Source organism: Opisthocomus hoazin, chromosome 5 (genome assembly GCF_030867145.1).
Source record: "Opisthocomus hoazin isolate bOpiHoa1 chromosome 5, bOpiHoa1.hap1, whole genome shotgun sequence".
Taxonomy (NCBI): Eukaryota; Metazoa; Chordata; class Aves; order Opisthocomiformes; family Opisthocomidae; genus Opisthocomus; species Opisthocomus hoazin.
Window position 1 is genome coordinate 4,545,941 of NC_134418.1, and position 125,440 is coordinate 4,671,380.

General features: G+C 41.1%; 1 long non-coding RNA gene across 1 annotated transcript; it reads right to left on the minus strand.

The window, feature by feature from the left end:
- Positions 1-59,536: 59,536 nt before the first annotated feature.
- Positions 59,537-114,632, minus strand: LOC142361528 (uncharacterized). Its single transcript, XR_012764152.1, has 3 exons — positions 114,517-114,632; positions 60,355-60,423; positions 59,537-59,737 (listed from the first exon to the last, which is right to left on the minus strand). It is a non-coding gene; the product is annotated as an uncharacterized LOC142361528 (long non-coding RNA).
- Between the last annotated feature and the right edge of the window lie 10,808 nt (positions 114,633-125,440).

Consider the following 125,440-nt stretch of genomic DNA (forward strand, 5'->3'; position numbering starts at 1 on the left):
TTAATGGCCTGCCACTAACTGCTGTACATAGTAAGTGAATTCTGCACTTAAATAGTAAAACTTCAAGGAAGTTCATAATTGCATATCTTTTTACCAAATGACAAGCCATATGCTAGGAAATTTCAAGCCGCTAATTAAACAAAACATGCCTAAGCAAGTTTTTTAACAAATACTGTACATCGTTATTTAAATTCAGGGCAAATACTGTTCTGAGCACTACAAATAGCTAAAATGGTGTTTAATAAGATACACCATCTGCATTTCAAATTGGTGCCACCCACATTTAAATCTCTTGAATAATCCCACTGAACAGTTACTGGGGAAAAGAAATGCATTCATGGCTCTTTCCGTGAATTCGATATCACTGTTCTCGGCAATTCTCGTTTGGTTATTAAACTCACTGGGCTAAAACTGCCAAAGTGCTAACTGCCAGCTCCCAGATTACACTAATCGAGAAGTGTACAAACCAAATTGAACTGTCCTTTAAGAGCTCTGAAAAGGGAGTAATTGGAAATAAATCAAAATAAATGTGGTGTTGTTTCTCCCCGCTCTCCCCCTCCCTGCTATATTTAGGTACTCGGAGCTACTCAGAAAGTGTGGTAACATGTGGAACCCTACAGATTGTATAATCTCCAGATAACTGTTAGGGCCATCCCTTAATCAGCTGAGATGCAGCATACTGGAAGGGAATAAACCTCAAAAAGGGGAAACCATGCCATTCGGGTATATAGAAATTTTTCCATCTCTCTTGCCCCACCCCCTCCAAGAGAATGAGCCTGAAATGCAACAGCTGTTTGGTTTAGCATCCAGACATCCACCATGTACTGGGTTTGCAGGTGTTCGGAGTCCAAAGCACATTGCCTCGTCTATGCCAAGGCAGCTGGTGTAAAGTCACGGGCTAATTGTTACAATTCTCCTAGCAAGGAACCATAGGCTATAGTTACAACAATTAACGTGGCAGAAATGGAGCCAGGGAAGGGAGGGACTTCAGCAAAGACATCTGTTGGAAAAATAAAGTCAGTACATCCCTTTTCTAGTTTTTGTTTTGTTTTGTGGATTTGGGTTTTTTTGTGCTCCGCAGCTGATGTTTTCTTGTGGACAATTACACTCTCCCTGAGATTATTTATCAGTACATTGCGAAAACTACTTCCAGCTAAAGCTGTGGGATTGTCTTAAAACCTCTGGGAACTTGGAAATATAGTCAAGGCTTCCGTTCTACCTGGCTGGGTCAGAAATATATTGAACTACACCCGGAAGATTAAGCCAGAGCTGGCCCTGACACTATAAATAGCAAAGCAAAGCAGCAGCTCAGGGCTTCTGCCTTTCAGCATTAACTGCATTTGCTTTTTTGTGATTTAGAAGGGTGGTATAAAGATGAAATGTATCGTTTATATCTGTGGTATGAAAGGCTCTAAAATTTCTGTGCAGAGCCCCATTAAACTGCCTCTCCTACAGCCTGTGCCGTGGCAAAGGGACCGTACGTTTTCATAGGCATTTGGCCTAGTAGGGATATAACCGCCAGGTCAGTTGTTTTACTTTATATCTTCTTCTCAGTCTGATCCCTTAGGAACGAGCTCTCTGTAACACGCTGTGTCTTCCCCAAAGGTAAGGATAAACCAAACGGGCCTCTATAGTAGAAAGCACAGCATGGCTTGATTTTGACCCGCCAGCCCCGACGCTTTGAATCGCGAAGAATTTTACGGGTTTTTAAGATCTCTGTTGAACCGTTTTTTCTGATGCTGCAGTGTAGTTCCCCTCTCCCAGCTCTGGACCAGGACTTATCTGTCGTGCTTGGTTCATCCGTGCTTTCTGATTTTCACCTTGGATTTCAAGAAGACAGAGGTGAGGAAGCTATTACTGCCCTTAATGGCTTGTGTCAGTTGCAAGTAATAAATTCATTAAAACTTTCAAAATCCTTTCTTGCAACACTTATTTGTTGTTATTTAGACTTCCAAACTCCATTATTTGCTGTGTCTCCCAGTTTCTTTATGTATACTTTTAATGTCTTTTTCTGCTAGCCAGTCCCAATTTCTGAACCCAGTCACAATAGCTTAAGAGAATCCTTTAAAGTCCACAAAATCTATCTGGGTTATATATTTTAAAGAGCTCAAGCCACTTTTTAGCCAAAAAATCAATAAACTGAACTTAACGAAAACCACAATGTTAAACACCTTGCAATGCTTCGAAAATGATCGCTTACCACAGTCCATTTGGGTAGGGTTTTCAGAAATGCTCAGCCATGCTCTGCTCTATTCTTAATGGATGCTGGGGGACTTGCACCACAGAATTCAATCAAAGCAGAGTTCGGCCAACACTGAGTACTTCTGAAAATCTCATCGTTCTTGTACCTATCTATCCATTTTTAATTAAGTACAAAGAAGACTATAGTCTGTATTATGGATTAACGATCTGAAAAATTTAATTTAAATTTATATAAGTCAAAGAAATTATAATAAAAGCAATAAATCTAACAGTACTGCTACATTTTGTTTTCTCTCTTTATTCCCCTTTTTCCTTTTGCTTGCATTAGTTTCCTTGAAAAGGAGCCAAATAGATATTCTTAATTTTCTTTTTAAAAAATGAATTGCTGAGTTCAGCATGGAGTCCTTTTTGACTGCTAAGTTATGAATCCAGGGTTAATTCTAACAAGATTTTAAATGGAAATACCAAAATCCCTTTAATCTTTCTGGTAGTACAAGCCAGTATCCATAGCTAAGAACGAAAAAGAATTAATTCTCTGCAGTAAATAGAAATAGTTTAAAAATCAGGAGGGAAGAAGGGTAGCACACAAAAATATTTAACTTAATAGGCTCATACAGCAGTGTTTCTTTTCATCACCTATTTGGAGACCTCAGTTATGATGATCCACACTTGACTCCACTGACTTTTTGTTAAATCCCTCCTTAAAATCCCTCTTTTCTATTACACTTATAAGAAATCAAATAAATAAGACTAACCTTGTTCTGTCTCCTTTCCAACAAGCTGGCCTATGCTTTCCTTGAGCTTCCCTACCTCCTTCCATGTGCTCTGCAGCAAGCTCTGTCTTCAGCTCTGTGCAGGTACTCCATTTCTCCTCCATCTCCGGGCTCAGAGTCATTCTGGCAATGTAAAGAACAGTTGTAGGGATTTACATAAATACCTGTATCTAGCTACAGTGATATAGGTAGCTTGGGTGAGAAGGCACTGTTCAGAAGTAAAATAAAGACTGGGTTGCAGATATTGCAATATGAGGGAATCACACACAGGACCTTATCCTGAAAGGTATTATTCCCAAATCTTTTTCTTTTTTTGTGTGTAAGGTGCCTGCTGAAACTCAGGCTGCTGTTAGAAACTGCTCTTCCACATGGAAAGACATGTGTAAGGCGCCTGTTGCCCTTTGGCATTGAATGCCCCTCTGTGGTTCCCAGCATCCCGTGTTAGTTGCAGGAAAGCACATTTTGCATGTCCTATACAAACGAGGACTAGTCAAGCCCAAAGTACTTATTTACTTAGCGGGCGCAGTCAAGGAGACCAAGCAGGCTGCAATACCGAACCGCAGACAAAGATGCTCGCTGCACAAAATGCTGCCCCTGGGAATCAGAAGTTGTTTGCCATGCTGTGTTTGCCAGAAGTCTGCCCGTCGCTTGAACAGAGATCAATCCTCACCACGGCCTCAAAGGCAGAACCTCACAAGGATTGCAAAACAGGTCCTGAAACTCATCCTGTAACAAAAACACATCCACCACTCGTGTCCATTTGAAACAGGCAGAGTCCTGACTGCATGCAAGAGCCCAGTTCGAGCTGGATTCTCCTGCAGAATATTTGCCAGCACACACTCACATTTAGCCACTTGTCCGTGACATGATGTATTGTTCTGTAAATACTTTTTTATGCCTTGTTCCAGCCGCATTCTGAATGTCACACTTTTTAATTAGCTACAAGCCCATTAAAATGATGCCTTTTCAATCCATGTGTCTTGGGAAGGTTGGGCTGTTTTAGAGGAGTGATTGAAGCTTGTAAACACAAGCAAGTGATATGACAAAATTAACTGTACACATTGTTTATAAAAAGCAAAACTAACAATCTGTGAACAATGATTTTCTTCCATTAAAAGGTATGCTGGAATATTCTTCTGTCAAGACCCTCTCCAGAAATTGTTGTGTTTTTAAGTATTTTACAGTGTTGCTCTTTTTAGGTAGTGTGACATTCTTTAGTAAGTCATTAAGTTACACCTCATGGCTTTCCTATTTAAAGATGAAATGCACCCCTGACATGTCCAATAAATTATACCGATAACACATGTACATCCACAGCTTCACTAAGCTTCAGTTTTAATCTGATTTCTGTTCGGGGTTACAATAATACTGAATGCTAGATTTTTCCACGTTTTCCCAGGGTTGGATATTTTAGACTGACCTTGAAAAAGGGGGAGGATCGGAGGAAGGAAGAAAAAGAAACCGAAGGAAAGAAAGAAGAAAGGAAGAGCTGTGGGCTGGAACAAATGGGACATAACCGAAATCCTCAGGAGACAAGGATGTTGCACAGAAGAAATCGGTTGGATCTGTTCAGCTATCCTATATATATAGTCTTATTGAGAAGGATAATGGATTTTTTTCTTAAACAAACAAACAGCCAAACAACCAACCATCCAGACCGTATAGATTTTCTGACATATGAAAATGAAAGATTTGAGATGTAAATTTGTTCAGGTTTGGGGTTTGGTTTTGTTTTCTTAAACAGACATCATGAACTCCCCACAGAAACAAAATATTTTTCATTACAAAAAAGAATGTTTAGTTGACGATCCAGTTTTCTATCACATGAATTTCTGTGGAAGTTCCTAATGTGCTCTCAAGGCACGGAATTGATGCCACTGCCCTGACTCACAAAGCAAAGCTGCAGTGGGGGTAGGGCGAAGGGAAAAGAGACCTGAATCCCCCGTGAGCGCTGAGAAGTTGTCTGTGTGTCACGGATCCCCGCAGATACCACTGACTGATAAAAGCCCTGTTAATGTCAGAAGGATGGCAAAACAGGCCTTTAACCCGAGGGATCAACACTCCTGGGTTTTTGCATTGGCATGGTAAGAATAAATCTTAGTTGAACCTCGCTACATATGGAACTGAACTGAGGAGAGAGTCATCTAACACCTTTTTTCTTTTCCCTTTTTCCTTTTTCCTTTTTTTCTTTTTCCTTTTCTCTTTTTTCTTTTTTTTTCTTTTTGTTTTAAATAAATAGCTTTTAATTGCAAACAATTATTATGACAGAATCCCAGAGTTTGCCTCCTTTTGCCTGCCTCCCTTTCAGAAACTATGGTCCTAATCATCAGCAGTGAATGTATAATCTTATCTAACATCCTAGCTCTGGCAAAGTACATTGTTAGTATTTTAAATATTAAGGGAAAATTGATTTTCCTGTTTAAAGAACTGTATTTCTGTGTCATGGTGATTAGGTGTGAATATTCCATTACCCTCTCCCAGATAAAGAGAGCCTCCTGGGAGTGCTTTGAGGGAAATTATTGTACTGTAATGATTATTAGATGAGTTCCACCTCCTCAATATGGAAGTGAGCAGTCTGCAGAGATGTAGTTTATATACTAAAGAGTTGCTTTTAAAAAAAATATTACTTTTACAATACCTTGGATGTTTCCTCAATGGAAAAAACTTGAGAACTGGGTAAGAAATGGAAGGGCAAGAAGTTAATTTACTAACAGAAAGCATCATATAGGTTTTCCCTAAAACTATTCAGGATTTTAAACAACTCACTAAATAGCTTCAGCATAAACAGAAAACAAAGGGGAGAGGAGCATTACAGTAGCAAAATAGCCACAGCAGAAGAAGTTAACCAATGGTCCAGGGCTTATGGCATCAGCCCGCCGGTGAAAACCTAAATCCAATTCCATCTTCTGCTTAAAGGGATTTCAGCCCCCCTATCCTGGAGGAGTTCCCATGAGTCTGTGATGTGGCATATTCCTATGAGGGAGAGGGAGCATTCAGTGCCTCCTGTTGATGCATTTCCATCTGGCATTGCTAATTAAACTTTCACCTGAAGTAAGATTTGATTATTAATTGTCCTGACTACTAAATTTGTTCTTCTTTCCTGCCTTAGTGAAAATGAAATAGCAATTTAGTAAGCCCCAGCTCTGACTTGTCTATACCTCTATGGGCACATCCTTATTCCCTGGAGGCTGGAGTCTTAGCTTTACATCTTTGTGCCTGTTTCAGAAACTGCAGCCTCAGGTGAGTATTGTAGTGGTATGTTCTCCCTCAGATTCTTCTGTCAGAGGGGTCCCATTTTGTGTTCAATATTCCCTGAACCCAAGCATAAGCTGGGACATTCACACAGGAGGTGAGATACCCATCTCCTAATACTCGACCCAGAAAGTACTAGCAAATTGGAAAAGTAGAAATGGAAGCAATGATGGAGCACCTCTCCTATGAGGACAGGCTGAGAGAGTTGGGCTTGTTCAGCCTGGAGAAGAGAAGGCTGCGGGGAGACCTGATTGCAGCCTTTCAGTACTTAAAGGGAGCCTATAGGAAAGATAGGGAGAATCTGTTTAGTAGAGACAGCAGTGACAGGACGAGGGGTAATGGTTTTAAACTAAAACATGGTAGGTTTAGGCTAGATATAAGGAAGAAATTCTTTACAATGAGGGTGGTGAAACACTGGAACGGGTTGCCCAGAGAGGTAGTGGAGGCCCCATCCCTGGAAACATTCAAGACCAGGTTGGACAGGGCTCTGAGCAACCTGATCTAGTTAGCGGTGTCCCTGCTCGCTGCGGGGGGGTTGGACTAGATGACCTGTAGGGGTCCCTTCCAACCCAAAACTTTCTATGATTCTATGATTCTATGTCCCATATACTTGACAGCAGAAGGATTAAATGATACGGAGATGTGGCTTTTCCACAAACCAAAGCAAAATCAGGAGTGAAATCTGTGCCTCCTGCATCCAGGGTCAGTGCTTTGGCAGCTGGGGTGGGGAAACATCTCATCTTCTCCAGTTAGGGAATACGGTCCTTCACCTCTTCCTTGTTTTTCTTCCTGGTGCTCCAACTAGAAATATTTCAGTTTTGTATTCAGTAAGATGATTTTTTACTTGGTGTGAAGTGAACATGTCCTTGCCTTGGATGCAGTACCAGAGCAGCATGGAAACCTTGCCTGGGATAGAGCATATCCAACAGAGTGCAAGGAGGCTCAGTCTCCTGAGGACGTTCAGCATGTCATTTCACCTTGCTCGTGTTGGTGGTCTAGCAAGATAAGAGAGGTGTATTGCCACCAGACCCTCCAGGAAAAGAAAGGCTTGTTTTGGGCTTGTTCTGTACCGATTTCTGTTTTGCCCGCTGAGAGAACAAGATGACAATAAGTAGCTGGTATTCCACAAATGTGTCCCCAAGGAGGTGCAGCTGCCAGTGACTTTCACACATGCAGACAGAGACAGTCTCGCACAGTGTTTGAATGTACAAAGAGCCAGAGCTTCAGCTGACTGCAGCGGTACAAAGCACCATATGAAGGGCTCTTACTTCCAACCATTTGTTCTAGAAAAGGAGCCCAGCCCCTAATTAAATATCATGCTTTAGAAGCCACATAATTCAGATTTTTTTGTGCAATAAGTAATTTAACAGTGTTTGTTGTGCTGTGCTGATTCCTCCCTTTCTTAGCAATATTGGTATTATCTGCTCACCACCAGTCTGTGTCCACAACACAGGCTGTGTTGACCTCTTGTATGGAGCTGTAACAACTTCACTCTTAGTAGTGGTATCACAGTTCTCCGTTGAGGTCTCATGACAGTGGCAGAGGAGGGTCAGTATCCTTCAAGTAGACGAGAGTTGTATGGGCTTTGTGCCACTAAAGTCAAGGCATGCCCAAGTCCTATTACTGGGTTAGAAGCAGACTCTTCCATTGGAGGCAGATGTCCTGGCTCTACATCCCTGAAGACTTAGCCCTTCTGTGCTGCCTCAGGGAGTTTGGTCAGAATCCCTCACACCAGCTTGGTTATGTCTTTTCCTATTTACTAAAACAAGTGTGAACTCTTGACTGAGTAAAATTCAACTCAAGCGAAGAAATTCTGCTTCTGTTGAAAACAGAAGGAATTTTGACCTTCATTTAAATGTATCTTCAGACTAAAATTCAGCTCTAACGTAGAGATGAACTGAGATGTGGAGCCAGTTGGTTCAAGGACACTGCATCGGTTTACTCACACTGCACTGGAGTACAAATCAACCCGTCTATGGGGAAAGCAGAATTCTGATTGCCAGTGAAACTCAGCTTGCTGCCATGTCGCATCAACAGGACAGAGCCTTTTTGGCTGATCAATTATGGCAAAAGTTATCTGGTTTGTTTAAGTTGTAACACATGCCGCATGCCTTTAAAAAGTGAGTGGGTCAGATGAAAATCTGCAGAGGGAGAGGTAGTGGTTCTTTCAGGACTAGATTGACCTTCTCTAGAAGGCTTCATGACTGAAGAATATGGTAGGTGGAGGAAAGCACAGACACGGAGCTTAGCAAGGACCTAGAAGGCTACAGGTCAGGGCTGGGAGACTGCTGAAGAGAACAAAGAAAATGTGCACAATTTGTTGAAACCCAGAAAACACTGAGCTAACTGAACTCAAAAGGAGAAGAAAGGACACAGTGTCTTGTTCACAGAACTCATTCTTGCTGTGCTTTCCCTAATTGCTTTGAGTTGTCCTAATTAAAAAGATAATTATTCTAGTCTGTGCACAACTCAGCTTTTTGAGTTTAAAGGGCACTGTGGTCTTCTTGGGGATATTACTAAATTATATAGACACATCCTTCTGAAAGTTGTGCTTGATATGCGGTCCCATCACAGAAGTGAACAAAACCCCACAGGAATGCTTTCCAAACCAAATCGGAGTGCTATGGCCACAAGGAGCTATCAACCTCGTTAATGCTGGCTCCAGGCAAGCCATTTTTTCTCTAAGCCTCTCTTACAAGAAGAATTTTGAAGAATGCCAGATGCACAGTGACAGGTAGTTATCACCCCTGCCATGAACTTCAGGAGAGAGTGGCTGGTTGCTTCTTGTAACTGTAATCTGGAACATGAAATTGTTCCCCCAAAGGCTTGCATCCACCTTTCCCTGTGAACTCAGGGACTCACTGCATCCATGTCCATACCAATAACATCTGGTTATGTTATAACAGCTGTTATACCTTAACAGATGTTACACCATAACAGATGATGGTAGCATTAGCTTGAAGAGGTTATCATACCTTCTGCCTTTCTAGAGTCTTCCCCTTCCTGCAAATGACAGCCAGCTATCATATGAGCAATAGTGGTGGGCAAGGCTGGCAAGTAGAGTGCAGGGTGATGTGGACTTTCTAATCAACAATACAGGATTACTGAAGGCCCACTTCAAGTGTATGCAGATAAAGATCAATGGACCTCTTCCACCAAGGGTAATGGTGGAAGATCAAGTTAAAAAATACTTAGGGAAACAGGACGTGCTAAAGTCCATTGGCCCTGAGCTGGCTGAAGTCACTGCAAGGCCACTCTCAAAAATCTTTGATCAATCATACCGATTGGGAGAAATGCCTGAGGACTGGAGGACTGAAAATGTCACTCCTACCTATGGAAAGGGCAGGAAGAAGGGAACTACAGGTTGGTCAGCCTCACCTTGATCACCAGGAAGGTGATGGAGAAGCTAATCCTGGAAACCATTTCCAGGTACATGATGTCAGAAGGAGTAGTCAGCATAGATTCACGAAGAGGAAGACATACTTGACCAATTTCATAAACCTCTACAACGAAATGATTGGCTAAATAGAGGAGGGGAGAGCAGTGGACATTGTCTACCTAGACTTCAGTAAGGATTTCAACACTGTCTCCCATCAGATCCTTGTAGAGAAGCTGACGAAGTATGGGCTGGATGAGCAGAGAGTGAAGCGCACTGAATAGTGGCTGAACCACTGGGTCTGGTTGTGATGCCATCCAGAGGGTCCTTGATAGGCTGGAGAAATGGGCTGACAGGACCCTCACGAAGTTGAACAGGCGGAAGTGTGAAGTCCTGCACTTGGTGAGAAATAGCTCCATGAACCAGTACATGCAGAGGATTAACCAAATGGAAAATAGCTTTGCAGGAAAGGATCTGGGGATCCTAGTGGGCACCAAGTTGACTATAAGCCAGCAATAGAAAAAATCACCTACATTATCCTGTGTGGCGTTAGACAGATCATGACCAGCAGGTTGAGGGAGGTGATCTTTCCCCTCTACTCATCACTGGTGAGACACATCTGGAGTGCTGGGTGCAGTTTTAGGCTCCTCAGCAGAACAGAGTCTTGGGTATATGTCCAAGAGTGTCCAGCAAAGGGCCACAAAGATGACTAAGGGATCTGAGCATCTCTCAATGAAGAAAGGCTGAGAGAACTGGGGCTGTTTTGACTTGAGAGATATTCCTTATGGAGGATCTTATCAACGTGTATAAATACCTGACAGGGGAGTAAAGAAGATGGAGCCAGACTCTTCACAGAAGTGCCCAGTAGCAGGACAAAAGGCAACAGTCACAAAATGAAATACAATAAATTCCATTCAAATACAACAAGAAACATTTTTGCTGTGATGGTGATTGAACCAGAAAAAGTTGCCCAGAGGTGTTGCGGAGCCTCCTTCTTTTGAGATTTTTTCAAACCCAGCTGGACAGTGTCCTGGACAATCTACTGTAGCTGACGTATGTCTTGGATGTTGGAGTAGACAATCTCCAGAGGTCCCTTCTGAGCTCAGCTATTCTGTGACTCTGTGGCACTGTGTTCATTCCCTCCATGTACCAACAACAAGGACCTCAGCTGCAATCTATTTTGCTAATTACTCCAAACACTCCCCTCCCCCTAAAAAAAAGAGGTGACTGTAACCTTCTTTGTAATTTAATTTACATTCTTAACAGAAGTAATCACGATACTAAAACAGGAAGTCTTGACCTCTCTTTCCACTGGTAAGAGTATTATGGAGCTAGAAACCAATCTTTTCTGTCTGATGTCCCACCCTCCCCCTTCCCTTCTGCTTGTGGGAAGAAGATGAATCTTTCCATCTGTGAATTACCCAATATAAATTATTCATGGAGCACTTTTATCAACCCTATTAGCTGCACACGAATCTAGGTAAATGTCAAGTCATCTTCGTTAATCCTTCATTCAGGCTTTTGGAATTGATACCGTGCTGATTGGTAATGCATTTGACCTCCCAGAGTATTCACTTTGCCAGAGAATCACATTTTCATGAGAAAGTGTAAGTGCTTCTCTGTGGCAGAGCCTGGACTCTATCCTTTCTGAATAATTGGGTAGTAGGAGGTGGCCTTGAAGTGCCCTTATTTTCTTCTGGATCATATATTTCAAATGGAGCAAAAAAAAAGACCTATTAACTCATCTCCTGTCCACTTGTGTAATGCCATCCCTAGCAATGCCCTGCTCTTCAACAAGCTTTAAGAGTTGCATTGCTTTACACTTCTCCCCTGCCCTAGGAGACAACTCACTATCTTACATCTGGAGGATTTTTCCCAGTAAGAACACATCCAGTTGAATTAATCTTTCGCTCTACCCTTCAGAAGACTTCCCTTGTTTAACAGGCCTACTGTAGTTAGTGGATTTAAAATGTGTCACTTGCTGGCACAACAGCTTTCGTTCCACAAAGACCTGAATTCCTTGGAAAGACACTTCAGTCCAAACCTGCAGCAACTGGCAAGTGCCTTTACAAGTGCCTGTCCAAACGACTTCAACAGACTTTAAGGCACAGAAAAGATAGCTCAGATCTCTAAACTGGGACTTCAGTGGGAATTTTTTCATATGTATGCTAGCCTTCATAGCCCATAACTCTCTGATTCCATAGATTGTAAACTTTGCAGTGTGTTTAGTCACACACACTTTCTCTCCAGACCAGTGGATCTTGAATTGCTTCCTGGATGGTGACACGGTTTCCAGAGGTGGGGTAGAACAACCTAGTGATAATGACACCTTCTGCATATGTGAGACATATGGACACAGGGTGGCACCAGATCTGGGCCACGGGATACAGTCCATGTGAGTGCTCTTTCTTGCACAAAGGTGGGCTTGTTATTTCAAAACCATGCTTCCAAACAAACAGTGTGGATGCATGATTGTATTTGGTGGGAAACTCAATCCCATTGGTCTGTGTTAGGTGCAGTCTGAGAAGACCTAAGGGGATGATTCCCCATACGAGACTTAGAGATGGTTTCTGCACCTGCCAAGCTTGTGCACAGAATGTGTGTCAAGCCTCTCAGCCCAGCCAGGACAGATCTATCTGGGGGCAAATGCAAAACCTTAATTTTTGAATGCCTAAGGAATTTTTAAGTTAAAACCAATGCAAAGTCTTCAGAATTGAGGAATATGAAGAACACAGATTTGCATGAATGTAGCTTAGGATTTAGCAACCTGTTTTCCCTGCTTTCTATCTGTACGGTATTTCTTGTGCCTTGTAATTGAGTCTGATGTGGAAACATCCTCATTTCTGCCAGAAGTAGCAAAATTCAAGAACTCTGCACCAGCTGTTGCCCTGCCCAGTCCTGAGCTGTGTCTCTACTTGGTTCTGTGGTGTCTGTGGAGACTTCACAACTCACCTGATGGCCCCTCTCACAGTATTCTCACAGCCAGGAAGGAGAAGGAGGAGTAGTCCAAGAAGGAGGACTCCCAGAAGGAGTCATACCTTACTGTTTCAGATCTGGCCCTGAATAGCTTTCCCAAGGCTACATGGAGAGTCTGTAGTGGAGCGGGAACATGAATCTTGGCTAGTTCCCAAATCCTTAATCCATCCTTCCTATATATACTGTAGATGTTTGCAGGCTGGCACTGCACTAAATATAAAAGAATGAAAATAGCCAGACAATATGCTTTCTAGTTCCAGGCTTTCCTGGTCTCTCTTTTTGCAACTCCCTTGTTGATCCCACATGTAAAACACAGAGTAAACAGTGAGTGATGCCAGCTGGAGTATATCCTCGATACAGACATGAAATGATGCTCCCCCTTGGTATCTTTCTTTTCCATAATCCTTTCCTAATCTGCTGGCAAGGAAAGAAAGACCATCTTAGAGCTACAGCTGCTCTTCTCAAATGGATGGAGAGACACCAGTTCACACATATATTACTCTGTTTCTGCCAACTCCACAACAATAACAAATTTTACTGTTTAAAAGAAGGGTGGTAGAACCATAGCCCTTGATGAGGGGGAGTATACGACAGTGCAAGAAACTTATAGATATAAAATAGGCAGTATAAGTATCTGAAATAGGCTTGAACCCTTTCTACCATATAGGTTATAAAGCACACAAAAAATTCAAGTATTACAAATCAAACCTGTTCATTTCACACCCTTGTCAGCAGGTATTTAAAACTCAGCAGCTCCTCCTTCCTGGCTACAAGAACCTGGATTATCTTCTCTGTAAAGCAGTATGGCTTTCTCAGCATAAAACAGATCTTTTCTCTTCATCCATCTTCTCTGCACAGCAGAAAACCTCTCCCCGTGTTTGACTAAATTTTTAAAGGGTAGTTGTGATGTGCCCAGCCTGAGTGAGCAGGGGACGTAGTGGGCCAACCCTTATTTACATTGTTGCGTAAAGAAACTAAAGAGATTCACAGGAAAAAATGCCCTACTTTTAAGTTGATTAAATACGAAAACACCACCTGTCATTTAGCAGAGCTCTAAACAACAAGCTGATAGAGACTGAACGAGTCCTCTGAGGAAGCAGGGACTGTTCCTATAATCCTCCCGGGCATGCAGACCTGATTGCTGTCCGAAACAGAATGCTGGGCTAGGAGGATTTTTGGTCTGACCCAGCACCGTCATTCTCACAGTCTCCTATTAATGGCAAACTGTGCAGAAACAGCCAGTCAGAGAGCTGAAGTACCCCTATGCTAAGTCTGAGCTTGCTTACCTGTAGGAAAAAGCGGTGGAACATGGAGACCACAGCCTCATGACTCTGCTGCTTTCACAAGCAAGGCGGAGACACGGCGTGGCCCTGAGCTGTGCCAGCCAGCGCGAAGGGAGCTCGGACGCGGCGTTCTGTTGTATGCATGGTAGAAACAAAAAGAACTATTGAACCTCTCTCTTGGAGAGCCTGGAAGATCTGGCTGGTGAGAGCTAGAGCTACCTTCTTCTGGGAAATAGGATTTGTCATGAGGTGTATTTTCTTCTGAGCTGTGTGAACCCTGAGAATCCCCAGGTGAAAAATCCAGCACTGGAGGCTCTTTCCCTTCTCCACCTGGAATGAAGCTGAACATTCCTCCTGGCTTCCCACTTCTCTCCTGTGCTTGCCTTCCATTTGCTAGTTTAAAAATTCCCTGTTGTTTCCATTAAACAATTTACAACTGAAGCTGTCCTCATTGTCCTCATTCTTAAATATATGGACCAAGAAGCAAGTATTAAAAGCACTCTCTTGCCTTGATTGGGCCACCAGGAAGGTCACTTGTGGTTAGATACCATGATTAAGTTGGGGATTTCAATTTCACACCATACATAGTCCTATCTTATTATCCATTCTTCAAGGATGGGGAAATGAGCATGTTGGTAGCCAAGAGGCCTAAAAATCATGCAAGGAGGGGAGAAGGCAAGAAACCGAGACTTCTTTCCAAGAAAAAAAAAAAGATCCCCAGAAATAAGCAATTGAATATGGCTGATAGGATACACGGACCACAATCCAAATGACAACACACATGAAATTTTTTAGCTCTGTAAGTATCTTGATACGCCTATCTGGTAGTAGCAGCAGCTGATCCAGTGACATGTGCAAAGCTCAAATCCAGCAAATATGAGATTACACTTTACATTTAGAAAGCATCTTTCCCTGAGGATAGCATAGCATTTTACAACTATTAAATATTAACTTGACATCACATTAGCCCACTGGATGTGCGATGTGTAAGGGGGCAAGGAACTGTACTTTGTGTGAGACACCCAAAAGCAAGGACAGAGACACCCACAGTTGTGGATTGTGCTTTCTGCACCTGTCTGTTGTAAATGCTATTGAATTTATTTATATTCTCTTGACACAAGTGTTAGCAGACGCCTGGGGTGGAAAGATGTGAACAGCCCCAACTGGAAAGTTGCAGAGAAATAGGGCAGTAAAGGGACTGGGAAACAACTTGAATGTGTTTCCCACCTCTGACTTTATATCCCCATGTTATTCTGGGCAGTTTTCTCAGTCTCTTCATGTCTGTTTTCCACCCCAGAAACAGCAATACAAGTCTTTATTTTTTTTTTGCCTGGCTTACCAACTCACACTACAGTCCCCCAGGATGGGAGGTGGTTATTATTTTGAGTTTGCAAAGCACATAGCATGGGAGGGCCCTAGGCTCCAAATACTACACTAGTGCAAGCTATAATAAAAGTCAAGCAGTTCTGTGCTTTTCATTGCAGAGAACTGGCCACAACAGAGGAAGGAATGTCTGGTTTGCTACCTCTGACAGGTGGAACAACCTCACTTCTTTCCCAAAAGACTTTGTCAGTAATCAGGAAGCAAAGCTTTTGCTGCTGGAAAGGTTGCATACCTGGTGGAAAGCCAAGGATTGTATCCAATCTTGAAGCCAAACCATCAATACCTGATATATGAGTGTGTATTTCTTGGGTGTGAGGGGCTCCAGGAGCTCACACACAGGTGAGCTCGTTGAGAGGCCAAGTGATTACCCCACCACAGCAAACTGCAGGACAAGAAAATGCTGGTTGCAGGCTGGTGCTTCACAGAGATAACGAATGCTTTCTGCCTCCAGATTGGGAGGGTTGCAACCTGCTCCACAGAGAAGAAAAAGACCATCTTTTAGCCTGTCAGCAGCAAGGAGACAGATGGTCTTTTATGCACTAATCTTTCTCTACACCCCTAGAAAATCGAGGGATTTTGTCAGTGAGAAACTACATGGCCAAACTCACTTAAAAGAACGCATTGCAAAACGATTTGGGTCATTACGGATCAGGCAAGCTTCCCACTTCTCTGGGAAACTAAACAACTCTTTTAAAGAGCTGTGTCAGATACAATCCTCGTTGATACACTGTCCCCTGTTGGCGTCTCGCAAGGGACTGTACACAGAGAGCATCGGATTCTCCTCTCTGTCTCACACCCATGACAGTCGGGGGTTATTGGGAAGACACAGGGGCATTGGGCTCAGAGTGTCTGATGGGACTGATCTATGGGTGCAAGCGATGGCATTCAGCAAATGCTACTCAAAGGATGCGTATTATACAACTCTAACAGCAGCATCTGACTTTCCCCTCTCTCCTCTTCCCTGTTGTGATCTAAAAGAGATTGGAAATCAAGTCTCTAGAGGCGAAAAGCTAAAGTACAAGTGTGCATTAGCTACCTTACCTTACTTGCTTCTCCCAGGTGCTCCCTAATGTTACAGTTTCATTCCTTACATTTGAAATGCCGTCACTTTCAATCCCATGCATAATGGAATAGGAAATCATTAGAGCCAAGCAAATTATTTCATGATTACTGACTTACCGAATTTGCTGTACCACAGCTACCTTTTCTGAAGTTTGATGCCATAGACTAATCAGAGATATTAAGATATAGTCCATATTGCTTGCTTGTGACTGGCTGTAGAAGTTGCATGACCTCAGTGCACCACCTGGATGACCATGGCCAGCCAAACAGTCTATTGCTACAATCCACTGTCACAGGTCACTTTAGAGTTCACTTTATTATAATTTTTGATCTGTATATTTTTTCATAACTTCTGAAGATTTAAAGCCAGAGGGCTTTCTGAGATCATCTAATTTAAGTTTCCCAAATATCACCTGGTTTTCTTTAAGTTCAGTAACTTCTCTTTGATGAAAATGGATGTTATTCCTGAGCAAGTAACAAAGAGAGGTTGAAAGAAGTCATTCTGTGAGTAGGGGAGCTAATGAAACCAGCTTTGTTATAGATTTGTGCCTTCACTACACTAACTCTAGCTCTCCCTCTGAGACTCTCAGTGTCTTGCTGGATGAAAAACAATGAGTGTTATGCCTGTTTCAGAGCTATGTATGCCAGTTGGTGGGCCAGTACCTGCATGGCTGGCTGGCTGCCACCAAATAAATCAGTTAATGTGAGTTCTTCCTGTGTTTTCAATTTAGAGGGTGCTAATTCCCTTCTCTTTCCTCCGCCCAACAACAAATTTTACCACCCTTGTGGCTATTGAATTCTCTCCAAATCTCCTACCTCTTTGCCTTCAAATTTGATTGGGATTGACTAACGAGTTTCAAAAGTCATGAGGGAATGCAGGGAAGAGCAGGGGGAGAGATGGTTTTTGTAGACATGAGTTCACATAGCTATGTCTTCTTAGGAAGTTAATAATGAATGCAAAACATGATTGAAGAAGGAATGAATTAAGTTAATGGAAGAAAGTTTATCTCTTCTTCAAGCTGTGGGGGAGAAAAATTGCAGAGAGCAAAAAAGCCTTTCTTAATTACATTAGCTCGTGTTCTCATGCCATGTGACTTTGGCACTGACCCTCAGCCAGGGTCATTAACTGGTCCTACCCATACTATATTTTTTATATAGAGAGAGATACAATAAAATGTAGAGTGAATTCTTGCTGAACAATAGATCAAAAGGTCAGTAGGTAGATTTTGTAAACCTTTTTTTCTTTCTTGGTAAGTATCTAGGAATTGTGATTGCCCTAGTTTTAAGCTACCAATGCAGTCACATAGCTTTATATAGTTTTGAGAGCTCTACACTGGTTGCAACAGCCACCACAAAGCTCCACTCCTTCTTAGGAGTCCTCCTTTAACAGACTGACATTTGCTGTGAGTTCATTTCCCTTTTGCCCTCCCAAGGGAAACACCAGCCTTTCTTCCCACATTCTGGTTTCACAAGCCCTGCAGTAGCATTGCCGGCAGCACCAATGCTTCACTTAGATGGAGGAAAGACAACAGAATTGTGTTTACCAAAAGAATCACAGGCAGAAAGTAATCAGCTAGTGGAAAATTTTTTTTGCTGGTATACCAAAGCCCAAATCATAGCAAGCCTTGCAGAACTGGTAGGGAGGAGGTTAGAAGAAGGCATGATAGTGAGTCCGTAATCAAGGGTGGAAAACCAGATTCAATGTCTCCATAAAATGTTCTCTCTGGAAAGGGACAATTCAGTTTTACAAATTTGGTGTTGTCCGACAGTATTGCCCAATGCCTATATGTGAAACAGGGAGAAAATTTGGGGCAGTCTTCTATCTGCAATAGTGGCACTGAACTTACTCCTGCTGTAGATGTGCTCTGTGATCCTCCACATTCAGTAGCACAGCATTATTAAACTGCCTCAAGAGAGCTGTTTAACAGAAAGAAATTAGAAATTTTATCAGCAATATTTACGGTAGCTCCTTTTCTGGGATACTTCAAGAAGAGTTAAAATCTAATAAGCTCTGACAATAACAGAGGACACAGAAATCTCTATGTGACTTTATAACATCACTTCCTCTGAGGAACAATGAATTCCAGAGGTAAAGAGCTTTTCCTCTGCATTAGGTTTCTGCACTGATGGAACTGCATTGCTCACATTGGCTTTGCATAAGCATAAACCCACATTACATAGATGTGCTGCGGTAGTGAGAAAGTGGTTTCACTTGGGTACCCGTAAGTGGTTTCCCTCTGATACCCGAGAGTAAGGAGGGCTTGTACTGATACAGTCACACAGGTGTAACTGCATTTTTTGTTTACAAGGCAAATTTTCAGTGGCCCATAATTTGGATCTCTGAAGAACCAAGGGCAACTAAAACTTGAAAAAGGAAAGCTGAACTGCCTTTGTAGCAGTCTGAGTAGTGACAGCTCAACGATTATTTCAATAAGAAAGCAGAAAATTCCTTCAGCATGTGATGGTCTGTAACCACAGCAGCACATCGCTGCATAGATCAATTTACAGGTACTTACCAAGAAGAAACAGTCATTGCATATTTTATTAATATTTGTTAAAAGCAGGCCAACTATTCAATATATGACTTAAATAATAATCCACCAGTCCAAAATATTGATTTCCTTTTTAAATGAGTGAGAATACACACCTCAGTTACAAAAAAACCCTACTGCCTGCTTTCAGTTCACAAATGATGTGGATTTTTTCAAGCAGACATGCTGCAAAATAGGAATAGCTGCAAATGCTGCATTGTAAGATGTGCATCGAGAGAAGAATCCCAAAGACAAAAACTTGCTTTATGACTTATTCATAAAAGAGAGAAACTATGGAATCACAAAATTTTTAACTTTAAAGTGCTGGAGAATTCTGAAGAATACGCCTTGAGTGTTGTGTTACATTGTATATGAAAGGGTACTGGTTATCATAGAATTACAGAATGCTTTGGTTTGGAAGGGACCTTTAAAGGTCGTCTAGCCCAACCCTACCACAGTGAGCAGGGACATCTTCAACTGGATCAGGCTGCGCAGAGCCCCGTCCAACCTGGCCTGGAATGTTTCCAGGGATGGGACATCTCCCACCTCTCTGGAAAACCTGTGCCAGGGCCTCACCACCCTCACAGTAAAAAATATCTTCCTTATACCTAGTCTAAATCTCCCCTCTTTTACTTCAAAGCTATTATCCCTTGTCCTATCACAACAGGCCCTACTAGAAGGTTTGTCCCCATCTTGCTTATAAGCCCCTTGTAAGTATTGAAAGGCCGCAATAAGGTCTCCCCGCAGCCTTCTCTTCCCCAGGCTGAGCAGCCCCAGCTCTCCCAGCCTTTCCTCCCAGCAGAGGGGTTCCAGCCCTCGCATCATTGCTGGGGCCTCCTCTGGCCCCGCTCCAGGTCTGTCCTGGGCTGAAGGCTCCAGAGCTGGACGCAGGACTCCCGGGGGGGATGCTACTCTGGGAAAATTTCCTGACTTTGAGGGAGGCAAGTCAACACAGAATATGGCCCAGAATCTGTCTGCCTAACTGCCTATAACTTAGACTATTCATTTAAATATTTTTCTGCCTGAATAGAGCTGAGTTTTCTCTTTTACCTTCAAATTGTCCTAGAAACTTTAATCATTGCACAGATTACAATAACCATTCCAAATTAATTCTATAATTCAATGCACACAGGTTTTCAGAAAGCGTTATCACCCCTACTGAAATGAAAACTGCACAGCCACAAGTATAATGTTGCTATCATTTTGCTGTAATTAACTGCTGAAGATCTGACTTAAATTTACGAAGGCATAGGTCAAGTTAATTGTCTTGTTGCTTAGCAAAAGAGAGGCAGAACTCAATAGGGTTACTGGAGCAGCAGCCACCTATGGTTAATAAAGATTTTGAAATACTAGTTTCTTGAGACCAGTACAGCTTCAAAAATATGATTTCCCACAGCCTGCAGGGTTCCAGGAACAATGACTTGTTTCCAAAATGTCTGCAGGTGAACAATGAAGTCACTGCAATTGTGTCCAAAGGCTTGTAAAAAAGCGACACAAAAAACTCAGTAGACTGAAGATTTATAGTCTGGATGTTTTTGTTTTCTGAGAACCAGGTGTGTAAATACCAGATGAGCTTCTTTTTCAAAAAAATATACACATATTTTAAAATATAATCTTATTTTCCAAAGGGAACAAAAAGCTTAACCCCAAATGGAGTCAGACACCCAGGTATTTTAAAGGATTTTTCTCCTAACTCTTGTTGATATGGATATTTTACTGTTTATGGTAGTCTAGTGGTATGTCAATAAGGGAGTGATTATGTGGGTTTTTTTTTTTTAGTCTAGACAAACCTCTTTTCCATTCAGGCAGGAACAAGGCTGTCAGTGGCACTGTCCTGGTCTGAATTCACAGTGGTAACTTGAAGGGTTTAATTATCTTTTGTCAGCTGGTCCATGGGAATTTGGAGCTGAAGTTTGTGTGTCAGCGGAATTTATGTTGCCTGAAGACAGATTATTAAAAGCAGGAACCTGTGTACATCTGCATGCAAATACCCGAGCTTAAAAATCAAGTTTACTAATCCACGTGAATAAGGATGGCTATATCAATCTGCAATTTGTTAGTCACGCAGAAGTATTATATAGACAAAAAAGATTAGAGATGTGTTAATTAATACCCAAGTTTTGCACTCATTATCTTTGCTTATGCAAAGAGCAGATAAGTTTACCTCCATACATATAAAAGTAAAGCAGCCAATTAAAGGTGTAAAACTCATAACCTTACCAATGAAGCAGTTTCTCCAACTATTTGTGAAAGAAAAAGAAGAAGGATGTTGCTGCTATTTCAGCCTTGAAAGCTGCAGAGATACCTGAGGAGCCAGAGGGAAGTCAAAAGTATGGAATCAGCTGGGGGGAGTGGGGGCGGTGTCCTTCCAATTCCAGGCCAGCTACAAGTGGGTTTTTGGCCCACCGCTATCTTCTTCATGGAAAGGAAAATTTAAATCACATGTAAACTAAAGCTGAATGGAAAACAGTCTAGAAATGAGAAGAACAGTTATAGCTGGATCAATTTTCCGAAGAAAAATTATCTACTTACCACAGACCTCTGCCTTAGGATGAGAAACAAATCCTCCAGAGGCACTTGTTTCTTTACATCAGCTGTTGGGAGTCCAGATAACCACTCTGCAAGGTGCCAGATTTTTGGAGAGCTGCAACTGCTGAAGAATAAATCTGATCCACTGAGCTTCCCTGACCTACCCTTTAATCTTCACTGTCCTTTGTAGCCCTCAGCACAGCCATATAAAGTGAATAATCCTGTTACTTGGGAGGATCCCATACATTCAAGAGGACAATCTTCTATAATGTCCTCCTCCTGTTTCTAGTTTTCATAATGTTTCTGGCACGTACATTGGTGGTGTGGTTTTATGTTCCTTTGCCCTACAAGAAACCGGCCGCAAACAGATCTGTCTAGCTGCAATATAACCAAATAAATTAGCATCCAAAAGAACTTTCTATCAAAGCCCACAAGCCTAGAGGCACAGGAAAATTTGTATTACTGCAGAAGACAATTATTTGGTTTAAGACGGATAAAGATTCTGCAGGGATTTGATACAAGCTTAAAATTTGCAGGGGTGTTGTAGCTAAAAATCAGGAAGAAAGTAAAAAGCCTCAGATGGTCCAATTTGCTGAGAATTTTTCTTCCACATTTATTTTAAAAATATATCTAATAGCAAACTAGGTTTGTTACTGTTGGATTTGTTTGTACTGTGATAACGTCTAAAATACTGCTGGAAGCTTCCCAAACTCAGTTTAAGTTTCTGCACCACTCTGAAAAGTATATGTTACATCACCTTCATGCATCTCAGCAGAGTGTTGCATGAGAAAGAAATCTCATTAAAGGACCAGATATTGCTGTCCTGACTTTGAGCAAATACTGGAATCTGGGTCCTAGTTCAGGTTTTGGAAAAGCAACTAAAAATTGCAGATTCTTCAGGAATTAGGTGCTCAGCTAGAGATACCTTGAAGAAGGCTGAATTTCAGAATGTGCTATGCTCTGAATATAATTAGTGGCTTTCAAAAATCTTTGCATTCCTGGGGCTCTCTGATGACCACTGTATCTTAAATTCTCATGTATGGATTTAATTTATCATCCATATGTGTTTTATTTATTTGTTGGACTGCTATTATTTGGGTTGGATTTTTATAGAAATCAGGACTGAAATGTCATTCCTAAAAGGCTATATTATATGTTTTGTTTTAAACATTTATTCTACTGAACAGTAATATTTAAAACATCCAAATGTGGATCACTTTGGTTAAAATGAAAGTTGAAACGCAAATGTCACTCCGATCCCTTGACAGGAGTTTGAGAGTGTTCACTTGCCCTTTAAACATCCATTTTCCAGTCAAAGACAACCATCTCTGTCAGACCTGTGATCTGTTCCAGCAGCATGGATCTGTCTAATTCCCGTGTTGTCATTAGAATTTTATTTCTCCTATAGAACTAACCACTCAATCATCAAATAATGTGCTGCTACACAATATATTTATTTGACTACTGACATTTTTTATACATATCCCTTTTATTTCAGATAAGCCTAATCACACTCTGCTGCACCCTTTCAAGATACACAGTATAATTTTATTCTCCTAAGCACAGTGGTCTGAAAAAATCTCTGACCTAATATTTCTGGAAAATCTCACCATAATTTTGAAAGACTTATAACTGGCTATATTTTATCCCGATATTAAGCTTACCTTCTTGTGTCATTTGTCATAATTTCCTAACAGTAAGAAAGAGGAATCGACTTGGGAATTTATATAAAATGAACTTGGACTTTTAAGTCGAACATTAACTTCTCGGATTGATTCCTACATACCTTGCACCCTTCAAATAAAATGCACATAAAGATGTAATATCTTCACATAAAATTGTCAATTTAATAAACTACTAAGTATATGAGAAAAACAATGGAAAAATGATGAGCCTAGCTTTTTCTCAGACTCTTTCTAGATATCTTTTTGCTGCAGAATGTTTCCCCACTTGGTCGTAGTGTGGGTCCCAGTTGTGATTTATGTATTTTGCTCTACATAGTGTCAGCCAGAAACAATTAAGACCTTAAAGAAAATTTTATTTTCTCCCTTAGTTTGCTCTGTTTCAATTTTTATACCAACAGTGCATTGCACATGGACTTGTTGTCACACAATGTCATAACTGGAAACAGTGGAATATCAAAGCTATCTCAAAAGAGATGTCGGATTTCATGGGGACTCAAGGTGGGAGTGTGTGCTCCCATAGAATTGTACTGGTCTGGATTTCTTCTCTTGGTGCTCCTGATCCCTCAGGGATCTGTGCTTTGTATCTACTTTAACACTAATGTCATCCACACAATTGTCAGATGTTTCCTTAAGGATCTCATCCAATCTGGGGTAGTAGGGCAAATTTACATGTCTTTAATGAGTTATTTTCAAAATATGTTGCTTGAAACTCAGCTGAGATGGTCCCCACCTTGGATCTCAGTCGGGGAACATGTTGGAGAAGGTAAGTTCTACTAAAGGGAGGTTCTGGCTTATTTCCAGATGTAGGTTTTTGTGACACTGAAGTCTGTCTGTACTGCAACCAGCAGTAAAAACCCACCTTGTGTGGATACAGGCATCTCTCTTGAGCAGCAGCGTAGTCATGGCAACATGGAGCTCAGTCTCTGTTGCCCACCGAGCATCTATCTGTCCTCTCCTCTCAGCTCCCTTGGGGGTGAGATCAGCTAAAAGGTAAAAAGCCCCTTTGTTGGCATTCTCTATTTAGATTATTTGACTTTACAGCAAGTATTGTCTCAAATATTGCTTTGCTGGATTTTTTCTGTGCTTCTGTACCTCTGTAGTTGTGATGAGCTGACCGCATGCAACCCCACAGAGTGCATACAGGACTGCTCTCATCTAACCTTGTGTGGCACATCATTCCCATTCACCCTGGGATCCTCTCCTGCCACAGTGCAAGACAGACATCTCCAGCACATACCAATCTCTTCAATTCTGAATCACCACCTGAAAGTGACTCTTCCTCCCAGATGAGCAGACACTAAGCTCTGTATTAGGTTGTCCTTGTCTTATACTTGCTAGTTGGAATGAGTCTTCTAGACTCATTAGTCTCTTAGAAAAGAGACCCCAATCCTGCCTTGAAATCCTCCGAATCATTTCAGCTTGTCTCAGTATTACCAACTACCTATATTCAAAAAATTGTAATCCATGCCTCAAAAATCAGTGCTGAGCTCTGCCACGTGAACACACTTCTCAAAACTAGCAAAGGAAGAGAAGTACCTCTTCTTCTAACGACATCACGGTGTTATTCAGATTGTGGGATGGTCTCCAACAGTTAGAGAGGGATCCTACCTTTGGAGATCCTTGTGAAGTATGAGAGGCTGAATTTCGGTCTCTCTCTATCACCCTGTGAATAGTTTGGGATCTAGCAGCTATCCTGCAGTGTTTCAGCCCTGGAAATGTGGAAAAGATCACTCCTCACCTAAGTCCTCCTCTACCTTTTGGTTTCATCTGTTCCTCCCACTCTGTACCCTGGTTCTTCCTAATTTTTATGTAGATTTCCTTTTATTCCCTTTTTACTGCAAGACTCAGCCTCTCTGTTGGCAACCGTCCGTGGAAAATCCTTATGATAGTGTAGTCAAAGAGATTTGACACTCTACAATACAAAGGGCAATGTCTGGGAAGGGCAGAGTGATGTAGCACAGATTCTGGATGTCAGATAACATTATCAAAGGGTAAAGTTTAACATAATTCTTAGCATGTGTTTTATCTTTCAAAACAAGCTTTGCCCTACACTTCGTTCTGTGCTTCAGATGCTAACCAGCCAGATGTATTTGTGCTTTCAATGTTTTTATTTAACAAATCCTTACTACTTTCTCTTTCCACTCCACTCTAGCCCGCACTTCTATCACCAGCTTCTAGTCTCAAAAAGTAGAGGTAAAACTGTTCCTTAACATTTGAGAACTGTTGCCCTCTTTTCCCCTTATTTGTAGGTAAACTCCTACATTCCTTAAGATGAGTATTTTAAAATATTCAGACCTAATTGCACCTTCTTTCATAGGTAAGTGTCCAAGTCAGTGCATTTTAGAAATGATGAGCCCCTGTGAATTGAGATCAAGTCAGTTAGTTATCTTTGTCATTAAAACCCATTGTTTCGGGTGTTTTTAATCTTGGAATGTATTTTGCATAAGCAATTACGACCTGAGGCCAGACTTTTCAACAGTGATGCACAAAGCTAGGCACCCATTCCTGTATTTAGCACACAGTTAAAATGATCTAGTTTTCAGAGGAGTTGAACACTCTGAAATTCTAGTGTTGGTTCTGGGATCTCCATATGCTCATTACAACCAAAATTCATGCAATTTTTAGATAGATGGACTACAGTATTTCATTTCTGTTGCCTAAGTCCATACCTAAACACTCATTTTAAATAATTTCTTTTTATTTTTGAAATATCTTGCTAGCACATAATGAATAAATTGATGAAAATTACATTCATAAAATATACCCAGTTTAGAGTTTTTTCAAGCCTCAGTGATATTTCCAATGCTTTATTCCTCCGCTGCAGCTGTATTCCTGAATGTATTTCATGGATTGTTGAAGTACGTTCCCAAAATGTCCTCTAAGGATGACCAATCCTGCTTAAGCAATGAATTAAATCTTTCCACTGAGTCATAGTTATATTTGACAAGAAGGTATGTATTTGTCAAGATGTTCTGTTTTCTTAACATTTTGAGGTTTTGGCTCATCCAATGCAAAGTAGCTTACCCCGTTTCACCTGCTTTTGACATCTTGACAACAGCTAAACCATAGAAGGAAACTACAGTGATGTTCATATCTGCTTAAGCCTTGTTAATGCTCTTCAGTATAGTCCTTATTGCAAAGAATAATCTCCTGAGACACTTAAAAAAAAAAAATCAGTCCAAATCCCCTCTGTGCTGTCATGATTTTCAAGATAGGTACGGTACAGCACAGCACTTTAATTTGCCCTACTGTGGCATTTTTTGCTTCAGCACACAAAAAAAATTACCAGTGTGCCTTTCATTTTTAATATTCTTAAGTTTCCTTTGCCATGAATTGCAAATAGATAAAAGGCATTTCCACTTTTCTGATGTCTTTATGCACCTAGGGACTTATATGACCCAGTATCTGTACATTTGCTATTAGCTGTAGTTAAAAAATCATTAGCAGAGCTCATATGAGTAGATAAAAGCCACAACAAATATGTTTGGATATTTTATTTGTGGGAAGGTCGGAGGACTCTTTGCAAGCATGCAGATGTCCAGCAGCTCCATTTGGCCTGACCAATCCCAGTGAATTAAAAGCCCAGACTCCAATCATGGGATGTAAACACTTTTATTTCAAAGCTTTTATGTGTGATGTTTTTTTTCTGAGGGTACTTACATTTGAGGCTTTTGTGAATGTTTTTTCTCCCTTGGGACCAGTGACTTACACCAGCTAGCAAAGGTCCTCAAGGAACCATTCATTTATCCAGTGAGCTCTGCCTGTGACCTTCTTATCTCTCATGTCTTCATGTACCTTCCTGCCACTTCCAGCAGTTGAAGGCAATAGATCATCCAATTATGCCACCTAGCCACCAGCAGAAAGTTTATATCAGATGGAGGAGACATATGGCTAATATTCATGACATTTACAATGCAATCTAGATACAAAGGGTTCATGGGGAGGGGGAGAATCAGGCCATCAGTATTGTTGAAAATGTCATTATTATGTCATCTTATTTGTTGGCAGTATTGTGCCACTGATTTCAGTGACAATTTTTTGAGCTATTATCTTTAGATCCCAGCTGAATTTCCAATGATAACTGTTGACAGCATATTCATGTCAATGTGCTTTTCAAGTTAACTGCAAGAGGTCCACAACAAGAATTTTTGGGTTTTAATACAACATTTGTTGCATTGTTACACTCACTTTTATTTCACTAACAACTTTAAAGAAAGCTTAAAGAAAAGTTACTCCAATGCACAGTAGTGGAGAGCAGGTTGGCAGACCTAACAGAGGATCACAGCAAACGGAGAAGAGAAGTGTTCTGGCTGGACAGAGGGTCTTAGATGTGACCTGCAGATTTGAGCAAAGTTTGAGTATATAGTAAAAACACATTAAGAATCTTTCATCCACTTTTCTAACCAACCAGGCTGCAAAAATATTTTCTTCCTCACTTAGGAGCCTGGAAAGAATCTGACTGCTTCTCAAATTAGGCACTCACGGGATTTCTCACAACCATCTCAGTCAATGGATAAGACTCCTACTCACTTCAGTGGGACCCCAAATCAGTCTTTTACTGTGATAAGCTTGCATGCTTTGTCTGTCTTTCAACCATGTCGAGGAGAACTGTGGAAATAATACAGCTCTACCGACACTTTAGGCACTACTCCAGGTAAACGTAAAAAAGTCAGAAGTGAAATCCAACTCACAATTCACATTTTTATATTGCAATCCTAACTTATTTTTCAACCACTAATGCAGAAAATAAAAAGGTATGATTCTTGCTGTCACTAAGAATATCCATGAGTCTCTCAGTTCATGTTATATACCCTAGTCATTTCAACAACCGGTGTGATTTTAGAATGACCTACAGCAGCACAGTATTTGGAAACGATGCCCCTGGTAACATCCGTGCTGCAACTTGACAAGTTTTTATCTCCACCGCAGCGAAGAGCTTAACTTTGCATCACTCTCACATGACATGACTGGACAAACACATTTGACTGAGTGTTCTTGCACTTCATTTCCTCTTTGCTAAGATCTGACTGCCTTCCCTACTGCAGCTTCAAGGGAAAAAGCAAAGAGGACAGCATTTACAGCCCCTCCTGCTTCAGGAATGCAGAAAAAAATTCACATTATCACTTTAGGTGTGTAAAGCCATGTGTGGCATGATTCACAGGCTATCCTGCAGTGAGTATCAGAGGAAGGGAAAGTTCTCCTTTGACTAGTGAAAGTAACAGAAAGCCTTGGGAATTTACAGAAAAGGCAACTCATTTATGCAGATACATCTAAAACCTCATTGCCCTAGCTAAGGTCACTATCTATGTAGTCTCAGTAGTCAACAGAAAAGGGTTGGCACCTCTGGAAGTATGATTCATCCCATCCTTAGATATGGATTTCAAACAGGTGGGATATTGCCTCTCATCAACTACAGATGATATGTGTTGTGCAAAAAGCTACCAGAATACTATTTCAGTATATATATTTCAGTATTTATGCAGTACCTTTGTAGATAACAGGTCATCTGTTGACCTAGCAGAGCATTCCTATATGCTCTGTGAAGGTGGATTAAAAGAAAAGGTTGAATATCTTTTCACTCACTGGATGACTCCTGTTGGCTTTGAGTCAAGTCTTCAGCTAGATAAATTAAGATCTTTCCATCTGCAAAAGTATCTGATGTGTCATCCAATCACCAAAGATGGGAGAATACACATGGAAGGAAACCGCAGCAACAAGTCTTCAGCCATTACGTTTGCCACACCTAGACAGAAGGGTAGCACAAGCTGTGAAAAAGAAAACACAATATTTCTCCTGCTTATCTGAATCTTGAGTTGAGGATGGTCAAGCTTTGTGGGAGGTGTTTTGTTTTTGTATATTTTTGATCTCTTTTGACTTGATTTTGTTTAGCTCTCCTACTTTAGTACAAGATGTTAGTTTCTTTCTGTGAATTGAAAGTATGCGTGCTTTTGGCAGCAACTTCCTAAGGAAAAAACATCAAAATTCATAGAAAACTCACTCGGCACTGCCTTGAACCTGGCAAGGTGATGCAAGGAAGAGGTAGGTTTATAATACCTGCATTTCCTATTGTGTGACCGTATCTGCACTCCTGCTAAGAATTTATCACCTCAGCAATAGTTTTAGGACATGCTTATTGCTCCTGTGCCATCACATAGACATCACATCCTGATAGGGCAGTTGCATGCTCCATATCCACAGTTTCTCCTAACATCCAGCTTAGATCATAGTGTTGCTTTGTGCATGAAGTGCTTTTCTACTTTGTCACTTCTATTCATCTCTCCTTGCCCCACCTCACAGCTTGCCTTGAGGTGAGGTGAGATGTGATGTTTGCTTTCTCTACTTCATCATGTCGTTTGTTACCTCAAAGGGTTCAAATCTGATACTTCTGTTCAAGGCTTTTCCCGCCTCAGAAAATTCCACATCCAGTGAAGTGTGTTATTCATATCAGGTAGAGCATCAATATCAATTCCAGGAACATCACCTGAATAAGGAGGAAATTTTTGGCTCTTGGTTGGAGCTATTAGAGCAGAGCAGAGCCCTAGGCCTCTGTAAAGACTGTCTAATTGATGACAGCAACCTCTGTCAAAGAAATGAGTGCCTCCACTAGCAGAAAGAATTCTTCTTCCAATAATAGGTGTCAACAAGCGTGCGTCATCTTCCCCTCCAAATGCAGTAACCTGGAGATATCTTGGCACTCGCACAGCTGCAAACAGAGCTTGTAACAAGGGGTAGGATCACCAACAGGAGCTGCAGACTCTGTTGTTTGGTTGTCTTTGTCCAGGTATGACAGCTTTAGTTCCAGGCTGTGTTCACAAACTCGTAGGATCCTCACAGCATTTAAAGCAGACCTCTCCATGGAGGTGCCAAGAGCCAGAAACGGACTATCACTCATACCTTCCAGGTTGCACCTCACTGTTCATCTCTCTGTGGCACCCGAGGATTTATCACTCGCCTGAGGAAGGGAGGGAAGATGGTGAAGGATGAAAAACAAAAGACAAAGAACAGCAATGGCCTCAAATTTCCTCTGAAATTATTCTTTCTATTGTGAAGACGTATTGGAACAGATGTTTTCATTAAGACCCTGCTCCAAAGATGATTGAAGACAATAGAATTTCCCTTGTTCTTGATGAACTTTTCAGTGGTTCTGGAAGACTGGACCTCGGTCAGGAGACCCCTAGTGTGGGTCTCTAGTATGATCTAACTTTTTCTTTGGGGAGAGAAGAGGTTGTTATGGATCCAGATGAGTCCATATATCCCATAACCCTAAAGTTCCAGATTAAATATGCATTGAACTGAGGGACCTGGTGAAAGTTTGTAAATAACTGCTCAGGAAGTGTGATTGTGGCCACAGCATGCATGGCATCCCCGAGCAGGCGGGCAGCCCTTCTCATTCACCATTGTTTGAATAATTGGAAAATCACTCACCCGTTACTATTTTACAGCCACAGCTGCAATCCTCCCCTGAGCTGACGCCTCAGCTGGGGATGCTTCATTTCCATTTAATAGGATGAAAACCATGTGGCTGTGAATCATCTGGTTCTGCTTCTGCCGCCTTCACACGAGCTCGTTCACTGTATGCGATTAACTGTGCTACTGTTCGAATTGATGGCCAGGCTCACACCTCATTTCCACACACAGAGGCTGTGAACTTTCTGAGGCTGTGAACATCTCCCTTGTCAACCTCCTCAGTTCTAGAGGCCTGCTCATTTTTATATTTTATTTTTTTGACTGCTATTGTGTGCTAGATACTTTGCAGACAGACTGGGTAACGTCGTCCCTAAAGCTTTTACTAACAGCACTTTTTCTTTCTGTCCAAGATTTTCTGCTACATTTATGCTCACACACACTCCCGAGTGTGTGTGTGTCAGGATGCCCATAAATCACCATGCAACCCTAACTACACTCTAAGAGTACAATTCCACAGTGCTTTAGCTAATCTAAACCAGAGCTACTGCAGTCGCACTCTCTCCTTCACCCCAAGCCTCGTGTTCCCCCCTCCATCTTCGAGCTGGCACTAGCAGATTTGTTATAAAGGTTGATATTTATGCAACACCATGCAGTGAGCTAGTTCTGGGAGCTCAAGCAGTTAGAAACCAGTCAGGCTAGTTTTTGGCCAGTCCATTTTCCTCAACTATGTCATTATTCTGCATTGACAATGCAAGTCAGGGAATGATACCGTGTGGAAAAGGATTGGATTGAGGACAGTATGACAGCAAGCCAGATTTAGAGCAGTTTAAAGTGCCCTGGTGCCTCTCTGCATGTGTGGGTGCATGCGTTTGTGGATGTTTATTTCTAGGTACACATGAATAAAAATCTACAGATCAGGTGTTTCTAGACTGTTACACGTAGCACTGGGGGTATAAAAAACATAATAAAATGTTTGGAAGATCTGACTGGGAGGATTTTACTGTAGCTGCAATGTGACTTTTCCCAGGAAGGCAGGCAGCAAGCTGGTACTTAATGTGACCTCCCTGGAGGTGCCATTGGGTGAACACCTAGACACTCTGATTAGTGAGTCAGCGATTAACCCTGCTCAGCTTATCATGAGTAATGAGCTGTAACTGCCACAGCTTCCCAGACCATTTTATTACTGATGGGATGGACACAAGTGGTGCCAATGCCTGTGTTCCCTGGTGTAGGGACAAGGTCTGCGGCAAGTACACTAAGTGATGGTGATGTGGCTAGGGTGTATTTTCTGCAGGTGGAGGGCAAAACTAGAGTAATGGAGAGATAAGAATTTGGGTGATAAGCAGAGCAAAAGATAAATGACGTTCAACAGGGATCTTGGTATGAAATGGTGGAGGGATGTGCTAGATAGATGTGGTCAGCATCGTAGCCTACAAGGGCAGGGGACAATGAATAGAAATTTTCCTTCCTTTCTGTTTGTATGTTTTCTAAACCCAGATGTGGGAATTGCTACCCATACTGGTAGCTACTGTTGTTATCCGCAGTTCTGCCCCTGTTGCTGGTAGTGCCTGCAGCCACTTTATGGTTGACAGCAGCTGAATAACTTGTGGCTGGGTTATGCAGCTGTAGACTGCAAGTACGCAAGGTCTTGCAACAAGTGCAGTGGAAATTGTAGTAAGCCTGGGTGGGTCCAACCTCTCTAGTGATGTAGAAGAAACAAGGTCCGATGCCTGTTTTGCTGCTGTGTGGAGAAGACACCTATGCTTCTGGACAGTGGAAAGCAAACCACCTCCTTCCACCTGGTTATAGCAGTAGTGGTTCCTCCAAGAGTAAAGCAGCAGTTTGATCACCTTACCAGATAGCTCCTTTCTCTACTTATTCATTTGTGTTCCTCTTTGTTCTCTGTATTAATTGTGATGGTTTTCTTTCTAATATTTTCCCCAACAGTAAAATTCTATTCCTCTGCAAACAATCTCTGCTAATATTGATTCAGCCTTTATCACAAATGCATTAGTTGTGCTATTATTGCCATTATTTAAGCTTTTACTCCTGCTCCATGATCCACAGCTAAAAGAACATTTTGTCCTCTTTCTGCATAAAATATTTACTCACTTTTCCAACATTTATCCTACACTTCCCATGTAATACCTTTCCTTTTTTTCAAGGATAGGAGTGGTTGTGAATGTCAAAACCAACTTGTATTCCCTGCTTCTGAAAGCCATTAAGTTTTGCCTCATGAGTTGGTAGTTTTTATCCCAACTTCTGAGTCTTTTGACATCAATATACTGTAACTGACGTTGATTAATCACTAGAAAATAGTAATCACCTATGAAATAAGCAAAAAAGTCATTGTTTTGATATGAGAGATTGTATTACACTCCAATTAAATACTTCACAAATATGCCAAAATGTTTGATGGAAAAGGCACTCTTAGATGGGTGACTTTAAACTTCCTAAACAATGAATTTCTCTTCTTTTCTCCTTTTGAGCACAGAGGAAACGTAAGATCACTTAGGTCTTAGTATAGTCCTCTCAGTTAAATGTCTTTAAATTGGTAGGATGGATCAAAGACGTGACTCTCTCTGCAGAATTTAATTTACACTAGTTCTGGGTAGTTTTTTTTTTTCTCTTTCAAGTTTCTTTCAAGCTTCCTACATGACAGCATTTTGCTCTTGCTGTTCCTCATATGTATTGGAGAAAAAAAAATGCTATATGCAGAGCAGTGAATTAAGGATGTGGCACTTCATAAAGCACACAAGAACAAGCATATCTCCATCCCACCACTAGTCAAAGCGACCTCAACCCACTGTTGAGGTTGCTGGGAGCACTAAGCCAGCACAGCAAGGAAAGCCGTGTAGTGATGCTACTCCAGTTTCTCAAACTAATTATATGGCACCAAATACAGCAGGGCATTTGGCTAAAGCACTAATCTATGACTGCCTAAGCTGTTTAATTATTAACATGCTCTTTGGTGCAGTTTTATATTTGTGTCAGCCAGTGGTCTCCCAGGCAGTGCCCATGTGTACTCTGGGGAACAGGAGTGCTCTCAGAAGGTTGTGTAGAGACCATGGTGTGCACTTTGTCTTTCCACCTTGTAACGTTCTCCAAAGCCATCCCAGAAGGCTTTGTATGGTAAAACACGCTTACATGACCCTATATCACATTTCATGAAGGCACCTCAGGTCTGCAGAAATTTTGTTTTTTCCATTTAATTTAGCAGTAGAGACACAACCTCCAAGAATGAAAGCAAACACTTTCTTTAGCAGATGAATCAGTTCTGATTCAGAGTATCTTCTACTTCCAATGAGCAAGGAGGAAAATAACCTTTAAGAACCTTCCGAAATCACCTGAATTCTCAGGAAGACCTCCCAATATCTGTCTGCTGGAAGCTGCATTACAGCACCTCTGAGCCCCTCAACAAAGACAAAAATTACTTACACCAGAATAAGTTTAGGTGTAGCCATGGTGTTGTCAAGCAAGCCCAGAATTAGACAATAAGGTCTGACTCTAGTTTTCATCCTGCCTCCTCCTCCCACCTGCTAACTGTTTCCTGGATTTCATAAGGCTGTTATCCTTGGTCGTTCTTGATCTTGATCTGCCACTCACTTGTAGGTAAATTTCAAACAAATGTTCATCATTTCTAAGCAGGAAGCTCAGAGATTGATCTCTCTACTCCAGAATCTCCCTCCAGGCAAATTAACATTGTCTTTAGGTGGTTATGCACCAGTTCAAGCTCAACAAGCTTAGAACAGAGCTTATAATCTTTTCTTGTGATCCCTCTGGGCTGTTTTTATCCCGTATAGCCATTATTGTGCTCAACCATGAATTCAGACAGTATTTTCTGCTTGTATCCTCCTTCAGGCAAGGAATCTCGGTTGGGGGTGGGAAAGAGTTATCTTAAAATACCTTAAAATAAAAACAAACAAAAAACCCCAGCCTTTCCTACTTGACTTCAAGGCAAAATTCTCATTCAAACTCCCATCACTCAAGATTCATCTTCTCTAGCTTTAGCTGTGTTAGGTATGTTTAGGGATGCCCAGCATCTAGTGTAAGCTCATGACCTAAGCTCCACGAGCAGTTGGTAAAGGGATATAGGAATCCTCCACAGGTTATGTTTTTCTACCCTTCAGACAGAGAGGAAGACATGATGTTGTCACGGTAAATGTAGCTGTGATGGGCAAATGTATTCCTAGATGTGTTTCCTTCCTCTGAAAATTCAGAGGAGACTGTGTCTTGTCATATTGAACAGTACTATCCCTTTCTTTTCCTCTAGTTCCCAAGGTAATCATATTCATTTGCCTTTGGTATCTTTTTAAATTTAAGTTTTCTTAGGGAAGATCAGTGTGTGTTTCCACAGTACCTAACACAGGAGAATCCTGCTCTGGAACCACAGTTTCATGGCACTGTGGTAAGACAAATAAATAATAATGAATTTAATATAGGAGTAGGATCAAGCACATGCACATCTGCGTAAGAAGCTTTCCTTAGAAAGTCATTGACCTCAATGTGCAGCCAAGGATGAATCTAGCTTGTGACTTCTTCCTAGCACTCAATTTTCTTTTAGTCCTCTTTGGACTGTCAGAGATTGTTATTTTTTTCACACTAAGAAACAAATGTGGTAATATTTTTTTCTTTTTGAATTAAACTATATTTGAATCAACAGGAGTTTTTATAATAAATTATAAAAACACTTATTTAGCAACATCATTACATTGACTATAATCCCATATAAACACATTTAGCTTCTACAGTCACTTGTTCCACCATTCTCCTTCCTTTCCCTTCCATCAGCCCACAGCTGATTCAGCAATTGCTGTGACTAAACTGGTATCTAATAAATGATTGCAGTTTGTTATGAAGATCTTAAAATAAGTTTAACATATTTCAGTGCAAGTTCACATGGACTGCTTTGTCTAACCAGTTTGTAACTGAGAAAACTTAGTCCGTTTGTATTCATCAAGCAGATTTGCACCCAGAATTTGTTGATATTTGAGTGTTCCTGAAAGTTTTGAACAAGGACTACTCTTAATATCAAGACTTTAGACTAGCTGCATGCAGAAACATGAAATGATGTCCTTAGAGCTCATAGCAGGGCACTCTATATGGCCAAGATTTCATAGACAAGCTTTCATATGAGATTGTTTTCCCTCACTGAAAAGAAAAAAAACATTGAAGACCCAAGCTTAAGGTGTATTGAAAAGTATTGCCAGACTGAGACCTGCACCATCTTTGTGCAAGGGTAAATATATTGTTGTCACAATCAAGTCTCAAAGTAACAAGCAGAGGCTACTGTAGTTTCTGTACTGTACCTCTGAGCCCCTGAAATTTCTTCTCTTTCTTTATCATGTATTTTAAAATTCACTTCATTTCCAACAATACTCATTATTCATGTGTGAATGAAGCAGGATGCTATGCTGCTTTTGTTTTGAGAAACAAACTTTTAACCCTTCAATGTGAGTACTTGGCCATTCACTTTTAGATTTACAGAGTGGTAATAATTACCTTCACTGAAAGGAAATTTTACTCAAGAGTTTTGAGAGAGAATAGCTCAGATGATACTTCAAAAGAAGGGAACAGGGTAAGTATTCTACCACACACAACCACTCAAACAAATGCTTAAAAAAGGGATTTGATTCAATAGGTGTTCACTTTGCATAATGAATTATCTTTATGCACCTATAGTTAATTAGTTTGTAAGAGTTTGACATTAACTTTCATGTTATGAGTTACTTCTCACCCCAAAAGTGTAAAAAATACTTTAATTGAAAATTTAGGTTTCTTTTCTGAATGTCTTGAGTCTTCAGTGGAGCATCCAAGCACGCACTTAACAGTAATTGCTTTTCATGGGACTTCAAGTTAAGTGTACGATTAAATGTTTTGTGGCATAAGTAAAAATTAAGCATATTCTTATATGGCCAGTGGAATTTGAGACTGGTACTCAAGTTATTGGACTTACCAGATATATTCCTGCCACTTTTTGAACAGTCCATGGCATAAAGGCACTAGGAATATCTAAAATGGAAAGGTGTTGGGTTTGTAATGTCCTCAGTGCAGACAGATCCTGAAATTTTTGCAGAGCCCTGAAGCAGACCTAGTAGTGCTAGATCTGAAGACTGGAAGGGTCAGCATAAGGGTCTTAACTTTTTATTGAGATTTTTCTGCATTAATATTTTCCCCACTTTTGGGAACCTGTTTGTTGGCTAACACAAGGTCGAAGCATGGTTGTGATATAGAGTAACCACCTGGTTGGTTTGTTTGAGACCACGGGAAGGCTTACTGAATTCTTTGTTCAGTCTTCATATATTTTACATCCTTCTGCTTCAATATGCATCATATATATATTCTAATACAGAAGACAGAAATATGTTGTTCACTTTGAGACAATTGTATATATCTCAGGTCATTACATGACAGGTGTGAAATGTGAAGTGAGGGACAGGCAGCTGAAAACTAGGAGGGGGATTTAAAAGCAGGCAAGCTTTGATTGCCTGTATAGGAAAGCAAACACTCAATTTGTCAGCCCAGCACTGAAAAAAGCTGCCACAGGATCTTTAACAGGACAAAAAGTAAGGCCTTGTTTATTTACTCATAAGTACACACACACACGCAGAAAAGCGGAGGTAATTGGACAACATTCATATGATTCCTGTATTTGTGTCTGAGTTCATCTAGCAGTAAATGTTAAGGTCATTCCCAATTTCAAAGATTAGTGCAAGATTAATCTTCCTCTGAACTCAAGGCAATTGCAAAAGTTCAACAGAAATGTGCTTTACTCGTATTGAAAGAAATTCAAGCAGGGAATTAGCAGACTTAAATCTGTGCCCTGCTTAAAGTCTATTTCTCCCATATGGCTTCGTGATTTCAGTCATAAAAGATGTGTTTGAGGTGTAACTTCTTTTACTTTGCTCACACCTTGGTGACACTGGCTTCTGCAAGAGGCTACGTCCACGGGGTAGTGATTTTTCATCTTCATAAGTAAACCCACCGATTTTAAAAAAGGAAATATGAAAAGAAAATCCTGGTGTTAAATGGACACACACACACACACAAGATAGTCAAAGAGCACATATTCTTCTGAGACTTCAGGTAAAGGAAAAGAGACATAAGTGGATCTGTAGCCTAAACTTTCTTACTACCTGCTGAAAGAAGGCAAAGAAAAAGCAAAAAGACAGAACAGGATCCTTTCCTGCCTTGGTCTCTAATGTGCTTCAGACTTCTCTTTTACCACTTTGGCATCTTACTTTCATATTTTGACTGCCTACTCCATATTTTTTAAATATTTGTGAACTTAAAAGTGCATTTAATTTCTAACTAATGTTGTATTTGCTCTTTGACGTGGAACAATATCTTAGAGCAAAGCAGGACTGGACATTCAGATCAGGTATATCAGATTACTTTCTACTCCCACTATTCTGTCTTTCCAACTGTTTTGAATGGGCTTCACCAATAGTAAATCAGTGTCACACACTGAATGGAAGCTTGATCTACCCCTGCGATGATCTGTACATATGGGAACTCAAGTTTTGATCTTCAGTGCCATGAACCACACTTCAGATACATGGCTGGAATAGCCCAAAGTAGGCAAGGAGAGTTCCCCAACAACCACAGCTCAGAGCATGTGACTGTGGTCACTTGCAACAGCATCCGCATTAGGAACTTCAGCACCGAGCATCAAGAGAAAGGACTCCTGCCAAAAATCTGGGTCATTTCTGGAGCAGCTTATGTCCTTAAAATTCGCAATCCTAGTAGACTACCAAGACCTATAGTTATTTTGAAACCTTCTAAGAAGAGGAAATACACTTTTTATGTATGACGCACAGACACCACCTGAGCTGAAAGCAGAGGTGGCAAAGAAACAACTGCCTATTTCATCTTACACTAAACAGTGCAGCACCTAACTGAAATACCATCTCACAAAAAAATCAGTGCAGTGTTGCAATAGCTGTAGGAAGACCTACTTTTCAGCCAAACTCTGATTTAGCTGTATTTCTCCCAGTTCACTAGATAGACCAGCTTCTGATAGATCAGGGAGACATGTACCCCACTCCAATGTGCGATGTGACATATTCAAAGAAGCTAAAGAGCAGTAAGAAACCAGGAATTGAAAATCACTAGTCCATGACAGAAGGTAAAAGCAATACCGAATGAAAAAGAAATGTCTAATGAATATTGTATCTATAAGGACAGAGATTCGTCATGTCCCCCCAGAGAAGACACCTGTTCAAATATCCTTGTCAGATTGATAATTAGAAAGGTGACTTTTATGACTGGGATGCTAACGAGCAAAGTCACTCATTTTGCTGCAAAGTGTTCCCAGACTAGGATGGATAACAAGTGAGCTGAACTGTTACTTGTCACCATAGGGATCAGAGGGTCCCTGATCACAAGAAATGAAAGCTGTGAACACTAGATGTTTCAGTGTTTTTCTAAGTGCAAAAAGTATTGGGACACTTTGGGCAAGGTCTGGGGTCTGAGTGCTTCATGCCACATGTCTTAACTGACCATTTGTGAGCGTTTCCTTTTATTACTTAAAAAAATAAAGCAAACTAATAATTTGTCAACAGGACATTCTTGCTAATTCATGTAACAAAATCCTTCACAGATGAGAATAGAGGGTGATTCACGCAAGATCTTCAGTCAAAACACTGGATGCTTTCCTAGAAGGTACAATCAATGCCAGGGGCTGAGACTGTCTTCACTTACGTGAAAAGCCCTATCACTGACAAAATCCAAGTTAGAAATGAGATCATGTCAGATGGGACATGACAACCACTTTTAATATGCCATGTGAGAAATACTGTAAAATCTCAACGGCTGATCTTACCCTACATTCATCATTGGCAAATTCCCAGCAGTTTCTTTTTTCAGATTTCCTTTTTGAAAGTAACACTTTCATGAGCATTGCTTCATATACAAGACTTTTTGTGAAATTCTTTGCAGTTCTTAGACAGAAGATGCAAACAAAAATATGCTTGTGATTTATTATTACACACACTCAGACTTTGTAGTGAAGCTAGATTCTAGTCAGTTCTTTTAAAATAATTGAATACTACTATCAGAGAGGGAGAAAGTAATTCACTGACTGCAGTGGTTGAAAAGAGCTGACATAAACACAGAATTAACCAGGAAACTATCATCTAAGTGTTCCCTGTTTCGTAGTAGTGGCCATCTGGCCAAACCTGAAACATTCCCTGCCATACCTTGTGAAGAAGAAGGCAGTCTTGTGTGAAATGTTCATGTGAGGTGATGAAAGGAAAATGCCCTCCTGAAAAGAATTCTGATGCAAATTCTGCACTGAAAGATGTGTGTGAACCTTTGATTACAGTAATTATGATTTCATGTTGATAAAGCATTTCTCATCCTGGGTCCCACAGTGCCCTATGTAGGATCGCACTGTTGAGGTGTTGACACGTTTGACAGTAGGATATCAGCAGGCTAAATCAAGGCATCTTAAGTGTGGCATTGAGGAAATGAGAAAATGCTGTGTTGAGAAAGAAAACTTGCAAACGTAACCCAAATGCAATTGCAGAGCTCGAAAAAAATGTCTAGTTTTAACAAATTATTTATAAGCCAAGTTTGCTGCATCTTTGAGGCTATCTCATGACTTTTAAACACCAGTTGTTGTCGATATTGACAGTGCAAGCTTTGATTTCAAGTGCTTAGATCCTTCTCTTTTCACAGTCTTTTTTTAGATAGTGTCATACCCTAGGGTTACTTCAGAACATTCAGTTCTTCAGCCTGGGAAGAATGGCCACAGATCCTACCTAACTATTTTAAATCGAAAATTCTTCTCTCCTGTACACTCCTTTTCAGACAAAGGAGAGAAATGGCCATCTTCTGATGACAGCTCAGATTTCGGAAGGGTCTGTGTTCCTAACCTCACGTCCTGCTTTAGACACCAACAGGTCAATGTGAGAAGACTAGGACATACTGGGTAACTTTTGCTTTAATTTATGGTAGTGAAGGATGTATGAGCAATATTGAAAGACTCACTACCTTTTTTTTACCCACTGACTGCTTTATCTATCCGTCAAGAGGTGGGTATTTGAAGGGTGTAGACTTATCCAACTAGAGAACCTTAGATCTCCCTTCTAAAGGAATGTGTCTAAAGATCTAAAATTGTTATGCCAGTAAAAGACTATGAGCAAAGGATGATGGTTTTGAACCTGACAAGACACCTGTCCAAATTTCAAACTCTTTTCTGCCATTTAGAGCATCCTGCAGAACTGAGGTCCTGGGGCAGGTTTGCTAGTAACCTATATACTAGCATGTCCAGTGGTTCTGCTTTCGGTAAGTGGGATGCTTAGGAAGACATCAATTCTAAAAAGTACCCTGTTTTTCTTCTGCATTTCAAGACTGGTTTTCATTCACCATAGGTTACAGCAGGAAAAAAAAAAAAAATTCTCTGAGGGTTGTGCTTTGAATTGCCAGGAGGGCTGACCTCCAACATTCTCTTCTAGCTGGTACTTAATGACATAAAGACTTACTCTTTTTAAAAAAATAAAACAAAATATGCTAAGTTTTCACAGACATTTTGGAGCTGGGGAGCAGAGTGTTCGGGAAAGTGCAGAAGAAAGATTTGTATTATAACTTTACTAGGAGACAATGTGCTCTAATTAGATGGCAGCAGGCTTGCAATATCCACACAGCCTTACTTGCATTATTAATATTTTATGCTAACTGGGACCCATCATGCATTCTTTAACATTTACTTTTTGCGCTTCACAGGTTACAGACAGGTCTTCACTTTCCGTGTCTATATAAGAATAAATTAAGGTCTTTAGCAAACATTTTACAAAAGAAATTGGGAATATTTTTGCCATAGAAAGGTAAGGATTATGATTTACCCACTGCTGGGACATTTACTTATACTGCAAATGGTAGAAAAGATAGAAAATTTCCTTGAAAATTGCTTGGAATTATATGTATACAAAAGTCCTATATTTATCTGTGTGTAGAGGAGGGTAGCTGCAGTACATTTATTTTGCAACTAGGTTTATATGCATTCTGCCATACACAGGTTTAGCGTGGAAGTACAGTGGGTATGATTCCTCATTACAAATTCAAAGAAATAAAATTGCCCAGACACCTCTGGCCTATATTTTCAGGAGTGCATGCCCAGCTTGCCTTCATCTGACATTTCAAGATGGCATTTTTAAATGAATTTTAGTTTATTGACAAGCACCTGCTCATATAGGGTCACCACTAAAATGAACTCCGCTGTGAAAATGCATTTTCTGCACAGATGTTATTGCCTGGATGTCCTTTGGTTAGAAATGGACCAAGAGCCTGGTTTCATCACTTTGGTGAAGCCTTCCCTGGCATTATAAAAAAAATTGTGGTTTTTCTTCAGAGTCCAACATATAGGGTTTGACAGCATAATGGAAAGTACTACTGGAATGATCACTTCTTAGCTAGGGTAAAATGTAACGTCAAAAAGTTCATCCTTACCTTGCAGTAGTAAGCTACTTGATCACATTTTTCAAGTGCTACCATTAAGAGTTTTAGGTGTTCAAAAAACATGTAGATATGGCACTTCAGGACATGGTTTAGCAGGCATGGTGGTGTTGGGTTGATGGTTGGACTTGGTGATCTTAGAGGTCTTTTCCAACCTTAATGATTCTGTGACTCTTTAAACACACTTTCCACAAATGTTGTAGAGCCAGCGTTTCCCTGCTTTACTTCTGACATTGAGACAAAAGAAGAAGCTTAATAAATTGAAACATTATTAGAGTGTATGGTTTCTACAGCTGGTCCTGACACCCATATCGTGCTGTAGGAGGCAGGTGGGTATCAGCAGACCTTTCATGGTCACAAGACAGTGGTGATCGATATTCACTTACCCCGAATTCTTGTCCTCTAACTAAGAGCAGACTTTGGGGTGGAGGGGGAAGTAGGGGCAAAAGTTTGCTGGGAAAGAGAGCTGTCAGTTAAAATCACAAAGCAGATATGTAAGAAAACAGCTGAGGCTTTCATACCAAGTTTTTCCCTCAAGTTCCAAGGAAGTAGAGATCCGTCTCTTTAAAATAATATTCTGCTGTGTGGGCTTCTTAGCCTGCAAAGGCGCTTCCTTTTCTGTTAATTCCTACTTGCCCTACTTTTCTCTTTCCTATCAGTGTTTTCTGTTGACTTATAATTCCCTCTTCTTATTAAGTCTGTTTAATTGTTTCTCCCTTTTACTACTTTAGAACAAAATCATGTTGGACTTCTGTTTGGGTAGTTCTTTTTAATCTTAAAAATCACTTGCCTTTCATCTTCCATCTCCTTTAGAGGGGAGTTTTGTTTCATATTTGGTCTTTCTTCAGCTTCTTATATATCTTTTGATTTTTTTTTTTCCTTTGCAGTTTGATATTTTGTTGAGATTCCTTTTTACTGTTACACAGTTAAATTGCTCTTTCTCTGTTAGGCCTCTGACCTCATAACCCTATATCTTCTTTATCCATCAAAAAAATCAGAGTAAAAAGGAGAAGGGAAAAGGAAAGGGGAACTCACTAAGAGGGAAAAAATCAATACATTATACGCATGACACTCATTTGTGGGAACTGAGATGATTCTGTACTATCTATATTACTGAAGCATCTATGAACTTTACCAGCATCAAGGTCTCGTTGTGCTTCACAAAAGACCATCCTTGGCTTAAAGAGTTTATACTCTAAGCAAACAGGGCGTATAAACAGTAGAAGGCAGGCGGGACTGCTATCTGCCTCACACAGATAGAGAATTGAGATTAAAGACAAGGTTTTCGAAAGAACTCAACTACAATTTAGGAAGCGAAATAAGCCCAAATTCATCTGCTCTAGATTTTGTGTTCATCCCTCGGCCTGATATGTCCTTTGGGCAGGCTCTAGGTCTTCAGAGACCGCTGACATATGGACTTGAGTGAGAGTCATGCAAGAAGAATGACTTTAAAGGCTAGAATTTCCTCAGGATGTTGGATCTGAGGTGGGGAGCTAAGCTGGAAAATCTGGTCACAAATGTCACAGAAAGAATTGAGCACTTTTGAATTTGTTGCTTACTGCTTGCAGAGCACAGCAGAACAGCAGCCCCAGCGACTTGCTGGGTGCTTTCACTGGGGGCTCATCTTTTTTTCTGATCGTTGGTCAATTAGAAAGGCTGTGTTTACTTGGGGAATTACATTCAGCAGGATTTGTGCTTTTGCTGATTTGCTGTAGGAAATGTTTGTTTCTTATGTATTTATAGGATTAAAAGGGACTGAGGGGGGAGGAAGGAGAGAAGGAGGAAAGGACAGCGGGAAGGAAGGAAGATTGGGAAGGTTTACCCAGAGGACCAGGCAATAGAATGCAACAGCTCTGAAATAAGTCTTCTAAATTATCACTGCAACTATCAAAACAAATCTGAACAAGTGTCTTACAAAAAATTGTACCCTTCATACTTCTCCATGACTCCATGGTGGCATGCTTGATTCTCAGTCATCTAAATGAAACTAAGAAAAATTATAAGGAAGAGATTTTGTGGGAGACAAAGCTTTTTTTTTTTAAGGGCAAAAACAAGGCAAAAAAAGCATGCCAAACCCAGTACTTTCAATGCAAGTTATCTATCTTTAAATAATTCTCTTTCTGCAAGTAATATTATAGAAGTTTTAGGCTTATTGTGTAGACTTGGACAAATCCAGAGTTTGACTGACAAGGTTCCTTGAAGAAATTGTTTTCTGTTGTCTCTGTTCAAGTAATGAAAGAGCTTCAATCAGGGAAGGAAAAAAAAAGGCAATTTAACACTGAGGACTTTGCAGTGAATCACAATGTGCCTCTGATTCAGTGAATTTATCACCATGTTTCATTTGCGTAAACATGCTGTTGATTAGAGTCCAAGCCAAATTATCAATCAGGCAGCATGACTGATGTCTGTTTTAACATTGAATTCACACCATATTTTATTTAAAGACAAAAGCAATATTATGGGATTTACTAGCGTCTTTTTATTGTTGCATTAAGAATTCCAGGCTTTAGCATCCCTGCAACACATACGTGCTGAGTAGGTTACTACAAGCTGTTGAAGCCAGTGATTTGTTTGGCAAAGCTATTCATTAACAAACCAGGTTTGTACATATATTACTGGAGTTAGCAAATCACTGTCTTTGAATCATTCCAGCCAAAAAGCGGTTTGTAAATGCTGCTGTGTAGCTTCCAAATGTATTTGGAGAAAAACACTCGCTCTTTCTACGACATCACATTTCACTAGTAAGGGATGAACATGACAGCAGAAAAGTTCACAGAATAAAGCCTAAAATACAGGGCAGCATTTCTAAACCTTCTTAGGATCAGATTTTCAAAGATCTCCAGGCTCCTATGAATGTAAACAGACACTTTCTGGGATTTTCTGAGCATGCCTACACACATTAGGTTCCTGAAGTACTGTGGGAAAATATAGGTTATAATTGGGCCATTAATTATTTTTAAAATGCATATAGAAGACGATCTGTGAGTGATGATGACTGTGAATGAGGAGAAGTGGTCTGGTTTATATATGTCTTCCTGTCTATGTGAATATTCTTCATGATGTCTTTTCAAAATATTCACTTTGGTAGGATTTATCCAACAGCCAGACATCAAATACAAACTAATTAAGTCATACCCCGTTAAGTAACTCCCTCACTGGAAACAGGTAGACTCTCCTGATGGATTTCAGGCTAGCAATTTGGTTATCCATCTCAAGGCAAGATGAATAGCCTTGTAAAAATATCCTTCACTTTATTGTTCCTGCAGACAATTAACTTTGATCAAACACTTAACTCTTGCGTGTCGAAAGGTCAGTTAGGAATTCTCAGTCTAACAGTTTCAACTGAGGGTTAAAGCAACATTTATTGCCCAACCGCCTTTCAGATAACACCCTTATACTCACAGCTATTACTCTAGACATAACTTAAATTATGTTAAAAATACCTTATAACATTTCATTTGTCAGTGGCAGCCAATCAGACGATCGACAAAGAATTGACGGATTCTTTTTCTATTGCATTAAAGAATAAACAAACAAATAAACAAAATTAACAGGGTTGTATATTCATGTTCTTAATTTTTACATTCTTTTAAATTATAATATATGCAAATATTTGAAAACAGAGTTATCTAAAAATAAATATTGCATCAGTAAAATCCAATTACCCTTTCATTAAAAATTATTTTAGACAAAAATAAAGATTTTTCTCATCATTAACAAAAAAAGTGCATTACTCTAATTCCTAGAAGCTCAAGCAGAAATTAAAGCCTCATTTTGCAACCTACTCTACCTATCTGGAGACCTCAACTCCTAAAAAACCTTGGACCAAGATAAGAAATTTAAACTATTTATTACCTTTTAAAACTGGAGAATAACATTAGATGTCACTTGGGTACTGGACACTATAAAGGTTAAGTGGGTCCTAGTGTGTTTAAGGAGTGGACGATGTAACAAGTTTGTGGAAAAATCCTCCATTTCAGACAGAAATTGTCTTACCTGCAATAGAATAACCATCCTCTCTCCCTGGTCCGAACTAAGTCAGAATATAAAATCTTCAGTGAGTCTGTAGTTCAGAATAAAATCATATTCAAGGACTACTGAATTCTTTTTTCTTTTTTTTTTTTTTAATATTGATGCCCATGGAGTGCTTCATGTACTCTATGAATATTTAAAAAGAGATATCTAATCTTTAATCTCCTCCACTTTGAGATAACTTACCTACAACTTGAGGAGCTTGTATCTCAAACTAAACGGCTACTCAATACTTTGCATTTGACTGTGCAGCTGGCATAAAATGCAGCTTGAGTGCATGTGTTTATAGATGGAAAGTCACTAAATCTAATTTTTTTCCTCTCTAATTGCATTTGGTGCCATTAGCTACAAAAATGTGACCCACAGAAACTTAATGCTTCTGCTTGCATTACCTCACCTCCCATGTGGATACACACTCCCCGCTAACTCTCTCCTTGTCAAATCCAATGATTTACTACCACTTGTGAGAACAATCTGCTGCCATTCCTGTATTTCCCCAGTTGTACTTACCAGGAGCTTGGTTGTATCCTTCCAGGCTACCACTAGTGATTGACAGAACATATTTCTAGACGAGGCAATGTGACAATAAAGACCTGAGCAGCCTTTTCATCTTTGACAAGCACAGATATGAGATGAATGTTTGCATCACATGGTTAAGGCAACGAGTTTGGAAAAGCAGGTTATAATCTGTGATGTCACATAAATCACTTGCTTTGGGATTCAGCTGTCTAAAGACATATAGGTGTCCAGGGCTACTTGAGACACACCAGAGAGAGGCACTCTGCTTCTAGCTCTCTGTAGGACACTGATATATCTGCCAGTACTACCGGGTATCTCATATTCTCAGGGTCATCTCAGACAGCATTGACTTCACCCTTATTTCCATTCCTTCTCTATAAAGTTATTGGTGTAGTAGTTCATGCTGGTGTCACTGTTGTTCTCAATGATATGGCAGAAAGGGGCATAGGCTTGTCAAGCAATAACTTCAGCCTGACAAATTTTGATTTAAGCATCAAATAGAGAAAACAGACATTCAACAAGTGATCAGGGAGCACACAGGATGAAGGAGACTTTTTACATATGTGTGCGTGTATGTGTATAGGCCAGATGTGCCCTGGAGAGGTTGGGGACATCTAGTAGTGACAGAGGAGTAGGTACCTATCCCCTCATAGCAGGATCACGCACATCAGAACGACCACTGACCTGGTGGATGGAGCAGTGAGTTTTTGCAGAATCTGTCAGTTCCCAGACAGGAACTTACAGCTTACATAAAATAAATCATGATAAAAAAGAATCTTGCTACAATTTTTCCTGTTACAATGAGCAAGTCAAAAAGGACACAGTGTGGCCGTTCCTTTTAATGACAACAAAACCATCTATTTTCATACCACAAATAGGAAGAACACGTGGGCATTTGCTGCATTATTTTAATGCTTTCTTGAGGCTCTTAATTTGAACAAGGGGATCTACCCAGCAGACTAAGGAGACTCCAGGTTTCTTAGTTTTCAGACGGCATTCCAGTTGCATACAAGATTATTCTCCATGTGCCTAAAGAGCTCTCTGCACTCCCCATAACACCTACCACCTGCCCCAAGTCCTGCAAGCAACTGATCCAAAATCATTCCTAGCATTTTGGCTCTTCTTTATACCAGAAAGGAGGCTGGATGAATCAGCATGAAAAGAAAAATTCTTATTGTTTTAATAAAATGCAAGTGCATAACCTATGCAGAGTACATAAATCTCATATGAGAAAGGAAATCTTTGCATTATTCCTCATTGCACGAGGTCTATGTAGGAATGCTGATATTGGCGTTTCAAAAAAAAATAAAATAAATCTGTCTTTGGAGGGCCCCAAGGGACTGTTATTAGCTGCTTTTACTGAAGCCAGAGTTATTCTTTAATATCTCTAAAAATGTGTCACCCATTAGACAGGGTCACCCATGTATGTCACCCATGCAGGATAGGTCTAAAGCATTATCAAACAGCCGTGACAGAGACAATTGCTTACCCAGTTGGGAAATGGCTCACTGAGGGCAGGATTGTATCAGGTTTACAGTAATACTGAACATTTACACTAGACTGTGTGTCCGATTCGTGAATTGCTCACCCATGTTGGAAAAACTTTGCCACTGGCCATTTCAGGGCTATCATAGCCAACATTTCAACTCCATTGCCACTAAAGGATCGGATGGTAGGCAACCAAACAGACTGCATCCAAGATAAACTGGGCTTGTTATGGCTTTTTGATGTCATATCTCCTGCCCAGTCGTTCATATTTACGTGTCAGCTTGAAGCATGCTTGCTAAATCCCCCAGTGCTGGACATCTCTGATTTGTGGGAAAGGTCCTGGAAAAGTCACATTTTTTTCCTCTGTAGCCAGAGCAACCTCCTGTGCTCTGGTAGTCATGGGACTCACATATGCTGTCTGGATCAGAGCATGCTCTCCCAGCCCCTGGGCTGGCTGCTCCTGATTTACCCCAGCCTGGGGCTGTCTCTTCAGGAAGACTTTAATTTGAAGTGGGAACCTGTGCAAAAGCACCAAACTGCCTTGTCTTTGCTAGGCTTTTATCTCAAAGTAATGATGCCAAGTAAATTCAAGTTAAGAACAAGTCTTTTTTTTCTTTCTTTCTTTTCTTTCCCAAGTGAAAAGGAAAGCCAGATCACAAAGATGACTTCTAAAGCAGCATTGTTTTCAAAGCAAGCTGAAAGCAAACTGCAGCAATCTATCAGCCAGACGTCACTGCGCAGTACACTAATTTCCCATTTCCACTTCATTTTGTGTTTCGCACTGTAATTTGTACATCTCAGAACTGCTACTGTAAAACCTCAGACAACCTCAAAAGAAAAAAGAAAAGAAAGAAAGAGTGAAAAAAAGAAACCCTAAAGCAAACCAGGAATAAAAAGCCACAACAAAAACCTCGAAGTGTCTGGACTTATCTAGAATATCAATGTGTCCACAACAAAGGCTCTTTGTGAGTAAGCCCAATCTGCATTGCCAGTGCTCTTAATTCTACAAACTTTTCACATCTACTTAATTGTTTTCTGTGTTAAATCACACTTTTACATCTTTAAATATATATATGTATAATGAATTCACTCTCTGCCTTAAACCTTAAATGTGATCTATCGAGATGCGAAAATGATGGCTCCTTTGTAGCTGTGAAGAATTTCCATACACAAGCTCTAGGAGACCCTGACATGTTCTTCAAAAATTAAATAACGTGTATTCATCTGACAATGGACTAGTCTTGTACAGTAAGAGAATATTCAATCAGCTGAAACAGATGCTTAGAGGAAATCTCCTTCTTGAGGCAACATTATGTTACTGACAGGTGTATAAAAGAGTCTTCATCTTCAGACCAAAGATGCAAAATCAAATGCAAAATCCTTTGTATGTTTTTTTTCTTGGAGATGAAAACCAATCACTTTTAATGGGAAACCGTAGCCATTTTTGCAGCTGATGTCAGTTTTGTTTCAATGTGCAATGCAAAAATTAGCTGTGAGCAGAGCAGTGCTGGGGAACCGCTCACACCCCACAGAGTAAGGCATTCCCACTCTCTGGGTGTCTTATACCCAGCCAGGGGTTGAAAGGGGACCTCAAAGGCAGCTATATAGGAGGAATAACTCCAAAGGGAAGAAAAATTCCAGTATGCTATTCTGTATTACCCTACACAGGAAAAGAGCTGTTGTGCTCCTCACATTGCATATATGGCTCATTTGCTAAATGCTGTAGAGAAAAGGCTTAAAATCTACCTGCATTTCATGTGATACGACAAGGGATTTCAGACAGGCCTATGCTCTTTTTGACAGCTTTGGGAGGCAGGGAAAAACCACTGATGACTGAGGTGTGTACTGGGCAAGTGAATTAGGATTTAACTTACTCCTGAATTTTCTAGCTAGGTAATGAACTTCCAGAAGCAACTGAGGCAAGTGCATTAGTGATTTCTGGTGTTGCTTTTAGAAGACGTCTATAGGTCTTCTGCACGTGTTGGCACTCCCACCCGGCATCACACGTTTCTAGGCCATTTTCACAGCTGCACAATTAATCCAGGTGGTACCCATAAGGTAGAAATCAGCACATTAAGAAATATGAATAAATCAGACAGATCAGGCTTCAGAAAGGAGACAAGAAACTTCCAGAAAAAGAATTAATCAGGCAAACCAGCATTTTCAAACAGGAAAGCATTCTGTCAGAAGTATCTGACCAGTTTTACACAGCAACTGCATAAATTGGTGCTTATGCTTTTGCCAGGGGGCAGGGAAGGGGAGAAGGCTCTTCATGAAGTTCTCTCACTTTCAATTTTTTTTTTTGTTCTAATTCCCTCCAGAATATCAAAGACTTTTTTTCCAGGGCATGAGGAAAGAAAAATTCACTGTTGTGTCTTCTCTGATTGAAAGAACTCTCAGTTGCATGGAGTCAACTTTACTGTCTGTCTTCAGAAGGCTCCTTTTGCTTCACAACTGCAGGATTTGGGTTGGGGGAGGTTAGTGGGGTTTTTTTCCTTTTCTTCTCTTCTTTTTTGTTTTTCTTTCACACTATGTTTTACATTTTAACAATTTCTTGGGTTTAGTCACAAATGCCTGCGGGTGCTTTCAGTGCCTCTCACTGTCTCCAGCAACAATTATCCCAGACCAGCTCCATTGCAGAGCCTCATAAAAATATCCTTTGAGATACAGAGACAGTCTCCCTCTCACACAAGGGTTACAACTGTCATTCTCTGTCAGCTATTTTCTGTGGGAAATTAACTTGCTGCAGGAGATGGGGCAAGTCTCATTGAAGTAATCTGTGATGAATGGTTTCTTGGGGTGGATTTCTGGTTCTTTTTGGTAATAGATTCAACAGATCAGTGGCCAAGACTGTATTGTCTTAAGTTTTTGTATGCCATTGATGAACTTCAAATTGTCCACTGGTACTCAGAGATACATGCCTTTTATAAACACGGGCTAAGGATGTTGATGCAGATGTCTTTATCATCCAAACAGCTCAAAGTGCTTTTCAAGCCCTCATTTAAATGCAGTGCAGCTCTCACCACTGTTCTGGCACAGCTTCGCTTGGAGCTGGGTGATGCTCGTACCAAATGTAAATCATTACATTGACCAAATCCATGGACGTCGTCCTCAGCTGTACTGTAGCTGTTTTGCAGCTTACTGCCAGTATGAAATAGCCCAAAGGTCACTGTGACCACAGGAGGACTGTGGCCACAATCCTAAAAACCTGCACAGCCAAAGTAACGGTTTCACCCTGACCAGGACAAGTGATGTGGCTGACGATCAAGGGCTTTTGCTGGGAATGCACATGTCCAGATTTGGTTGGCCAGTATCCAGCTGTCAGAACAGATTTTGGGGCAGTTGGCGTAAGTTAATAGCAGGAACAAAAAAGCAGAAGAAGGTTGTTTTTCACCCTCTCCACTGAACTGGTGCATTGTCTACACTATGTAAGCTATTTTGGTGTTACTCTTGATATTGCATGTTCAAAATCTCCATGCTGAAAACTATTTACTTGGAACTGAGGAAAAGATGACTCTCAGGGCACGGGAGGTGAGGATTTGGTCTTATAAGATGAAGTCTTTCAAATCGTTCCTTGTACAAAGGACTGCTGAGTACACATGGATGAGGGCCTCACTTGTAATACTCTATAAATGCTCACATTTAAGAAAAATGTAAGTATTATACAAGATGTTCTGCTAGATAAGAGCCACAATTTGCCAGCTTCCACCTGCTTTGTCTTATTAAAAAGTAAAATTTTACTCTTTCGGGTGGATCAACACTTAACTCCAGGGGGGTCTTGGACCATGACCATGGCCTCTGAGTGTTTCAAGAGAGAAATTATAATTCTCAGTCCTCTGGGCTGAACATATGTTTGGGGCTGGCAACTTGTTCTCCCAGCAAGCGTGTGCCGGTCAGCAGGGCTGGGGCTTTAAAGACCTTTTTTATACAGTCACTAAGTGAAATCACCAGAGTGTGGTCAGAAAGCTACAGCAGGATGCACTCAGTTGGGCAACAGCATTGAATCTGTGTTTCTTTTATCCCTATTCAGCACAGTTTTGTGCGTGTTGTCTCCAATTCTTTGAATCTCCTAGCTGAAGGAACGCTCCAAGTAGTTCAAAGGCACACACAAACTATTTCCCTTTTTATTTTTTCCCTTCATATTTGTACAGGAAGGGTCTGAGCACCCCATTGCTTGGCTGGGGAGAGCACCTAAATGAGCGCTTGGCACATGGCAGCAGCATCCTGCAAAAATTGCTGCTTTGCTCTTTGAAAAATGCCACTGAGCTTATGAAAAACAATCTTCTGACATAGGCTAAAGGAGTAAATTACAGTACAAAGTTCATGTATGATATTAGTAGCAGAAACCAAACGATAGAGTCGCAAGGCCAGCCTCTCAGTTCACCAGCCCCCGGATCAGCCCACCACAGGGTCATGGGGTGAAAGCTTCCCTCTGTTGAATTACTGGCATTGTGATGTTGCCGTGCAAAATGGGTAACCTCCGCTGCATACTGCAATTTGAATTTTGGCACTGCCTCTGCCATCAAAAATTGTGGTGCTGGGAGTCATGTAACTACCTACCTACAGAGATCACAGCTAAAAGGGCTCAATACTCTGGTCAAGACAGAGTCCTCTCGTACTGTGATGGCAGCCAAGCACATGTGGTGATGGGGACAAACACCTCTAAGTGGTTTTTACTCTCCTAATCACTGAGCTGCTCCTTTCATTCCCTTTGTCTTTTGCTGACTTTTTTCCTGCTGCTTCTTTGCTCACTGTCTCTGCCTTATCTCCCTCCGTGTACTAGTGCCATAACCACTAAATCCTCTCTCAGCTGCTTTGGCATTAACTGCTGTTGTCACCAACTACTTCTTGTCAACATTACTTGATCTCCTTTGTGCTTCACCCTGTCTCGATTCATTCTGCCTGAAATTCATCAGTATATACAGGGACAAAGATATAAGGAGAGAGAATTCTGCCTTTCAATCCTTCTTTATTTTGAAAAAAGTCCCTCTGCCTACATGCACAGATGAAAAAGCAATTGATTTATGTTGCTGCAACTCCACTGATTCTACCTGAAGTTACTCTAATTTCTACTGTTGTAAGGGAGATTAAAATCCATCTCAGAGTACAGTGCCTCACTGCTGTAGAATTGCTTTTGACTGAATAAGAGGAGGCATATTTCCAGCTTGAAATGCATTTTCGTTGTTATCTCATGCAAAAGGCTCAGTGAAAGACTGTTATTGGAATTCTCTGCAAATCACCTGAATTACCAGTAATCCTTTAGCAGCCCGTGAGCAATAAAATGCCATGTGGTGGGGGAAGTAATGTTTCTGCATGCTGTGGATGCAGTGGAAGCACAAAGACTGGCTGCCAGACACATACCCGGTGTAGGAGTGCAAAAGAATTGCCCTAGCTTGCACAAGAGATGAACTGGACCCCAATATTTCTAAAGGGCAATGCTGCCACATGATTATCTCCCTGATTTGTAGCCAGAGTCTGGCTCTGGGTTACCTTCTTCAAATGTTTTTTTAAGTAGCAAATGTTTTATTTAAGGCTAGGAATACATTTGCAAAGTATAATGTAGAGTCCCAATTTGTCTTGCTACATATGCTTCATATATCATGGAATATGTTCTCTTTGCTCTACCACTGACTTCTCCGATAACCGTGCAGACACGTTACTATTCACAGACCTGGGTGGAGGCAACACTTTCTCAACCACCTCACTCAAAGGAGATACAGGAAAAGTGCAACAGGTCCAATTCCAGAGTCAGAGCTCCATTAGCTTCCAGTTTGCACCAGCTACAGTTACATCCCAAAATTTACTGGTTTCCTAGAATATTCGTTTATACCTCCTTCATCACAGATTCTCCAGCACTTCTCTCTTTGAGAGGAAAAAGTTCTAGTTTGGGCAAAGCTGTCCATCTGTTTCGTTGCCTTGCCAGGAGTCTCTACACTCCTCTTTCCAACCAGTCAGTGGCTAAACAGTTCACACCACTCCAAGCCTTTACCCTGCCTGGAGCCAACATTTATTTTCTCCATTTCACACCTTTGCTCACCGTAATGACGCCAGCTGATCAGAAGTGAAGCAGCCACTTCTTTAGAACTTTTTTGCATCAAAACCAGGGAAAAAATATAATTAGTCACATTCAAATTGTAAAATAAATGTGTGATATCCTTACAAGTGTGAGGGTTGGTTTGCAATAAAGACAGCAGCATGCCTGAAGAAATATGACTATGCAGAAGTAATCACACATCTTGGGTGGCTGAATTCATTTTATTCGTGGTTTCAGACACACCTAAGGTATGCAATTTCTATTAGATAATGTGTTGTCCCAACTTCTGAGAAGTTTAAGAAGAAACTAACTTCTGGAGCATGTGATTCCTTGCTAGGAGAGAAGTGAGCCAGCAAAGAGTCTGGATAATGCATAATAGATCTCTGCTCTTATATTTATGCAAAATAGAGCAGGAAGGTGAATTGCAGAATCCCAGGTCTCACTCCCAGTCCTGAGCTGAAGTTCTCTGTTCCCTAACAGACAAGGTGATGGGAATTAACACTAATAATCAACCCAAATGGGACTTCATCAGGCCCAGACTCCAGACATATGTCTGATTGTGTTATTTGTGGCTATAAGTCTTTACCTGTCAAAATTAATGTGTTATGTCCAATTCTTGCATTCAGACATTGCTAGCAGGGTTTTCTTTTTATACAGTAAATAGTTAAATGTTAAATGGTCTTACCAGACACCACAGACACTCCTAAGAGCAGCAGTAGATACTTCTTCTGCAGTCTTGACTATCAGTATTTCATGGAAAAATTTAGTTCCCGGATTCACTCTGTTAATCTATGTCATTTCTGTTACTTTATGCAGTACACGCACATTCTTTGATTTGGTTAATGACTCATTATAAACCACAAAATCTACAGTTCAGTAAATGAGAACTTCTCAGTGCTGGAAAGGAAAGAATCTTTTACCTTTACTCATAATTGGTGTGAAGCCTCAAACTGTGTCCACTCAGAATTATCATCTTTACTTTTTTATCTTTATCTAGCAGCATCAGGGAGCCAGAGCATAATTGCACTGGGTACTGTGCAAATATCTGACCACAAGGGAGTAGCTGCCACAGAGAGTTTGGGCATGAGACCTTGTAGAAGGTAGGAGACATAGGGAGAAGCCTCAAACAATCTGGTCAGCCTGAAAAGTGGCAGTGTAATTAAACTAGATGCCTAATCATTGCCAAGGTTGGCTCCCTTCTCATCAGCAGCAAAACAAAGGGTTTTCAAGCAAAGTGTAAAGGTGAGTAGTGAATTGGCTCTATTAATAGATTGTGGGGTTCACCTACAGAATTACAGAAAATAGGATTGGAAAGGGATGGAGGAGAAGAAAGGATGAAAACAAGTAGCTAATATTTTTAACAGACAGTCATGAAGTCTGTAGGCTGTGGCAACACCTCAGTAGGTGTAGGAGGCCATCGGCAGGGTTGGGAAATGCTGCAGGGCTCTGTGAAAGTGTGCGAGTGTTTTGTGCTGAATGTTGAGCAGATTTCCACTGAAGGAATGCAAAACAGGGACATGGAGCCATGCTCCCTTAGCTGACAGACTACGGAATCCTCACTTCACCTTCATTTTAAAAGGAGATACATGTGTGATGTAGGGGTTGTTAGGGGTAGGAGGAGCAAATGAGGGTGTGACATGAGAATGATCTGAACAAGAGATTTCCCTTGCAGACAAGTCCAACCCTGAAGACATTGCATCCTCCAGAATGGTATAGCCTAGACCCGGCTATGCTGGGAGGTCTCAGAGATGAGTCAGAGTCAAGCCAAACCTATCCAGCAGAGCAAGAGAGAGGAGCACGCAAGTTCCCTGTGGCTGAAGAAACAGAGCAGGTAGATATTTGGTACGGGAAAGGATAAAAAAACAGTCTTGACTATGCTGATTTCAGGTCCGCAAGGAATTTTCGGGTGGACAAGACCATAGATCAAGCTAGGAAAAGTTTAAAATGAGCTGCTGCTGGCTAGGCTGACCTTACAACAAGAGAGAGAAGGTGAAAGAGTTGAGGGCAAAGTAGACCCCAAAGCCATGCTGCATGCATCCTAGCAGCTTTCTTGAGCTTCTCAGAAGCTTAAGCAAAACTTAGGCCAAATTACAATGAGACAATTAAGTAAAATGCTGAGGTGTAACTGCTGGTGAAGCTGATTCCTGCCCTGTTACTCTACTATTTTAAAGGGCGGACTGCCAGCTAGTGAAGCATTTACCCTAACATTTCTTCAGCAAGTGGACCTCCAGTCCCCTTAGAAACCCTGCTTGATCTTGTTTAGTTTGAAAACGCGGCAAGAGTAAATGTACAAGACTACGTGACTTGCATAATTCTGAAGCACAGCAAATTCATAAGACCATAACTTACTGTTTACAAACTCATTTACAACTCTTTCAATTTGGTAATGTGAGCGAATGAGCAAACAGGCTCAGCATGCACTTACCTGATTTCCCTTGCATATTTAAGACATTTAGTTTATGCCAAAAAGCTAGAGAGGATGGGATGGAAGGAGAAGCTCCTCCTGGTTCTAATTTCTCAATATATTAAGTGCAAACACTTCACTTTTATGAGAAAGTTTAACATTTAACTCTATGAATATGAATCATTGGTAACAGTTCAGAGGAAGATTATCATCTTTCAGTCTCATCACTTCTGTCACATCTATTAGATGAAGTCCTTTTCTGTCATTCTTCTATCCAGCTCAGGGTCTGAGATTATGAAATTTGCACTGGGCTAGAAATTCTCCCTCCTGTCTGATGCTGTCCTCAGTAAACGTACTTTTCTCTCTCAATTCCATTTCTTATTTTGTCGGTGCATTATATTTCAGAAATAGCTCGCTGCTTTTTTGCTTGGATATTTTTTGTTGTTCTTCAAACAATTACCATGCGACAGCTAAAAAAGTCATTTGCCTTTACACAAGAAGCCTTCTTCCTAACTGCCAATATGTAATACTGTAATATGCTGCAAAGCCTTCACTTCTGTTTAGGTTTGGAGTGTGCCCATTAGTTTCTAGGGAATAAATCATGACTGATGACTAAAATGACCTTCAGTCTCTCAAGTAATTTAAAGCGAAGCTAAGTTGACTCTCATTAAAAATCTGTAATTTTGCTAAGCATTTCAGTTACTTCTTTGCTTTGTTGATACTTTATATAATTTCAAATCCTTTCCTGCAGCTAATTATGAAACTATATTTAGTTTTAAGTCTAAATGATGCTGCCATGCATTTTTAGAAACTGTAGCTACAATAGTAAAGTGCTCTCATCAAAGTACCAAGAATTTTCTGGGAAGTGAATTTCACCTTGAAACACTCTAGGTTAGCCACATTATATGTTTTACTAGCTTCACCTTAGAAGCCTCTTTCTCCAGAGTTTTGTATGTGGTATTTCTCAAAACTCTCTATGTACCGTTAGCTGATATCATTGCTTACGGTATTTAACCTCTCATTGCTATCCAGCCAACATATGGATTTACTATGCTACTGATGTTGATTTCCTATCATCAATGACCATTTAGGCTAGTTTAAGCACCTTCAGCAATAAGACACCTGAAAAACCCACACTGCAGAAATTTTATGGTTTGAGAGCCAAGATTTTTTACAACTCTTAAGTGCACTTTCACTTTCTTTATTGCACCTAGTATGAAGTTAATTTTACCAAGTAGCATAAATCTCTTCCACCTGTGCACAATATGGAAAAGAAATCGTTAAAGGACCATCATGATATCATACATTAAACGTGGTGAAAGGAAGAATAAAGACTGAAGTAAAATGTTCACAGGTTGGTGCTTGGATTTTAGTATCCAGGACAAGATGTATCTCTTCAAATTTCAGACATCTGTGGTGTTGACACCCATCCTACACTCCTTTTAGAGGCATGGAGAGAAATGTGCCCTTGTAGGGGAAGATTCATGTGAACAGCTACAAACACCTACTTGAGGATGAGATGATTCATTTTCTATCATGCCTTCTCTCTCCATTGACTGCAGGCAAAGTGGACAACCAAGTCAAACAGAAACATCCACATTGTATGTTTGAAGTTGGGCAAGATGAACTCCACAATTACAGTTGTATTTGGAAATATGGCATTAAGCTCAATCGAAATGCGTCCCATCTTGCCCTTCTGGGTTTATGCAATCAAAATTTTTAAAATTACTGTTTTTCAGAAGGTTTGAGTGCTCCTGGCTTCCACCAAAATAAACACAGGGACACATAGTCTTCTTGAAAAACAGTATCTTGGCTCTTGAAATAAATCTATTTCTGCCTCCACTCAGGCCAGTTTTTAAATATGTCTCCAAGCTTTAGATAGTCATTTCTGCATGCTTTTCTAAATCCATATTTTTAGGCACAAGCCTTCAAATGTCCCACTTCCAAAATCTCTGTTGGCATTTGTCAGAAGCCTTTGTAACAACTGCCTTTCGTTACGATGATTATGCTTCTTTTTCTAACTTTGTTGTTACTTTCCTCATTTTTCTCTGTTCAACGAATTAAATAGATCTGGCTCATTTATAAGCCTTCCTGAATTACCAGGCTTGTGGGTTGTTTTGGGATTCTAACACTGTAAAGAATGTTTAAAGTAACAAGAAAATCATGCAACAAGATGTAAGTATAATAAATTGGCAAAACTTCATTCTTTTTTTTTCAGACTCCATTTTGGTGACCTGCCTACTTGCCAAAGTTCTTCTAATAGTTAAGTCAGTTTATCCTCAGAGGCATTTTTAATTTAAATACAAGTCCATAATTTTTGGCCAAAATGAGCCTGTGAAATTAACACTATTTTGGATAGTAGCAAAAAAAATAGAATCATCATCTAAAGGCATTTGCAAGAGCTCCAGGAACATCGTTACATATGTATTTTTAGTCTTCCTACTGGCAGCAAGAGCAGCATAAGACAAATTTGCATTTCAGGGCTGGAACCAACTGCATTTCGCATGGATCTGATAAAAACATCAGAAGAACAACGAGATACTTTGGCACACACATACATTTCCTAAAATGACAGAAAAATGAGAATTTCAAAGATGCATTTCTACACCTCCTACTTCAAAGTCTTTCTACTTAATCTCCCCTAAATAAGTTGCAAATATGTCTGACCTATTAGTAAAATTCATTCATTTTTGTGTTTTCTTCCATGTAATTCCCACAAAAGGATTGTCTCAGTAAGTTTACAGATACTGTACAGATAATCATTAAGAGCACAGATACCTTTAAATTTATCAAACACAGATTTTCGCAATGGTAGCGAATGAGGCTTTTTAACAGAAATCCATTTTCACTGGAGTCCCACAATACCTGCTTTTCAAAACTTACTAGAGCACGCAGTCTATTACTGGCTCCCTACAATGAAGGCAGATCTAAATGATACAACATGGATTGCAGATTCAGCTCCAAAAGTTAGTTCACAGTAGGCTTAAGGAGTGCTAATGCAAAAGTTTTCTGTGCAAACTAGAGGATGCAGAGGACTCTAGATAAAAATGTACCACTTAAATCTTTCAGCACTGCTCTCTGGAAATAATAGTAGGGTGAAGATCAAAATAAGGTTGTTTGAACAAGATGCTCCACAGCTCAGAAAACTTTGATTGCTTTTTATTTCACTTCCTGATTTTGAAGAATCTCAACCTGTGTGTGATGGCAGAAGACATTTTATTTTCCAAACAGCTCCGTGTGGATTCTTGCATGTAGTTTTGTTTGATCCCAAGTAAGTGACGTTGGATTGAAAGTACATGCTCTTCACTCTCTTGAAACAGCATATGCTCTTTTAGTGTTGCAAGCTGAAAAAGGGATATCAGAAACAAAACATCCTTATTTCTCAGGGAAAAGGTCAGAGAAAATAAAAAGCTTATCCAAATACAAAGTAAATACCCACAACTACTGAAGAGTATAACTCTCGCATTTAGGAAAGAGTTAGCAAGATAAACTTGCCAACAAACAGAAATCCATTGGCAAAATTGTCTAATCTAGCTGCTCTGCAACTTTTTCAAGTTTTCATGTATCAAATTTGGGCTTCAGCCCTGGCTTTCCCCCAGCAAACCTGCTGATCCGCTGCCTCTGCATCCAGTCAGGCATGACTCCTCATCTCTCACCATGCCCGTCCAGCTGGCTTCAAAGCCAGGCAGGGGGCAAAAGAAGAGTAGTCCTCACCAGTGGTGTATTCCTGGCTCCCCATTCAACCAGTGCTGGAGCACTGTCTGACTTCAGCATTCGGCCAATACTGGAAACGTTCACGCTACCTTTTGCAACATCCCTAACCTGGTGGTATTCTGGGATCCGTCTCCTTAGAAGCTACTCCAAGATGAAAACTGAACTGCAGCCTAGAGGAAATTGTATTTCTTTAGGGACAAGCAGGACTTCTTCATCTTCATTTCTTTCCATCCGATAACCTATTTACCTGTTTCTCTTTCGAGCATCTTGCTCAGTTTCAACCAGAGAAGTCTCCAAGCTGTCAAGCTCCACCAGCCTTTTAGAAAGAAAGAAGAAAGAGGGAAGGTTTTATTAACGTGTTAATCTCATCCCTTGAGGAAATACCTATTAACTAATTGGTGTGTGTGTCCCGCCCAGGACACGGGCCGCTTTCTTAATCCAGCAGGTAGGAGAGCTAGCAATGAGACAAGGGAAGAGGAGAGATTTAGGATACAAATCAGTAGGAATTCCAGCTTTGCTACCTCTACTAAACATCTTTAAGCTTATTAACTTTATGATCACCATGATATCACGTAACAATACATTCCAAAGTCTAATTATGATTTTACCACAAAAATTATTTTGCTTTCCAATTTAAAATGTGTTACCTTTCTATTTCAGGAAATAATATTTGTTCTAACATTTTAAGAAAGTGCTAACCAGAATTCTCCACCTACTTCAGCTCTATAACTTATTTATTTATACACATTTATCATGGTCTGGCTAATTTTTTCCTCTCTGAGGTGAATGATCTTACTTTTTAATAGTTGTTGCTACAAATTCTAGATTCATTTCTGCTTCTGATGTGTCCGCTTTTGAGTTTAGGTTCCTGGAACTGCATATGGTGTTCAAGGTGAAAGGGTATGCTGATTTACACAGGTTTGTACCATTTTCTTTATTACTCTTCGTTATGGTCTTCACGCACTCTAGCAATTTTGTTCAACTGACCTTGTCTCCACAGTAAGTATTCTCATTGCGTTATTTATAATGAATCACAGATCTTCTACTAGAGCTGAAACAGTTAATGTAGAATTTGCATAGCCAGCTGTATAAAATAGACATGTGAGTATTTCAAGGTACTGTTCATTAGTTTTGTATCTCATCACTGAATTTCCTCTGCTGCTTATGCAGCTTGGAAGGCTCCTTCTGCCTAGGTATCTCCTACCTTGAAAACCATAGTAGTTGTTACCTGCAAATTCCCTTCTTTCCCTGCTCACCATTTCCTGCAGATTATGAAAACATTCTTTAAACACCACCGTTTCTGGAGGTGCATCTTTCTGCTTCCCCACTGATAGCTTCTTGCTATGAGATAAATGAGTGTGTCCCTACTCCTTCATGAAATACTGAAGGGTTTCAGCAAATGGCCATATTTATGCCAACACTTCTGCTTGCCGCTGTGTACCTGGAAGCAGCAATGCTTTCACAGACCAGGGCAGATGCATTGGTATTCTACGACTGCGTTGCATTGCTCTGGTGATGCAAGGCAGATGTAAACCCAACTCAGCTGGCTGGCTGGCTCAGGTCAGGGCAGGAGAGCAATGAAATTGCTGCAGAGCCCATGCCTTTGGAAAATCCAGAACAGACCAGCACTGCGCTATTTCAGAGTATATGCCACACAGTTTAGGTATTACTCTTCTAATGTAAACTGTGGGCTAAAGCGAAATAATCTGCCTAGTGTGACGAGCTATTTGTCTGTGATCCGAGACGAATTTTTGTATTAGCAAGAGGTTTGAGTAATAGTCTGAATGACTTCACAGCACTTTTTTTGAACTGATCTCCATGCTCTTTAACCAGACCCACCAAAATCCCACCTGCAAACTAGCACCTATGATATTGCAGTGTTGGTCCTGACTTCTGGGCAAAAATGTAATCTCTTTCTCCTCACCTTCCCCTCCAAACTCACTTGATGTTTAGAATGGAGGGGGTCTGCGGAGCTCATGTTGATCCAAAAGTGGTGCAAGGACTGAACAGAGATGTATTAACAATTCACGCAGAGGAGATGTTATGTCAACTGCATGCAGACGAGCAGCCTGTGCCAGCATTTGCTCAGCTTTCCAGCATCTGACAACTGCAGACCAAGACCACAACAGTGTCAGGAGGTGACCCAGCCAGAGCTGGATTTCTTTCCAGTATCAAAGCATGCAGTTGTGTTTTTTTCTTTTAAAGTTACTATCCAGGATAGCCAAAAAGCCTGAAGACTGCATTGGCTGATAGTCTATGCAAAATAATGTTAAATTTAGCTACAACTGTGTTTGTATTTTGGGGGTATTTACTTAACTTAATGAGGAATGTGATCAGTACTAATAGGGAAAGCGCTGTGTTTTCATATGTGTATGCAAATGTAAGTAATTAGCATGTGCAAATGAGGAGTAGGTGTCCAGGGGAAGGTGGCTGTTTGTTTTCTGTCACTTGTGCATATTAATTATAAAAATAACATTTGCAAATGGTCCTATATTTTTTTATTCCAAGGCTAATAATACAATTCAGTAAGCTTTAAAAAGGCCAGGCTTGTATTACAGCTTTGGCAAGTTTCTCAAAATGTTATACAAGTTCATAAACTTTCCTGATCTAGGACCCTTGAATTCTTCATGTGACAAGAAACTGTCCTTTTTCAAGATCTGGTCACCTGATCTGGACATGTCTGTATCTAGTATAACATTATTATCAAATCCAGGTTTAAATTTAAGGTCTAATTAAAACCAGCCCAAATTTTCAAATAAGTAATTCAATTTTAGACAAATTATTAATATTTATATAACCGATATTGACTGCCCAGAAATCGATTAATCACGAGTGAGGGCTTTGTAGAGCATTTCTAGAAAAACAGTCTCCTTGTGGTTCATTGTTCTTGAAATCAAGGACATTTCCTTAAATTCTTGTATATAATTGCCTAATTCGAAGCTCTCCGATTAGAAAATCTTGGTCACGTAAATTGAAGAAGTTTTATCTGTGAACAAGTGTTTGCCTCCTATGAACTGTTTTTGATTATATCAGTCATAAGCACACATATTAAAAAAACGAAACTATTAGAAACAATTCAGCTTAGAGCCTAGAGCCTACTATACACACTAGAGATACACGAGAAGTGTCTGTCACAGAGACTGTATTTCAAATATTTCAGTCAAATTCGAGGTAAAACCCCACAAAAACCTATTGATTTCTCTCTAAACCCCTCTATTCTGTTGGGTTTTTTTCTTTTAATCTATTTTTTTTCCTCTATTTAAGCATGAACTCTTAAAATTATGACTAAATATAGGGTTTTTTTGTAGCCAGAAAGACTGAATTCTGGTCGGAGCTTATGATTTCAGTAAAACTTTGCTACCGTGAATAGCAAATAAGCAATCAAGCAAAAAGAGATCTGAGGATGGATAGAGAAACATTCATAAACTTCTATCAGGTTGCTGTTGACCTGCTGTGAGGAACTGTTCCAAACCAGATGCTCAAGTGGCTCCTAAAGTTATCAGTACAAATATAACCCTATGATCTTCTGTCATGATGACTCCTTCTCTGAGGGGCAGCCATGCATTTCGTACCTCAGCGTGTTAAAGCTCCTTACCTCAAGGGAGGGAAACACATCTTTGTACCTAATGGAAGAATGAAGACAGGGATGGAGACAGATTTGCTGTGGCTGAGTGGACAGGGGTCCACTGATTCATACCAGCTGATTCATACCAGCTTGAGTGACCCCTCTGTACAGTTATCCTGGACATCCCTACTCACTGAAAACTTCAAAATCTTAAAGACACACATTTTCCTTTATCCAAAGCAAGGATTTGCCACACGTTTACATCCTGTGGTTTCCTAAGAAAACACTTTGCCTGTTGGCTGGACCCCTGGGATTAGTGAAAGACTTAGATATGAGAGGCACTTGCAGAGACAAACACTCTTTGGAAGGCATAAACAGGCCTTTCTGCTCCACTGAACACTGTGCTCAGTTATGGAAACCATAGCTGAAGAAAAATATGGTCCAGATGGAGGGAATCCAGAAAGGAGAATTGAGAGTGATCAAGCTGTTGACTGAATTGTTAGCTGAAGGAAGAGAAGGCTGAGAGCAAGAGTGATCGTAGGACTCCAGCATTTAAGCAGAGAGTGAAACAGCCACCGCAGGATATAGTTTTAAGAACAAGGTACATGAAATCTCTCAGAAATGGTACAGAAAGTGTTGTCCTGGCTTGAGGAAAGAGGGAGCGACAAGCCCTCCTGTTTCGAGCCCTCTCTTTTAAGTATATTCATGTGGCGTCCTATAGTCAGGTGAGCATCTATCATATATGATTGTCAAGGAGAGGATGAGGGAATTGGATTTACTCAATTTTCAGCAGAAAAGTCTTAGGGCAGATGTTAGTGTTGTCCACCACTACACAGTGGGAGGATTTTAGTAAGACAGAGCCAGATGCTTCTCAAGGCTGCCCAGTGCAAGGACAAAAGGCAACAGATACAAGTTGTTATCCTGTTAGATAAAAGAAAACTTTTCCCACCATGAAGGTGGACAAGCATTAGTGCAGGGGCCCAGAGAGGTGGGTTAATTTCCTTGAAGATACTCAAAATTCAACTGGGCAAGGCCCTGAGCAACCTGATCTAAATTGGCCAGTTCCTCACAAGATGCCAGTAACCTCACAAGATGTCATGGGAGCGAAAAAATACCTTCCAATGTTAGAGAGCAGACACTGAAGTACAAGAGGAATTTGGCACTGCAGCCATCAGCCCTGGCTACTGTTTAAAGATAGATAACCATCTCAGGGACTAAATATCACACAACAGAGCAAAGCACTTATGCAACCCCATGAGCTCTGGGGCAGCACTAGCATCCTGATCAAGAGTCATGGCATTAACACGACAAGCCAAGAAGAAATATCAACAGGAGTTGTTTTGTCGGCACTTTAACTTGTCTCTTGCGTGGCTGAGGACATCTCTCCGAGGGCTGCGGCTACAGCACTGTGCATTATCACAATTTAGACCTAAAAAGCAGGAAGCCATTTCAGATGCTTAAGTCACTATTTTCTTTATCAGCTGATTATATGCTTTACCTTAGATCTTCCTGGGCTTGAAGAAGCAGAGAGGAAAAGCAGAAGAAGCTTAAAGGAAACAAACCTGTTTTCCTTACCCCCACCTAAACGTCCTAGTCAGCAGGCTACAAAGTTACAGCTCCTGTCCATGGGAATCAAGCAAGCCTTGCTGGCTGGAAGGGGGCTCCAGTTGGGTACACTTATCACTAAGGTCACCACTGCAAAAAGTGCACATCAGCAGCCTTCAGACGGCAGCAATGTTTAGATCAATATACCAGGAGACAGTTACCATAACTTTAATTTCCAGCTCAGTCCAAGGAAAAAAAAAAGATGTGTCTTTCCACGGCCAGGCTTTAAACACCAGTTTATAGGATATCTTGCAGGGAAGCAAGCTCCCCCTTCCTCTTAGTGCTAACGCCACGAGGATGAAAGGACACCCTTTAATCTGAAGAAATACCTTTTTACATACTGTTTAGGACAGATGGAAGCAGGGAAGAAGATGCAGTTGTCTGTATTACCTGATTCTGGTGAAGCAGAAATATATCCTAGAGGCCAAACAGAAACATATGATATTTAAAAAACATGAGTTGCCCTTTCTGGCTCAAGATTAAAAGTGAGTCAATGCACTGCATTGCACCAATCTGCCTCAAAGGTAACAAATGTTTTCCAAGAGCTCAGGCCTTGTGTGACATTTCTCTGTCCCCTAACTTCAGCTCAGTCAGTAAAAGAGTGAGTTAGCTCTGTAAAAGAGGAGCTTAGCTTAACTGTCATCATCAACAATTTAGCCACATAAGTATAAATTTTGTGTGTTCTACCTAAGCAGACAGATCTTTGAGAGGCAACCCAAACTGTCTGCAAAACAGGCATCACATCCCAGGCAAGTGATTTTCAGGCAAAGGCACTTTAGCCAAGCTTCTGCACTAGTGCCAGATCTTTTTCCCCTTGAAATGAGTGGACTACTGCCATTACCTTGAACAGAATAAGGATCCAGGCAAAAAGCCTCATCCCAGGCTGTTTGAACTGAAAAATGCAGCAGGGCTCAAGTGCAGAAGGATGGCCTTGAAAGAATGCATTACATATGTTAAAAATATGCTTGTCCAACTAAATTGTCCTTCAAAAATTGTTTCAGCAATTAATATGTTAAAAACATATTGCAAATCTACATGAACAAATTTACATTTTTTCTTAAAGAATGTAAAGGATGTTGAAGTTGTGACATGGCTGGGGAAGGTACCCCTGGACATGTAATGCTCAAGTCGTTCTACTTGTGCAATAAAATGGATTAGGTAAATCATGCTTAGGATTATTTAAAATAAACTGAATTTACCTCAAAATATAAGTGACACTGAAATCAGACCTTGTTCAGCTACTCTGTCTCACGGAATAGGTGGGCATTTCTCAATGAACATTTGCTCTGTTGCTTTTAATCTTCCAAACACATTTTGATTTTGCTCAAGTCAGTAGTTTAAGATTTAAGCCAGACCTATCGTGGCCTATATTCATATATCTCAGAGTATAAAACTAGCTAATGCTATCTAAAAATAGAAAGTATGGTATTGGATGTACTGAAGACCTTTACAGAAAAAAATGGGCAACTCACACACAGTAGGTCCATCTGTGTGGTGAGTGATGGAGGTATGGGACCTCCAGCTCGCTGCCTCATTTCACCAAATCTTAACGGAAACAGCTCTAAATGTAAGACTATGCACCTATTCTCTAGTTTTACCTAAAGTTTCCCCCAGGAAAATGTTTAGTATCCTGTGTTATGGGTTTGTGTGGCAAGGTTTTGGTAGTGGGGGGGACTATAGGGGTGGCTTCTGTGAGAAGCTGCGAGAAGCTTCCCCCAGGTCTGATAAAGCCAGTGCCAGCTGGCTCTAAGACGGACCTGCCACTGGCCAAGACCAGGTCAATCAGCGACAGTGGTAGCACCTCTGGGATAACACAGTTAAGAAGGGGAAAAAAACTGTGGTGAAGTGGCAGTCAAGAGAGAGGAGTGAGACAATGTGAAAGAAACAACTCTGCAGACACCAAGGTCAGTGAAGAAGGAGGGGGAGGAGGTGCTCCAGATGCTGAAGCAGATTTTTTTCCCCTGCATCCCACTATGAAGACCATGCTGAGGCAGGCTGGCTCCCTGCAGACCGTGGAAGTCCACAGTGGAGCAGATCTCCACCTGTAGCCTGAGGAAGAGACCCCACGCCGGACCAGATGTATGCCTGAAGGAGGCTGCGACTCCATGGGGACCCCGCACTGGAGCAGGCTCCTGCCACAACCTGTGGACGCGTGGAGAGAGAGAAACCCATGCTGGAGCAGATTTGCTGGTAGAATATGTGACCCCATGGGGGACCCATGCTGAAGCAGCCTGTTCCTGAAGGACTGCACCCCATGGGAAGGACCCACGCTGGGGCAGTTCGTGAAGAGCTGCAGCCTGTGGGAAGGACTCATGCTGGAGAAGTTTGTGGAGAACTGTCTCCTGTGAGAGGGACCTCACGCTGGAGCAGGGGAAGAGTGTGAGAAGTCCTTCCCCTGAGGAGGAAGGAGCGGCAGAGACAACGTGTGATGAACTGACCGTAACCCCCATGCCCTGTCCCTCTGTGCCGCTCAGAGGGAGGAGGTAGAGAAATCAGGAGTGAAGTTGAGTCTTGGAAGAAGGGAGGGGTGGGGGGAAGGTGTTTTAAGATTTAGTTTTATTTTCTTATTATCCTATTCTGACTTGATTTGTGATGAATTAAACTCCCTTTTCTCCCCAAGTTCAGTCTGTTTTGCCCATGACAGTAAGTGGTGAGTGATCTCTCCCTGTCCTTGTCTCGACCCTCGAGCCTTTTATCATATTTCCTCTCCCCTGTCCAGCTGAGGTGGGGGAGTGATAGAGCAGTTTTGGTGGGCACCTGGCATTTATCCAGGCCAAAGAAAAACACCTGCAAGCTAATTCCTATGACTGATATATGTTTAAAAATTTCAGCTAAATTTTAAAAGGCTTCCCATGGTGACCAATTTTTTTTTTTAAGGAAGACGTAGAGGAGACATATAGGAAAACATGGTCACAAAGCAGTCCTAGATTTCAATTCTTAGAACTTTCATCATCTCATACCCAAATCAGGTAAGCTTGGAAGCCAATTAGGATTCGTGCTGCCGTTTCTTCTCTTGGAAGGCTCTGACACACAACCACAGTCTTCTTGCAGTTAGAAACTTCCTTTTGATTTCCATCCTGAATTTATTCAGGTTTGGGTAATTAACTGTGATTTTCATCCCATGATCTCCAGACCCTGGGTAGTCTACAGAGAGCTTCTAGAGGCCTTTCGGCCAGCACAGACTCAATAGAGATGTATTAACTCCACAGGATTCACAACTCCCCTGGGAAACCTTTAAGTGCCTACCAATAACACAAAGAACAAAAATTGTTAATTCCTGTGTCAGGCATTAACTTGTGTTACAGCTCAAATAGCTGCTTCCACACCCCACTGTTTAACTACGAAGTAATACAGCGCTGTGCAATCATTTTGGGGATATGAAGCTATTTTAGTTTCCTGGGATATGACACTCTGTTCTTTCACCCAGTCGTACTCCTAGTCATTCCCTGCACTTGCAGAATGATTTTGAGGTGGCAGCCCTTTACGCCATGTAGAGAGCGTGGTTTATCCTGACGAGGCGTGTTCAATAGTGCTGATAACTGTTTGATAACATCGCTTACTGCGGTGCCTGGTTTTCCTCAGGGAACACTCACACAAATATTACTTGGGCTCAGCACTTAAATCCTCGTGAATATGGTTTATAAAGCACAAGCTGCAGGTACTATAGCAGAAGGCAATGAAGCATTTCAGGTCATACTGGTATTTGACTGCATCTTTTAATAATTATTGCTTGGGTGCACAGCAACTATTAAACTCAATGCAGCCAGATTTTTTTTTCTCCTCTGCAATAACAATAGGCCATAAAATACTCATGTCTAGCAATTCATTACTTTGACTTTGCTATGGTTTAGGGCAAAAAAGCCCAGCAGTAGTTAGAATAAAAGCAAATAGACTTACACCGGTGGTGTCACCACCATTTAAGGTCTCTTCACTATGCTTTGACCAAATGCAACTAACATAATACCTGACAACATCTACCTAAAACTCTCACAGAGAGGCTTGGAAATGCTGATGTGTTAGAAGGGTCTATTTTTTCCAAATCAACATGAGTTTGTGGTCTTAAATAAGAAACCAGGTCCATGGCAACAAGTCTGTACAAGTGTTCATCTTTAGGAACATGTTTCATCGTACTGGTCTACATCAATTTTTTCAATAATGAGAATTTCTCCTAAAAAATAGGTTTCTTAAGTTTTATTTACAGTTTCTGGATATTTGTCAGGAAAAAAAAGCCCCTGAAGTAAAATATAATTTCTCAGAAGAATAAAGTATTTCACATGGATTAAGCAGCTCCTTTTTTTATTATTTTAAGATTGTATTCAACTGCTGATTTTGATTACGGTGAGAAGTTTCAAAGTATGATACTTTTTCAGTGGGGAATCTTTATGGATGTTTGGTGGTTATTTCTCATCAAAGGGAAACAAAATATTAAAAAAAAATCTTCAAACTTTAACAGGAAATTGATATTCTTGAAGACAATTCTTCATCTTAAGAAAAAGCAGAATCTTCAGAATTGAAAAAATATCACTGTCTCTGAAGATTAAATTTATGAACCCAGCTACTCTTAGTGCATTAAGTTAAGCAGGTGATAACTCCTCACAAAGTACTGTATCAATATGCACATCTACTTCAGTCCTCTCAAGCATGATAGATTGTAGAGGGGCATTTTAACAAAGTCAGACCTCACAGCAGGGATTTTAATGTTCCCTAATTTGACTCCACACAATACAAATCTTCAAAAACTGTTGCTATACATCGTAACTATTAAAAAAAGGTTTTAAATTAATAAATGAGGCATGTTTAGAAAGATAAACACTTTCTAAAGGTATTACAAACCCAAAGCTTGAGCCCTACTGGATAAAATTTCTAGAACAGATAAGCTCGATACTGTTTTTATTTATTTTCTGAGCACTCATGTTATTGCAAGGTTGTCTCTTCAGGCTTTTCTTCAGTTACTATGAGAACAGCAGTTTCTTTCTACGTAAAAGCAGAGATTTTTCAAAAGTTTCATTATATTACACAATTTGATGCTTTAGGAAAAAACAGTAACCTGATGTTGTAAATCATATGATGGGACTCAAGAAATATCTCATAACCTGGTCTCATTAAGGTTTTTGCTTCAATAAAGAAACTCTTGAGAAACCTATGCTATGAGACAAGAATCTCATGTTAACACTGTGAAAACCAGGCAAAGTGCTGCAAATAATTAATTCTCTTTACCTGTCATATTTTCAGCTTTGTGTTGGTTAAAGTTGATGTGTACCTCACAGAGCAGTAATAAGCTGTGTAGTCACAGCTATCATGCTTATGGAATCATAGAATCATGGCATGGTTTGTGTTAGAGGGGACCTTTAAAGGCCATCTAGCCCAACACTCCTGCAGTGAGCAGGGGCATCTTCAACTGGATCAAGTTGCTCGGAGCCCCACCCAACCTGGCCTGGAATGTTTCCAGGGATGGGACCTCCACTACCTCTCTGGGCAACCTGTACCAGTGCCTCACCACCCTCAGTGTAAAACATTTCTTCCTTCTATCTGGTCTAAATCTACCCTCCCTTAGTTTAAAGCCATTACTTCTTGTCGTATCACATGATTTCATTGACTGTTGAGGAAGCCCAGACTGAGCACCCCATTTCCAGCTGTTCAGCAACAAGCAGGATGAATCTCATCCTTACATTTCTTTTTCTAGGTTCAGACTGAGATTCTCCCCTAATGACATGACTTTTGGAGATGTGGCATGAAGAACTATAATATCTCAAGAGCTGGCAAAACCAGTTTAGTACTTTGTCATACCTCATAAACTGGTTGTGCTTTTCAGGAGGAATAATTGGTTCTGAAACATGTGACCCTGGGTCCCATCCTGCTTCCAAAGTCAACATAATGTATATATTATTGTACTTCATAATAGGAATGCACCAGCTGTTCACATTCATTTTCCCGACCATCCAAAGGCAAGGAAGGTTACACATTTCAGTGTGGATGTAGAAGCTGCCTGCAAAGATGCAGGATGAGGGCTAAGTGGATGAATAACTGGATGTATCCAGTTACAAATGTCGCTCAGCATTGCCCCTTTCCATCTCTATAGTCTCTGAATATTGCTTAGTAGATTTGTGTGTGCTTTTAAGCTTTTCAGAACAGACTTCCCTTCCCACAGGCTATAAACCTTAATTAATCAGACACATTTTTCCAGTGCTGGAATTTATAAAACCAAAAATAAAATAAGAAAAGAACTTAAAAACAGCTCTATAGAGCCAGATAAAAATAACTCTTGTAGGCTAATTCCTTATCTTTGATACTAGCCAGTGGCAGATCCTTAGGGAAAGCGTATACCCAAGACAACATTTATAGTGAAATCTTTCCCCTAGCAAATCCTTCAGGCAGTCAGTGGTATAAGAACTTGCCACTGAAGTTAATAGCTCCTGACTGATATATTCGCACTGAAAAAGTCTGGTCAGTTTTTGAGCACATTCATTCAAATTTCCACAACTCTGAGGCAATTTCATAACATTCCACATGATAAAACAGTTCACTTTATTTTGAACCACTTGCCAGATAATTGAACTGTGTGTCTTTTATTCTGTGTATTTCAAGAAAGGAAGAATAATGATTTCCTACACACTCTTTCAATGCCATTCATTGTTATCTACGTCTCTGATCATGTCCATCCCTGTTGTTGCCAGTTTAAGAGACTATTTTATAGGGTTCTTCCTCATCACACACCTCTGGCCATCTTTGTCTTCTTTGTGTGTTTTTTCCCCTCTCCTTCTGAGGAGAATTATCCATTCTGAGACAACGTAATTCTCAGGAGATACTAGAGATGTGGATTTACACATAGTTGTGCTGGTGGTTTGGATCTCCATTCCTATCCTGACCATCCCTAAGATCCCTTCTGCCTCTAAACACCTTCTAATTGCTGCACCAGTCTGTAGTGTCTCCAAGATCCCTGCTCTGAATGGCATTAATTAAAGTAGAGCCTTTCACTGAAAATGGTTATTTATGGTTGCTCCTTTCCATTTGGATGACTTTGTATTTAGCAATGCTTAATTTAATTTGCCATTCCCTCTTCCAGCCACCCATATCATAATTATAATAAAAATTATCTAAAGAAGTGACATTTGATTCTTACACTGCTTCTTCCAGTGTCCATTGAGGTCAGCAGGGAGAATTAGATGGGCTTTAAGTTGGACCCAGGTTGCCACAGATTTTACAACATTTTCAAAGCAGAAAACCACTTCTGAAATAAAACTGTTTTCCAACCATGTTAAGTAGCTGAACTGCACATTCTGGAGATTAGAAAGGGGCTCTCTTGGCACAGAAAGACTGGATGGCAACACCACGATAAAAGAAAGTGGTACCACAACACAGTTATTCAGATGCATTTTAATACAAATTGGATGGGACTGTGGGGGAGGAAATGTTGAAAGCCATAAAAATAGAATTTTTGCTCCCTTGTTTCAGTGTAGTTTAAAATATCAAACCATTTTTAATGAGTTTTAGTGAAACCAAGTCTTGGCTGTGACCTTCTATGCCAAAATTTAGCCTGGATAAAGTTTTCAAAGCTGATTTATAAAGCCTATAAAACAAGGAGGTTGATGGTGGAGACAGTGAGCTGCAAACACAGATAGGACATACTGTTACAGCCCGATTTTTAACTTGTAATCTGCAGAGAGGCTCTGTAAGGTGTATTTACTTTGCATTCCAGTGCTGAAACTCTGAGTGAAACTTTGTGCTTATAAAACTATGACTTTGATAGGTTGAACTTTGTTAGACTGCAGGAGAAAACCATGTTAGCAAAATAAAAGACACAGAAGGAAGCATGTACCACCAAGATCTTATCTTCAACAGAGAGATCTCATTTACAGTAACAAACAGCAAAGAGGACACAAAACTGCTTGTGTGGAAGGACAGCTTCTAGTCTTCCGTTGGACAAGTGCACCCCTTTCTCACTCTAGCGTAAGGCTGAATAAGGTCTTCAAGGTACAGACTTTCTTACTGTCAATATAGACAGGGCCTGCCCCTGTGAACACTGTGTAGGATCTCTAGGAGATAACTGTCATGAATATAATTAGTAATGACTAAGTTGCATCAGTCATTTTTTCCTTGAGGGTTAGTAATAATAAGAGTTTGCAATCATCAGGTCTACTGCGTAATGCTGCCTTATTGATTTCCTTGTCAACAGTTCATACGCTTGGGACCTTTTGTGCCAAACTAATTTGAGCTAAAGGTAAGATCCATTATCTCGTAGCCTCTGGCATTCTGCCTTGTAGAAGTCAAGGGCACAGGTACATCATATCACACCACCCATGGACTGCCCATCTGATCTAGTCACTATTCTGCACCACTTCCCACCAGCTATCCTGGCATCTTCATGGCCCTTCAGGGATGTGGTCTCCTATCAACTACCTTATTTTCTCAACTAAGTTTCTAGTTTTATAGCAGTCCTCTTGGTTCCTGAATTTATCAGCTCTTGCAGATCCTATTAGTCTCCAGAACTTATCATTCCATGGGAAATTTAATCTGCTGCCTTCTCAGCATATACATTTCCCCTCCTCAGCCTTTGTTTTCGTGTAATTATTTCTCCATCCAGACCTATAGTCTTCTTTAGAACTTACATAAACTCTGACAAAAGAAAATATTTATGATAAGTCAAGAAATAAAGTTAGGAAAAGAATTTGTGTAGATAAAGGAATTTTGGCTGGGACTCACTTTCCCTCTCAATTTTGACTATATGTAGTGTTGGTGTCCACATCCGAGTTGGTCATTTAAATTTTGACTGGGATTCACTTTCCCTCTCAATTTTGACTATATGTAGTGTTGGTGTCCACATCCGAGTTGGTCATTTAAACGGCTCTCGTGGAAGTTTGCAGCACAGACTCTTACAGTACATATTCTAGTGTGGAGAGATAAATTGTGCTGTAGGAGCATTTCTTTCTCTCCAGTGACTGTAAAGTGCTACTCAAAGGCTAGCTGAGGCAAACTATCTGCCTTGTAAATGCCTCGAGTCAGATGAGGTGTCTCAGTCCTTCATTTCCTTTCCACACACAGATTACAGGAACCAAAAGACACAACAGTATGACTCCATCCTGCACTGACCTTGAAGAAGGTGGATTTCTCGACTAATAACTGAAGTTTTGACTAATTATTTAATAACAAGTTGCGTTTATCAACTTTCTTTGTAAGAATTTCACTGACTTCAAGCAAACGCTGTATGCACAAACCTCCTGGCAAAGCACAGACTTTAGACCTTCAAATTCCATTTAAAGCAACAATCCTTGTGATTACACTGAGCAAAACAGAGAGAAAAGTTCAGCAACTCCAGGGAACAAGAAGAAAAATATGTTTTTATTCTGCACAGAGCAGGACCAGTGGAAGTTGCTCCATCTCCTAAAGATAACATGTACTTTGCTTGACATATTGGTGATGGAGGTGGTGGTGGTGGCAGGGCTATTTTATGATTCTATTGTTTTCTTTGTGTACTTTCTACTTTTGTGTTTCATTTCCAAAAAAAGTGAGTGGGAGCCTGGAGAGATGGTGAATATTCCTAGCTCCATTACTGACTTGCTGCAGTAAATGAACAGATCTCTTAACCTCCCTGCACCTCAAATATCCCATTTGTGAAAGAGGGCTTGGCCTTTTACCTCTACAAAGTACTTTGGGACTTAAGGGACTAGTTTCACTATATTCAGCACAAAGCCAACAGTTCAAAACAAACAGTCCTGATGCTGATGGTCACAATGCAAACTGCAAGGGCTATCCCTATCCAGAGATCTGTTACAGACTGTGAAAAAAAACTAGGCTGTTTAAATACATTCTCTAGTTTTCTCGTCCACCCAAGAAAAAAAGGAGAGAGAGGGAGAGGAAAAAAAAGTACTTCAAAGGGGCTGTCCCCTTGCCCAGAGCACTGAGATCTTAAAGCATGCTGTATGACACGGCTACAGTTCCCAAGCTAAAGAGAGATCAAAACTGCAGCTTCACCAGCTCTTCTTTACAATAAAGCTAATCAGATTAGCCATTTCACATCTTTCATTTCCATTTCACTTTGATTTTCCCTTTTCTTTTTTATCTTTAATGGGCAATGGTCTGAATAAAAATTTTTAGGTACAAGGAGGACCAGCTGGTTGCAGAAGGTATGTCCAGGATGAGACTGCAAGATGGAAGCCCTGGAAAGGTTACCACCTTATAGGGTAGGCTTAAAATTTGACCCAGTGGTTCATTAATCTGCTTAAGGATGTACATCAGCTCCTACATTGTCCTGTCATGGAGGAATTTTGTCTCATTTCAAAGCTTCTCTCTTCGTCACTTGGAAGGAAATACAAAAAGAGAAAGAAAAATAAGGTGTAAGCAGGAAAATATTTCATTTTTCACTGCTATGAGTTTGGTCTTTGTAGAGAAGGAAGAAATCTGGTCTGATGTTGCCTGAACCCCTCAATAAAAGCTGTTGACAATGTCAAGGAAGAAACCAGACAACAAGGCCAAGAAGCCAAAGAAACTAAAGGCGCTAACCTATCCTTAGCCCTTTAATTCAGCTACCTGGGCCTGATTCTGTACAAGCTTATGCTCTGAGACCTCTGATGAAGGAGCTCAGGTGCCTCCAAAGTAGGATCATCTACTGACTGAGCCTCACGTTTAGTCTTTGACACCTAATTTGTAATGATTTGCATAAGTGCGTGCTACTTTTTTGTTTTCTGCATTGTACGGAATCAGGCCTCTGATTTTTGGTAGATTGAGAAGAAATAGATTAATATAAATGTAAATATGCAGAGATGTGCTTGGCATTTAAGGCAAATTTTTCTTCTCCACTTCCAAAATCTACCTGATATTATTGTACGAATTATTTCAGCAGGTAGCATCTCAGTTTCTAAACGCCTGGCTAGCCTGTTTTCCTGTCTAGGCATGGGGGAGAGGAAGGAAATTAAAATTACTCTAGAAAAAACAGTAGATTAATTCCCAAGCGCCACAATTCTTTTCAGCTTCTGGTATGTACAGTATATCAACCCATTTTTTTGTCCCCTGAAGGAAGCTATTTATTCATGACAACCAGCTTTTTCCATTGTTTTCTCACCCCTTCCCTTCCAAAATTCTTCTTTCCCTATCTCCTTCATTTTAAAGGCATTAAACAAAATTTAAATTAAATAGTCAAACTATACCATCAGTTTCTTACTGCAGTCTCACGCAAACAAATATCCGAAGAAAACTGTGCTCAATTTAAGAGGACTGACTTCTGCTATCATTTTTTAGCTTGGGTAGAGGTCTATAAGCCTGTGTGAAAAAGACTATGGTCTTTCTTTTTCCTTTTTTGGGGGTTTTTGGGGGGTTTTGTTGTTGTTGCAATTGTTTCTACAGCTGAAATTGCAGTTCAGGGCCAGAAACTTGCTGTTCATGAAATACAAGATTGTACAGCTTGTTGTCGAAGGAGCTGAAGTTTGCACAGAGACATGACGATCTCAGGTTGTGTGATTTGCGTGGGTGTATGCCCACAGCTTTTTGGGTCCTTGTTATAAGTACAAAGGTTTAAGGAAGCATGTGCAGTTTGGCTCCCTGGTACAAAGGCAGAGAAATGTGCAAACCTCTTGCCACTGCCATAAGTCAAGGATTGATTTCAATGAGGACTATTAGGCTAGAAAAAAATCCTACCATCAGAGACCTCAGGCAGGTCATGGCATGAGAGGAGGAGAAGGGGTTCCCAGATGGACTTCACCTGCACTGATCAAGGAAATTGGAAATGCTCTGGGCAAAATCAAGCTCAAAACTGGTAGTGTGGGAGTGCACTTTGTGCAGTGTGCTGTGCTCTTCCTTGGCTGGGGAGGGAATGGTCCGCGCTCTTGTCACTGCTGCTTTCAGGAGATTTGGTCAGAGCTGGAGTTAAGCAAGTCTTCTCTCCTGTATTCATAGAAATTTGGGGATCACTTTAATATGGGCCATGTCTCCAAACCAGTATCATTAGTATTTCTAGTTTGCAAATGAGGAAACCGAGGCACAAAGCACTTAAGTGATATGGTCCGAATCTCGTGACAGGACAAAATTTGGAGTTCATTCCATTTCTGCCCCTATTTCCTATCTGAAAGAAAACATTGGCTATATTAACTGTTATTTAAAAGAATGTAGAACCAAATATGGTATTTTAAAAAAGCATGATTTTCTTTTTTTGTTATTTAAAGAATTAGTTAAAAAAATACAAATATTTTTATGTTGTATGTATCAAAAAATTACTTGTTGGCATTAATATGAATAGTTGAAATGGGTCTGCAGTCCATTCTAGGGAACTCATCATGGAAATAGCTATAAAATTGCATAAACCAAGTACAGGCAGCACAAATTCCTAAACATATTAGAGCACCAATGTGTTATAGAATGTGGCCACATGTGTTCAAAAGTATAAGAATAATTACAGGTCTCTCTGCCTCGAGAAATTTAGTATGACTCAGGCGTCAGGCAAAGGTTCACTGCTATGATACGATAGAGTTGTCACCTTCTAATATGTGATGCAAAAAAAAAAAAAAATGAGAAAGATTCATAGCTCTCTTCTCAGTCAATTTTAATGAGATTGGGGCAGGAGAAGCTTAGCTGTGGAGGGCGACCCACCATATTCTGGTAATATCTGAACATACACAAATACAATAAAATATTGCTATTTCTGTGTCTAGGTCTATCTATCTGCTGCCCTTTTGCCAGTATGCATTTGATAAGCAGGTCAGTGGGGAAAGAAAACAGAGCAAGCAGTATCTCTACCACTAGTTCTGGACCAGCTGTCTTAACTAGAAATCTTGGACGTTTACCCAACACGTGCATTATTTTTTAACTAAGAGGTCCCCTTCCTGCAAATGCAGGCAGGTATGTTTAGCCTCCCACATACAAATAATTTAATTGATTTCAGGGGGGCTGCTTTCACTGCTATCATTGAACATCTGCTTAATGCTTGAAGGAGCAGCACCCTGATTTTCTTTTCCAAATAAACCTCATGACGCATAAAGTAATAGCTGACAGACAATAACTGTATAAAATTTATTCGCTCCATATGTGTTTATAAGTCTAAGAAAGAAAACTAATAATGAGAGAAATGTAGCTTTCAAAAATCTGTGAGGGGTAGTTTCACAAGAGATTCATAAACCATCTTTTGAGCAGTGTAAAACAGTTTGTCAGGGCATTTGTAGTGTGCTCATCCCTAGGGTAATCCTGCTGTTTGACGGAGGAATTAAGAAGGAAAAGAGTATGAGAAAACTGGCAGAATGGTCCTGCAATTAAGGTGCTGAGCTGTGATTCAATGTGTTCCCTTCCTACCTCTACGATGGCAAACACCCTTTGTAACCTTGGGAATCACTTTTCTATAGACTATGGAAACAGCATTCATTACCAGAGCTCTGAATACCTCAAAGCAGCGCCAGGCCCCCATAATCCAACGGAAAACACTGCTCCATTCAAGGGGACCTGTGGAAGGATGTAAAGATTTCTACGGCCACCTTTCACTTAATTTTGAACAGAGCTCTCTTACTCACGGGCCAAAATAATGCTAAAGAAAGCAATACTTGTGGCTCTCTTAATTTCACAGTAAAAAATTCTGCAAGGCGCATTTTAGCCCATTTTAGCCCTACTTTCATTGGTTGGTTTATTCCTTTATTTGGTTTTATGTTCTTTTTCAAGAAGGGTAGAAGTTGAGGACAAGAGGGAGAGAAGGCTTGAAGACTCCAAGTGAAAATAAGCAGACTGTGGAGTAGGAGCTTTTTGGAAATGTGATACTTTGCAGTGAGGGCACAAAGAAGCAGACTGAAATAGTGTAATTGCAACATGTGCCTTTGGAAAATAACGTGCAATAACTGCAACCTGGGGCAGAGCCACAAGAGAGTACAGGTCAAGTTGAATGAACAGCCGTAACTGTGGCATTTCCTGAGTTTTACTCTTTTGACTTTATAGCCTGAGCTTGTTGTTCTTCCAGTAATTTTCTATTACACATATGAAACACATTCAACCTGCCCATTATTCATTAACAGCTGGTGTTTAAAAGGAAGTGGAATAAAACCATGTGGGCTATACATGTTTGTGTGGCAAAAAAATTGCAAGAGGAATCTTTGAAATATTTCCTTGGCCTTTTGATTTGAGAAACTGCAGAGTGAAATATTACCCTCAGGATAGGAAAAAAAGCTGCCTCAGTATTACACGAAGAAATCTCAGCCTTTAGCTCCAGGCATTGCACCATAACCTCACTAACCCTCCATCCCTAGGTGATATTTTACCATGTTTTCCCTCCACAGTCATTATTTATAGGCTGTGTGAGCGCGCAGACAGTGTGGTACATTATATGCACATGGTGGTCTGTTTTGTGTGTGTGTGTGGAACATGAGGTTTGTTCCTAACAATTTATGCAGCTTTGTTTTATGTTCTCTGAACGCGTACATGCAGAAAATTTTTTCGTAATGATTCTAGACAGAGTAGTGAAAAAGGAGTTTTTCATATCAAACGATACTGAGGAAAAAAGAAAACACCAAACAATACCCCTCAAAAAACAACAGAGGATATTCAGAGACATTTGCCTTTGTTCATGTTCTCAGTTCTGGAAGTAAAAAACCCTATCCATCCAAAAAAAGTCAGTTGAGGCACCCTAGTGAAGCTTTACAGGGATGTAATTGTAATCCAGACTCAGTCTATTGCATCGTGTTAAACTTAGGGACTTGTGAAATACATGGTGCAGTGGTCCTCCCTGAGGAAGGATTCGTTTGACCAACCTTAACCATGTAAAGTCACAGCTAATCTAAGCTGGGCTTTTGTAAGCTTCCTCTATGGCGTTAGTGAAGAGTGACAGACAATTCATTCCAGCTGAGAATGTATATATAGTAAGCGCTGCCTTTGGAGCAATGTCTTTCTCTCTGTCAATGATGTGGTTAAGCTGGAGTGTAGGTTTATCATTTACGGATAGATGAAATAAAATAAGATGTGGGGTCATAGGATCACAGAAAAATTCAGGTTGGAAGGACCATCATGAATCTCTGCTCAAAGCAGGATCAGCTCTGAGGTCAGACCAAGTTACACAGGACTTTGTCCAGGCTGGAGAAAGGCTGGAGACTCTGCAGCCCAGCTGGGAAGCCTGTTCTCATGATGAAGCAGTAGAGCTATCCTCCTTCCCTTGTCTCTCAAGTCTCATTTTTTATCATGGAAATAGTTCCTTTTGAAGAGGACTTCAGGCATTTAGGTAGTCCAACCCTATATTCAAGGCACCTGTCATCCTTTCAAGGGGACAGAGCACTGCATGGCATAGGTTGTTAGTTATGAACCTTGATATCATAAAGGGAAAAGCATTTTCTCCTTTGTCACTGGTATGGAAAAGAGTTCTTTGTTGTCACATACATTCATCCCCTGGAAACTGCTGATTTAGATTAGCTCATTTAAATATAAGTGAAACTTTTAGTGAGATGTTCCAAAGAAAGTGTTTAGTTCAGTGGAAGAACAAGTGAAGAACAGTAACTACAAGGTAAGCAAGAGGATGAGAGGTAATTAGAGGAAGTCAGTGGACTGGACTGAAGGAGAAGTAAAGAGGTTTTCTGGGAAGACTTTCAAGTTTTGGGTGCTGGCAATGACCTTATTTAATGCTTTCACTAATAAACTTCGCAAAATTAAGAATATACTGATTAAACTGATGACAAATACTGGGAGACATCACTGACACAGACGGGTGCAATGTACTGAAATAATTGAATGGGAACTGAATTAACAGAAATGGGATGAGATTTAATACTTTGATGTTATAAGGTCACACACTTGGAGACTAGGAACAATTCATCTAGTAAGGCTTCAAGCTTTACAGTGCAAACAGCTGGTAGGAAACTATAACGTGGTATATTAGTCAATCAGAGTACGGCTGTGAGCCACCAACATGATATGGCCATGGAAAAGAGATGTGATTCTAGGGGGTATCAGGTTGAATACTTCAAATAGATATCAGGAAGTATTAATTATGCTTTTCAAAGCAGTAGTCTTTCCTCATCGGGATCTGTGCATATAGTTCTAGACGATCCTCTGTTCAATAAAGTTATTAAACATAGAATATTTCTTTCTTGTTTGGCAGAAGAAGGAAATTAAAATCAGATGAAAGCAAGAAAGAGAGATTCCACTTTGACTATTGTGATATATTCTGAGACTAAAGAAAACTGGGGCTAGGGGGAAGCAGACAGCCAGGCTTTAAATTTCTGATGTATTAGAGCAGCTCAGAAAGTATGATCTAAAATTGCACTTTGTTGGGTCTTCCTTCTTTAACTTTGTTATAGAAGTTGTATATTCAATATATATTCTAATGAAGAACAAAACTTTATTTTCTTAGAATAAAATGTTTTCTTCTTTAAGCTTATCTGACATTAATAGAGAGCTCAGGTCAGTATAACGAGCATGGATGTATTCTTTCCTCTGCAGCAATCAGTTCATGTGAACCTGATTCGCCACCAAAATGATGGGGTTTGCAACCTGGCATGTGCTGGGGATGCAAGGAGCTGGAGCACGCTTCCAGCTAGCCTGCAAGAGCCAGTGCAGGTAAAACAGTGCGCGGAGGATAATTTCTCTTGATAGGGTGTCAGCTAACACGCCATTTGCCAAAAACATGTGGTAGGCTAAAGGAGACACATCCCACGATGCCAAATAGCTTCAGATTATCCAAACGACTTACCCCGCTGACACCTGAGCCTTATTTCCCAGTTAACCCAAGTTGCACTTTTTTCCTGACAAGACAAGATGGTCTGTGAAATCTTGGAAAGAAGTTACTTTTCTGTTCTCCCCATAGGGTTTTCTATCCTTTCTGGATGAACGATAACTGAGAATACAAAAAGATGAGGAAAAAGACCTGTTCTAAGTTGCTGTTGGTGTCACTGTGCTCAAGATAAGGGTTGGACTGGTAGAACAGGAGATTAAAGCGGCATAATTCTTGTGGCTGGAATTGCATATATTTAAAATTGAGTTTTGCACACAGAAGACTCCAGGTAGATAATGAGGAAGCTGGATATTAAGGCAGGGACTGAAAGCAAATAAGAGACCTGACCTGAAGCTTGCCAGATGGGATTTTCATAAATTAAAGAAGAATCTGCCTGGCCATTCTGGGTTATATTAGGTTGCACTTAAACAGGGCCAAGAGCAGCGAAAAGAAAAAATATCTATCAAAGTAAAAAAAAACAGCTCTGGCATAGGTGTAGACGGAAATAATACTTTTAATTTGCTTGGAGGGAGACGGAGGAAGGTAAATTTCTACTGACCGTTGCAGTAATTCTAGATATCAGGTCAGGAACACCTTCCCAACAGGAGAAGTCTGTGCTTTTTATAACTCAGGTCTTTTCTTGAGCATTTTCCATGCAACAGGTTCCACATTTTCATTTTTGCCCTTTCAAAAACAGTTTGTTCCAATGGTAGGACACCAGGGCTGGGCTAATTTATCAAAAAGCCATTTTTTTAACCTACATCATATTTTGTGCAAAATTTAGAGACACACAGCATAAGCATATCAGCAGATATCCACCAAAGATTCCTCAAGTATATGTCCCTTGACAAAACATCAAGAGGGGGCCCTGTGGATAGTTAGGGCCTGGCGGTCGGAAGATGTCGTGCTGTACGGAAAGGTAGGCCCCCCCCTCCTCTCCTGATAACCAGTAGTGTCTAGCCCATGGTGTAAGCAGATGGAAGTGACGCTGTAAACCTAAGCTATATAATACTGTGCTACCCGTCAATAAACGCCATTTGCTGTCCACCACGTTGGTGTCTGCGAGCTGATGGCCCGAGTGGCCGGGGGGTAGGTCGCCGTGCCGTTCCTGAACCAGGTCGCCACGCCAACAAAGGCAACAAGTGGTGCCGAAACCCGGGAAAGGCTCGCCTGGAGTCGGGTGAATGGCGGCCAGAGCGGCGGGACCAGCCCGGCGGGGAGGACGCTCCAGGACCAACAAGGAGGATGGAAGCCCTTGTGAAGGTCGTATCGCAATTACATAAGCAGTGGGGAATTGATTGCAAGCCCAAAGATTTTACGCTCGCAGTTGCGAGGCTTTTGAAAATTGAGGTCATTGACCAGCCGGTGGATATTCTCCACCCTGAGGTGTGGGATAAGTGCACTAAAGCGTTAGCCGAGGAAACGATGTCCTTGGGTTGTGGGAAAAAGCTTAAGTCGTGGGGGAAAGTCGTGCAGGCCCTGCAGAAAGCTATACAAGAGCAGGAGACCTGGAAGGCGGCAAAGAACTGTTTGTTAGCTACCCCAAAATTGGGAATCGGGGCAGCCACACAGACTTCGCACCCCCCAGACGATAACGGTTCTGCTGAGCCTAAAAATCAGCAAGAGGGCGACACGTCCCCTCAACTCCCGGACCCCGATCCGCTTACGGAGCGAGAGAAACAAGCTAAATCCTTCTGGGGCGGGTTAGCCGAGGAGGCTAGGGGCGCCGCGAAAGAAACAGAGTCTGATAAAGTCTGGGCCACACCACCGCCCTATGCGCCCCAAGATGGCACCGAGCACAAAGGGGAAAGGCGGGATGAAAATTCCTTTGGTGATAACAGGGAGGAAGCGCTAAAGTTATCAAGCACACACAAAGGGGAGGCGGAGGAGAACAGGGGGGAGAGGAGCGGTAGGAGCGACCTAGAAGGGAAAAGGGGGGCGAGCGGGGGGCAGAGAGCCAACCAGCGCATGCATTTCAAAAGGTGCTCCTGTGAGGTAGGCACCCCGCCGAGCAGAGGGCGGGGCGGGCCCGGGCGGGGGGAGGAGCGGCCCGCCCATAGGGGAGGGGGCCAGAGCTCGGCAAAAAGGTACTGGAGACCGGAAGTAACCAGTCAGTCGAGTTCCAACTCCGAATCAGACACTAGCGGGGATGAGTGGCTCGTAACTAATTTAAGTTTAGAAGAGAAGAAAACAAAGATAAATAAAGTCAAGAGCCAAAATATCCCCATCCAAATTAAAGAGAAACCGCGAGGGGGAGAAATCCCTCTCACGGACTGGAGGAAAATAAGATTACGTGCGCCGACTGGACCCCATCGGCCGCACTAGCGTTCCCGGTCCGGGTGACGGACGGGGGACAGAGGGTCCACACACCGATAAACCCTAAGGATATACAAGCGATTGTTAAGGCAATCGCAGATAAAGGCCTTAATTCTGCCATTGTCTCCGCCCTCATAGATGGTGTCTTCGGGGGAGACGATATGCTCCCGTTTGATATAAAACAAACTTGTAGATTGATCTTTGACGGGGCAGGGATGATCGTTTTTAAACAAGAATGGGAGGACATCTGTGCGAGGCAATTGGCCCAAGTAACTGGGGCAGACCATCCACTGCATGGCTCCAGCCTGCAGCGGTTAATGGGCACAGATCCCACAATGATTACTCCCCAGGCACAAGCCCAGGGCCTGCGGGCCCATGAAGTCATTACAACTACTCGTGCGGCCAGAGAAGCTATTCGCATAGCCTCTAGAGTCATTGCCAAACCATCGCCATGGTCCACAATTAAGCAAAGTGAAAGTGAGAGTTTCACAACATTTGTGGATCGTCTCCAAGCAGCGGTCGATTCATCAGCCTTGCCTGTGGAGGCAAAAGGCCCAGTCGTAGCAGAATGTTTACGTCAGCAGTGTAATTCGACAACCAAAGAAATCCTGCGATCACTATCAGCGGGGTCGAGTATCGCAGACATGATTAAGCATGTCACGAAGGAAGAGCATCTAACCCCGATCGAGACGGCTGTTCGTACCATAGTAGCTAACGTGATGACATGTTTTAAATGTGACCAGGCAGGCCACGTCGTAGCAAACTGTCCTCAGTTTAGGGACCCACGCCAAAATCGACCCAGAGGACCGTGTTGGGCCTGTGGGAAAAAGGGGCATTTCGCCAGAGAATGCAGATCTACAAACCAGGGAAACGGAAGGGGGAGAGGGCACTCGGGCCGTGCACAGCCCTCTCCCACTTGGGACATCAGGCGGCCCAATTATGCCAACCCCAAGTGGGGCGAGGTGGTTCCGAACCCGCTACCCCCTCGAGAAGCGACCAGTTTTATGGTTCAACCAATGGTCCAGCCGAACCCGTTCCCACCTCAGGGACAGCAAGAACCACCCCTTGGGGGCGAGACCCCAGGGTGGCCCTGGCGGTAAAGTGTGATAACCCGCCGGTAGTGTGGGGAATCTGCTCCCTCTATGACACCCCAAACGGCACCACCATTAGTGTCCCTTTTTTAATCAACACCGGAGCAGATGTTACAGTTATCCCTGAGACAAATTGGCCCCCACGTTGGAAACTGGAAGATGCCCCCATGGTGGGAGGAGTTGGGGGATTAACCCGAGCTCGAAAGAGTGCCCAATTGGTAGCAATCACGCTTCACACTGAAAAAGGACCAGAAAAAACCATCACCCTCTTCCCATATGTCATGTCAGGAATCCCACCCCTGCTGGGAAGGGACGCTCTAACCCTATTAAAAGCCAGGGTGACAAATTTACCGTAAGGGCCACTGCCGTACACCCACTTCCACCAATTAAACTGACGTGGAAATCGTCTGACCCAGTGTGGGTCGAGCAGTGGCCCCTGTCAAAGCCTCGAATGGATGCCCTTCTCGAGCTAGTTGACCGCGAGTCACAACGAGGTCACATAGAGCCTTCCACTAGCCCATGGAACACCCCAGTTTTTGTAATACCCAAACGAACCGGCGAAGGGTTTCGCCTCCTCCATGACCTGCGTGAGGTAAACAAAAAAATCCAACCAATGGGTCCTGTTCAAACGTTTTTACCCATGAACTCTATGATGCCGGAAGGACAACCCTGTGCTGTCCTTGATATTAAAGACTGTTTTTTCTCAATACCTCTGCATGAGGAAGACAAGGAGCGGTTTGCTTTCTCTGTTGTGTTTCCAAACAGCCAACGCCCCAACTTACGTTTCCAGTGGAAAGTGCTGCCTCAAGGAATGATCAACTCACCTACCATCTGCCAGATTGCGGTGGACTGGGCGTTAACACCAGTCTGACACAGCAATCCGACCGCGACCATCATTCAGTACATGGACGATATCTTAATCGCCGCGCCGTCGGGAAGTCAGGTAGACCAGCTAGTGTCAACAGTCTCGGAAACTCTGAAAACAAACGGGTTCGAAATCGCGAGAGCAAAGATTAAAAGAGGACCATGCGTAAGCTTTTTAGGAGTAGGGATCACGAGTTCTTACGTGACCCCCCCTCAAATAAAAATCCACTGTCACATTAAAACGCTCTATGATATGCAGCAGTTAGTGGGGTCCTTACAATGGCTCCGCAACATTGTCTTGATCCCTCCTGAAACCATGGCTCCCCTGTATGATCTCTTAAAAGGAAAGAACCCATGGGAACAAAAAACTCTGACAACAGAAGCAGCAAACTCTCTCGACTTTATCGAGCAACAGGTATCGTCAAGCACACTTGCCAGATGGAATCCAAATCTGCCACTTGATCTGTATGTACACTTCACAAAAGGGGGGGGAGTGGGAGCACTAGCACAGGGCCCCCCTGAAAAAGCTCAACCAATACAATGGGTAGTTCAGGGAAAACCATCACACGCATTCTCTCCAGGAGTCGAATGCCTTGGTAATCTCATCATGAAAGGCAGAAAACTCGCCCTGAGACACCTAGGCATCGAACCCGCCAGGATATACCTACCCTTCCGCAAACAACTCCCTGCGCAGTCAGTGGCAAAGTCAGAGTATCTGGCCATAGCTCTCGTCGGATTCGGTGGCGAAGTTCGTTACGCTGCAAAGCCTCCCTGGACTCAAATGATGGCAGTTGTCAACATCGACCTCCCGCAAAAAATCATAGACCGGCCCCAACAAGGACCAACGGTCTTCACAGATGCATCCTCAGCGACCTCAACAGCGGCGGCGGTATGGCAATCAGGAGAAAAATGGCACTGTGTCAAAATGACCGATCGTGCGCTTTCAGTCCAACAATTAGAAGCGACGGCCGTAGTGCTAGCGTGCGGACTGTTCCCAACAGAGCATCTCAACATAGTGACTGACTCAATGTTCGTGGCCAAGCTTTGTTTAGCCATGTCGGGGCCCGGCGTGTCAACATCCACAACAGCTCTAATGCTGGAAGAAGCACTTTTCTCCCGAAAGGGCACCATATCAGTCATTCACGTTAACAGCCACAACCCAATTAAAGGGTTTTTCCAAATCGGTAATGACAAGGCAGATGCAGCTGCAAAAGGGGTGTGGACGCTAAGAGATGCCCGTCAGCTACACGAGTCTCTCCACATCGGAGCTAAAGCGCTAGCAAAAAAATGCGGGATCTCAGTCACCGACGCGAAACACATAGTAGCCACGTGTCCTCACTGTCAGAAAACACCACTGTGGTCCAGTGGAGTCAACCCCAGAGGTCTCAAGGCCTCCGAAGTGTGGCAAACAGATTTTACGCTCTGTCATTTGCTGAAACCTTGAGCGTGGCTAGCGGTAACCGTAGATACATATAGCGGAATAATTGTAGCTACACAACACCTTAAGACCGACTCCAAAGCAACCATTCAGCATTGGTTGACAGCCATGGCATGGCTCGGTACCCCTAATCAGATCAAAACAGACAACGGTCCAAATTTCATCTCTAAATCAGTCCAAGCATTTACTTTGAAGTGGGGTATCACCCTAACACATGGTATTCCGTATAACAGCACAGGTCAAGCTATAGTTGAACGAGCAAATCAGACTTTAAAATCTAAATTAGAAGTGTTAGCGAAAACAGAGGATTTTGCTAACGCCATTCCCCCGGGAGACCAAACACGCCTGTTAGCTACCACTCTTTTAGCACTAAATCAATTCCCCAGGGGGGAAGAGGTAAACAGCCCCACCCAGAAACATTGGGCCACCCGAGCACTAGAAGAAGGCCCGTTAGTCATAATCAGAAATGAGCTGGGAGAGTGGGAACAAGGGTGGAGGTTAGTCCTTACAGGGCGAGGGTATGCTGCTGTCAAAAAAGATGGTAAAGTGGTGTCCGCTTAAGTCCATTAAACCAGACCTCCAGAATAAAACTAATGAAAACTGTGAGTTTTTGTTCACAGGACCGGATCATCGGACACCCCCGTAACCCGTACACCCCGGTGACCAGAAAAGATGACAAGTCAGCGAGCATCCCGTCCGAGCCTGAGAGTTCCGCACCGGCAGAACCCAAACAACGGCAGAATAGCCTCCGCAAAAGGGGGCTGCGATGCCTTTGTGTGATCTTGATTTTGGAACTTCTCACTATAGGACAAACAGAAATGGTTACCATCGACCCACCAGTTCTCCTAAAAGAGGTACTAATACTTTGGATATGCTGCCCCTTAATAGTCTCAACAAATGAACACCACCATCCCTTTAAGTGGACTTTAAGTCGATTCGAAAACCAAGAGATTATCTCAACCCAAATAACGTCAGGGGAACCAAGCTTTACTTCCACTCTATGTCAGCTAGCCCCAAGGCCCCGATGCTGGGAATATATGGGATTTTATATGTGCCCTAGCTCAAATCCTGGAAAGGGGTACTGTAACTACCCTAATCAATACTACTGCAGTCATTGGGGTTGTGAGACCATAGCCCCTGGCTGGATACCGGGCAGCGGCACAGATAAATACCTAAAGGTCCAGTGGGGTCCATACGGGTGCATCCCACCGCGAGGGTGGCAAGGGCGTGGAAACTGTAAATACCTCTTTTTAAATGTTACCCAACCCACGGACCAAGGCTGGATATCCGGAAGAATGTGGGGGATAAGATACTTGGAGCCTGGGACCGATAAAGGAGGATTAATTTTCATAAAAAAGGAAGAAATAAAAAATCCTCCTCAGGGAGTTGGCCCCAGTCTAATCATCAGTGGACCGGAGATAACTACCAGCCCCATAGAAACCACCAAAATTACTGTAACACCCTCCCTAAACAAGATGGGAGAAACCCCCCTGTGGAGAGTAAATGAAACTCCTCTGTGGAAAGTAAATGAACCCCCCCTGTGGAAAATAATGCAAGCTACTTATCACACCTTGAACCAAATTAACCCAGACCTAACTACACACTGTTGTCTGTGCTATGATGTAAGACCCCCTTTCTATGAGGCCATAGGGGTAAATACAACATACAGCTTAGACACCCAAACCATACCACCTCAGTATTCTTGGAAAGATAAGAAAAAAGGGGTAACCATGCAATATGTTTCTGGATCTGGGATCTGTATAGGCAAAGTGTGGGGACAAAAGCGGAAGCTCTGTAGTTCTGTCTCGTCCACAGTGGGAAAAACCAATGCAAAATGGGTTATTCCCTCTGAAGGAGCTCAATGGATCTGTTCCAAAACAGGCCTTACTCCATGCATATCTCTGGCTGTGTTTAATGCTTCTAATGAATATTGCATTCAAGTCATTATTATTCCAAGAATCCTATACCACGAAGAAAAAATAATCTATGACTATTGGGATGCGGAAAAACACCACATTACAAAAAGGGAACCCATCACTGCTATCACAATAGCCACCTTGTTAGGTATTGGAGTAGTAGGGGCCGGAACAGGAATAACTTCTCTTATACAACAACAGCAAGGTTTCAGCTCCTTAAGAGCTGCAGTAGACGAAGACCTGGAACGAATAGAAAAATCAATCACGGCATTAGAAAAATCCCTAACTTCACTATCAGAAGTTGTGTTACAAAATAGGAGGGGAATGGATATTCTTTTCTTGCGACAGGGAGGCCTCTGCGCTGCATTAGGGGAAGAGTGCTGTTTTTATGCTGATCACACCGGAGTAGTCAGAGATACCATGGCCAAACTTAGAGAAGGTCTAGAAAAAAGAAAAAGAGACAAAGAAGCCCAACAAGGATGGTTCGAATCGTGGTTTAACCATTCGCCATGGTTAACCACCCTGATATCCACCTTGATAGGGCCGATCGCGATGATCGTAATGACACTAATTTTTGGACCCTGTATACTGAACAAGATCGTGTCATTCGTCAAGAGTCGGCTAGAGAAAGTTAACATCATGTTCATAGAACACCAACAACTACTTTAAAAATGTACCTACCCAGTGTTATCCTCAATCTTCCCTAAAAGTTACCTCAACTTCTACCCGTTTACTGTGCCTTATGTTTTCTATTCAAGTTTATAGCATATACTTTTTAACTCTACTGTACAATATAGAATAAGAATAAGAATAACAATAGAATTTTTAAGATTATATTTTAGCTAATTTACAAATGCATTTGTCTAAGGTACCTTATCTTTGTAATCGTAAGATTTTAACATTTACATTTTTTTTAAATTGTAGTTAACGTTAAGTAAGGTTAAGTCTGGCCAGATATTAAGTTTAAGTCTTAAGGTTAAGTATTAACACTTTTATATTTTATATTAACCTATTTAGTTAAGCATAAGGAGGGGGGAAAAGTGGATAGTTAGGGCCTGGCGGTCGGAAGATGTTGTGCTGTACGGAAAGGTAGGCCCCCCCCTCCTCTCCTGATAACCAGTAGTGTCTAGCCCATGGTGTAAGCAGACGGAAGTGACGCTGTAAACCTAAGCTATATAATACTGTGCTACCCGTCAATAAACGCCATTTGCTGTCCACCACGTTGGTGTCTGCGAGCTGATGGCCCGAGCGGCCCGGGGGTAGGTCGCCGTGCCGTTCCTGAACCAGGTCGCCACGCCAACAAAGGCAACAGGGCCCTAGGAAAAAGAGCCAAGGCTGAAGAGCTGTAATTCTCTCTTACACGGGGTAATTCCACTAAAATCAGGATCCTGACCACAGGTCCAAATGAAATCAGGCTCAGAAAGCAAGAATTGAGCAGTGGTGTAATGTTGATATGAATTCTGGAGCGAAGGGAAGGGAAAAGAAAGAAAATCAAGTGGTATAAAAGGTCACATTTAAGATGGAAAATTGCAAGAACTTGCTGCTACTGTGTATAGTCCATCCTACACATATCCTAATTTTTCTTACTGTTAGATTTTCAATGTGTTGCACAAAGAGATTATGACATTGCAAAGTGTCTGGAGATCAAAAGAATATTCCTCCCTCCCTCTCGGAGCAAAGCCTGTATATAGCGCACATAGCAGTATACGAGGAAATGCACGTACCTCAGATAAAGGACAGAGAACAAAATCCCCAACCTAGCTTTCTCTGTACGTCAAAAAGTATTTCACTGAAATCAAAACTAAGTGAAACTGAATGCTCTCAACAGCCATCTAGCCAAAGAGAAGAACAGCAGGGACAGAATTAAAAGACAGTAACAAGCAGAAAAGCAGACAAATTGAGGAGAACAGCACCCGATGCAATAATCATAACGAGAGCAATTGAATTGCACCTTGAAAGGTCACATTTGCTTGGATGCCAGGCAGGTCCTGGATGTGTGTGTTTGCACAAGAAGCCAGATGGCAGGACCCAGCCCCTCCATGCACACCCCCTGTCTCTACCCATGCTTGCAGCTCCCAAGGGCGCTGTCACCTACGTTATCCCAGACCTCCTGGGGGAATCTCGCTGTCAGCTACAGCGCACGCAGCCCTCCCTCATGGTGCTGAGCCACCGCATTCTGCCCTGCCTTCCAGAAGTGCTGTGCTGGCTTAAACATAGAATTGAGACCCAAATCCAGGTGTTTTTCTGCTTTTTAGAGCAGATACTTGGCTAGGATTTATTGATGAGCCCTTTGCAACCAACTGACGGAAGGGGTTTGATGTGAATTGCTGGTGGACACATCAAACAGGAATGCAGCTTTAATTGAATTATGCCGTGGTCTGGGATGGATCACTCCATGCAAAAAGCACAGACCTGGAAGACACCCGACTTACCCCAGTGTGTAACAGGAGCTACAGGTTTTGCACAGCAGTTACCTCAGCGAATGCTGCTCTGTCATTGAAGTTCACAGCAAAAGCTCAGCACAAATAACAAGCTTCCATTCACAGCAGCAAAGAACAGATGTGAGAAGATCATTGGCTACTCTGTGTTTTCCTCCTAATTTTGTGGTTAATAATCTTTTCAAACAACAGTACATAAATGTTAATGGGAAAAAAAGCCTGAATTAACCAGCACATCAGAGCCACATGTCACATCTGTGTGCAGTAGCTAATGTTATCGATGCTGGCTGAAGTCTAGAGCTCCAAGTCACTTCAAAGATGTTTGAGTTAGATGTTTAGTGAAAGCCAAGCACCTGTACCCATTCTATAGCCAATGGAGAGCATTAGGTAATTCCAGAGGTGCATTCATTTCATCCTTAAAAACACATCTTCCTAAGATAAAGTGACAAATTTTGCAAAGGTTGAAGATAGGCCATGAGATTTCCATCTGGGACAAACACTCACCCATAGACAAGCGGGTTGCCTGAGAACAGGTTGCGACACAAATCCAGACCGTCATTTGGTTTTGCACCTCTGGATTCATCAAAAAGTGTTTTCTAAATAATTTGTTACTGTGCCCTCCTGATTACTGAAACAACATGGAAAACATAAATTTAATGTGAAAATAGAATTAAAGAATCGTAGAATCATAGAATGGTTTGGGCTGGAAGTGACCTAATAGATCATGCAATCAAAAATAATTTGTAAATATACAAAATACACCATTCTATGCTCCTTTATTATCCTGGAATTAAGAGAAATCTATGATTACGAGTCATTCTTTCCACTTGCATTTAGTCCCCAACCAAAGGGCCTCTGAATCTTCAGATGAGCTCAGGATACCCCTAAAAAAGAGGATGTGCAGAGAATGTGAACCAAGGCAACAGAGATCTCAATGTCAGTGGCTGGGAGGGTGACAAATACAGCAGTTCAGACTTTCTCAGTAGCTTTCTGGAAAGAACAAACTAAGTGAAGCATCTGTGTGTGAAGGTTTGAGGAGAAAGCATTGCTACATCAGCACACACCAAGACCTCAGTTTCTCTCACTGCGCTCCCATCCAGAGGTTGCATAACCACATTAGCGTGTTAGTACTTCTGGAGTAGACTGACTGCGTAAGACTCATGAGCTTTATGGTTTCCTGACAGGAGCTGGCTCACATTCAGCCGGAGAAGAGCTTGGTCACAGGAGGCCGGGACTGTCGGTGCCACCCATGCGGGCATGACCTTGATTACATTGAAATCTGCTGTGAAGAACCTGACCTCTTTTTAAAGAGGGACAATAAACAGTGCTGTTGTTTGGCCACATTGTCAGAGCAACTGTAGTATAGCTTACAAAGAGAGTGAACGCATATGGCCAAGTTCTTGCCATCCAGCAAACAATAAAATCCTTGTCTGGGTTTTAAGCACCACCTCTGAACAGTGAGAGCAGCTCAGACTGCGAGTTGTGCATCTAGGCAGGGGTAAAGGCAGGTGGATAGATATGAAACTAGTATCAATAAAAGCAGGATATATTAAAGCTAATAATCATCACAAAGCAAAATGCCAAGACGAGCTGAGCTGTTCCAGGCTGCACAGCTACTGGAGTAACCTCCAGCAAGTCACGGGCATGAAGGGAACAGGGGAATCACCTGGGACAGTGACTGAGGGCATCAGCTGAAGTGCTTTAATATTAATTGCAGTTAGGGGAGATTTTCAAAAGCACCGCTAGTATGTTTGACGATCAGCCCCACTGCCATTGCCAGTCCCTTGGAAATCCCCACTTTGGCTCTCTAGAAAGCAGTTTATACCTATGAAGCTGAATGCACTTTACAAAGCAAGGCGTTACCCTCCACCCACTCTCAGGGGAATCAAAGCACCTAGGCATGGGAAGTCCTCAGTGGCAGAATTAGAGATCGAATAGGAACTTTAGCCTTGTCTCATCCACTTGTCCTTACCTTGTCGCCAGTTCAGATACCAATCCCAGACTGTCACACCTGCTGCAACAGGCACTGAAGCCTCTCCTGTGGTCCATATGTTAATTGTCTGTCTGTGAGCTATACATATTTTTGTGACATTTAATCATACTTTAAAGTTATTTCTGTCTCTTACTGGTTGGTTCCACCTGTCTGGTCTTACAAGGCAGAGGCGTATTTTTCAAACTTCAGACTATGATATCAAAGTAGTCCCTTCTGGCTTGAAAAAATGTAAACTCATCGGTGTTTCAGGCTGGAAGAAATGCTGTCACTATATAAGCTCATGTCTCTTTTCCTCTTCCTATGTTTTTCAATTTTTTGTTTCACTAGATACAGTAAAAAGTTGGTCTCTGAAGCTACAGCAACCAGTTCCAGAAATGCGACTTCATTTTTGCTTGGGGGATGGTTATGTTCTTTACTTCCAACCACATGCATGCTCTGGCAAATTCCATGTCATTTTTATTTAATCTGATTCTCTATCAAGCTGATTCTCTGTCTCGCAAGCCTTCCTGTCTTCCAGATGGGCATTTTTTAAAGCAGTGATTTGCAAAACATTAAAGAAGGCATATAAATAAATTACTGTCTGGAGAGTGAGTCATCATTATTTAATAGGAGACTGTATCATGAGTAGTGGCTGCTTGTTGGCAAAGCAGGCCCATGCTGTCCCCAGTTTTATCCTGCTGTTCTCTGCTGCTCTCCACCTTTCCGAGGGCTCGTCCGGCTCCATCACTTCCCATGATATTCTGCCTCCTGGTAAATGAGGCTCTTGCTCTGGGCGCCTGGCGTTACACAAGCTAAGGGTAGGACAGCAAAGGCACACTGAGACCCGAGACACAAGAGCTACCTTGCTGTAACACGGGTTCAGAAGAGACACCTGATGCCTAGGGCCCCGTCCATCAGTAGTTGCTGTTGAGCTCAAGGGCATTCAGGGCACATGGATGAGAGCCTGCGTGCACACGAAAGTGTACAGGCTTCCCCGAAAGGAATTATGTGCCACATCCCCTCTCCTGAAAACATTGTCTGGCCTTGGGAATGGAATGGGATCCAACTAAGAACATACACATGCCCCAGTGTGGCTGCAGATCAGAGCTGCACCTTAATTTCTATGACTTTACAGCATAAATTAAAGGAATTAATCCCAAGGAAGATCTGATTGTGCTTTTTCAGTGTGCAAAGGAGGGGAGTGGTGCAATAGGGAGGGATCAGTTTGTACAGAGATAGAGAAACCTGTCTCTTCTACTAACCCAAATCAGCTGGGTCTCCAGACATCTCTACAAAGACTGAGCTTATTTTTTCATGTCCAAAATTCTTCTATACAAGCAAGCAGGGAGGATACAATTAAAATAGACCTCAAGCACTATTCCTTCTTCTGTCCCACCCTACAATCGCTATGGTCCCAATTCTCTTTTATTTATTTAAACCCCACACAAGAGCCTTACAATGATCCCACCTGAGGCTTCATTTCATATTCTTCCTCCTCCAGATCACTGTCTTGAACTTCTGGCTCCCAGTCACCATCTTACCAGTGCAATAGCTCCAGTCAACCAGAGGAGCTGCACGTTATATTGAGGGGTTTTTTGGCGGTGATGCTATGCTGACAGGCAGAGTTCCCACAGACAGCCACCACAATACTGACAAATCCCCTTTTATTCACATTGCCTTGAAGTTTCCACCCCATCCTTTCTGCACGCAGAACAGATGTGACCTCAGTGCATCTATTTTCATCCCTCAGTAACGTTTGAACAGGTATGAGATTTCTGCCGAGAATGCCAGGTAGAAAAATGTTCACATCTATATCTGGTGTCAACCAGAGTAATTCCTGTGGAGTAAAAACCCAACAACCATTGAAAGCTATAACAACTTCCACTACCTAAAGACCTGATCTGAGTCTCTGTGCATTTGCATAGGGCCTAATACATCTAAAGGACCACCATAATATAAACAAAGAGTGATGACTAATAATTTCCTACTTTTGGGGCCGAAATTTTATGTTACTTTTCTACTAAGACAGTTTGTTTCTAGAGGTGACGGAGCAGGATTTAGAGTCTCCTCTCAGTGCTGATGGGTATGTGTATCAACTCTATCCTTGCTTTCCCTGCAATGACTTGTAAAGAAAAGCCAAGGGGGACAGAAAGAGGACAATCTTAAGATCCAAGCAAAAGGTTTTGTGAGAAACTACCACAGACATCTCAGATTTACCGTACCTCTGTTTCTTCTTTGGGTAAGCAGTGCCCATCTCATCAGAGCAAGACTCTGATCTTAAATGGGATTTTTTTATAAGCCCTTATAAAAGAGAAATTTACTTCTCTCAACTTATGTACTAATACATAGTTTATGGCCCATGGGCACTGCAAAGGGCAGAGCATCCAAGCTAAGTATCTGCCTTTCTCCATCGCTTACTTGTGGAATGAAGACTAAACACTTAGTTCCTAAAGCATCTAATAGTAAAAATGTCTTTCTCCATAAAAAGTGACTAAGAAGTAATAGAAGGCAACTTATGAATCCCAAGCTATGGTGCTTTGACTAACAATAGGAAATTGGGAAAATTTCCAACAGGCTGAAAATGCAATTAAATGTGGCTTGGAAAGGAATTCTGTTCTTAGTAATGAGAGCCAACTGACAGCAATGGTTATACTTAATATGTATCACCAGGTACAGCAATACTTGTTCTCAGTTATGGCCATTTTTCCTACCCGGGGAATGCAGAACAAAGTGACAGATAACTGTTATGCCTTTATGCTCATGAAGGTTACAGATCGATCACCAAGGTTTTCTCTCCTTATACCCTCAAGCATTTCCCTTTCTTTGGCTAAGGGCCAGGACAGAGAATATGCTTGCTCTCAGCAAAAAGAGCCCTGTTAAGGTAAGCAGAAAAGAACAAATAATTAGCAGCCCCTTAAAAAAAATAATTTGGGCTAAATTGTTTTCTACTAGCAAAGATAATCATCTTAATAGTTTTTATTTGGTTATTGTTTATCTGGAAATAGGAATCATTAAAATGCCTTGACAATAGAACAACCAAAGCTACTAACGAGGTGTAATTATAACATAAGATATATATAATTAAACATTATAAATTGACAAGTCCTTGACAGCCTGTAGTGAGCTAATCTCATGGTATTTCTCACAAGTGTTAGGAGTATTCAGTGCCCTTTCTGAGCTAAATGCACATTTGGATAATACATTTTCCTTTCCCAAGCTCTCCCTGCAACTAGATAGCACATTTGTCATTTCCTGGCAGTATTTAAAATGGAATTTTAAAAGAGCCATTGAAACCTATTTGTCCTATAGCCCATGGTAATGACCATTACTGTAAAATGTGAGTATATATATTTGATATACTAAGAAGTGCCAGTATCCTGTATTCTAATGCACTTGCATCCAGCATTAAACTACTGTGAAGGCTGATGATGTTTTACTGGAAAGGCTAAGGAATCTATGCACGTCTCATTTAAAAACCCACCTGGTGTTGATATTCATGTAATAAACTTCATAAGGAGGTGATAAATTGCATTTTTATTCCTTCCTCACCTGCACTGTACCTTTTAGTCTATTTGTCTCCCTGAGTTCCTTCCAACTTTCAAAATCTCTGAATGGCTTCAAGCAGCCTCTATATTATTTTAAACATAACCATCTGAAGCTTCTGGGCTTTTTCTCCATTTTGCCTAAATTTGGAATTTTTCTTGCTTAAGATTATGGTGCGCTCACTTAGATGCAGAATGAACAATAACCTCTTTATGCAAGTTGAAAATCAAGTGTCTTATAATACACGGAGTCTATAAGCAAATAGAGGAATTTCACTGTTGGAAAATGCAGATCTCCAGCTCCATAACAGGTCCAGCATTTGCCCCTGGATCCCAAACTATGACAGACAATGTGTAGCCCTCTAATTACAGAAAACACCACTTTAGCTTATTGTGTATTCAAGGGTTTTCAAACATTAGCTTAGATTTCTCCTATCTCTTCATCCTTTCTAGCTGGTCTAATGGTAACAAAAGCACATGACTGCACATATGGAGTGAAAAATGAGTCACTGAAAGCTCTGAGCCATTTTTAATCTGTTTTCCCTAACCACAAGTAACGCTGTACTGCAAGTGCGGACAGTCCTGCTCCCTTCTTCCCTGTCTTATAGAGTTGTCCAGAAGTTAAGAGCTTCTGCGAATAGGAACATATAGCACTCCTTTTGTTATAGCCATGAATAGTTTCTAGAGGGCTCTCTAGCTTTCAGGTTACTCTTTTGGCTTTAAGCGAATGTTTGTTTCCTACTCACTGGCAGGAAAACATCTGTGGTCAGAACCTCAGCTGGTGCAAATGGGTATATAATGGGAAAATGCTTGATTTTTCCCAGATGATGATGTGAAAGAATATGTTTTAGTATTGTAAGTATTCCATTTCTGATTAGACAGAGAAGAGAAACACTGCCTGATGTGAACAGCAGCTCTTGAAGTATGTATTTTGAAGTTAGAATAGGGAAAAAATGTTATCTGTGTTTCACAAGTAGACTTGAAATTTCGGCACTGGTTCAAGATCACTTTTCTTCCATTTCAGAGTCTTTTATATAGATGCTGAGATCACCTCCATGACATCTGAACACTTTCCAATACCACACTGAGCAACGTGCTATCATTTGTCACACTTTCTCTTCTCCTGTCTCTGTAGCAAGACAAGCTTGTGTGGCGAAGCATCTCTTTCAAAAGGTTGTGGGGTCAATTTTTTCTATTTTGTAGAATGTCATTAAGTAAGGTACATGGGGGCTGGGTGTCTCTAAGTAAATTGATACATTTTTATGGAGGGTTGAAAAAATAAAAAAAAAAAAAAGCAAGTATCTGGCACTTTGACATGAGGATGGTAAGATTTATAATGGTAGTGTCCTGGCCTCAGTGAATTTACTGTGCATCTGACCTTTTGGTATATTGAAGAAAGTCACAGTGTGGCAAAGAAATGAACTTTTAGGCCGTGATATTTACTCTGGAGGTTTACATGGTCTTTTAGACTTTCTGAGCCTACATCCTAAATCTCGAAGATAACAAATGAGTTCCTGAACAGAAAACAAATATGTCCTATTTTTTCTTAAAACAAATAGAAAATTTGTGATGAATCTATCTTAGTCAAAAAGTTGAGTTCATTTAAAAAGACAAAAAGGGTAGTCTTTTTAATGGTGAAAATGGGGAGAAAATGACAGCTTTCATACATCTTTATTTTACTCCTAAAATCCTACTCAAAAGTCAGGAAGAGAAGCTAAAATATCTGCAGGAAAGCAAAGTGATAAAGAGACAAATACATCAAAAGAAAGACAGCCAGAAAGAGAGAGGAGAGATGGCTGCAAAAGACGGGCATCAGATGCAGAAACTGTGTATGAGAGCCTCTGGGTCAGATTTTCATTCAGAGCTTGGTCCCCTTGGACCACCTCCAAACACAAATATTTTGTTCCCTCAAATCCCTGAGGAGGGGAGGGACAATTTTGTCACCCAATATTTTTTAATGGAAAAATGCCTTGTTCTTCCTCCTTTGGGGTAACAACACAGAACGGGCAATGACGGATTGATTCCCTCTGTGGGTCTTGCACTGCTATTGTATGGTCATTCTACAGAAATCCTTCTTCTTGCAGATAGCCAGGCTTTTGGCTGGTACCAAGAGAGGAAAACAGACTAAACACTCACCTGAGGTCCCTTTTAAACTTATGGTTCTTCGATTGTGACATGAAGAAGGGAGAATCAGAGATCAAAGTAGCTCAGAGGGAGTCAACAGAAGCTGTAATATTTGCATTAGCGTAGCAGGATTAGTTGGCTGTAGGACTGAACATGTGGCTTCTTCGTGATACTTCTTAAAAGTGTAAGACTTCACTGTTTGACTTTAAAATCTTATGTCAGCGGTGTAGGACACACTAGGATTTTTCCTGTGGGCTTCCAGAAAGGGAAGAAAACACTTCGGATGAGAGTTTAGTTGCAAAGGAAGAAAAGCAGGTCCAAGAACTTCTTTCCACTTTGTTAAAAAGAGACACCAATGCATCAGAAGTAGTTGCATTTCACTTACAGCTTGGGTAAAGGGGACAGAATGCACATAGAAAAGAAGGGTTTGCCTATCTATCTTTTTTTATCTGTCAAACAGGGAAAAAGGTGCAGCCTCAAGTTCACCAGTCAGCAAAAGGCAACAGGGACATGCAGAAGGACAGTGCTCAGTTTTTCTGTGGCTGTTCCAGCCAGGTATCGCAAACAAGGCGTTGGATGATAATCATTGCTTTTTCCCTCAATACTGTGTGGAGTAGGGATGATGATGCACTGAGATAATTTGCTTTTGAATAGTGTTACATTAGTCAGGGAAAAGCATTGCTGCCTCTCGCTGATCAGTCACTTCCAGAAAGGGTGGCACAATATAGGGGCAAAATGTGAGACCTACTGAAAAAAATAAGAGACAGACCTGATTACACATACCCATCTTCAGTTTCTGTTTCTTGTCCTTCTAATTTTCTTGGAGAGTAATCCTATTCACAAACATAACTTAGATGTCCATTCCCATCCAGATGAATCATGAATAGAATAGAATAGAATAGAATAGAATAGAATAGAATAGAATAGAATAGAATAGAATAGAATAGAATAGAATAGAATAGAGTAGAATAGAATAGAATAGAATATTTAAGTTGGAAGTGACCTAAAATGATCACCTAGTCTAACTACCTGACCGCTAAAGGGCTGACCAAAATCAATCTTTCTTTTCCAGATTTGACTCTTCCTGCCTATGCTAACATCTTTGCCTTGCAAACCCACAGCTGTCAAGACAGCCTCAAAACAATTAAGATGGGTTTCCGCATCTTTCCTTCAGACCCTCCCTCTTACCTTTTCTCTGTCTCTGTGGTCATATAATCACTCCTCTGCCAGTTATGCAGGCCAATCAGCTGTGATGTCAGTCTGTCTGTCCCAGCCGTCAGGATCTGCCTCCTGACTCCTTTCCAGCAGCTTGGTAGAGCCATGCTGCCTACTCTGCCAGGCTGACCAGCATCACTTCACTCCTTCCTCATACTTCCCTCTGACTCAGCTATATCCGTTAATTCTCAGAGCTGATCTCTCAATGACAAAACATCTTCTCCCCACCCTGCTTTGTACATACTACCTTGCTCAATGGACTCTTGGTCAGTGACCTTGAGGTGGAGATGTGACAGTCATAAAAACTATAAATGACAAAGGTAGCTTTGATCGGTCTTTAGTTCTGGAGTAAAAGTTTTTAACTTAATCCTCTTCAAGCAGAGGAGGGGGATGGATCAATCCAGACTAACTCTTTTTGAATCCACTCTTTCAGCATGAATTGACATAACTCACAATGACATCTATGGGACCAAAAAATCACAAGCCATGTTAAGCCCAGTCAGTAGAAAATAATGTATGTTACTATTTTGTTTCCATGTATTGATTCATGTCACCATTTTTTATTTTGTTTTTCATCTTTTCCAGTTATCTGTATTTTAGGAAAATAAATAAAATCTGTATTTATAGCAGAAAATTTTTTTCTTCTACATGTAGGTGGCAATTCCTACGCCAGTAAATCCTGATAACAGCATCTATTAATTTCATTTTACAAATTTGGTTTGTATGTATAGCCAATTCAAACTACAGTACAAGAGTCAAAAATATGCCAAGCATTTCCTAACTTACAAAAACTGTGATTAAACTCGGTTAGGATTCAATAAACTCTGCAGAGGTTAATTAAATTTTTATAGATTTATTCTTCATTCACTGCTCTAAAAGGCTCTTCTGTTTGCCTATCGTTGCCAAGTTGGTGACGGGGGAAATTGAGAACCCTGATCTGCATCCATCTTCTGCATTTGCAGACATCGGAATAATTTGCAGAATATTGGTATGGCATAAACTGGGGAAAGAAGGAAGAAACAGAACTACAGCTGAAAGCTGTTTGGCTGAGCTGTGGGCTACTGCGAACATTAGACTTCTGCAGGCACAAGTGACATATTGAAGCTTTCTCTCCCTAGGAATTAGCTACAGAAGAATGAACACTGTTCATCTTGCTTTCAGGCAAAATGGATAGCCACTTCTTCATCGAGGCTGTACAAGACTGGAACGTGGCAATCTCAATTCCATGAAGATATTACAGTTACAAATAGTATTCAAGCCCACAGCTGGGTTCTGTGCCTTTCCAAATTACTGGAAAAAACTACTAGCTACTAGGCTACTAGTAGTAGTACCATAGATTTCTAATACGTGTCATCTAGGAAACCAATGTGGGGATGGATATTTCTTGAACTAGGTGTCATACAGGCAGGTATCAAAGCAAAGCAGTCAGTGTCCCAGGAGGATTGCAATCAATGTATTAATACATGGCAGGTGGCTGTGATGGAAAAAAAAAAGACGTAGGCTGAGAGACTAAGATAACCGTATACAGAATATTTTGAATGTGAAAGTCTCTGCTCAGCTTCTATTTAATCTACTCTAAGTCCCCTATTCAGCAAAGCTGAAAACATCCTTAAGTCCAACTCTCTTCAGCAAAGCACCATGGCATGAGTTTAGTTTTTAGCTTGTGATGAAAAGTTCTGCTAAATATGGATTGACCGCTGAGTCTGAGCCTGAGGATTTTGTTAAAATAGTGGTTAGAGGAAACGCAGTTAGCATAATTTATTTAGAAGCTTTTAATAGCATTTCTTACAAAAAGCTGCTTAAGAAACTAATCTATCAGGGGGTAAAGTTCTGCCTGGGGTTAAAAGCTGGTAAAAAGATAAAAAAAGGTCAGACTTGCTAGTCACATTTTGTCACAGAAAGACAACTGTCACAGGAATCCACAACAGGAATGAAACTCTGTGATGTTGCCTATAGAGATACTAGCTATGTGCACTGAGTACTCTGAAAAGTGTCTGGGAACAGCTGGGTTTTTTTCCCCAAAATTATGAAAAATTATAGTTTGGGGGTTTTTTTTAACAAGGTTTAGGTAATGATCATCATATTCCAGTTACGCTGTGGATCTGTTGTCTCAGCACCATGCTTAATAGCTGAACTCCTTGGAGGATAGTTCTTGCTTTCTTTTCGACTTGGAAAATGTCTTGCACAACCCATACAGTAGCTGAGACAAATAGCAATAAATATTGTTAATAATCTGGAACAAGGCCTCTAGCAGCAAAACATTTTTTGGCCAGGAAAAGCATGCTTTATGTGACTTAATTTAGATTGGCCAAGACTAAATAAGACTTTGGAGAATTCTAGATGGCCAGACTGAACTGTCTGCACAACATTCATGACAGATGAAAATCACTGCAGATAAATTCAAGGTGATACACGCTGGAAAGGACAATTCAACTGCTCACACGCATAGCTGAGTTATAAATTAACTGTAATCACTCAAGAAAAAGATCTTGCTGTCACTGTAGACAACTCCATGACAAACATCTGCTCAGTGCACAGCAGTGATCAAGAAGCAAACAAACTGTCAAGATGTATTAGGAGAGGGTTAGGATTTAAGGCTGGAAGCATCATAATGCCATGGCCCAAGTCAATGGAGCGCAGTCACTTTGAACACTGAGACCAGTTACGGTCACCCCTCTTCAGAAGTAATTTATTGGAAATAGAACGGATTCAGAAAAAATGGCACTATCTTTAAATGAGTGCCTAGGAAATTTTCTAAGTGGGGGTAACATTAAAATAAGTAACTCAAACATATGGACTGAGAAGCTGCTTCCCCTCTCCTACAGAACATATTGTGGGGTCAACCACTGTCTAGAAGATGGACAGATAGCAGTAAATTTTTTGCAAATATTTTTACAAATAACATGAGCAACCTATTCCTGCAAAAACTCAGTTCAAGAGCCTAACCTCTTTCAAAAATTATCATCAATAGGATTCCAATTTCGAGGTCGGAATCACTAAGAAGGAACATAACTAAACAAAAGGATGCCAGATGGCAATGGCAGGCAGATAAGGACACTTGGAGGAAGCATCCCCTCTGGCCAGGTGATTGAATGTATTTCATATGCATTAAAGACCTCCCTGGTTTTTACACTGCAGGTTCTTCAATTTGCCTACCACATCCTAGAGAATTTCTTGTTATTTACAATGGATGTAACACATGTGCAGCTGAATCATACCTAGCACATGTAGAGGAACATCATTGGCAGACCACGCTAACAAAATTTTGCCTGATTAGCTGTTATACATTATTCCTACATTCCATTACTCTGAAGTTTTTTTGATTATTGCCAGATTGCTGCAGTGTGCAATATTATGTTTTTGTGCTGGATTACTTAACAGTAATCTACCTGAATCAACGACTGGTGAATTAGCATTACTCTATAGAAACTTTTTGTGAGAAAATGCGTCATGCCAAAGTGTTAAAATAAAGATGCCAAAATAAATGTTATAATACAGCAAACTCAGAAAACGGAAGGGAAGGAAAAATTGAGACCAAAAGGGTTGATAAATGAGACTAAAGTTCATACCCTTCAGCAAGGAAAAAGCATAAGATAAATGTTCAGTGAAGGAAAAGAAATATTAGCCAAATACAGCTTTGGGAATTATTTCCTGACAAAAACATTTTAAGGATCTGCAGCACAAAAATCTATTCTACGTTTCTCTGTGCAGTTAATCATGCATTACTTCAGGCAGGCAAATCCTATTGACTAAACAAGATTTATGTGCAGAGAGCAACAAAGGGATCAAAACTGAGGCACCAGCCAGTTCATATCAGAGCAGTGAAGGAAGTTTTTCTGTCTTTGCAAAAATGCATGTGATTTGAAGAATGATACCTGTGTGTAGAGACGAACTTCAGAACAACAGGTTCCTCCTGAGCTCCCTTTAGAAGGCCTCGTACAAAAAAGCATGTAGACTGAGGAGACCAAGTAGTGTCGCATGTTGCTGCTTCATAGCATCTAGACCACAAGAATTTGCCTGCTTATCTGATGAATATGAGATGCAGTGCCTGGTATCTCTTTTCCACTGAACCAACGGCTCTTTGGAATAGCTGATGGTGTCACTGTGCTCCTTATCCCCATTATTCTTCAATTTGACAAGAAATTCTACCTGCACCCAAACGTCTTTTCTGAGAAAACATATATCTAGTTTGTGCCAAGGAAAAAAAGAAAGATTTTGATGCAACTGCATTTTATCAAAGAAAAGGCTATTTCTTAGAAATGTCCCAAACAGCCCTGGGTAATATTTTGTTTTCTTTCTTTAGAGAGACTCACCTTGCCTTAAAAATGTACACACTATAGAAAGACGCTGCTAGCCAGCTCTTCTTTCAGACACAAACTGTCTCCATGTCCACATGGTAGCCACTTCTGTATATATAACCAAGTGCTAGAGTTCTATTTCAGTTCATTCAGTAGTTATAAGACCACCTCCCTGCAAAAAGGGACTGTTGTCACCAGTATAATCTATTTTGTACTAAATATGTTGTGTTAAAAATTGAAGCTACTCTGCAACTGCACTTCAAGTAAGATGGAACTAAATTTATAAATGCTGCTGTGTAAGAACCTGATTCTAGCCCATAGGATGCTTGATTATTTACCTCAATTACTGTAGTGTTCATTTTCTACTTTTCCAGTAGCATCCAGAAGCTGCAAGTTGGGTCAACAACCTCTTCAGTTAAATATTGTTTACACAGGTAGGTCGCTCTAGAAATATTGGAAGCACCGATGTTACTGTGGTTAATGCAGTGCCATTTATCAGCTAAACTATTCTCACTGATCTTTTGCATGCTCTTAGTGAAAATACAAGGTAAAACCAGTTAACTAAAACCATCTTAATTTAAATGAACATATTTTATTTCCTACTTGCAACAGATACAGAGCCTGAACAGGGGTACACACTGTTATCGCAGAGCTGAATGGACAAAGCCTTGAGAAATCTGGTCTGATCTCTCAGCTAACCTTGCTCTGAGCAGGAAGGAGGTTGTGCCAGAGATCTCCTGAGGTCTCCTCCAACCAAAGTGATTCTACAGGCAGTGCCTGTTGTTGAGAACTGTCTACAACTCATGGTAAAACAGCTCCAGGTAGTTATTTACTCATAACTTGAGTTCTTTTGGCGAGGGTAATTTTATTATGCATCACTGAAAACTGATACGCATTGGCTGTCTCAAGAGTGAACATTTGCCCAGACAGTTCAAGAAGTTGACTAATTCAAATAAATTTAGTTATATCGCAGTCAAAGCGCTATTTTCCAAGAGGCTTAGTAAGACACAGTTTACCCTATGGCATTGGGTGTAGTGCTTGCCTGTTAACGTACAGTGTAAAGAACACAGCACTTTGCAGATGGTAGTATCTAAAAATGGAAAAAAGATGAGTTTTTCTGATTTTTTTACACTGAAATTTTGCATATTCTCTTGTCCTACCTCCACACATCTTTCATATCATGTTTCAGCTAAAGGTCAGCAGCCACCATGAGTCACCATGAGGGCATCATGCACCCCAAGCCAGCAGCAGATATTGACAGCAGTGGTTACCTACCTACTATAGTTACCTACTATGAGTCCTTAAGATGACATAAACAATGTTTTGAAGAGCATCATTAAATAGGAAGTAGAGGCTTTGCTCTGTAAGGACAGTTTCAAAGTTCGATGTCTGGAAAACTCTCCTACATTTTTGACAATATATGAGCCAAACAACATATGGACCATATCAACCTTTGCACCGTTTCTTTCTCCTCCTGATCTCTAGCATCCTGGAGGAGTTTCTCTGCCCTCTGGCTTATTAGTGTGACAAAACAGACAACTGCCATTAATTACGCACATAGCACCTCTTCATGCTGGCTTCATGGGATTCATTTTCCATTACCTTGTACCATACAAAAGGGAGAGAGAGGAAAGAAGGAAGAGAATAAAGGAGGCTGATAATCAGTTTATAGCTTGAGCTTTCTTGATTGCAATTACATTTTTTTTCTCTAAATCATTATGAATCATGAATATTAGTGTAAGTACTTAAATAAATGGAACAGTAAGTTTGAATGATATCCACATATGTTGTCCTATCTGGCTGTGATATTTGTGGGTGGAGACAATGATTTACTTTTATTCACTAATCACTATGCAATAGTCCTGTTATCTTGTCGAGTAACCAACAAATTTGTGATAATAAGAGTAAGCAGGTTTATTAAACTCTGAAACGTCCCCCTCTTTATCAGCCAGCATATCTTCCTTCCTGATCAGTTGATCAAGATAAATCACACTGGTTTTGAAAACAACCTTCACACCTTTGGCTTTAATTTCAAAGTGACACACTTATGCTTCCAGTCATCCATTTGTAAACGCTCCAGTTCTTGCTCTTAAGATGTGACATCCACCAAGCTGCCATACAGCTATAATACACAGGACGAGAGAAGCTTTCCATGCAACATCTGCTCCATGAGGCATTCAGCGTTGACACAAGCACTGCATAATCAAAAGGGAATTACGCTGCACTGTCTGTCTTGGTTCAGCTTGAAAGCCATTCTCCCATTCCCTTCTGAAACCACTTGCGTCTCCTATATATTGAAATCTTATTTGGAAAATGCTACACGGATCTTGCAAGAGAATCCAGCCACAGAGGTAAAACCAATGTTTTGAGGACAAAGTGGATGTGTTTTAACTGTCCTTGACAAAGACTGGTTTAACCACTTCTTATATAGTGATGAAGAATCCATCTTCTTCCCTGCTCTGATACCAACTATCTTTAGTAGCAAGGCTTTTCTACTCCTAGACTTATCTTCTTGAGGGGAACATAGCAGATTATCCATGGCCTATCTGTGTAGGATATATCACCATCCTTGTATGGCATATTTCTAAAATAAGAAAATCCCCCTCTCTCCTCCCTTGATTCCCTTATAAGTTATGAATCAGCTGGTTTTGGCAAACTGAATCAAGCCTCCAGGCTTTGAAGGTTCCCAGCCTCTAGCATTAGGAGTATAAATGAGTGACCCTGTGTAATCATTCTCAGATTACCACTGCATTTCCCTCTCTTCCCCCTTTGACCATCCCATGATGCAGACAGGGCACAACTTCTGTGTGTCCCAAAATCATTTTCACTGACCCACTAAATCTAATCACATGCAAGGATGAGACACGGCCACAAAACGATATAATCCACTAGCAAAGTGATTTTTCTGAAAAGAGGGCTTTCCAAAATGTTTGTGAGAGCAGTCCCATTAAGACTGTTCTGGCGCGTTTACAGTATGTGGGAAGCTTTTGTTTTCTGCCCGTATTGTGACAAATATCAGTGCATTCACCTGAATGTTCTTGAACAAAACCGAGTTACAGATATCTCAGCAACAAACCGGTCAGCCTTTTATTTGTATAAATGTTCAAAATACTTTTCTCCTATTTGTCCCACTCTGTTGCACAGTGCTAAGATTAATTATGCTCATACAAAACTACTCTAATGAAAGTGCTTTAGAAATTAATGCATATGATCATTGGCTTAATTTCTTCTGTGTATTGCTTTGAGCCGTTTTTCTGGGGCAAAAATCTGATTTGTTACCTTGTAATTCTGAAATGGGACATTATATTTATAAGTATTTTCAGATCAGTATTAAGTTGACAGTTTTTGAGTCTGTTATAGTTGGAAAAAATAAAAAAAGAGAAATAGGTTTATTTTCCTCTTGGAAGATAGAACATGATTAAGCAAAAGCAGTTTAGTATTATATTGCAGTCTGATACAATAATGTTCCACCACTGACCTGGTGAACCTGTCACAGAACTGTGTCTAATACAATCTTAGTTTCTTTCAGCGTAAGAAATGTTAAACAAATAGACAGACTGAGAGACATCAAAATTGTACCAACCACTTGAGCATGGCAAATGGGCAAAGTAATTATGTTACACACAATGCACAGAAGAAGAAAGATAACACAAATTAAAAAATAAACATGCCCTTTGAAAATCATTTGGGAGTTATTCCACAAGTATCAAAACAAAAATAGACTCGCTGAGATTAAATCTGAATACTGCTAAATACAGAGCATCTTGGACAAAAATGAGCCAGTGGACCATGAAACTCTCTTTTAGGGATTGGATGGTCAACAGAAGTCTCCCACAGTGCTTAAAACTCTAGAAAGCTCTGCTTCCCACCAGTGAGGTTTGTACAAGAGCTGAAGCAAGAACACATTCGAGGTGTTACACACACCTCTAGGGGAAGAGGAGGTGTTGAACAGTTGATGCAGTCGTAGAGGTGCGCCACCTTGGATGTCTATGCTCCAGCTGTTGCTATTCAGCAGCACCCAGGATCTCAGAGCTCAGTTTCTGCCTGTTCTAGACCTTGTCTTCTAGCCTTTGACACCTTTTTGGTCTTGCAAGCCATCTCAGACTTGTGCAAGTTCCCTGCAGTTCAGGAGAAGGGAGGACCACAGAGAGGTAACTGTGCCCACTGATCCGGTTGTTTGGAAGCACTAAACTTGATTGTTGCATAAATTCTTCTCCAGTAAAAACCCAAGAGAGTATCAGGGGGTGACAGAACCCTCTAAGAAGCGGGCTGCCACATCATGGCTCACAGATTATTGTAAAGAATATTAAAATAACCTGGCAAATCTCATAATCAGTGGCAAAATACGCTTGATTAGTCTGAATGATGAAGCTACACCCAGAAGAAATACAAGCTTGTCTGTTTGTCCTCAAAGCTGCTTCACGAATGATGATCTAGTCCCTGGTTTCTATAGTACTTTTGCTACATTTAAATTGTGGGTTTGGTTCTCTCTAAAACCTATTCCATTGGTCCTTTCACTGTCTTCATATTTTGACATGTCTGACCAATTCAGCCTTAGGGAGTCAGTACTCTTCACCTAGCCCAGCACCTTAGTTTGTGCAGACTTGTAAGGAGACAGAGCAAACCTGGTGCTTTGAAGGACTACTCCCTGTATAAATGCCAGAGCTAGATGTATATGCCAAGTCGTTGCATTAAGAATGTACAAATATTTAACCTGTTCTTGCATAAAAGGATTCTACTGAAATAGCTTCCGTCTCTTTCTGAAAAGTATGATCCGAGTTCACTGCTGTCTTTTAAAACTGCACTGTGGCACTGCTCACCTTTCACGTTGTTTAGTGGTTGCTGAAGAACTGAACATGAAAGCAGAAGACTTAGTTCACTGTTCCTTTCATTCATAAAGGGTTTCAGCCCACATCTTTCACCTCACAGAACAGAAGTTCAGTCTTTTTCAACTTTGGGCTGTTCTGGGTCCTTTGTACTTCACTTCCTAATGCTGCTGCTCAATACATGTGTACAGGAGAGAAAAAGGGCAGCAGTGCATCTCTCTCTAGCCTGGTGCTTCATTTGACATGGGAAGGTCTGGTCTGCAGTTGCTTCCTGGGATAGTTTCTCTAATTTAATGGTCATCATATAACATGCTTAAACTGCCCAGATAAGACAGAGAGAACCCAGAATTACCTTTGTCTCTGATCTGTCAGCAAAAATTTGCAGTCACCTCTTTTTTATGATCATCTTTCTGGATCCCCTGACTTCTGCATTCTTGGCTGCAAAGAGTAGCAACTTCAAAATAGCATGATGGCAAGTACCTCACCTGTAATATTCCTGCATGACCTCATGTATGATCCGTATATGTCAGCAGTCAATTATTGTCTTCTTCTGCAAGGTGGAACAGATAAGAACGCAAGCTCTCAGGCTGAGGATGGATTTTAGCTCATCTGGGATGAATGTACTGTTCACAAAGTTGTTGTATTTTAAGGCGAAGCTCACAATCATATCTCTTCTTGGGTATCCTATGAAGGTGATAATTAGTTGGGAGTCCTCAACATACCTTGACTCTATTCCAGCTTGTCAGCAACAGATGTTAAAATTCTTGTTACAAGACAGGTGGACCTATATGAGGACATGCACATTTGAGGTGCTTTTAAGCAGAGTTAAAAACAGAGTCAGGTATTATACAGCTTATAATTTGTGAGTTATGTTCTTTAATTCTTCTTTGAGTTTCTGTCCTTTATTGGGACCTGCCCTCCACTGTCTACATCAGGAGTCATCATCACCAGGGTCTCCTGGCTCCTGTGTCAGTCGCTGCATGTTGGGTATGGGTCTTGCCAAAAGGCAATGGTGTTCAATTAGTTGAAATGCCTCATGTGGAAAGGGTTTCAATGGCATTCCTGTGGTGTAGCCATGGTTTTTTTCTCCCGTGTATACCTGTGCATATTTAAGACTCATGGATTTTCTATTTATCTGCAAGTCACTTCGAGCTCCAGCTGATTCTTCTGACTTTAAAGACCTGTAAGAGAGAGTATTTTCTTTTATCTTTTATATTCTGGCAATTACTTTAGGGGTTTTATTATTTCTTCCTGAATGCACTTGTTCTCTCACCAGGTATAGCCCAGGACTACTAAAAATTAGAAATTCAGAAGTTCTGGTTTCAACTTGGATAATCTTAATATCGTACAAGTGTCAGATTTTGCCTGACCTCTATTGCTCCCATTCCTGCATTACATAACCTGGCAGCTCAGGCTTCTGATTAGGCTTTGTAATTCCAAAAATATGTCAGAATTTATATGTTACTATTGTTTGACATATGTAAGTGTAACAGGTAATACCACAGGGAAGTCATTCTCCTGAAATGTGAAATGGTTTCTATTTTGTTGTGTGGAATAAACACATACTTTTCTTTTTTTTTTTAATTCTCATATCCTTATGTGTTTGCAGTGCCATGAATTTTGCTGTAATAAATTAGCCTTGTATTTGCACTAAAAAATATTTGCATTAAAAATATAGGCCACATTGTAAAAGTCAATAATTTCAAAGGGCATTTTTTTTCTCAGAAGAGTTTTTTTTACAACCAACCGTTTTTCAACAAAGATGTTATTTCCACAAGGAAATATAAAAGAATACAAACCAAGCCTGATTTAAAGCTTTTGGAATATCTAAGCTTCTCCTGCATTAAAATTCTGGAACATCACTTTTTGGAAGGGAGAGTCAGTCTGCTTTTTTTTGTTGGTTTTTTTTTCCCCCTCTATGCTTTATTTCTTCTGATTTTGGTCTTACTTTTCAGAGATGGCTCATCATGCTGGGCAGCGGTGATAACAGGCTGATGGACACTGGGCAGGCTCAGGGGAACCTGAGAAAAGAGGCAGTTCTTGAAGTGTGTGAGGTTTTGTCCTGGCACCTTTTCTTTTTTTTTTTTAATGTGGGGAAGAGCTTTCAGATGAAAAAAACTATCAATGATCCAGAAACATGTAGCTGTGTCCCTCTGGAAACTGGGAACTGCTGATCGCTACAAATCTGTTTCAGGCTGGAAAATCTGCAGCTGGCAGAGACAGCGCTGAGGCTTACGGTGCTGCCCCGGAGGCTTTCCATCTACTGATGGAATGATGCAAGGCTGGAGTGAGCACGTGCAGGTGTCATTCAGCCCCTCTGCCTCACAGCGAGTAGTGCTTTAATCTGGAAATCAATCCCCTAAAATCAGTGACAAAACCTATTTAATGATAGGGATGAGGGCAGCTAAATCTGGCCCGAAGAGAAGTGACAAAAATTACATACTGCACCTGAAGCTTGCCACAATGCAAAAACAAACTGCAAATAAATCAGTGTAAACTCAGATTCATTTGCACAACTACACAAAGCCCCATTTTTCATGAAATGAATCGTCGCTTCCCATTCTCCACCTCTCCAAACACACAAAGGTTAACTAGGGTGGAGGTTTTGATGGAGTTCAACAGCTTTGAGCTGCTGGTGGCCGACTTGCAGCCAAGCTCTCCCGTGGGCTCCCATGAGGAGGTGATGTCAGGCTAAACTGGAGAGAGGATAACACGAGAAAATGCAACTGACCACAGGATGCTCATGTGAGCTGCTGCTGTCACGAGGGCTCAAGACAGCGCACGTTTCTGAGGCTGTCATTGCTAGTGGGTCCGAGACTTTGCTGAGAAAAAGCACTTTGTGTAAATTATTGCACTTGCTCTGAGTGCAAAATGCTTTGAGTTTAAATGAATCAAAGGCAAAGAACACCGCTTATCCTAGACGTGGAAATTTCAATCCTTCAGAGAGATGAAAAAGCACTGGTGCTTAATGACTGTGTGCACTTCCAGTAATTACTAAAGAATAAAGTCTGATATCAGTGGTGTAGGAAAGCTGGGTTATGTAAAACTTGCATTAAATCAAGGGAGTCTTTTGCGGAGAAGGATGTGCATTCATGGCTTCACTTTCATTTGAAAATTTTTACGACTGGTAATGAAAATACACTGTCTCTCCTTTAAATAAAATAGAAAATGTGCCATTTCCCTAGAAATACTTCAGAAAAACACTTTTCTGAGTTTAAATCAGGGAGCTTGGACTCTGGATTATTTTTGCTGCTTTATAACATCACTTCTATGTTTCCTTGACCTAATCATTAAATCTATAAAAATCTTAAAATCCCTCTTGGTTCTGGATTCCATGAAACACTGACAAGGCTGCCAGTTTCCAAAGCTACTCTGCGCCAACAAATCTGGCTGAAAGCAGTGAAGTCTGCAGATATTCACAACCCAGTAAAGGCAATGGTTCCCAAAATTGGAGGCGGTTATAATTAGCGGGGACGTGTGAAAATGGATCCCCACGCTTGCAATGTAACATCGAGCAGAAGTACAAAGGGGAAAGGACTGAATCAGAAGAGCTACCCCAACAGACACAACATCACAGTTTTAGTGATGAATTCAGTATCCCCTCCAAAATGTCGGCAATATTGTATTTATTTTTCCATTACTCCAAATATTTGGCACCCTTGCAAGAACTTTTTGAGCACTAATTAATTCTTTTTGCATCCCCTTGATCTGAGGATCATCTCCATCTTCTGCGTGGAGAATCAAGGTTTTAAAAGGTGAGACCACAAGCCAGAAATAGGAGATTTGGGCTGTCTGACGTCTCTTGCTTTCCTCATGGGACTGGAACCATAGGTTAGACAGGGATTCCTTGCTGCTGCTTTATTTGTGCTTCTGTGGGGCTTTTCTGTCTTCCTATCATTCAGCAGTGTTCAGGCATAAATTCCCTGCTCTGCCACTGCCAAGAGAGGAGCCTCTCGACACTCCGAGGTGTGAAAGCGGTGAGCACTGCTTACATGAGCGCATGGCAGGGTGCCAGGCAGGTGGGTGGGTGGACTGGAGGCAGAACCTGCCTAACACATGGGATAAGATGTCTTGGGGGGGAAAAAACTCCAAATCTTTCCTGTGTCAGGCTGACCCTCTCATTTAAAGATGAAATTCAAAGCTATCCTCCCCCACCCCCAACACACACAGTTGCATAAAGAAGTTGAGAACTTTTTCACTAGTCTTTGTTGCAAGAAAGAGAAAACCTGTAGCAGGGTGGAATTTCATTCTTTCTTTGAATTCCTCTGGCAAAGATCTATTTATTCCCTTAGGACACCAGGGATGCTTTTTGAAGACACCATAACACACATTAGACAGTTTATTATTTTCCCTTCATTTTCACTTTGTGATAAGCACTAGCAGCAGAACTTCAGAATGCCATAAAATCAGTGTTCTTAAATTTTTTTAAAAATATAATATAAGAAGAAAAAGGGGGGGAGGGAGGGAAGGCAGGAAGCAGATCTCCTGAGTGACTTAAAAAGTAGAAACACCAAAGAGGGAGAGGGGGAAATGACTCACCCCAAGGTCACACAACGGCTCGGGAGCAACAGCGCTGAAAGAATGTGACAATCCCAGTTCGTTGCCCTACAGAGAGGACCCCCATCCTTCCTGGGCAGCATCTTTGGAAAGCGATCGGGGAATGAAAGCATCTCTGCCTGCCTGTTTCCTTGGAGATGGAGAGCAATGTAGCAGCAAGCGTGATGGGAGGGTGCCTTCTTGCAAACGGAGCCAGGTATCATCTGGCCCTCAGCTTGTTTGGATCCACGCGAGCTAAAAGTCTGCAGCATACAAAAGGAGCTTCTTTCATGTGAATGTGTAGGACATGGTGATAGGAGGTGAGATTATTTCAGACCAAGATGTGCAAAATCCAAAGTTAAAGCTAAATCTTCCCCCAAAGCCTGTACTTTCAAGTTGCTAGGAGTAAGGATTATTGAATATGCAGGAGACTGGAAAGGAAGGAGTTTGCCAAGTTATGTAATTCAGTTGGAAGTTCTCACACTAACTACTGACCTGGATCAAATCTGCCACCAACTTGCTCATACAGAAGTCAGCAGCTGGTTCTAGTACTGGCCTGGGACGTGTTCATATGTTCATTGCGTATATTTTCCACTGGAAAGCTTATTAGAGAAATTAGAGAATAATACATCCTTTTACAGATTTTTATATATATAGCTATACATTAGAGCTAAAAAGATTTCTTTTTATGCACCTCCATATAGCTTTGTGGCTATTGGCATTTTGTGCAAGTATCTGTGTTTCTTATAGGGTGCTTCGTGGAGGAGTGTGTGTCTTGTGATGTGCGGGAGTGACAGGAAGGGATGTGAGGCTTTGCTGGGCTGATGAATCTGTTGCCAGACCGCCCGTGCTGAGGGGACCAGACACTGAGTACAGAGCGTGTCTTCCAGGACTACTTTCTGAAGAGCTCTTCTTCTTAACTCCAGTGTGCTATGGCCATACACTTAGGAAATATGCAGCTTTTATAAAGCATTACCTGCCAGATTTCTATTGTGTATTGGGATCATATTGCATTAAGCCATCTCAGATTCATGGCTCAGCTTGAGAGTACAGCTGTGCACAGCAACCTCCCAGTTTACCTGACCTGTCAGTTATCTCGACCCATTTTTTTCACAGGCAGCGCCTTATAGCTCCTTTGTTCATTTTTTCCTTTTCTTTTCTATTCATTTTCATTTACACAAACAGATGTTTGTGTCGACTGCGGTCACTGTTCTGGCTGGCTGGTGCACACCTCGCTCTTCTCTGGTGTGAAATAATCACGCTTTGAAAAGCTGGAAGGCTGCGACTCCTCCATCCTCCCACCACCACCACAACTCAACTTCCTTCAGTCCGCTCAGCCGTAACAGCAACACTGCTTGAACATCTTTGCATTCAAGTCAAACTCATTACTCATACTTGCAGGCAGTCATAACAGTTCCAAAGAGTCATTGTTGCAGATAAAAGGGCAAATGAATTTATGACAGCCAATTAAAGCACAATTAATAATTAAATGGCAACGTGAATTCTTAACATGAATAGTGTTTTTTCTGGAAAGAATGCTGGCATTTCACAGCGGAGTCTGTGGCTAAGTATTAAATAACACAGCACACCAAAGGAGGGGTGTTACTCCAGCAAAGTTAATGAAATATTACAGTGGAGTCTGGTCCATTTTGCTCAGCTTCCAAATAAAGTGCAGAGACTTTAAGGGAATATATTAGATGTGAAAAATAAGCAACATATTTATGGAGCATTTTCAGCCTTGTGGCAGTCCCTGTCTCTAACAGAGATGTCTCTCTCAAAGCTCTGTTGGACTGAGGTTTGGCATAGACTTGCCAAATCATCATAAATGAAACAAAGAAAGAAAGAGAGGCAAAAAAGAACCCACAACGTAGTTCTATTTTCCTTCTGCAAGCATTTAACTTGGGAAGGCAGAACAACATCCAAGACAAAAGGTTGTATGTGGGGTTTTACCTGTTACAGGAGTAAGGAGGAAGGAGATAACACCGAGGTCACAAAGCACAGCCTCCAGCAAGCAAAGCCCATGTTGCCCAGAAGAGAAATGCAGATACATCTGTGGATACAGTTGAGTCACTGCCCTAGTGAGGCCCCATCTGGAGTGCTGCATCCTGTTCTGGGCTCCCCAGTTCAAGAAAGATGAGGAGCTACTAGAGGCTGTACAGCGGAGGGCTACGAGGATGATGAAGGGACTGGAGCATCTCTCCTACCAGGAAAGGCTGAGGGAGCTGGGCTGAAGAAGAGAAGGCTGAGAGGACACCTTAGAAATGCCTCTAAATATCTGCAGGGTGGGTGTCAGGAGGATGGGGCCAGACTCTTTTTAGTGGTGCCCAGTGACAGGACAAGGGGCAATGGGCACAAACTGAAGCACAGGAAGTTCCAGCTGAACATGACGAAGAACTTCTTCACTCTGAGGGTGACGGAGCCCTGGAACAGGCTGCCCAGGGACGCTGTGGAGTCTCCTTCTCTGGAGATATTCAAGACCCGCCTGGACACAGTCGTGTGCAGCCTGCTCTGGGTGACCCTGCTTCGGCAGGGGGTTGGACTGGGTGACCCACAGAGGTCCCTTCCAACCCCTGCCATGCTGTGATTCTGTGATTCTGTATCTCTGGACATCAAGCAGTACAGAAGGCATGAATAAGAGGTTTGGGCAATGTCCTCTTCCAGAAGTTTTCTTATGTTAGGAAGACATCTACCAGTGACATATTTTTCGTTGTTTACTCTTCCCCAAAGCTTCAATTTTCAGAGGTTCTGCTGCTGGGTTGCTATTACTCTCTGTTTTTCTCCCCCATTTATTTTTTAACAGCTTCCCCTTTAAAACTGTAAAATAACTATTTCTCTGCATGCAACCAGTATGAAAGTATAATCTCCTACCTCAACCCACATGGTTAGGAAGCCCTTATTTAAACTTCTTTCTCTCACCCTACCTCCTTCTTGTACAAAAATAACCCAAACAAACAAAGGAGGATTTACTGGAAAGTTGGCAATGGTTCTCCGAGCTCCCACTGTCATTTCTTCTTCAAGATCTTCAAGTCGTTTGTTTAAATGTTCATGCCTTTTGGCCTTTTTTCCTGATTTTATTGCTGGAAACCAGAAGAGCTGCTATTTGTTCCAGAAAGCAGATCTATTATTTCTTTTCTACTCCAACTATGACTTTCCTTCAATCTACTCTTCCAATCTGCATTTTCACTCCGGTGACTTAAAGCCCCAAGCTGTGAAGCAGCACATCTTTGGTGGGTTGTTGCAATTGAAAATCAAGAGTGGAAGGCACTTTGTAAAATGTAGGCGATGCACGCCACAAACAGCTGCAATCTCATCAGTTCCAGAGTACGGCCTGATGATGGGAGTCAATATGCCATGACAAAATTTCTAAAAAAATGGATGAATACGTATTTTGCATTACACAAAATCGAATCTTGTCAGAATGGAGCTGCCTGGGGAATTTGCAGATAATCACAGTTACGTGGTGGATGCCTGAAATTTTAAGGAGGGTTTCTCAAGCTCAGAGGCACATGTCATGAAGGCACGTGTGTGTGAGAGGTTTGCCTCTGCCTGAAGAAGGACTTGCCACTGTGCCAGCAGAAGCGCAAAGTGATGCTCAAACCAGGTTAGCAAAGAGCAGAGTGTGTGCACACACGGGAAGAGCAAAGGGGCACCTTCACACATGCATGCACACAAGACTTGAAATCTTTTATCCAAATGAATATTCTCCCAAGGAGTGCATTTACTTTAGTGAAGAAATTACCCCACGCAAATGCATTTTTCTTACTATTCCTTAAGAAAACGCCCAATATAGGATAATAACAGAATAATCCAGGAGACTCTGAGAAGGTGAATGCCCAGGATCGCTTCTTTCTACGCCATTTGAGCAGATGAGGAATCAGAATCCAGCCATCCCACACCTCAGAGCAGGCCTCTAGACACCGGACTGTCAGTGTGTTCCAGGGAAGGCAAGGGGTTGTTTTGCATGTGTAACCGAAAACGCATTTGCAAAATATAAGTTCTGTTCTGCATCAGACTGGAAAATACATTTTGAGACCTGAATTTTCCACTAAACACAATTCTGGACTTCTTGCCATTCTACTTCAGAGATCAGCATCTAAAATTGTGCAGTGCTCTTTTGATTGCCTACGGAGTCTTGGTTCATCTATATGTGTAAAGAGGTAATTCAGGTCATTCAGTTGTAAATAGAAAGATGATTTCTGGCAGGCACTGCAATGAGTGTGGGAATTTATTTATTTTCTATGCTGAATGAAGTTCTTCATGCTAAACCATTCCCACCTAAAACACAATCACAGCGAGTGGCAGCCGAACTTTCACCATGCTGTTCTTTTGAGATACATAACCATCACGACAAAGAATACAAAGAAGAATCAGGGGTAGGAAAGCCTTGGTAAAAATGGTTTCTGTGCTGATTGCATTTAAAGATTTCCAAATTCAAAGCTAAAGTGTTAAAAAGCTCATGATGAAAGAAAATCTGCTTTTAATGAAAGCTGAGTTATGCACAACCACTTTGACAAGAATAAGCATAAGGCCAACAATTTGAAATGTTAAAGGGTCCCTATGAGTATGTAGTACTACACATTACAATATCACAGTGTTGGAAGTTATAGTGGCTTTTTATATTCCTCAAGATTTTTCTTTTCCCTTTAAAGAATTATTTTAATACAGAATCTCACCTTAAAGCAACAAGCTCATTTTTTCCAGCTGTTGGCTCTGGGGCAGCCTTGGCATTGTTATAGTTTTGTAAGGTATCATCAATGCTGTGAGTGTCTTCCATGGCAAAAAAGGATGAATAAGAGAGTGTAATTGATAGAATATAGGGACGGTCAAATTAGGCACCTTCGTAGGTGTGACTCAGGCACCCATCCTAGTTTGCTAACACTTTATCAACACATTGCACAATAGTAAATGAATCTATATTTCAAGAAAACAAGGAGTGTGGGCCAGTGTATCTGCAAACATATGTGTGCAGGTTTTCTGTGGATTTTCCTTCCATCATTTTGCATCCCCTGATTTTCCCGTGGGAGAATTTTTGTGTTGTGATGAGTCATCTGTGCAGAACAGGATTTCTGCCTGTAACAAAATATTTTCTGCAGTCTTGTGTTTCCCATTCTGTTTGTCTTCTAAATTCTTCTATCTCATGTCACTGGCTGCTATGGAAATGCTAGAAACTCCCTGGGCATTAACTGATACTGCTGTTAAAACTCATCTGGGAATAAAATGCCTTTTGACCAGATGGGTACACAGGTAGCTGATCTTCCTGTAGCTCTGGTTTGTCTTCTCAGGATTCAGGAGTCTGACAATAGTAGATGTTCCATATCCCTCTCACACAGGGTTAACAGAGCTTACCACCAGAAGACCAGACATGACACTCGCAAAATTATGGCTCCTCTGAAGTCAGCAGAAATCTAATAACTGAAGACCAGAGCTTCATCTTCTGGAATCATTCTGAGAAAGTCCTTTGAACTCAAGCTGGAAAGACAGGAACGCAACCACAAGTACAAGCAAAATGAGTAGAAAAAAATGGTAAAGGATATTGATTCTCCCTAGTTGCATGTTTTTTTGCAGTTGTTACCTTGAAAGGAATACAGAGGAGAAGGAATCTCTAGCAAATTGGAAGGAAGATGTCCTCCTTTCCAAGAGGGTTGTGAAGGCTATCTACAAAGCTATAGTCTGAGCTGAAATTCATCTCCTCTCTCACTCATTTATACAAATACATGGACACCCTTTCGTCATGCTTATTGACAACAAAAGACCGTAAAGGTTTGTAAGTATTACCATTATGTTGTGACACAAGCCCACTAAACAGGAACAAGAGAACTCTGTATGTAGGGAAATCTCAAATCCACTAGGTGAGACAGCTGACAACAGAGACTGTAAAATTGACTGCTCCTTATGTCCTTGCAGGATAGGTCCCTTCCCCCAGTATTACTTTGCAGCTTTGCTTTTTCACCGGCTTTGAAAAACTGTCCTCTGTGAGTCTTCCATCTCCCATCATCTGGAAACATTAACTTTTGATCCCTTCCAAAAAGATCTTCATACTTCCAAGAGGTCTTTCAGTCTGCCACTAAATCACTCCATCCTATTTCTCCAGCCTGAACATGTTCAGCTGCCAGCAGGAAGGGAACAGCAGCCCTCTTCTCCACTGCCCACCCTCTCAGTGTTTAAACAGACTGTAACATGTACATGTGCTAATCAAGTAAATTGTACAAGGAAAAATCGAATATCTTTACCATCCATTACAGATGTAGGTAACTGGACATGAGGCAGTTGGAACCAAAGCAAAGATGTGAAAAAAATAGAAGTGATTCAGTCCAACTCATGACTCCAGACTCATCGGGATCTTCCCTATAAATAACTCTGATGTTGTTTTCATTTCTTTTTCTGGAGCTTGACTGTACTCCCACAGGCCCGTATGCGTATTTCCCACAGTGTCTCAGTGGAAAGAAGTCTGAAGAAACCTGGTGTGTGCCAGCAGTCTCAGTTGTAATCAATTCAAGCTACCAAGTGAAGGAGACAGTGCTTTTCCTTTCAGCCCTCTCCTTGCAAGAAACAGGATTCAGCCGCTCCCATCAAGGTGCGGACCGATACCTAGGTAGGGACTGAATGAGGTGAGGAAGGGAAGGATGCGTGACCTTCTTTCCTTTTGTTTAGGCAATTTCACAAAAATTGTGTTCAACTTGGCTTATTCTCCTTGCCTGTACCCATACTACTAGTGGGGAAGGGTCTGTTTTCTATCTCATATTTGCTGTTATAAAATTTATAAATGAGTCTGCTCTTTCAGCATTCTCTCCCTCTGCTTTTTGATCCCTGAATCTTTGGAAATTAGGACCATACGGTTGAAAATATCAGCAACTGCAGTTGATTTTGTTTCCTTCAAAAGTTGCCTTAGGCCTCATAACATGCCATATGCAGTAAGCAAATATAGTTTCAACAGAGCCTGTCTGAGGCAGCCATCCAATATCGTCCTGTAAGTGGATCCCTATCTAAAAAGTAAATAAAACTGCAGCAAGTCTGAGAAGGAGGAAGAGATTAAGTTAAGAAGGATTTTAAAGCTGTTTCCTCTTTGAAGTAGTTTTATTACAAATCATCTTACAGTGTAAACCTCAGCATTAAAACTCGTGTCTTCTTCTCAGCTGGAATTCACCCACAGTTTATGGAACCACAAAGCACACTTTTTACATCATTTAAGTACTGTTATGTGAGGGGATGTTTCATAATCCGTGGATGGTGTCTGCTTATCCTCTCAGGTCAGGCCCAAAGAGGTTGCATGGCTAGTTCAGATAACCACTTGATTTGGAGTTGAGCTCTCTCCACTTGGCACATGTTATTTCTCATCACGGATTGGCTTTAGAGCAGTTGCTGCACATTATATTTGGAGGACTAGTGTCACTCCAGCACGAAAACACACGAAACATAGAGCATGGACACTGGGTGCTCAGCATTGAATATTTCACCCTATAGATTTCTTCTTCTAGTATCATATTATTTGGCAATGCAGCAATGGCCACAGAACATGACAGAAAGCCACAACTGGAGAGGAACCGTGGTCCTTTCACTAGCAAAATCACCTCTGGAGCGATGGTAGCAGTGCTACGACCTGAATGCTGAAAACCTGAATGCCATTTCCTGTTCTGAACAAATACAATGCATCCTCACCGATTCTTCTCAAAAAGTGGAACGCTAATTGAATTTCTCTGCTCGTTCTTAATGGGATCATTGTTCGCAATTGTCCTATAGTTGCACGTCTCAGTGCAATTTTACTTTATCTCTCAGACTGTGATTATGAAAACTGGCTTTGTGGCGTACAGTGAATCATGCTGTGATTTACTTTGAAGAGGTCAGCTTAAAAAAATTTCCAGAGAGGAATTAGATGCCAGCTGCACCACAACAGAATTAAAATGCAGCCTACGTATTCTTATATCTATTTCATCAACACCATTATTTTTCTTCCTCTGTTTCACCATTATAAACTGATTGCAGGTGTTTTTTTCTTTGAAGTGGATGGGTCAAAAGAAGTTTTCTACAAATACAAGGTCAATTGTGTTCCACTGAAAATGATAATAAACAGCTCCGAAGTCTCAGTTACACTCTGTGATAAGTGGACAAGATGGACAGAGAGTGTAATGGAAGGGCAGATGTGGAAAGTATCATTTAGGAATCACTCAGCCCAGAGGTCTGCAAGGGTTTTTACCAACTGGCATGAAATAATGGAAGCGACCTTGTAATGAAACAACCATTTCCCTCTCTCATTTGAGCCAGACCCTCTTAAAGCATAGGTCTGTGCATGTCTTTCTCAGCTAAATAGAATAAATCATAAGTATTAATGTAGATCACCAAACAAAATTAGCTATCCGTGCTCCACTCAGCTATGGCTGTCATACCTGATTTCATCAGCCACCTACTACTAGAAGACAAGACCCTCACCCAGAATTTTTGGATCAATTCTGTAGTGTCTGTGTGAGCTATGAGACCTTGTAGATAAATATATGTGTTTGATTTGAATGCAGTAGAGGAATCTCTGTCTCGTGTCCAGGGTAGCCGGGAAAGACAATTATCTTTCTGTGTTAGCTAACAGATAAGGTAGGAATAAATGACGCCGAAAACAGTGCAGCAGGTATTTTTGATTTGTCAGTAAATTTATTGTTCTGCACCAGGAACGAATGCCTTTTGCCAATCTGCATATGCTCTTAACGACATTATTTTTTTATTGTTACTAAGGATACTGCAGAGCTATTAAATAACAAAAAAACCTCTGCGGTTTTGGCTGAACTGCCACCTTTAATCATGTCACTCCAAAATGGTTTATGTAAATCACAAATTGACTTGAAGCAGCCATTAATCTCTCCTTGTCAAGACTGAGATGGCTAGTGGAAACGCAGTGCTTCCTGGCATGACTTATCATCCTGGCAAGATGCCAGCAGATCTGGCAACGTGTAGATGAAGACGCCTGGCAGGAGGAGAGAATAAGGAGGTGTTTTTAGGACTGATGCATTTCTGCTTTGAAAGTAGCAGTGGTAATACAGTATGCAATGAGTAAATTCTTCTGTACACACATGCATTTTGACATGTCCTAGTTCTATACATGCCACCAACATGCAGAAAATGCTTCAATATGTACTAAAATGATAATAACATATAAATAAGTAACAATCAGAGTATTTTCTGAATTCTACCTATGTCTGTTTCTTGAGTTCTATATGTTACGACTTCTTTGGAAAGCGTTATTTGTATCCATAGTTGAATATTTTCTATGGCTCATTAGTCAACACTTGATTGTAATGACTCTGTATTCAAAGACTCAGTGATGCTCAAAGACATCATTTTGTATGCTTAAAATCAATTTTTAGATGACTGTAAATCATAGAATTACGTTTCTAATGAGGCTGTTACTAATTTCTAAGTTGATTTCCAAATTTCTGTTGATACAGTTTTCTGTGAGAATGGGATTTATTAAAAAGAAAATACCATAGTGACTTAAAAGCACTTAAAATTAAAATATTCATACAATCTTCCCCTGATACTTGCCCATCTCATAATTACAAGGCCCCAGCTCTCAATTTTTTTCCTTCACAATGCCTAAGCCAGGGTATTTCAAGGTATATGATTAATTGATTTGAGCTTTTTTAATACCTGTGCTAAACCAGAGCTTTATGTCAGAAAGGCAGCATTAAAAGTCAGGGAAACATTGTCATTTGAATTGCTCTATAGCCGTATTTGTATATCATCTGCATATAATTAGAAGCAGGTGCACTCTCAGGCAACAAAGAGGTAACACTAAAAATTCAGTAAAACAGAAGTCTGAGATACACTTAGCACTTACCGAAGATAATTAGTCAGCCTGGGACATCACAAAGACAAATTAAATGGGGTATCTGATATAACTTGTTTGAAAAGTTCATTTGTAAATTTTCCTGAATGACTTAAAACCTGTGAAACTGCCAAGACTGCAGGTGATATATTAGATGACATGCTACGTGAACTGGAGGCGGTTAGAGAATTTAGCCCTGTTAAAATGTAAAATGTTTCTGCTTCATACCCTGCAAAGTGTTCACAGGATGCCGGTCCCCTGACATTGACACCTATTCAGAGTTGTGTTTAGAAAATTGAGACTTCTGCATGTATAAACAAGAGCCCATCTATGGACTGGCTTTACTTACCCTAACAGTTGCTTCCCTTACTACTGATTCTTATAATTTTGTGTTTCATTATTTCCCTTCTTGACCCAAAGTCCATTCATATCAAGGGGAATTTTTCCATTGCTGTTCAATGGGCATTGGATGATATCCTAATTTATCCATTCCCAAGAAAGCAAGTCTAGCGCTGCCTCACTGCTGTAAAACCAGCATCCAGAAACCTTCATTTAGACTCAGAATGGTTGTTGAAGTCAGCCAAGCCTCTGTCCTTTTTTATTACTAAAAACTGTATAATCAGGTATTTGCCCAATGAACATCTGTTCTGCGCCTGTATTCTTACGTGCACAATATTATATTACTGTTATTTCTCATTCGATATTCATTATCCTCCTATGAGGCACCACCGATTTTTTTTCTTTTTTTTACAAAAACACCGTTTCTTGTGGAGTCTTGTTTTTCACTTTGCCCAGCATTTTACAGTCATTGCTTTTTCAAACAGAAAAAAACCCCACACCAGTATTTTTGGTGATTGTCTTTTTTATTTTTCCCTACCTTTTTTTTCCCCATGACTTTTGATAGATAACAGGGAAGGAAAATGAAAGCCCAAATACATTTTTTTTGTCAATAAATAAAACAAGATGAGTGTTCCAAATGAACTATGATTATTTCTTTTTGTATCATCGCCACTTTGAAATTTTCAGCCAACTATTCAAAAGAAGAGTAGCGTGTCTCGTTTAGAAAAAGCAAAAAACCCTTGAAATCTAAATAAATAGTGCATGAACACATCATGAGTC